Here is a 144179-nt window from a genome sequence, read left to right on the forward strand (position 1 = left end):
TATGTTATAACACTTGTTTCAGAGTAATGTTATTGTTAACCCATTTCTTTCCCTATTAATGTTTGCTGCATCCTTTACGTCTATGGCTGATCTCAATTTCTCCAACTACAGGCCATGGGTCAAACAGGAAATGTGCGCTGTGTTAATCGCGCTTTAATAAAATTAGTTCCATTAAAATTAATTTGCATTAATTTTGACAGCCCTAATATATATATATATATATATATATATATATATATATATATATATATATATATATATATATATATATATATATATATTAGGGGTGTAACGGTTCACAAAATTCACGGTTCGGTTCGGTTCAATACGATACACTGGTGTCAGGGTACGGTTCGGTACGGTTCGGTACGTTTTAGATACAGCAAAACTAAAAAAATTGGCAGGTAAATTACCTTTTTTTATTTTTTAAAACCAACAAAGTATGATTTTTTTTTTTATTGTTTTACTTTGAACAAAGATGGAGCTATACTTTACCCATCTTCTATGTAGTTACAGAAATAGACATTAGCTCTTTACAATAGCTCTCCACTTTTTTCACACACTACTGCTTCTGTCATCCCTTTGGCCAAATCCTCACTTGTGTGACTCTCAATGGGGCGTGTCTGAAGAACGTGGCTGTTCAGCTCCCATTCATCGGTAATGTAATGTGCTGTTACATTCAGGTAGTTTTGTGTAGCCCTTGACGTCCAGCCGTCTGTTGTCAGAGTAACCGCTGCTGCTTTGGCCAATTGGTTCTCTATTTGGGCTTTTGTTTTTTAGTACACAAACTAGCTACAAACTATATATAAAGGTACAGGACTGTTTTGAGACTTTTCCCTAAATTAGCATAAATTTTGCTTCGTTCTGCTGCGTGTGCTCGATCCTAAAACTTATCTGCCCCATATCCGCAACTGTCTCCTTGCAAAGTCTGCATTACATTATGACAATTACACATAATGTTTAATAAACAATTAATAAAGTTCACCCTAAAGTTATCAGGCACATTTTGTGAAAGTGTATGAGAATATCGAGAATAATTTTCGATTCTAATCTAACATTTGAACTTCATGTACGTAATACTGTTAAAGTTTCTTTCTTCCATCTCAGAAATATATCCAGATTACGGTCCATGCTGTCTTTTCCTGTAGCTGAAAAATTAATAAATACTCTGGTTTTCTCCAGAATTGATTACTGTAATGCCTTGTTAGCAGGTGCATCAAAATCTATTTTGCACAAGCTTCAATGGGTACAAAATTCTGCTGCACGTATTCTGACTAGGACAAGACATAGAGATCATATAAAACCTATTTTAGAGACCTTGCACTGGCTACCGGTGAAGTTTCGTGTTGATTTTAAGATCCTTATGCTGACATACAAGGCATTAAATGGACTTGCTCCTCAATATCTTTCTGAGCTTTTAACACCTTACATTCCGACACGTAATCTACGCTCAGCCGACGCTGGTCTTTTAGTTGTTCCGGTAACGCACCAAAAAAAAAAAATGGGTGATAGGGCGTTCTCTTCAGTTGCCCCTAAATTATGGAATTATCTGCCTGCCAACATTAGAAATGCACCATCCTTGAATATGTTTAAATCGTTACTCAAAACGTATTATTTTAAGGAAGCATTTGGGTGAAAGGCGATTTCCTGTGGTTGGATTAGAGATGTATTTTATGAGTTTGCTATGTCTTGGATTTTTTTATTTATTTTTTTAATTATTATATTATTATTTTATTTATTTTTTATTATTATTATTATTTATTTATTTATTTTAATATTGTGTTTACCATCCCTGTTTTATCTGTCTTGATTTTACAAATGTGAAGTGCTCTGAGAATTTACTTTTAAAAGCGCTATATAAAATAAAGTTATTATTATTATTATTATCCCATGGAGACATTACACAGTGAAAATCTGGATTAATTTTCTGCTTTGCAATGTTTAAACAGCAGAGGGTATCAGAGCCTTCATAAAACAATCCTCAATTATCTTTTCACAGCTGGTTAGTTTCCCAGGTGAACAATGTTTCATGCAATTAGCTATTCACTCTAATTGGACTGATGAAAGCCTATAAAATATACTTATCTCCAGCTACATGTATGCTTGGGGTTTTTTTAGTCTCTGTATGGTGGTTTGAAAACGTGCCCTTTGGAGATTTTTTTGTTACTCAGGTTGTTTTCTTGGTTTGTTTGCCATGGATCAAGGGTGGAAAGGGTAAGTTTATTCCTTCAAATTGTGTTTGTGAATTTTTTTGCAAATATTTCTTTTTTTTTAAGTCTTTAACTTTTTATTTTATTTTTTATTTTTTATTATTGTAGGTTACCCTTGTTGATAAACTTACTGCTTTTGAGTAATGCTTCTGGATTTAGAGGTAAGCCCTTTTTTTCCACTTCTCCCATGATTTTAAATCTATTAGGTTTGTCTGCAAGGTCTTCTATTTTTGTCTCATTCACAGATGGAGCTTATTCAAATGCCCACCACCATTGGGGTCAGCTTTCTGGCAATATGTTCTCACCTCGTGCAGTCCAGTCTCTGGTGTCAGATGTCCCTGTGTATGGGAATTTGCCTAAAGAAGTGGGCTCTAGTTTATTTGCTGACAGACCCCTGAAAAGGTTGAGCTCATTCCAGTTTGTTAAAGGTCATGTTTCCAGCAGGCCTGAATCAATTTTGCATGATCAAACGGCTCCAAGCAGCTCTGTTTTAGTTTCTTTGCCTCTACCCTTAAATGAACATCAAGCAGGCAGTTTGCCATCACTCCAGGGCTCACTAATCATTCCAGAAACCGTTAATGTTTCTACACAAGGAGAAAGTACTAGTTTCCCTACTGTACTTGGCACTTCTGGCCTGTCCACCAGTAATCTGAGCTCCACTAGTTTGTACATGTCCACCTCTCAGGAAAATTCTGATGCTAAATCAGCAGAAGCCACTTTGCCTGTGTCCTCTCAGGAGAGTATCTCTAACAACAGTTCATCTGCTGCAGATGCCAGTTATATATCTCAAAGTAGCCCTGTACAACTTTCAGAAGGCTCCGATCAATCCATCTCCTCTCAGGATCAAAGCAGTTATGGTAACTTGTCTCCATCTCAAAGTTCCTTGAGTCCCTATTCCCCAGACTCCTATGACAAGCTCAGTTCTTCTGGTTCTAGTCAGTCTACCAGTGATCTGAGTACCCAGAGTCTGTATGATTCTAGCTCTCAGGGTAGTTCTGGCAGTTTGGGAGCTTATGGCACTTTGTTTCAAGTAGCTTCACCTCCCCAGTCCCAAATCGCAAACCAGCTTCTGCCCTCTCACTTGGTGGTTTCTAGCCAGTCTATTTATAGTCAAAGCTCTCCCAGCTTGTTTGTGGATGGCTCAAAGAGCACTTCAGATTCCCAGTCGATGGGTCCTGCTTTACCTCTAGACACACCGGGTAGTCTCTCTCTCAGCTTTGCGTCTACCCAGACTCAGGGCTCTGCTTCCACTTCTCAGGCCACTTCTGGTTTTGCCTCTCAAGAATTGAGCAGCACTTCCAGTGGTTCTATCCAGGCTCAAGGTACCACAGGTCAGTTTGCCCCTGGATCTCCATCCTCCTACCCAAGTGTATCACTATCTTCAACCCAAAGTGCTGACAGTCAGTCTTCTGCTTCCCAGAGTTCACAGAAGCGGTTTACCTCTAGCTATGGCACCCATTCAGGGTCTTCTAGACCATTAACCCTGCAGGGAAGCACAACTTATGGTGGCTCACACCAGCCTCAAGGTACCACAAGTCAGTTTGCCCCTGTGTCTCCATCCTCCTACCCAAGTGTATCACTATCCTCACCCCAAGGTGCTACCGGTCAATCTGCTACAGTCCAGAGTTCACGGAAGCAGTTTACCTCTAGCTATGGCACTCCGTCAGGGTCCTCTAAAATCTTAACCATGCAGGGAAGCACCACTTATGGTGGATCACTCCAGCCTCAAGGTACCAGAAGGCAGTTTGCCACTGGGTCTCCATCCTCCTACCCAAGTGTATCCCTATCCTCACAACAAGGTGCTTCCAGTCAGTCTGCTACAGTCCAGAGTTCACAGAAGCAGTTTACCTCTAGCTATGGCACCCAGTCAGGGGGATCACTCCAGACTCAAGGTACCAGAAGGCAGTTTGCCACTGGGTCTCCACCCTACCCAAGTGTATCCATATCCTCACAACAAGGTGCTTCCAGTCAATCTGCTACAGTCCAGAGTTCACAGAAGCTGTCTCCTAGCTATGGCACCCAGTTGGGGGGATCACTCCAGCTTCAAGGTACCACAAGGCAGTTTGCCACTGGGTCTCCATCCTACCCAAGTGTTTCCATAGCCTCACCCCAAGGTGCTGCCAGACTGTCAGCTACAGTCCAGAGTTCACGGAAGCAGTTTACCTCTAGCTATGGCACCCAGTCAGGGGGATCACTCCATCATCAAGGTACCAAAAGTCAGTTTACCACTGGTTCTTCATCGTCTTACCCAAGTGTATCCATATCCTCACAACAAGGTTCTACCAGTCAGTCTGCTACAGTCCAGAGTTCACGGAAGCAGTTTACCTCTAGCTATGGCACCCAGTCAGGGGGAGCACTCCAGCCTCAAGGTACCACAAGTCAGTTTGCCACTGGGTCTCCATCCTACCCAAGTGTATCACTCTCCTCACCCCAAGGTGCTACCAGTCAGTCTGCTACAGTCCAGAGTTCACAGAAGCAGTTTACCTCTAGATATGGCACCCATTCAGGGGGATCACTCCAGCCTCAAGGTACCACAAGTCAGTTTGCCACTGGGTCTCCATCCTACCCAAGTGTATCACTATCCTCACAACAAGGTACTGCCAGTCAATCTGCTACAGTCCAGAGTTCACAGAAGCTGTCTCCTAGCTATAGCACCCAGTTAGGGGGATCACTCCAGCCTCAAGGTACCAGAAGGCAGTTTGCCACTGGGTCTCCATCCTCCTATCCAAGTGTTTCCATAGCCTCACCCCAAGGTGCTGCCAGACTGTCAGCTACAGTCCAGAGTTCACAGAAGCAGTTTACCTCTAGCTATGGCACCCAGTCAGGGGGATCAATCCAGCCTCAAGGTACCACAAGGCAGTTTGCCACTGGTTCCCCATCGTCCTACCCAAGTGTATCACTATCCTCACCCCAAGGTGCTGCCAGACTGTCAGCTACAGTCCAGAGTTCACGGAAGCAGTTTACCTCTAGCTATGGCACCCAGTCAGGGGGATCACTCCAGCCTCAAGATACCACAAGGCAGTTTGCCACTGGGTCTCCATCCTACCCAAGTGTATCACTATCCTCACAACAAGGTACTGCCAGTCAATCTGCTACAGTCCAGAGTTCACAGAAGCTGTCTCCTAGCTATGGCACCCAGTTAGGGGGATCCCTCCAACCTCAAGGTACCACAAGGCAGTTTGCCACTGGTTCTCCATTGTCCTACCCAAGTGTATCGCTATCCTCACCCCAAGGTGCTACCAGTCAGTCTGCTACAGTCCAGAGTTCACGGAAGCAGTTTACCTCTAGCTATGGCACTCCGTCAGGGTCCTCTAAAATCTTAACCATGCAGGGAAGCACCGCTTATGGTGGATCACTCCAGCCTCAAGGTACCAGAAGGCAGTTTGCCACTGGGTCTCCATCCTCCTATCCAAGTGTTTCCATAGCCTCACCCCAAGGTACTGCCAGTCAATCTGCTACAGTCCAGAGTTCACAGAAGCTGTCTCCTAGCTATAGCACCCAGTTAGGGGGATCACTCCAGCCTCAAGGTACCACAAGGCAGTTTACCACTGGTTCTCCATCCTACCCAAGTGTATCACTATCCTCACCCCAAGGTGCTGCCAGACTGTCAGCTACAGTCCAGAGTTCACGGAAGCAGTTTACCTCTAGCTATGGCACCCAGTCAGGGGGATCACTCCAGCCTCAAGGTACCACAAGTCAGTTTGCCACTGGGTCTCCATCCTACCCAAGTGTATCCATATCCTCACAACAAGGTGCTTCCAGTCAATCTGCTACAGTCCAGAGTTCACAGAAGCTGTCTCCTAGCTATGGCACCCAGTTGGGGGGATCACTCCAGCTTCAAGGTACCACAAGGCAGTTTGCCACTGGGTCTCCATCCTACCCAAGTGTTTCCATAGCCTCACCCCAAGGTGCTGCCAGACTGTCAGCTACAGTCCAGAGTTCACGGAAGCAGTTTACCTCTAGCTATGGCACCCAGTCAGGGGGATCACTCCAGCCTCAAGGTACCACAAGGCAGTTTGCCACTGGTTCTCCATCCTACCCAAGTGTATCACTATCCTCATCCCAAGGTGCTGCCAGACTGTCAGCTACAGTCCAGAGTTCACGGAAGCAGTTTACCTCTAGCTATGGCACCCAGTCAGGGGGATCACTCCAGCCTCAAGGTACCAAAAGTCAGTTTACCACTGGTTCTTCATCGTCTTACCCAAGTGTATCCATATCCTCACAACAAGGTACTACCAGTCAGTCTGCTACAGTCCAGAGTTCACGGAAGCAGTTTACCTCTAGCTATGGCACCCAGTCAGGGGGATCACTCCAGCCTCAAGGTACCACAAGTCAGTTTGCCACTGGGTCTCCATCCTACCCAAGTGTATCACTATCCTCACAACAAGGTACTGCCAGTCAATCTGCTACAGTCCAGAGTTCACAGAAGCTGTCTCCTAGCTATAGCACCCAGTTAGGGGGATCACTCCAGCCTCAAGGTACCAGAAGGCAGTTTGCCACTGGGTCTCCATCCTCCTATCCAAGTGTTTCCATAGCCTCACCCCAAGGTGCTGCCAGACTGTCAGCTACAGTCCAGAGTTCACGGAAGCAGTTTACCTCTAGCTATGGCACCCAGTCAGGGGGATCACTCCAGCCTCAAGGTACCACAAGTCAGTTTGCCACTGGGTCTCCATCCTACCCAAGTGTTTCCATATCCTCACCCCAAGGTGCTGCCAGACTGTCAGCTACAGTCCAGAGTTCACGGAAGCAGTTTACCTCTAGCTATGGCACCCAGTCAGGGGGATCACTCCAGCCTCAAGGTACCACAAGGCAGTTTGCCACTGGGTCTCCATCCTACCCAAGTGTATCACTATCCTCACAACAAGGTACTGCCAGTCAATCTGCTACAGTCCAGAGTTCACAGAAGCTGTCTCCTAGCTATGGCACCCAGTTAGGGGGATCCCTCCAGCCTCAAGGTACCACAAGGCAGTTTGCCACTGGGTCTCCATCCTACCCAAGTGTATCGCTATCCTCACCCCAAGGTGCTACCAGTCAGTCTGCTACAGTCCAGAGTTCACGGAAGCAGTTTACCTCTAGCTATGGCACTCCGTCAGGGTCCTCTAAAATCTTAACCATGCAGGGAAGCACCGCTTATGGTGGATCACTCCAGCCTCAAGGTACCAGAAGGCAGTTTGCCACTGGGTCTCCATCCTCCTATCCAAGTGTTTCCATAGCCTCACCCCAAGGTACTGCCAGTCAATCTGCTACAGTCCAGAGTTCACAGAAGCTGTCTCCTAGCTATAGCACCCAGTTAGGGGGATCACTCCAGCCTCAAGGTACCACGAGGCAGTTTGCCACTGGTTCCCCATCGTCCTACCCAAGTGTATCGCTATCCTCACCCCAAGGTGCTACCAGTCAGTCTGCTACAGTCCAGAGTTCACGGAAGCAGTTTACCTCTAGCTTTGGCACCCAGTCAGGGGGATCACTCCAGCCTCAAGGTACCACAAGGCAGTTTGCCACTGGTTCTCCATCGTCCTACCCAAGTGTATCACTATCCTCACCCCAAGGTGCTACCAGTCAGTCTGCTACAGTCCAGAATTCACAGAAGCAGTTTACCTCTAGATATGGCACCCATTCAGGGGGATCACTCCAGCCTCAAGGTACCACAAGTCAGTTTGCCACTGGGTCTCCATCCTACCCAAGTGTATCACTATCCTCACAACAAGGTACTGCCAGTCAATCTGCTACAGTCCAGAGTTCACAGAAGCTGTCTCCTAGCTATAGCACCCAGTTAGGGGGATCACTCCAGCCTCAAGGTACCAGAAGGCAGTTTGCCACTGGGTCTCCATCCTCCTATCCAAGTGTTTCCATAGCCTCACCCCAAGGTGCTGCCAGACTGTCAGCTACAGTCCAGAGTTCACAGAAGCAGTTTACCTCTAGCTATGGCACCCAGTCAGGGGGATCAATCCAGCCTCAAGGTACCAGGAGTCCCTTTGCCCTTGGGTCTCGATCCTCCTACCTAAGTTTATCCCTATCCTCACCCCAAGGTTTTGCCAGCCAAGCATTTCAAAGTGATGCTGTGTCCCAACACCAGAAGTCTCAAAGATGGCCACCATCAGAAGGTATTCAAACCTCAGGTGCAGCTGTTTCACAAGGAGCATCAAGTGTTTCTGAGGTCCTGAGTAGCTATGGCTTGTTTAACCAAAATACCCAAGCTTCTAAACCATCCCGCCGCTTTTCCTCAGACCGCTACTATGTCAAGGGCTAAGTGACTCTAGAAAACTGCCACACAATGCTAAGTGATGTCTTCCAGATTTAAGACCAATAAATGTTTGAAAATAGTAGTTTCTTGTGCCCTTTTCTCCCCTTGATCTCTGCTTTTTTTTTTTTATACATCACAATTTAACTTTACTTGAGTATTCAAATTTCCTAATGTAAATTTGATAAATGTTTTGTAGTAAGGGAAATTAAGAGTATCTGCAATTGGTATATGACTGATTTGCGTTAAAATGTTGGTGTTCAGACTCTGCTTCAATTTGAAATATGAGGTACTCAAGTGACGTCATCCCAGCTGCAAACCTCTATATTGTATAGTATGAAAAAAGTCTGCATCCCCAGTATTCATAAGAGTAGGCAAGAATTGCTGGGATGATGTACAAATTCTTGTGAGCTTTGGCCATGTCTACTAGTGTTGAACTATGCCTATGGTGTACTGCTTTCATTGACGTGCACATCCAATGGCTTTATTTATTTATTTTTTTGGTGTGGGTTTGTGCTGTCAAATGAGGCAGACTTTCTTCTACAGGTCTTGTGGGCACCTGTCAACCAAAGCAAGAGCGCAAAGGCAGTATGGCCATTGAAGCGCTTTGCCCAGCTTTAGGGACGTTGTCGGCATCTCTGCACAGGTCACAAACTTCAAGAAATGTCACCAAAGAAGTGTATTTTTGGTTGCCAGGGCATGATAACCCTGCACAGATTCCAGTTTTTCCTGAGCATCAACAGAGTTGTGAAAGTGTTTTTGTTTCCTACATTTTGTTGATTGTTTTATAAACAAGGCCTAATTCACCCCTGGATTTGCAGCCTGACTATTGCTTAAAGAAGGAGCGGTCCCAACAAATAAAGGCTCACGGTCTTGCATTGAAACTGCAGATGTTGAGTAAAACTGTTGAGTAAATGTCTTTGTTGTTGGCTATTGCTGCATAAGCACAGTAAGTAACCAACATAGTCACATGTATTTAATTTATCTTTTGGAGTATGCAATGTATGGTCTGGGAGTTTATCTGGATGTTCACTGTTTCTGACGCTCAATGCAATAGCTGTGCATGCTCCTCATTCTTGAGCTCCATCCACATGAGACACCTCCATTCACTCTGATTTTTACAGAAAGACTTGGTACAGCGTATCTTTATTTTATAAATATGATAAAACTAAAATATTTTTGGAGATATGAAGGATGCAATACTACTCTAGGTACTCAAGATTAACACGAATGACTGAAACTGAGTGTTTCACTCCCTCTTTAACACATCAGCAACTACCTCAATATTCAAAACACATAAACCAGAAGTAACGTGAATTTAGTTTGGATGTTACAGGGACAGAAGAGCACACGTGTGTTTATCCGGTGGAGAGCGGCTCATGAAGGAACGCTGCCATCAAAGGCTTTGAATGAGTCAGTTATTAGCATTAAGTCAGGCATTGTCTATACAGAAGTGAATAAAACATCCATTTAATTCTTAAGTTGTAGTTTATTTTAATTATTGTAATTACAAACAGTTATTACACCACTTCTCTGATTCTTGACGCCTATGCACTTGCTGCAGAGCTTTTTTTTTTTTTTTTGGTGGAGCAGGGCTGGTAAGGCAGTGGCATTTGTGAAAAAGAAGAAAACCTTGAACAAAAAATAGAATAGAAAGTAAGATCATTTGGTTACTTCTATACAGAAATCAAATTACATTGTGCTGTTAAAATTGCTGCTTTTGTGCATTTTTTTAACCTGTTAAGCTGAATCCCAACTTTTGAAAAAATCCTAAGAAATGCATACTCAGACTAAAACAAATACAGTTTGTGAATCCTTTGCACTAAATGCATAATTATGGTCTCATTTGAAAGCAGACACTTGGCAGTTTACTGTAAAGTCAAAATTATATTTTTATAATCAAAAATAATCAAAAGCTATAATAAGCTTCAAAGTTTTGTAAAGTTATTAGAAATTTATATGAAATATCTTTATGGAAATAAAATTGAAGTTGGCCTTGGAGCAAAAGTCTGACCATGTTATATCTCCGATCTGAAGATGATAAGTCTAAAACTCTGAATTTGATTAAATGTTTTACAAGATCGTTTCATGTGATTTTATTTTGAGATATCTCTAAAATATCAACCGATGTTTATTGCCATGTCTTCTGAGCTTTTTATACAGTGTATTGCCTCTATTGTTTAGTCAGTTTGTCTCCCCGGCACACATTCACATTTGTGCGGACTGGTTATGGCTTTAATTATTATTCTTTTGTCTGCATTATAATTACTAAAGATTCTCTATTTAAACTGTTCTATTCAAACCTCATTTCTAAATCAAACCTCTCACTTTACCTCCAATGAGACTCTACCAAATGCATTTCGTCCAAATAAGCATTTCAGAAGTTTTACATTTTGAAAATATTCATAAAAATTAAGTATTTGCTCAGTGGCAGGTGCATCTAGGGCAAGCTAGCATGTTAGCTTAGCACACCACCAAAACAACAATTTCTAAGATTAAAATCATGTTTTATTCAAAACTTACTTCATTTCACTTTACACTTTATAAGTCGAGTGTTTTATATAACAATCTGTGATCTCATGTAGCTTTGGGTCAAAAAATCTGAGAGAATACACAATGCTAAAAGCTATGTGGAATAGCATTGCATTATAATATGATCTATTATGAAACCACCCAACATGGCATAAAGAACACAGACCAACCATATATTGCTGCGATTGTGTGTTTATTGTCTTCAAACATGTCTATCTGCATGCTATAGCGATCTGACGATCTTTGGAAGCTATTTTGCTTATGTCAGATACTTCCTGAATGTAACATGGTGTGTCTGTTCTTCATGAGCCATATATGGAGTGAATTTTCAATAGTACAGCTTTTTCCAGTGCCCTCCGGCTGCCAGAATGAATTGAAAACAAAGCACATCACAGTCTACTGCGCTCATAATGATTCATCCGCGGATTTTGGATAAAGATTGAATAAATAATACTTCTCTGTATAGAAATTTGACTCAAACATATGAGAATCTATCAATATTTCTCCACATCTGCACACATTTGAAGTAAAGCCCTGAAGGAAGTTGTTTTGTCGAGAGTCTTCATGACAACCACAGAGGAGTTTTTTATGAATGGGAGCAAATGACGCGCATATTACAATCAAAAGGTAGCAACGCCGATGATCATTCATAACTCCTGGCACATATTAACACATTACGGTCACTATAAGACTTTGAGAATAAAACAGAGGCAAAAAAAAAAAATCTTTATTCTTAGATCTTTTTAATGATGTATAGTTTGTCAAGATAATTACTTACATCTGATAGTAATTTTGAGCTTATTTAAGTAAAGAGAGCGTCAGTGCGTCCACGTCCTCATGAACGTTAAGAGGTTTTAAAGATCTGAAATGTAAGCAGACTCGTGTGAGCACTGAAGATGGGGAGCCACAAAAGCTCCTGGAAATGTTGTAGTGCCATGGATGAGGCCTCCATCACACCACCATTGAGGAAGGGTTTTTGGTCAAGTTTGTTCTGCTTGTTTCTGTTCATACAATCGAGCCGGACTTTCAGAAGCTTCAAAACATCATCAAATAATGTCATGAAGGTTCTGGAAGATGGGCTCCATTGACTGATATTGTACAAAAAAAAACCCAGTGGGACTTGACCAAATCCCCTATTGTGTTCTGGAAAAAAAACAAAACAAAAAAAAACACGCAGGGATTGAACAGTGTGAAGGTGAGTAAATAATGACAGGAATTATAAGTTTAGGTAAACTAAACCTTTGTCCCCAAATAGAAATCGTATGATGTGAGTGCATTTATATTGTAGTATTTTGAAGAGCCTTGCTCAAGCACACACTGGTGTAAAGAGCCTTGCTCACCACTGGTGGTGACGGATGTGGAGATCGAACAGAAACCTTCTACTTGCCATTTCAGTGGTTTAGCCCACTACACCACAAAAGTCAGAAAGTTACAACAAAAGATTGCATGTAATTTAGAAAATATGAACTTAAATATAGCAAGAAATGGACTGCTGAAATGAATGGTAAAATGTTTTAATCTGTTTAAATGTATTACAGGCAGTCATGCTCATAGAGAGCAGGCACATGAATGTTCGGAGCAGACCCAGTGGCAGATTGTCAGGGAGGCCGTCATCCTTGTCTTTCTCATCATCTGGATCAACGATGTCCCCATTGAGAAGAGCAGCAATGAGGGACATATGGACGACAAGGACCGGCGAAAGTGTTCACATGGTCAGCTGCTTCATCAAAATAAAGCCACAAAACGGGCACAGCTGTGTTGAGATGGCAGCAGGATGTGGGGTTCATCACCTGTAAATACAATAACAACAATAAGTTTGAATAAAGTTTTTTTCATGTGTTGTTATATATTTATTTATTTATTGGGATGGTTACTTTTATTCATGTTTCTTATAATTGTCAGTAAATAAAATATAATTAATTTATGCATTCATTCTTTGATTTACTGAAAGTTCAGATGTTCACTTTGGCTGCATTTGTAGATTTTTGCATTTTGCTTGTTTTACTAAATATTATTTTATTTCCGTAAAAGAAAAAAGTAATTAAGTATTGGTCAGCATTTGTCATTATTTTTGTGCATAGGTTTTGGGTTTGGCTAGCAATGCAATTCTTTCTTTTAAGTAGTGATACTAATGTAAGGCCGCCCAAATCGTCCCAATGGAGGCTAACGATCGGCGGGTGAAGTTCGCTGCGCGTTCGTCTTTTCAGCGGGGAAAAGGGGATTTTTTTCCAATTCCTCGTTATCTGACTCCATTTAATTATAATTTAGAATTTAGGTTAGAATGCCAATTGGTTATTTGGTCATTCATTTTTAATAGTTTAAGTACACATTTAATTATTCCGTTTAACCCTTTGTTGAAATTATACCCAACTTGAATAATTCCAGAGCAAGTCAGAATCAATAAAAGTGTAACAATTTATTAAACAGTCAGGTAAATGTATAAAGCCAATTACATAGTCAATTCAAAGGTAATCCATATATAACATCAAATACTCTGAAGTAAAGAATGAAATGTATACCTGACTTCTGAAAACTACATAATGCTGGCTATCTTGAGACATCCAGCATTACGGGCTGACCGGTTTAAAGTGTCAAGCCCTGAGCTCTTTGCAACATTTCCTTAAATACCCAGAAACAAATGTAGAAACTCTTTCAAATGTAAACACAAAGTTCACAATGGGAATTTGCATTGATCAAGACTTGTATTGATGCAAAGGCCAAATGGCTGAAAGCCACACCCACCAAACTAAGACAAGATATCTTTAAACTCTTAAAACATTGATTATCTTTTGGTTAACTTCTGTAGGGATGAGATCTTTGTACCAGTCGCACTGAGACATTTCAAACGATATCAAACGCATATAATACTGTATCGTGTGGATTGACATTGTAATATAGAGATTTTGTGTGTATTTTCAGGTGATCTCAGCATGAGACAGGGAAGGAATTGGGGGAGAGTGGGTCAAAAGGGAAAGATGTAGATTAGCTGATAGTGAGGTGAGACTTGCGTCTCCAGTGGTGTGTGAGGGACAGTTCAGATGTTAATTTCCTTTATTTTCTCAGAGAGTCCTTGTTCTTCATTCAGACATTTCGGCATATACTAGTTTTTTCAGTCTTACACTAACATTTTTAGTGAAGCTCTTTTGTTGATCAAGTAGTGCGGTGGCGTCCGCACAAGCTACATTTTCTTAAGAAATCATATAAATTTCCTCAAATCATAAATACAACTGCTAAGGATCACTGATCCTCAATCAGTTAGTGATGCCACCACCATACACGGACCTGTGTAGCCACGTAAACCTGTGAGGCTAAGTAAAATCACAAAGCGGGGTCAGTGCATGCTGAGGTGCACAGTGCGCAGAACTCACCATCTCTCTGCAGAGTCAATAGACCTACAGACCTCCAAACTACATGTGGCCTTCAGTAGCTCAAGAACTGTGTAGAGAACTTCATAGAATAGGTTTTCATGGGCGAGCAGCTGCATCCAAGCCTTATATCAAGTGCAATGCAAAGCGTCGGACGCAGTCGTGTAAAGCAGTGGTGTTCTCTGGAGTGACGAATCGGGCTTCTCTGTCTGGGTTTGGTAGCTTAGAAATCTAGACGTACACTAGCGGCAGCAAATATAATTTGCAGCCAGGGCGTCTAGCAACTCTCCATTGGCTTGCGAGATGGAAAAACCAAACTCTAGTCAGGCCAATCACATGTGTACAGAGTCAGTGGGCAGTCTTAACATTATTTGCGGGCTTAACATCAGTTGTGACAGTTCCGCGTGCTACTTGAAAATAAACAAGCTGGCGAAGCTACATGTAGAGGTTTTTTTTTGTCCAATAATTAAAAATCTTTTCAGAATTAAGTTGCAGGAAATTAGTCAAACTATTTTTTTTATAGCAGCTGTGCATTCTGTTAATCTTCTGAACGGGCAAGTTTTAATCAGGGCGTGAAGAAATATAGAGTGCTTCTCTGTCTGTGTTTGGTAGCCTAGAAACCTAGACACACCCTAGAGTGAAAACTAACACCATGCATCCAAATTATATCTCCTAGCGGTAGCATGTACAGGCTGAAAAGCAACAGGCCTAACACTGAGCCTTGCGATACTTAATACTGAACTTCTCTGACATCTGACAACTGACATCTCTTCGTTTACTGCTACAAACTGCTAAGTATGTTTTAAGATGCTGATGCAATTCCACTAATGTCAACATCATTTTCAAGTCTATTCAAAAGAATGTTGAGGTCGATAGTATGGAATGCAGTCATTTTTCGTCATTCAACATGGCTTCCTTTCTTATGAGGAAGAACCGTAGCGCCTGTGCTCCTATGAAGGTGGCGTTGCATATTGGATAATAAATATGAGCTATCTATTAATAATAAATAAATAAATTAGTTAATTAATAAAATTAAACACGCCATAATTTGTAATTGTGTGCTTCTTCTGCACGTAACTTCTTTTTATTATTACAGATGGTAATTTGACTCCATCTGTGTTTTATCCAGCTACTGATATCCGGAAGCCTGATATCCGGAAGCCATTTTATGATTAATTGAAATACATTTCTTACATACAGTTCCTTTATGAGTCATTGGCAAATTATTCAAAGTAATCCTCAGTTATTGAACGTATTTAATTATCAACCACTTGATCATGATCATTTAGCTGGTGTGTGGTGAGCGTTCTGGCGCAATATGGCCACCGTCGCATCATCCAGGTGGGTGCTGCACATTGGTGGTGGTTGAGGAGATTCCCCCCTTCTATATGTAAAGCGCTTTTGGTGCCTAGAAAAGCATTATATAAATGTAATGAATTCTAATTAATTTAGCTATAGTTTGATGGATAAACTTGGTCATTCAAAGACTTAGACCTCCTCTCTGACTGCTCTTGTTGATGCCCAGGGGAACTTTCCATGTTACAACTGTACTTATTGTACTTAATATGTTAAATGTAAATAATTTACACATGCATTCAACTTTTTTTTCAATGAAAACATTGAAATCCCATATTTCTAAGGCAGATTAGTGTTGTCCCACTTGTGTGGGTCCAAAGCACAGCAATCAAGCTAAAGATACTAAATAGTATTTAACAAACTCAGATAAAGTCAGACAGGCAGGCAGGCAAATTAGAACAATCACACAACAAGGACAGAAAATTTAAATAAACTGAATATAATTGTGACAGTACACAATACTCATTGTGACAGTACTCCCTGAGATGGGATGCTGCCCCACGGCGGTGTTGCAGGAGGGAGGAGCCATGGTGGTAATAACATCAACACTGACATGGGAAGAAGCAAAGTTCAGGTTTGTCTCACTGCGGCGAGGGTGTGAGAAGGGAACTTTTTCATTCCCCCAGATTCCACCAATGCTCCTTCAACTACAGGTGATCTGGCCGGTTCACACACTGAATCAGACACACAAAGCTCGGGGATGCCAATCTACAATGGCAACTGGCTGTCGCTCTGTGCAACTCATGGATCATTTCTCAATGCGAACTTCTGACTTGTGTCCTTGGTAGTTCAGACTTGCCAAGTTCGACTCCGTAGAACGAGCTCTAGAGGACGGGAGGAATCGTCATCAATCTCAATTGTGAATCGTCATCAGTCGCTGGTCAAGTACTGTTCCATTTCAAAGTTCACATCTAGCCAAGTACAGTTCAAATCCCTGGATGTGTCCTTGATCCTTCCATTTTATCAAGGATGCATCGAGAGGTGACTTGTGGACTTCAGACAGACTGTTATCCCAGAATGCATTTCGCACCAACCAACTAGCATCAATAGGACAAGAAACCTGCATAATTAAAAAATACTGTTAATGTGTCACAAAATGTAGTTTTAAGTCTTTTTCAGGCGAGAACGTAGTTGTTTAAAGCTCAAATCTGTGGTTTATTTATAAAGAGATTGCCTTTTTGAAAATTTGATCTGCCGTTTTCAGAGTTGTGAGATCCAGTCGATCCAGCAGGCGCTCAGCATTTGCTAACCAGCAGCCTTTCCTCGGCTAGTAAAATATGTGACATTTGCCACTGACTCTGATGTCTCTGTTGTGGTTAAACATGCGATATAATTTGTCTTATGTAGATCTAACGGGCGATCTTTCATCTCATGAAGCTTTAATTTGTTCCCTGGCAGATAGTTTTGGCTGAGGGCAGAGTGAAGTTCTATGTTTTAGGCTATTTATCTTAAAGCAAACAATTCAGTCAAACAAAGTTAGTTCTATTTAGAACGGTTATTTTTTGTATAGCTTCTTATACCTTTTACTTATACTTGTACAAATAACTCAAAGACTTATACATTGAACACACATAAGCTGACATTTAACAAAAAGAGACTGGGCTGTGTTTTATGTCATATTCATTTTATGACAGTGAAAATCATATGCACACTTGTCTGAACCACATATTATTATTATTTTTTCATGTAAACAAAAAAAAAAAAAGCAGGGTTTTTCATATTTAGTTTTGTTATATACATGCAGAGAAGATAATGCATTGCCTGCACTACATTTGTGTGGCTATAATAGGTTTAATTGTTTTATGAAAATGAAATGAGGCAGAGTGGTGTTTTATCATATATTTTGTTTTATTGTAGCCTAAAATGTACATAGGCCTACACTTTTAGTGTCAATATCAAGAACGCTGCTATTCCATTAGCAGTCAATCAGCGCTGAACGCCCGCTGATCAACTGGAAGTCACAACTCCGAAAACGCCAGATGAAATTGCCAAATAGGCGCTCTCTTTATAAATAAACCAAATATTTAATCTTTAAACAAGTACATTATTGCATGAAAATGTCTTAAAAATACATTTTGTGACACATTAACAGTAGTATTTTTAATTTACACGGGTCGGTGGGAGATGCATTCTGGGACCGGTCTGTCATCTACAAGTCTCCTCTTAATGCATCCTCGATAAAAGGGACAGATCAAGGACATATCCAGGGATTTGAACTGTAGCCTTGGGTAGATTTGAATTGAACTTTGAATTGGAACAGTATCCGGGCAGCGACTGATGATATTTCACAAGCCCACAAGAACAAGTACAGACAAGTACGCATATTGAGAAAGGGCCATGGTGAGCTGTGGGCTGAGCTCAGGTTCTGCAGTGGCTGTAAGTGATGGTATTCGCTCGTGGTGAGCCCACTGCAGACACCTGAGGATGGCCTCTCTCCATGTTCCCTCACCCAGATCAGGTAGGTTCATTGGCAAATAATTATTGGCTCCAATCCAGTACAGACTTGATCCCATCATCAAAAGCTGTGTACTGGGCAATTTGCTAGAATTGAGCTGTGAATTCTAGCAAAGGAAGACATTTTTTGGCAAGGGTGGTGAACTTACAATCCATCTTTTGTGTGGTCCTGTATTCTGCCACACTTGTGAAGGTCCAAAGCATAACAATTAAGATAAAGATACTAAATAGTCTTTTATAGTAAGCAGGGCCTACTCACAGAACAAACTCAAAGTCAGCCAGATGGGCAGGCAGGCAAAGTATAACCAATGATAACAAGGACAGAAAACCTAACTAAACTGAATATAATTGTGACAAGTGTCATCTGGTGGGATTAGAAAATAAAGAAAAACATGTAATTCTACGATATAACCACTATTCCTACAAAACTCTACATGAAGAGGCTAGTTGTTTTAAGACATAAAATGATGACAACTGATTCAGATATATATTTAGACATTCTCAAGGTTTGGATATTTTTTGGTTGAAATGCTGATTTGTTATACAAGTGTCAAGCTGCATTTCTGAGTGCTCTCTCGTTTTCCATTTAATGATTCTGTCTGGTTTCCCGGATTTCCCTTTTATTGTTTAGATTGTTTGCCCTATGGTTTTGACCCTTCGCCTGTATTTTGGACTACTATTCTGGATTACCTTAATAAACAACTGCATTTGGATCCTCAACCCATCTGCCAAAAAAGTCACAGAGTTTTGTACTATTCTGATGTAGCGATTAAAAAAAAGAAATTAAATTCTTTCTTTTTTCTCCCTCCGGTTTAAAATGAACGAACAACACCAGAGGGTTAATAGACTTTCATGCTGTTGGCAAGGCTTCAAAATTACCAGATTGCACAATTTTCTTAGGTTTATAAGCAGTTATATGCATCTGCATATTATAGAGCCAGATGGATAAATTATACAGCTATAACTGTGTAGGTGATGGTGTAGATGTCAATAGTGTGTTTTGTGTGTGTACTAAAAATAGTATGTGTGTAACATTAGAGATTCTACTGAACTCCAAATCAAACCACTGTCTTTACCCCTGGAGTTTGCTAGAATGTAATGGGAAAAAATATACACTGTAAAAGCCAATTGAGTAACATTTTGCCAAAGCAAAAAAAAAACAAAAAAACAAAGGTGGGCAGGCAAAAGGTTGAGGCGGGGCAATTCTTAATAGACTTTTCACTCTATATGTGTGACAATATCTAACAATTGACCATGCTTGAGTCACACACAGACTTCAACTTTATTCATTTTGCAATGCATTCTGGGAGTACACTTCCTCAGCTCACAGATAGAATTATGTCAACACAACTTGAATGGTTTAAGTAAGAACAACTTGATGCAATTAACCTTACTTAATTGAGGGTTAAGTGCATTCATGCTAGGTGAACTACTAAAAATATGTTCACTTTACTTGAAGAAAAGGTGGAAACCAATTGCACATAGTTTTTTAAATTGCCATAGCTGAAATGACAGATTAAAACTATGTTGAATATAATAGTATTTAAGATGTTTGCATAACATAATATAACACTGTTAGTGGAACTACTCAAGTATTATTACGAATAAATCTCAAGTAAGATTAGTAAATATCTAGAGTATGTTAACTAGAATTGGCCTTAAACTGACTTGATATGTATTACTTAATTCACTTGGGAGGTGTAAGCTTTCTTTACTTTTATATGAATATTAAATTAACTTCAGTTTTCCCTTTAAATCAGCACTTGGTAACTTTTCAACCTTCATAATATATTTTTTAAGACTCTTGTGATGATAAATCGACTTCCAATAGGTTGAATGACACGTCTGCCATAGCCTAATGGGGTCTGTATCGTTTTTAATCGTACTTTTAAACTTCGGGTTTCGGGTAGTAACCCGAGAACAAAAAGAACTACAAAATTCGATTGCTTTACGGCATATACGTCACTTCCACCAACACCCAAACTTCCTTAAATTCGGACGTGCGAGCCCAACTTTGTTCGTCGGATAATATAGTCATGTCCGAAGCAGCACAGACAAATAAGAAAGAAAAGGTTTTGTTGGAGGAAAGCAATAAGAGGAAACAAAAAAGTGATTGGATTAAAGGCAGGACGAGGATCAACATGTGACCAGCGTTTGCTCGTCGGTGTCAGCTGAAGGAGGCGTGCCCGACCGATGCTGTCATGCTTGTTACGGTGAGCTACCACTCAAACATTGAACTGAAGTATCATATAGATTCTGTAAAACGGTAACCAATAGACTACTATAATGACGCTGGCTTGTAAACGTGAGCATTGTGATTATTTGGCGTTTGAAAAAAATAAAACCCATGAAATTATATTCATGACATGCGGAAACATGCCACTGTAACGTTACCTGGGATGAAGACATTTCACACACAACGCCAGAAGAACTCTGAACTCCTCTTGCAGTGTTCAGGGGAACTGTTAGTGCTGCACCAACCCGCGGCGCCACTTTTATGAAGTTATTTGGCCCGCACCGCACCACTGTATATATTTTAACAACCCGCCGCGCACCCGCGACCATTAAATAGACATACGGGGTCCGCAGGTTATGAGACGACCCACGCATCACTAGTTCAGGGCTATCAGGGTTGTCATGTCAACAAATGCACGCGCGATGGCATCCCCTGTTGTAGGATGACAGATCTTACGACAGTAGTTGAGGACATTATTTTTTCCAAACTGTAGGGGGACCCTGAGAGCAAAAGTAGCCAATTGCTGCTTTAAGTTTGCTTTGCAAAAATAAGGCAATCAGTTTCCAAAAATTTTTTAAGTAAACTGAACTTGTTAGAATTTACATTGTAGATCTTTTTTAATGTGTATTTCATATAAAATATTCATGTCAAAAATGTTCATATAAATGTCATTTTCATAAACTTTTATAACTTGTTAAACTTAGGGTCCAACGGTCTTCATTAAAATGAGACCACATTTATATCTGTACTCCCAAGCTTCAAATAAAAAAAATATATATTGTCCTGTAAGGACCTCAGAGTAACTTTTTTTAAATGAACACATGAGGCAATACAGCTAGTTTGTTAACTCTACTTTGAAGAACAATTAGGTGTGTTTTTATTTATGAAAATGTATCATCAACTAGAGACCGCCATGTTTCTTACTGACACACACCCAACTTGAAAATCCAGTTTCATGCATTTCATGTTCATGTGCATTCAACTCTAAATATGATCTTTCCGACATAACTTGATTGATTCAACAAATTGATTCAAACCATTTGACCATCCCATTTGACAATTTCACAGAAAAGAACCCACACACTGATGATTAGTGTGCTTTCACACAGGTCCATTTGACATCAAGTTTGGTTTGTTTGGATGTGATGTGAAAACGTCTCGGGTTATGAATATAACCCATGTTCCCTGAGAGGGAACGAGACACTGCGTCATCGTAAATGACACATCGGGGAACGCCCTCGGCGTGACACTGCTGAGTTCATATCAAAAAAGTCCAATCCTGATTGGTGTTGCATCATGACGTAACAAGTGACGGCATACCCGGAGGTATAAAGGGACGCCGGCAGAAGCAAACACAGCTTACTGCTATGAAGCGGGACGCTCTGTCTATAGGCGGGGCTACAAGACGCAGTGTCTCGTTCCCTCTCAGGGAACATGGGTTATATTCATAACCCGAGACGTTCCCTTTATCGAGGGAACTCGCACTGCGTCAACGTAGATGACACATCGGGGAACGAGTACCCACTAGTCCTCGCCTATCTTGAGCCCCCTGGTATGGACCGGAGTGCATACTCAGGGGGCGAGCACCCTAGCGCCTGGCGTCGCCGGGAGGTGCAGACTGTAATATTTGATGAAAGCATGCGGGGTGGCCCACCCAGCTGCTTCGCAGACTTTCTGCAAAGAAGCTCCAGAAAGGAGGGCAACTGAGGAGGCAATGCGTGAAGGTGATACGGCTATAGGTGAAGGCAAGTTGCGCACCTGATAGGCCATGGCTATTGCCTGGAAAATCCAGTTACTAATGGTCTTTTTTGCCGCAGGCAGCCCTTTCCTAGGTGGACCAAAGCACACTAACAACTGATCTGACTTCCTCCACTTGGCAGACCTCTCCAAATAAACCCTCAATGCCCGAACCGGGCAGAGGAGGTGAAGCCTGCCCTCATCTGCCGTCACAAGAGGCGGAGGATGAAAAGCTTGGAGAACCACCGACCATACCGTATTAGACGGCACCTTGGGAATGTACCCCGGAATCGGCCGCAAGATAGTCTTTACTCCGCCTGGGGCAAACTCCAAGCAATTGGGCGTAACTGCCAATGCCTGAAGGTCCCCCACTCTCCTCAGAGAAGTGATGGCTAAGAGAAAGGCCACCTTAAGCGTAAGGTTCTTGGCCTCAGCCAACTCCAGCGGCTCAAAGGGGGCCTCAACCAACCCTTCAAGCACCACTGCCAGATCGCACGAAGGGATCCTGGAACGAGCCACAGGTCTCATCCTCCGCGCTCCTCGGAGGAACCGTACAACCAGATGGTGCCTCCCCAGAGGTCCTTCACCTAATGGTGCGTGGAAAGCTCCTATCGCTGCCACATACACCTTACGTGTGGACAGGTAAGCCCGGCGGAAAACCGATTTTGGAGAAACTCCAGTACTGAAGCCACAGCGCAGTTAACTGGGTCTACCTCACGGTCTCTACACCATATGGAAAATCCTCTCCACTTTAGGTTATAGAGCCTCCTGGTGGAAGGAGCCCTGGAGCTGAGTATAGTCTCCACAACACCTGCTGACAGACCATCCTCTATCAGCTCTGCCCGCTCAGGGGCCAGGCCCACAGGTTCCATAACTCTGGCTGGGGGTGAAAGATCGAGCCCCCCGCCTGAGTCAGCAGATCCCTCCTCAGAGGAATCTGCCACGGAAGGCCGTCTGGTAGGTCCATAATGTCGCAGAAGCATTCCCTGGCCGGCCACCGGGGTGCTATTAAAAGCAGGCGAATGCCTTCCCGGCGGACACGCTCCAGAACTCCCGGGAGCAGAGCGATCGGGGGAAATGCATACAGACGCAGCCTCGGCCACGTCTGTGACATGGCATCCAAGCCCAATGGAGCCGGAAGCCTGAGGGAGAACCAAAGTGGGCAGTGGGTCGTCTCTCAAGACGTGAACAAATCCACTTCCACTTGGCCAAACCTCTCGCATATGGCCTCCACCACCTCTGGGTGGAGACATCACTCCCCGGGCCTCAGCCCCTGCCTCGACAGGATGTCTGCTCCCTGGTTTTGATCCCCCGGGATGTAAACTGCCCTGAGAGATGACAGTTTCCCTTGGGACCACAGGAGGACCTGATGCACCAGTCTGTACAGAGGGCGCGATCTCAGACCCCCCTGATGATTCAGATACGATCGGATCGTATCAGGACATGGTGGCCGCGAAGGTCCTCGAGAAAACTCCTCAGAGCTTTCCAGACCCCCAGCATCTCTAGGCAATTGATGTGCCATGAAGCATGCTGGGCTGTCCAATGACCTCTCGCCCGTTGGCCTTCCATGACCGTGCCCCAACCAGTAAGGGATGCATCTGTTGAAACGGTTTTCCGGCAACATGATGCTCCCAATACCAGTCCCAGGGACAGAAACCAAGGTTTCTTCCATATAACGAGGGAACGAATGCATCTGCGCGTTACCCTGATCATACGGAAGGGGAAGGTTTTCAGCCACCACTGTAGTGGTCTCATGTGGAGCAGGCCGAACGGAATCACACTGGACGCTGCTGCCATAAGACCCAGCCGTCTCTGAAACTGCTTGACAGTGATGCTGTGGCCCAGCCTTATACTGGAGACCTCCGCCCGTACGGTCTCGATACGCACGGGTGACATGTGTGCCCACATCGTTACAGAGTCCCATACTATTCCCAGGAACGTAATTTTCTGGGAGGGCATCACTTTGTGAAGGTGCGAGGTGAAAGAGCTAGGCCAAAGGGAAGAACCCGATATTGGTACGCTTCGCCCCCGAAAGCGAACCTCAAGAACTTCCTGTGACTGGGAAGGATGGAGATATGGAAGTATGCGTCTTTTAGATCTATCGTGACGAACCAGTCCTCGAACTGGATCTGACTCACGATGACGGGAATGGTTAACATCCTGAAACCAGCCCGGCATGGAGGCTCGACGCTTGAAGAAGGGCTTATCCAGCTTATTTGGTGGCTGGATGTGCACCTCTTCCTGTGGCCAATCTAATCTCAGCTTGGCCACAGCACGAGTCAGGACCTCCATGAGCTCCCCCCTAGCCTGCGAGTGGGGTGGCGACTGCTCCACTGCGCCTGCTTCAGTGCTCATTGTCAACAACCCCTCAGAGTCGGACAGCATGAGCACCTGACCCTCCTCCTCGTGGGAAGAAGCAAGCAGTGCGGGCTTCCACACGTAGCGGCAGGATCTCTGAATCGTCAGAGGAAGAGGAAGATGCCTCAACATTCCCTAATCCTGCTGACAGATCCATCTGCGAGCCCCACGATCTGCGGCGTCGCTCTGCCTCAGCAACAGCGGGCCCAGAACCGCGAGGCTTGCGAGGCTGGCCGGCCTCGTCAAAGACCGCCAGCCACGAGCGCAGCATTCTCAGTGGCAGCTTATTGCACTCACCGCAAGCCGCTCCCTCGAGAGCGGCCCGGACGTGCTGCGTGCCGTACTGCACGCAGAGCTGGTGTGTGTCCGTGCCCGCGATGAAACGCGGACAGGGAGGCACACACCGTCTGAATTGCTCGCTCGCCATAACTCTCTAATAATATTGCAGCCCTACGGGACAAATAACACCAAATAGACAGACAGAACACAGAGCGCAACCGCTGAAAGCAGGAAGCTGCGTTTGCTTGTGCCGGCGTCCCTTTATACCTCCGGGTATGCCGTCACTCGTTATGCCGTCACTCGTTACTCGTCATGACGCAACACCAATCAGGATTGGACTTTTTTGATATGAACTCAGCAGCGTCACGCCGAGGGCGTTCCCCCGATGTGTCATCTACGATGACGCAGTGCGCGTTCCCTCGATAAAGGGAACTGTTTTCCAAACTCATGTACACACATGAACCGTGTGTGAAAACAGCTGTACTTGTTAGCAGCAGATGCTTTGATTACATGCATGTACCAGGTTTTTGATAAGACTGTAAATACAGCTATTTGTATTATACATTTTTAAAATGTAATGTACATCTAGGTTAACATATTTTACCTTTATATTACAGTACACATAACCAGTTAGCAGCTAGATAATACAGTGATGGTAAATTTGATACATTTCTCTCTTTTGACCACTATCAATTTTATCTCTATATTTTTTCCTTTTAGAAAAATATGGAAATGCAGTAGTGGATTAAATTAAAAATTTAAATAAAATTATATAGAAATTATATTTGATATAGTATCCCTTTTACTATAGACATTTACTCTTTTACAGTTTACTTCTTTGTTCCAAAACAAAAAATGTGAAAAGGGTCCAGTGTGAAAGCACCCTTAATTTGCACATATTCAGAAGTCATACAAATAATACACAAAATCACCTTTTTGTTCAAGCATATTTATTATTTTGCATACAACAAAATATGGCCAAAACTTTAAATTGTGTATTTCTAAAACAGATGTTTCATTTATAAATCATGTGAATAATTGCATTTGCTTCACTTACAACATACTAAATTACAAGCTTGGTGCAAAATTACAAAGGAATGGCTCTCGGTCGATTTCTCCTGTGGTCCGTCTTAAAAGAAGGTCCTGTAAAAAGTGACAGAAAATATAAAAACAAGTTATTAGTCTGATAGAGATTTAAAAGACGGTTCCCTTTCGAGGACCATGATGTGGTGTTGATGCAATGGGAACGCCTTCAGAGCGTGCTGGTGTCTGAGTCACATGTAATACACACCAAAAACACTCGCCTAGGGTGAAGTCAGGTGATGGAACGATTCTATAAATATCCCTTGCGCAAGAGCAGCTGATAGAAAGCGATTGGCAGTCACTGTGTGTGCAAAACTGTTTGTCTGTCTGAATAGAAGTTAAAAAAAAATTTCAAAGTTAAGGAGATGTGTTTCACCATGCCCCCATTGAGTTTCACATAGCCTTGCGATCGGCCTAGCCTTGTTTCACCAAATGCTTGGATATACCTCTGGGTTTTCTGCAACTCCAGGGCATCCAGGTGCTAAACTACATTGACGACTGACTTATTTGAACCAGAATGCGAGAGTTGGCAGTTCGACATTGAGATGTCATTCTCACTCAAAAAGAATTTAGGTTTTAGACTAAATCAAAAGAAAAGCAATGTCAGAGAATGCTTCTCAGGGTGGTTTGGGATTCGACCATAATGCGGAAACAATTGTCCCTGGCTCGATTATATTCTATTCACACCATGATAGGCAGTCTGAGGTTAGGCCAGGAGCTTTCCGTCCATCAATGCCAGGTTCTGACAGGTCTTAAGGCTGCAGCCGCAAACGTAATTTCATTGGACTTGCTACACATGAGACCCTTCTACTGCTGGCTCAAAAGCAGAGGGTTTCATCCCTTATGAAAACCCATGTATATGGTAAAGGTCATCCACCAGGTGCTTTGTGCCTTTTCTATCAGGTGCAGTCCCTGGTTTCTCACTTTGGGTCCCTCTCTAGGGATGTGTAGGAGCATCTCGTTTACAGCCTTGGATGACTGTTTCAGTTCGGGGTCTTTGTAGGGCCCTCATTTATTTTGGTACATCAACTGCCTAGAGATGAGGGCTGTGTTCTTAGCACTAAAACACTTCCCCCCAGACCTCCCAGAAGTAGTGCAGTCCATCTGTCAGAAGTTCAGCCAGGTGAAAGTGGACTTGATTGCCTGTGAGGACTCAACCGACTATCCCCTGTGGTTTTCTCTCCATCCTCCAGCTCCTCTGGAGCTGGATTCCACGTACCCTTCCTCCAATTGCAAGGGAAGGGGCAGTTTGAGCCCCACCTAGTTGGAGGCTGCATCAGTCTGTATACTTATATGGAAAGCAGCACAGCAAAGATAATGAGCTTTTCACTTCTGTGTCTCTTCCCTTTATTTGTCACCCCTAAAGCAGGGGCGCGGGAAGATGTATTAGACTGGAGGTGTTGTATTTTTTTATGATTGGGGTTAAAAATCATCAAATTTTATACATTGTTGATCCGTGCACGCTCAAATCCTACTCCGACATGACATTTATCTGTATTGCTGCCTACTATACTTGCTGTAGACATTAAAACTAGACTTGTTGTAGCCATTCATATGTTTAAATATTATAATGTATTTTTAATCTCATTTACGATTATTATGAAAATTGAACAGGACACATACACATACACATACACATACACATACAAGGCTCCACAAATGCTTTGCTGCATACCTCGGTTGCAACGAGTGGTTATTTCAGTCAAAGTTGCTCTTCTATCAGCTTGAATCAGTCGGCCCATTCTCCTCTGACCTCTAGCATCAACAAGGCATTTTCGCCCACAGGACTGCCACATACTGGATGTTTTTCCCTTTTCACACCTTTCTTTGCTCGTTGATACCAATCTTTCATTTGAAAGCCACGTTTCTAGCATCTGTAAAACTGCATTCGACCATCTTAAAAATATATATAAATTATATTTGCTTTCATGCTTTCATTCTTTCAATGCAAAATGCTGAACAGTTAGTACATGCATTCATGAGCTCAAGGCTAGATTATTGTAATGCTCTACTGGGTGGTTGCCCTCCTCGCTTAATAAACAAACTCCAACTAGTCCAAAACGCAGCAGTTTGAGTTCTTACTAGAACCAGGAAGTACGATCATATTCGTCCAGTTCTGTCAACACTGCACTGGCTCCCTATTAAACATTTCATACATTTTTAAATTTTGCTTATTATTTACAAAGCACTAAATGGTTTAGCTCCCCAGTACTTAAGTGAGCTCTTAATACATTATACTCCATCATGTCTATTGTGATCTCATTATTCAAATCAATTGACTGATTGTTAGGCTGCATTAACTAGGTCAGCCGGAACTGTGAACACTTCCCATAACACCTGATGTACTAGTTACGTAATAAAAATAGTGGCATCTACGCTAATATTAGTCTCTCTGTTTATCCCAAGGTTTACTGTAGTCGGCCGGATCCAGGATTGGATGGTGGACCTGCATATGGACATGACCAGCGCATCCTGGAGTGTCTACTGAGACCGTGTCAATTGGTGTCTCCTCTGAATTTGCCGCACAGGCACGTCATCCTCAATAAACTTGTCTCCGGCGCAATAACTCCGATCTTTCAAGTATTCATATTCTTGAGTAATCGACGTGCCATCCTAAATGAACCCGTCTCTTGCGTGATACCCACAATCTTGAAAATTTCTATCTAATATGATTTATGACTTGAATAATAATCATACACTGTTTAATAATAGGCCAGAGGAGAACTGGTACCCCGACTGAGCCTGGTTTCTCCCAAGGTTTATTTTTCTCCATCATGCCCTGATGGAGTTTTGGTTCCTTGCCACTATTGCCTTTGGCTTGCTCAGTTGGGGACACTAAAATTATGATCCAAGTTTTTCAACTAAATATACTAATTTAATTTATTAATTAGGTCATATTTAATTCTATAAACTATTCAAATCAAACTCGCCAAATCAAATTTTGTTGCAATATTGTCCTGTTTAACACTGTGAAGCTGCTTTGAAACAATCATCATTGTAAAAGCGCTATATAAATAAAGTTGATTTGTAAACCCTAGAAATGGTTGTGCGTAAAAATCCCAGTAACTGAGCAGACTGTGAAATACCCAGACCAGCCTGTCTGGCACCAACAATCATGCCACGCTCAAAATTGCATAAATCACCTTTCTTTCCCATTCTCACATTTAGTTTGGAGTTCAGGAGATTGTCTCAGGAGCAACTGCCATGTGATTGGTTGATTAGATAATTGCATTAATGAGAAATTGAACAGGTATTCCTAATAATCCTTTAGTTGAGTGTAAGATAGCCTTTTAGAAGACATGGGGGTCAGAAATTATTTTGACCACTTGAACTTCATTAAGTTTTCAAAGAGAATTAATTTTGTATAAATTGTATCTTAATTTGAATCAATGTTCAACTAACTAACCAATCAACCAGTTGTCTGGATTTAATAAATAATAGCAAATACAATAGACAATGACATGGAGGCGCTGCCGCTTCAACAACTCCTTAAATGCATGAACAATGGCTAAAATACTTTAAAAAACGAAGGAAATCAAAATGTATGCTATTTACTGTGTTAGCACATATTAAAGGTCTTAGGGTGAACAATTAATCCATGCAAGTTTATACACAGAAAAAAATTGTTTGTCGCGGTAATCTTTAATCAAAATCTGAAAAGTTACTTCCGGTTTTGAAACGCGTTCCTTCTCAGATGACGGCAGTTTGATGGCTTAGGTTTAAAAATGCTTAACCACTTCCCTCCATCCGTTTTCTATGAGCACAAGATGGAGAGGAGGAGTGCTGAAGTAAAACCCTGCCCTCTATTCAATATTCCATTTCACTTGGAAATACGTCACAGCACTGAAGAAAACTCACTAGCTACTTCCGGTTCACTGGGACTTTAAGTTTGGGCACCCCTTATTTCAGGTAGGTCTATATTTGAACCAGCATGTCACAAAGGGTGTTCTGGGTTGAGCGCACGACGCTTATCAACAGATTCTTCAGAAAGGCGCTCTGGAGGAGTGCTTGTTACCGCTCTACAAAGCATTCTTTCCAGCATTCTTTCTTAACGGGTAATATACAGTACATCCGGAAAATATTCACATTGCTTCACTTTATCCATCTTTTGTTATGTTACAGCCTAATTCCAAAATGGATTAAATTCATTAAATTGAATTCTTTGCAAATTTATTAAAAATACAAAAATTAAAAATGTACATGTACATAAGTATTTACAGCCTTTGCCATGGCACTCAAAATTGAGCTCAGGTACATCCTGTTTCCACTGATCATCCTTGAGATGTTTCCACTTGATTGGAGTCCACTTATGGCAAATTCAGTTGATTGAACATGATTTGTAAAGGCACACACCTGTTTATATAAGGTCCCACAGTTAACAGTGCATGTCAGAGCACAAACCAAGCCATAAGGGCCAAGGAATCGGCTGCAGACCTTCGAGACAGGATTGTATTGGGGCACAGATCTGCGGAAGGGTACAGAGAAAATTCTGCAGCATTGAAGGTGCCATGAGAACAGTGGCCTTGAAAGATTGAACTTTTTGGCCTGAATGGCAAGCCTCATGTCTAGAGGAAACCAGACACCGCTCATCACCTGGCCAATACCGTCCCTACTGTGAAGCATGGTGGTGATGATGTTTTTCAGCGGCAGGAACTGGGAAACTAGTCAAGATAGAGGAAAAGATTAATGGAGCAATGAACAGAGACATCCTTGATGAAAACCTGCTTCAGAGGGCTCTGGACCTCAGACTGGAGCAAAGGTTTATCTTCCAACAGGTCAACGACCCTAAGCACACAGCCAAGATAACAAAGGAGTGGCCACGGGACAACTCTGTGAATGTCCTTGAGTGGCCCAGCCAGAGCCCAGACTTGATTGAACATCTCTGGAGAGATCTGAAAATGACCTGATGGGTCTTGAGAGGTCCTGCATAGAAGATTGGGAGAAACTGCCCAAAAATAGGTGTGCAAAGCCTGTAGCATCATACTAAAAAAGACTTGAGGCTGTAATTGGTGCCAAAGGTGCTTCAACAAAGTATCAGGCAAAGGTTGAGAATACTTATGTACATGTGATTTGTTTTTATTTTTATAAATTTGCAAAGATTTCAAACAAACTTCTTTTTTTTACATTGTCATGTGACAATGGGGTATTGTTTGTAGAATTTTACTGATTTCACAGCACAGTGAGCAGGCATTTGGGCAGTTTGGTATAGTGGGTATTTCATTCCCATAGCATCAACTCCACGACAGAGTGTTGAGTTCCACTTTGAAAGTAAACATTGGGTTAACCTTGGATTTCTGAGAAGGGGAATGAGACACTGAGTCGTGTTGCCATACTTTCAGCATGCCTTTACATCATCCTTCAGAAAATTGAAGCTGATGATGTTCTTTCTAGGTGCCCGTTTATACTCTGCAGGCGAGCCTGTGACATCTCCTTACTTCAGTAGCCAATCAAGATTGGTGTGCTTCAAACACCAGCTCACGAGGAGTGTTCCCATAGTGTCAACTCAATGACACAGTGTCTTGTTCCCCTTGTAAGGGAGCAGTTTATATCTCACATCCACACAAGGGGTGAAGAAAAAAGGTTACACTCTTAAAAATGAAAAGGAATTTTACAGTAAAGATTATATATTCCATATATGAAATATACATCAGAATGACAGAGAATGTCACTGAAATGATACACAGAATGTCCAAAAAAGTCAAAAGGCACATTTACTTTATGTTGCAAACAGCAGGCCATTACTGGTAGTGCAAATATAATAGCTTTTTTTAAGCAAAAACTTTGCGTTTCTATCTAATAGAAATGCAAAGTTTTTGATTCCTAGTGAACCAATGGCAATATCTTTTCATAGTTCCATGGACAAAAGTGCTGTAGACATCTACAGTAACATGCAGTAGAAAAAAGAACAGATAAAAGCTGCAATAATCAAAGTATGTGTCATGACATGTAACAGTCCCTTTGAACAACATCAATCAGAACGACTGCACAGCCTTATAAATATTGAATATTGCATTATTGAATTATTATCACACCGAATCCCCAAAAGAAAACATATGGGTGGGCTTCTAGATTGACAAAGAGATTGTCACATGTACATGATGCACATTGCAGAATAGTATGGGTGGATTTGGGGGGGGTGGGTTTACCACTGGGCTAGTGGCTGATCAGGTTGGGGGATGGGGGGTCCTCATCTGAAGGACGTAGCCCTGTCTGTACACAGGAGCACTGCCTTGGAATACCTTTTTCTTTGCAGTGGGTCTGACTGATGCTGCTTTAGGGCTGAAGACATACAGCAGATGATAGCTTCACCACTGAGTGTCATTTACCCAACTGATGGCTTTTTTATTGGGCACAATAGAAATAGACCACATAATGCATAATACTATATTTAAGAGAATTTAATTTAGAGGGCACTGGACCTGTCATTGTAATATGAGAAAGAATGCAACTATACGTACACTTCATCTTCATATTCCTTTGGTGGAGACACCGCAATGACCAGGTCAATCCAGTCCTGCAAGCAAAATGTCAAGCACAAGCACATGAACAAAATGATGAAAGTCTTTTGTACGATTCAGATCAATTCTATCACACAATAGAAGAATGCCATCTGTGATTTTTCCTCCTAGACCTTTCATTTGCAATGAAATGCATTAACTGTGAATAACATTAGCCTACTTGAATCCCCGCTATCTTGATTTTCTGTTGTTTTTTCTGTTCTTGATACATTATGCTTCAACCCTTCATCTATATTTGATGATGCTGGCTGAAGAAATCATTACAGCAACAGACCATGTGCACTTTCTTGTGATTTGTGTCTCAAAGGAAAAATAATTAAAGAAAAAAAATATATATATAATAGCATAGGATGTTATGCATACCTACAAACCATTCTATTTCTATAACAAATGTTGAGGGAAATCTATGTAAGTCTGCAGAACTCGTTTAAAGCAGCACTTATGTCGGTGTTCAAATGGGTGCTCAAATTCTGAGTGAATTTGACAAAAATTGTATGTATGCTGATTGTATTCATACTTGCAGGTTTGGTTTGATTAAATTGACTAATTGAATAAATGTGGACGCTGCCATCCGAACTCCTAGAACGGAAGAATTCCTGTTGGTGTTTAGACTTCTTATAATATTTTATAAGCTATTTGTTTTCAGCTGGTATAAATACCATCATATGTAGTGTGTTTAACCCAGAACACAGCATTATTTTATGTACTGTAAGTTATGTTGCAAAATAAATGGCATAAAAGATGTTTTTGTGTTTTGTATCTGTAGGTTCAGTCTTAAAAATTATCCCCATACTAGGACTAAATGTATCATTAACTTTTTTTATCCGGACCAAAAGAACCAAGAGCAAGAGCACTGATCTACAAGTGTGAACATGCCCTAAATATGTGTGTATGCAAACCATTTGGCTCCAATGAGCTGCATGGTCTTCTTCGCCCCAGGACAATCGATTCAGACAGATCAACTGATTTAAAGTGATTGGCAGTTTTATTGTAATGACGACCGTACCCCTCCACTGTTCCAGGCCTGATTCATCGAGGTCTGTCCTTCAGCTAGAGTCACATCTGTCAGGATCTTTCCATTCACAGCCATGATCTCATCACCTGACACAACCCCACCTGAGATAACATTGAAAAAACAATGAAGAATTAACAGTAATATGTGACCCTGGACCACGAAACCAGTCATAAGCTGCACGGGTTTATTTGTGGCAATAACGAAACAATACATTGTATGTCAAAAATCATTAGATTACTAAATAAAGTCCCATGAAGATATTTTTCGTAAATCTCCTATCGTAAATATATCAGAAATGTGTTGTTAGTAGTAATATGTATTGCTAAGGACTTTGCTGGACAACTTTAAATGTGATTTTCTCAATATTTCGATTGTTTTGCACCCTCACATTCCAGATTTTCAAAAAGTTGTATCTCGGCTAAAAAATGTCCTATCCTAATAAACCTTTATTCAGCTTTCAGATGATGCATACACCTCAATATTTTTAAAGCATTGACCCGTATGACTAGTTTTGTGGTCTAGGGTCAAATTAAGACACTAAGCAGGTAATTTTAAAACAAAACAAAATTTTATTACATTATTACAACATGTCAACATCAACATCAGTTGAGGGCTGCAACAACAACTTTTAAATTACAATATCCTGGCCGGTCTACTGTTGTCAGTGATATAAGTATTTGAAATTAACATGATTTCTTAATGTCTAGTGACATATCAGGGCCATTTTATGATTAATTGAAATACATTTCTTACATACAGATCCTTTAGGTCAATATAATCAATATTACAAATGATTGTAGAGAGCTAAACTAGATTTTTGCACGATCATCATTCATTTTTAGAGTGTTGTTGTGCAGTTGCTAAGGTTTTTTGCAAAGCCTGAAGTCAAAAGAACCAACCATCAAATCTCTGTGATATGGAAACGTTATTTTTGTATGACTTACCATGTTTATCTGCTGCACCTCCCTCATAGATAGATGACACCACAATCTTTCCCAATGGGGAGTCGATCCCTCCCTCTATGGCCAGATCAAGCTTTCCTTCCTGAAAAATATGAATAGAATTTTTTTTAAAAATCTCCCAATTCTTATTTTCCATTGCAAAATTTCTTATTTCCTTAATTACCTTCTTAATTCTCAAAAGTCGCACATCTCTACCAGCTATCTGCTCAGCGGTGAACTATTAAAACACACACAGTTTGAGCAAAGATGGTAAAAGTAATATTCCAGGAACACTCAGGTAGTGTCATATCTGTGTTACAAAATTTAAAAATGGCAAAAGGGAAAGAAAGACAAAGGCTGAAAGAACTGTTAATTCAAAAATTTATAGTACCATGGAATATGGATCGAAATCATCCACGTACTTCTGAAATGCCTAGAAGAAAAAAAAAGAAAAAAAAGGAAAAAACAGACAGTATATATAGTATAGAGGTTCAATCTAAGGACATGATTTAAGCAGAAACAAATTAGCCGCTAAAATATTTCCAAGAAAAGACCCCTATATATCTGGATAACTGTCACCTCTAATCCAATCAAAGGCAGGTTCAGTTTGCTCTTCCAGACCAGTGTTTAAAGACACAGCTCAGTAGTTTGGCATGACCAGTAAATCAATCTATAAAAAGCATCCGATCTTAAAAAGTGCACTCTATATTTCTTAACTCGTTTAAACACAAAAACTAATAGCATATTTAAAATACAGTTAAAACAATGCACAATCGCATGAGATAAATTGTCAAAAAAATCTATTTTATTCTACGTGGAGAGGGTTGCTTCATGGTGGCCACCATTTTGAGATCACATGACCAACTTAATGCTACTCGCTTTATCTTTGTAACCATATTATAAAACATTTTCAATTTCTATGAATTAATCATGACTGATTATGTACTTATTATGTATTTATACAATGAAATTGGTTACCAAAAATGCTTGCATATGCGCAATGCTACATCCAAACCTATAGATGTCAGTATAAAATCCAAGATCGGTTGCTCACTTTGTCGGTTGCTCACTTATTGTGTTCATATTTGAATCAAGTTAATGCATGGAGAGGTTAAAATACATTTTTAGATACAGAACAAAACAATGTAAAAAGTCAATAAATCAAACACAATATAACATAATAGATGAACCAGTATAACACACTGCATAATATACTACCCAATTAGCAAACGGTCTCTGATCGAGGTCTTGCTGATGGAACTTTGTGCATCGCGCCGAGATCGGCCCGATGTATGTGTGCTATCTGGGTAAGTATACTCTATACTACATGGTACACATATCAATACTGAGATAGGATGCATTTGTTTTGTTGGATCCATTGGTAGCTTTCAAGTTGGATGGTGTCAATAGAAAATCATCTGCAATGGTGTTTAAGGTACAACAAGGGTCTCTCCCAACCACAACACACTTAAAACCACTTTCCTTCCATAAAAACAAATAATCAATCAAGGTCTACCACCTACTGAACCAACAAAATGGAAACACACAGACGTCTGATGAGGCTCTTCCTCATTAAAAAAAAAAGTAAAACGCACAGAGAGATGCCATTCGGTGCATATTCACTCTAATATTACAAACTTCAGTTTGATTCTCTGATTTGTGCAGTGCATGTGAGATCCATTCAAAGGCTGCTTGCACAGCAAACAAGATGGAGGCATGATTGCTTGAGTATATATAAGTGTGACAATCAGGGGCGTGGGACTGGGGGGATAAAGGGTACTGAGTAACCAGGGCCCGAGGCGGGGGGGGGGGCCTTAGAAGTCAGTTTTCTATACATACACATACATGGTACGGGGGCCCAGCAAGATGGTTTGTACCCAGGGCCCAAAATTTGGTGCTACGCCCCTGGTGACAATCATACTTCTGATGTCATTGAGTATTTTAAGAGATATTTATAACATAACACACAAAGTGCAGTAGACATTTACCAAACACAAGAATCTACACTGCACAAACAAAAATTCAAACCTTAAAGGGGTCAAATAATGTATTTTCATATAATCTAACACCTGATATGACCCCTTTAATTATTGTCAAGGCAACAAAACAAGTTTTAAATCAGCTCAGACGGACACATTTTACCAGTATCCCTCAGGGAAAAATACTGATAGAAATGTTGTTGTATACTCTTCACATGCAGATGTACACACTCAGACAGCAGAGACTTCACTCAAGGACCAGAGGGGGGGGGGGGGGGGGGGGGGGGGGAAGGTTGGATGGTTGTTGTTACTTGTTTCTTGTTGGATTTAAAAGACGTGTTGTACGTGACCATCCGTTTGAGCATCTCTGGGGGCTGAAACAAACATAATTGTGTCACCTCAGAATAACACAGACTAAATGCTTTCACCATCTCATTACCTGCCAGATAATATTGTTTACCTCAGCCAAACAAATAGACCTATTAACTATTGTCTATATGAATTCAGGCGTCTGTGAGATTTACAATGACACTGCTTGACTGAGCTGATAATCCATTGTATACAGAACAGCAATGATGGTGAGGCTATAAGGTACTGGATCACTTGAGAGAAATGACACCTGGTTCTTTAGATACGAGTGAACAAGATAGCAAACACCTTTAACAATAATAAAGAAAGACTGAATAGACACCTCAAGGCAGCTAGGTAATGTCCTATCTTGACCTTCTTACCCTCTTAAAATAACTACAGAATTGGCGAGCACCCATTCATTTAAATTAAGGAGGCACAAGGAGAGGGCAAAGTGATTAACTTCCTTTGTGATCTGATGAAATAGGACTAAGTGTCTGATGGAGGACAGAGACAGCATGTCTAGGTTTGTCATATTGATCAATCAAAGACATTTTAATTCTGGAAACAAATGGCAAAAGCATCTTTCTTTTCCCCACTCTACCACTCTCCACTTCTGTCCTTCTCTTTCGGTCTTCTCAATCAGTGCAATCAGTAAAAGCTGCTTCTATCTAGTCCTCCTTGAGTTTGAAAAACTCAAATTATAATCAGAGTCAAATAGCCATTGGTGCAACAATCAAACCAACATGTCAAAGCCGTAAAGATCCAGTAGCTTATATCATCCTCCTAACCCTAATCATCATCACATATACACACACAGCTTCTTCCTGTCTTACCATGGTTTCAGAGCGAAGTGTGGGTCTGTGTGAGGACTGACTTGGTAGCATGACAGGTTTTGACATAACAGGGTTGATCTGTCTCCGCTGGGTTGGAGGGCTGGGGGCTATTTGCTATGCAGAGGTTAGCAGTAAGGGACACAAACTAAAGGTCAGGGTGTGATATGCCTTTAAGAGTTATACGATAATAAATCACACAACACAAAATATTGTAGAAACACTTCATTTAGTACATATTTAGCAAGAAATAGCAGTCATTTTACCGTCTCGGTTAACTATAGGCCGATGTAATCCGTCTATGAGTAACCCACTTCTAGCCAAAATAACCTTGAATTTGGTTACATGTCATTTTTGCCAAAATAACGTATGATCATGTAAGCAAAGTCAACAGTGATTACAATGTGTTTGGTTTAATATCTTTGAAATTGATGAATAGACTATTCTTGTGCTATGTTTTAGCCTAGACGTCAGGGCTGGATTTGGACTGCTTTTAGACTTCTTTTAAATACAAAATTACTTGCTGGGAATATATCATGCAAAATGTCAGCCTTAGTCTTTTTAGTAATATCGGTTATTTTGTGAAATGGTTTTTAAATGTCACTACTTCACAAATAAAAAAGACGTATATGTAATAGAATGCAAAGAGTTACGGTTTTATAAAATTCCCCTTTTATATAGGATTTGGTCCAGTGCAACATGTATCATTTACATTTAAAAAATTAAGGACTCACCAGTGGATTATTATAGGTGGATATCCTGCTAGCATGAGATGTGTTTCTCATCACCTGCACCACAATGATACGTTTTTCAACAGTCTAACATTAATAACAACATGCTTTTCACCCCAAATATATCCTAACAAAAATCTTTAATAAGAAATTAAAAATAGGTATTCTCATCTACATAACAACACACTCAAGGCATGGGTGCATTGCGATTCTGAATTGATTATAAGTTTAATATTTTGACAGTGCAACAGCGCCTAAAACCTTAGATTGCTGCCAGTTCCTGACACACACACACACACACACACACACACACACACACACACGCACACGCACACACGCACACACGCACACACAAACAAATAAGCATCTACATTTCCAAAACGATTGTAAATGGCAAACAGAATTACCACTGAACCATTTCAGTGAATTCCCATTCCCACCCTTATACAACATACATAAATCAACTCTCACACTCATAAAAATTTTAACTATGCTAACCGTCAAGTTGCGGTCAGCCTTCGGGCTGGGTGGGCGTGAGAGATCACTTGGTGTGCTGGAGTGAAAGCCCCCTCTCTGCCGGTAAGCATTGTCCCCAAACCTGCTCCCTTGTTCAGACAAGCTTGGGGAGCGAGGATAGTTGGATGGCCCTGTATAGTATTTGTCCTCCATGTGCAAGGGTGGAGGAGGGGGTGGAGGAGGAGGCGGTGGTGGTGGAGGTGGTGGTGGTGGAGGGGGTGGTGGCTGAGATGACAGACCCCTGGAGGAGAATAGTGGGGAAGAAGGGGGTGGCCGGCTATGACCGGATGGGGGTACCCTTGTGGCTGGTGGAGAAGGTGGCCGTTGAGGGGATGGTCTGGGACTGGGGTGCATAAGGTGCTGTGATCTTGGGGATGGAGGGCGATGGTTGGATGTCTGGTAAAGTCGGGGTGAGGGTGGAGGGCGTGGTAAGGGAGGTGGAGGTTGGTTGGATGTAGGTGGGGTTGGGGCTAGTCTTTTCAAAGGCTGCCTTAGACTTTGGTCCACGTCATCTAAGTTTATGTCATCAAGGTCAGTAGTAGCCAATGTCAAGCCTCCAGGGAACCTCCGCTTGGTGGGACCAGTCGATGCAGGAGAACGGGTTGGAGACATCTAGAGGTACACTTTAATTGCTTAGAACTCTGAACTAACAAACTATGGATTAGAAGACCAACACACATTAGGATACTTGAGTGGAACTTGATAGATGTTACCTCTGGAGACTCATTTTCAACTGAGGAGATTTGCTCTAGTCTGGTTTGACAGAGCCTTTCCACCCAATGCTGCACCTTTTCTGACTCTTCCAGATCTTCCCTCTCAGTTTCAGACACCTAGTTGAATTAATAAAGCCACATCCAAAGATGGAAATTTTTATATACTAATGAGAATGTGGTGGACTGCTATTGGAAAGTCTACAATTGTGCAGTTACCAGCTACATTTAATTTCGGGTGCTTTCACACTGTTAGTTTATTTCAAAACGGGGCCCAGTTTGTATGGAAAATTGCTAATAAGAAAGCAGTCATGTGGCAGTAGGTAATGATTTACACCCCTACTTTGCGGGTGCTTAATATCATACCAAACCCGAGACTACCTGAAGGAGGTGGTCTGAGTTTAGTTGCACTTGAACTGTTGTGTGATTCACATGAATGTGAAAGCAACACAGACTCGGATGAGCACTTGTTCAGGAAGCACACATGCGTTTTTGTCCGATGATGATATATTAAGTTCAATAAAACACATAAGGGATGATAGTGTTGATGATTTATCTTGGATACGATACAGAATGAGCCTGTAGTGTAATAGTGGATATGAGTGCAATCAGGGCAGCAAATTATGGGCAGTCCGCTATCTCATCAAACATGAGGCGGCCGTGCGCCAAAGTGGGGGGCAGGGGGCCGGGGGTCTTGGCCCCCCTAAGGACATCCAGACCGACAGAGATGGACTTGATACTAGTATAATTTTCTCTCTTAAACCACTGTCGGCTTCTGCTACTGATTGCTTTTAGAGTGAAAAGCTCGCCATAACTGCTGGTCTAGGATCTGTAATAGAAAATTATTAGCGAAAAAGAGCTGGTAAAACGAGCTCTCTAACAAAGTGTGATCACACAACACACAGGATTTTGCAGAATTAGGTAAGGCATTTATTATTTGTATTGACTGCATGTCAAATAACGCATTGCTTTTCTGTTAAAATTAACAGTGGTTTGTGAACATAGACGCTTTAATAACAAATAATTAATCTGGAGCGGTTAATATAAATGCCCCCCGAAGTTGTCTGGTGCCGGGCCTGCACCAGGATTGAATAGAATTAAGTTGAGTGAGAACCCAGACCAACACTGCGGGAGGCACCGGGAACAATCATGCTCAGACTCTGACCACAACAAATGTGCCCAGTGTGAAAGCCCCCTTAGTCTCTGTTAAAATGGGTACATCTGACCAATCAATGAGAGTCCGAGGGCCAAATGCCAAGGAGAAAGAATCATTTACACACATTAAACTGAGAGTACAATATAAGTCATGAAACCCTACTGTAACCTCACTGGAACATGTCTAATACCTCCTGCAGAAGTCTGCTGATTTTCATCTGCTTCTCTCGCTCAAGTATTTCTTCCTTCTCCTTGGCAAGTTTCAGCTCAAACTCCATCTCTTTCTTGTTCTTTTTCTCAGCTGGGAGAGTGTCAGTCTTGGACATCTTCTTCTTCTTTTTGGTCTCTTTTCCTTTCTAAATATCCAAAGCGATTTAACACCTGGTTCACTTTTCACCAATGTCAAACTAACTATCATGCAAACCATAACTTCATACATATCTCCAAGATGAACAACATATTCCATAGTTCTAGCAGACCAAAACAGCACAACAAATCTGCAGCACACAATGTACCTTTTTGAGTGTAGGCAATTTTCCTTCATAACGGTAAAACCAACCGAACGCTAAGACAGCAAGAATGATACATTAGTTTCATGCAAAAACTCAATCATATGGTGCATTTGGCAGATTCATTCATCCATAAGCTACCAAAAGATCCAACCAAACAAGACAAGGAGGACAGTCTTCATGCAGTTGAAGTGTCTTTAAAAAGGGGAAGTTTGTCAAAAGGAGTCTTTGTCTATAATGGCATATGAATACTTCACTTACCTCTTCGGTCTCTTCTTCATAGGACTCAGCAGCTGATGGAACCAGGAAGTGACAGACAGGGCACAGCAGAAAGGCAAATAGACAGAAAGACAAAGAGCACACAAGGAGAGATGATGCATCCAACATAAATGCACATCCGTTCATGCAGAGGAGAAAGGAGTAATGGTGCATTATGTGTACCGTTTTAGACAGGGTAACATACTAAGAGATATTAAGATAATAGTGTAGTTCTACAGAGAACAGTCAAGGTTCATGCACTTGAGAAGTTTTATAAGTGTGGTCAACTCACTGGAAGTTTTGGGTTTGGGTGAAGGTGTGAGGCGTGTGGGTGGTGGGGGCGAGGGAGAGGGGGAAGGGGAGGGGGAAGGAGATTTGGATTTTTCCTTGGAGCCCCAATCCTCTTCCCACTCTTTGTGGTGCTTCCTTTCTGCTGCTTCAATTCTGACACACATGACATATACATTAAATGGACAGTCATCTATCCAGACAAGCCTGTTAAATAATTTCTAAGTAGATTCACTATATTGCTAAAAGTATTGGGACGCCTCTCCAAATCATTGAATTCAAGTGTTCCAATCACTTCAAATCAAACACCTAGGCATGCAGATGCTTGCTCTCAGGAGCTCAGTGAATTCAAGCATGGTACCATGATAGGTTGCCACCTGTGCAATAAGTCCATTCGTGAAATTTTCTCACAACTAAATATTCCACGGCCATCTGTTAGTGGTATTTTAACAAAGTGGAATCAATTAGGAACAACAGCAATTCAGCCATGAAGTGGTAGGCCACGCAAAATCACAGAGTGGGGTCAGCGCATGCTGAGGCTCACAGTGCGCAGAAGTCGCTAAGACCTTCAAGCTTCGTGTGGCCTTCAGATTAGAGTTTAGATTCTCTACCCGAGCCCGAACCTGACCCGAACCGACCCGCGGGCCGGGTCGGGCTGAGATTTCCCTGCACTATCCTCGGGTCGGGTAGGGCCGGGCCCGTGATCAAGCGCTTGTTTTTTTAATCATTACCCTACTTTACTAGTCTAATTGGGTGAGCAGAAAGCTATGCTATAATCAGAAATTATATGTATATTTAGCAAATTAAGAACTAATACAACAACTAAGAAACAAATGTGTAGGCTACAAAGTTGCACTAGTAAGGATTAGTGTAAAAATGCGTGTTAAACTCACAGCTCGAGCAGTGATGGAGCGCAGCATTATAAACAGAACCGCTCTGTGTCAAGAGCTGCTCGCGTGAACACTGCACTTTGCTTAATTAAATATCTTTGAATCGTTTCGTTTAAAAGTGGTCATTTCAAGCTTTCTATACGCATATTTGTCATGTCTGTGAGGCAAGTATAGCCTGCTGAGTTTCGGTTTATTTATGAGACGCGCGCTCCAGTTCATGAGATGAAATGAAAGCAATCACTCCCACGACTTCAACTCGCGATTATAGTCTGCTATTTGCTTTTTATTTATTAAATCCAGGCAATTGGCCCAAGAAACCTTTTTTAAAATTAAGATACAATTTAAACAAAACGAAATAAATGCTTTCTACAAAACAAAACTTAATATTAAACGAAATATAACCACCAAAATCATTTCTGACCCACTCGCATCTTTTCACTCGCCGTAATCAGATTAAATGTAAAAATAATATTATAATATTTAAACATAAATATGAAGGAAAAAACACATTGTTTAATGGCTACAACAAAGTAAGCTACAGATAAATGTCTGAGCCTGATTTGAGCAAACATCAGTTTACCGGTGAGCGGATCATGAGCGCGTGTCTGCGGATTATTGAGCGGAGTCAAGTCAACTTTATTTATAGCCTATAGCGCTTTTACAATGATGATTGTTTCAAAGCAGCTTCAAAGTGTTAAACATGAAAATATTGCAACAAAATGTTATTCTGCTGTACAGTCGCTGTGGAGAAAACTGAAAAGTAAATGTAGTTTAATCATGAGCCTCACCAGTCCGCTTCGCTGCGCTTTGCTCATTACAGGCTCGTTTTCGTCAAAACGCCCACGTATTGAACAATGGTTGGGTTTAAATCGGGCTCGGGCTCATAATTAAAGTTAATGTGTCGGGCCGGGCCGGGCTCGGACACAACGTGCACGGGCTCGGGTAGGGTCGGGCTTGATTTTTTGAGCCCGATCTAACCTCTACTTCAGATTAGCTCAAGAACAGTGCGTAGGCTACGTGGTGACACAAAAGACAATCAGGCAATTGTTGAAAATACTGGATCAGTGCAATAGCAATGTCAAGCAGATCAGAATGTTCTTTTCTGCTGTTTTGAGGTGTCTGCACAAAGTTGACGCACTAAAAACAATAAAAATTTTATTACTTAAAGACCATGTCTCAAACCCAAAGTAAAATAAATCTGGATTAAATTTGAAAGGCGAGACATGTTTACTTCCATGCAATCCAGCTAAAATAGAGCTCTTGGCAGGATTTTGAGGGATCTCATTAATTCAGAAAAACAGAACAAAAAAAATTATTCATGAAAAATTCTCTCATAATTCTGAGATAATTAAGTCATTAATTCAGTAGTAGTAGATTTGAGTAGATTTTTTTTTTTCTCAAGTGAATGCAATAAGCTTCCGTAGTACGTCATTAAAGTTCATGTGCATATCAAGACAGATGTCCCAAAACTTTTGGCAATATAGTATATGTAGAATGAACATCAATTCAATCAACAATGTCAAGAAGTTGACCCCTTTTGCAGTAAACATTGTTACATTTATTGATTTATTTGTCATATTCATAGTATATATATTTATGTATTTATCCTTCATCACTTCTAATTTTCACAACAAATGTTTTTTTGTCCAGTGAAAATGTGTGTATATATATATATATATATATATATATATATATATATATATATATATATATATATATATATATATATATATATATATATATATATATATATATATATATATATATATATATATATATATATATAAAATTTGAACACATTTTCACTGGACAAAAAAACATTTGTTGTGAAAATTAGAAGTGATGAAGGACATACTGAACAGAATGCACTTCCATCCCTCACAACATTGCTTTCACCCACATCAAATTTCTCTGCTCTGACTTTTGAGATCTGTTTACTTTGAAGATATTTTTTTTTTTTTGACAACATAATAAAAGTCCTACCTCTCCATCTCGCTGCGATGGCGCTCTTCTTCCTCTGCAGTCTTCTGTGATATCTCCATCTTCCTCCTGCAAAAATATTGCACATGTGAAACAATAAAACTGATAATCTCCTGCAGATTTCTTTAAAGTGAAACCATTTTTCAGCAGCAGTAATGAGTCATCACATTAATTACTGACAACATGAAGTGACAAAAATAAAGTTAAAGCGTGACTATAATGGTATTTATTTTTATAAGTATTTTTATGTACAAGTGGATATACATTTTTGAGAACAATCCCTAAAATGATGTAAACAGTAAACTGTTTTGTCTGTTGTTGGGCGAGTCTTGGTTATAGACACAATATAGTTTGGCTATGAGTAACCCACTTTTAGCCTAAATTAATTTGGTTACATGTTGTTTTTGCCAAAACAACTTGTGAGATGTGTGATTGTGATATTCCATCATGTAAGCAAAGTCAACAATGAAAGGAGTTTGGTGTCATTTCTTTGACATGTTCTAGATGACTAGTCTATTATTAGGCTATGGTTAGATGTCTATAAATTTTTCACTGACAACCCAAATTTTGCCATGTCTAAATATGGCTTATCTTGTGAAGTGTTCAGTTGTGTGTTTTTTCACTGACTGCCGCTCTTTCTCCTGTTGTTCTTTGATGATTTTGTTGGTCTCTAATGCCACCCTCTTCTGATGCAATAGCTCCTGTCTCTCCAGCTCACGTCGAGCTTCAGCCGCCAGCCGCTCCTCATCCGTCATAAACAGCTCACGTCCCTGAAACATAATAGACAAATAAGCACTTGTCCAGAAATATACGCACCAATACGATCCACTATATACCTTGCAGATCACATGCTTGAAGCACAAGATGTTGTCACAGTAAGCTATATGTCATGCATAATTAACATACATTTACCAGCTAAAATACCAGATAAATAAAAAAGACAAATGCGACAATAAATACCATAAAGGTTTATAGCATAATACAAACCACCCCACCACAATTTATTACCCTTGTCCACCGCTGTCAATTACAACAGCTTTACACTAGGCAAACAGATTTATTTTCCACTCTGAGAGAGACAAAAGTCTTGCAGCAAGTACTCGAGATGTTCTGATGGCAGAAATGCATTAGTAGGTCTCTCATTGAACTTACAGCTCCAGTGAGGACAGTAATAGTAAGACTCCTGCTGCTCTTTAACACTCGCACTGCCTGAAAACACATACATTAGCCAACATGGTTACCGGGTTAAATATGCAGAGAGGTTCTTATTGAATTGTTTTTTTAAGCAAGCTCCTACTTCCTGATGACTCAGGTTGGTGAATTCCACCCCATTGACCTCCACGATCTGGTCGCCAATCTACAAGCCACACAAACACACGTTAATACACTTGAAGCAACCTGCAATGCTCTATTAATGCAGATTAATCTAGGAATTAACTGTAATGACCTGTAAGCCCACTTCAGCAGAGAGTGAACCCGGCTTCACGTTGCTCACATAGATGCCTGGTTTCTGTGTTGGCCCACTCGATATGCTACAAATGAGAGTATTTATTTGTCACAAGATGTTGCATTATGTATAAATGCATGTGTAACATTTGAGAGCAGCAGCACCAGCGGCACTAAATTCTACAGATTTAGTGTCGCTGCAGGAAAATATATCATAAATTTAATTTAATCATATAAATTGCTATTGTTTTGCATTGTTTTGTTAATAAGTGCAAATAAAAGTGCATGTTTGCAACAAAGTGTCCTTCACCTTTAAACTTTTAGTTTTTCAAATCATCAGGGCCCAGTTTTTCAAAAGCAATCCACTAGGATTTTGGATAACGGATTGGATCAAATCTTGAAAATGTGTTTTTCAAAAGAAAAAACGGATTACATAATCGGATTAGATCAGGTAATCCAATCTTGGTTTTGATCCGGATCAAACCTTTAGTTTGGGTTTTTCAGAACTTTTTTGTAGGATTTGTATCATTTTGATCCCAAAAATCTGGATTAAACTGATCCTATCAGAAGGGTGGATTCAGCATGGATTTCATGCAAAAAATGTAATGAAAACTTTAAAAATGTATCAAATAATACTATATTTGGATCATGCAGTATCTTACAAGATATCCTATTTATTCATAATGTTTTAATTTTATTTGTTCATCTGTCAGGTTTCAGTGATTAGGTAGGCTTTAACGTATTCAGCCTTTCAGTATAGGCCTACAACAAAGTAGCAAGAGTTTGGCCTCATAAAATAATCCCCCAAACAGCTGTCAAAATTGACCAAAAACAATACATTTTATTCAGTCACTAATTGATATATATCCTATCCTATCCAGATCAGATTGATCCAATCCGATGTTGCTTTAAAAAACTGGCTCCAAAAGTAAGATGGATTACGTGATCACGGATCGCACAAAAAGGATTACTAAATCCGGATCAATTTTATCCGGATTAAACCTTTTGAAAAACCAGGCCCTGGTTACAAATAAGATTAAAATCAGATAATATTTACAGCTTTGAAGTGCTGGAAAAGTGTGAAGCACTTGAAAGCCCTTGAATTTCACTCTCAAAGGGTTTTACCAACCCTGAAATTAAAAAAAAAAACATTTGACTATTTCTTCCACATTATGGGGTTTAACTACTTTAAATCTGTAGTGAATGTTTATGATTTCGTGGACTGAAAATCTTAACTTTAACCTTAACTTTGTTCATGCAACAATGGTTTCTCCAGGTTTCCACGTCAGCGCTGTTTGATCTGATATCTGGTTCATAACATATAATTATTTGCCGAATGCTTCCTTTTATATCTCACAGTAACAATGTTATTAAATCTGTGGCAAATTCACTGGATCTCCCAGCACTGTGTAGTAATGGTGTCGCATGATCGTGTTCGACCCGTGTATGAGCTTGCACTGCACTGTCTATTATTGCACCGAGCTGAAACCGGGCCACACAGCGTAGTTCAAATGAGTTGTGCGGTTCCGTTCCTTTTGTTTCATTTACAGTTTGATTCTTCTTATATGCAACAGAAATGGCAGCTCTTATCAGTTAGACAACTTGTGGTCGCACCAGTGCAACCTCTAACAAAATTGAGTTGCACCAGCAGGATAAAACCCGTCTTCGGCGCAATAATTCCGATCTTTCATGTATTCATACTCTTGTGTAATCGACGCCCCATCCTAAATAAATCCGTCTCTTCCGTGATACCCTGAAATTTTGAATATTCCAATCTAATATGATTTCTGACCTGTAAGGTTGCAAGAATAATAATCTTACACGGTGTGTTAATAGGCCAGAGGAGAACTGGCACCCCGACTGAGTCTGGTTTCTCCCACAGTTTATTTTTCTCCATCACGCCCTGATGGAGTTTTGGTTCCTTGCCACTGTCGCCTTTGGCTTGGCTTGCTCAGTTGGGGACACTAAAATTATGATTAAAGTTATTCAACTAATTATACAAAAAATGTATGAATTAGGTTTTATTTAATTCTATAAACTATAATATTGATATGCCAACATTGTCGCTATATGATAAATTAAAATAACCTGATAACATCACTGTTTTCTCCAGTACGACTGTACAGCCAAATCTAATTTTGTTGCAATATTGATTGTAAAAGCGCTATACAAATAAAGTTGATTGATTGATTGATTGATTGATTGATTGATTGATTGATTGATTGATTGATTGATTGATTGATTGATTGATTGATTGATAAAAGTTTGCCAAATGTGACCATTTGGTCGCAGTCTGGAACCCTGAAATGTAAAGTTGACTATGACAATATACATTAATAAAGCTTGAAAGATTTTGTAAATTATTTCAGTGTAATTCATCTGTGCACTGTAGTGTATATTGGCGGTAGAAACAGTTCAGTTTCTTCCTTACCTGATTCCCATGCCTTTGGTTCCCACTAAACTAAGGAATACTTTCTTTTCCTTGATTTCTTTCCCTCCAATTGAAGTCAAGCCAGCAATACTGGTCTTCTTCTCCTGGGAGGGAACAGTCAAAAAATCTGTGGTTAGCTGTAAATTTTTGCTGTAAAAACTGGTTATGCTGGGTGCCATCTAAAATGCACCTGGTGCAGTAAATATAATAAATAACAATTAAATAAACGTGTTCACTCTAGACAGTTAGCTGCTCAGTTGCTTACTCTCATAACACATATCAACACAGCTAAAGGTTCCTAGTATATTTAATAGGGCTGTGTATTGCCAAGACTCTGGCGATACAATACGTATCACGATACAGGGGTTACAATACGATATATTGCAATATATTGCGATATTGTAAGAGAGGCAATATATTTCGATATTTCTTTTTTGTGTGTTTCAGTGTTATTTTTTATAATTTAAAAGAATAAAGAACACAACCATAAGCCTAAAACACGAGACAAAGTATTTTATTTAATTAATACAGCCTATAGTTTATATCACTAATCATATGCAATGTGCAATCTAAGTTAAGGGAAATGTAAAGTGACTGCAGGGTTCTTTATGTGTATATGTTATAAAGGTTCACAGTATAGCAGTGGCTATTTAACAATAGAAAGTGCAGTCCATTTCATGACTGAATGACTGTTTGTTTTATATTTAACACAGTAGCCCCGATCACACAGAACGCGTTTTTGCAGCGAGAAGCCTTTTTTGAATGGATTTCGTTTGGCAGAGAGCGTTATGCGCGCTGCCTATGCGCCCTGGGCGCCTCGCGTTTCTGAAGGAGCGCTCAGAGCGCATGAAGTTGAAAAAAAGTCAGCTCTGAGCTGAAAAGCGCGCAACATCATCACGCTTATGTTCTGTTGTCCAAACGAATGAAAGAAGAGGCGGGCCTTCCGTTGTGTTGACCGTTACATTGATTTGACTGACAGTACAGGTGATTCGGGGGTTGCCTAGAAACATTAAAGCGCACTGCTCATTTTTGAATGAAAAAACGTAGACCAAAAAAGGGAGTGCAGTGCGCCTCGCGTTTTCGAACCTGAAAAACGCGTTCTGTGTGATCGGGGCCTAAAGCTGTTTTCTATAAAGCAGTCTATTGTATAAAGTGCTATTTCAAGAACTGAACTGCAGAGCTTGTGCATCCATATCCACATCGCTATTATCTTTCGTTCTCCTGCCACCGCTGTCAGTTTTGGCATGTGTTTATTTTGTTACTGAGAGGAAAACGTGCAGGACATTCTATCGAAACACTTCTCATCAGCGCGGGTGACGTCAGGATGTTAAGCGAGCTCTGTTTCAATGTGTTTCCCGAGTATTAGATTATAACTTGGTCTATTTTGTAAACAAAATGATTCTTGTCGATTTCCTAAGTGGCTTCTTTTTAGCTGAAGCCAAAATGAGTCCACACTTCAGCTCTGTATACTGCAGGAGCGGAATAATTCTATCGTCTTGAGAGCTGGGTTTGCTAATGTAAACACTAGTGATGCGCACTTTCACCTTGCGCTTCTCCGGGTCCGCGTCCGTTATACGTTCTGAGATAACACTGCCATCTAGCGGTTGGGTGTTATACAGTCTGTGGTTTAAACCGAACACAAAGCCACGGATCTTGGATGTAAATAAATAAATATATAAATATCGATACAGCGTTTTTGAGAATCGATACAATATCGCCAAACATAAAATCGCGATATTCACGTGTATCGATATTTTCTTACACCCCTAATATTTAACAATTTATTGGAAGTATCCTACATGTATCTGTTGATGCAGATACACATGTGTGTGTGTGTGTGTGTGTGTGTGTGTGTGGGTGGGGGGGGGGGGGGGGGGTTAAATGTTGTTATGCATACTGAGCTTTTTACACTGTTAAAGACTTGGATTCCCATTCTAAACATTAACAAAGTTTCAAAAACTAAGTTAGACGTTTGATGGAGTATTTCTGTGTCAAAAATCCATATTCTCACAAGTTTCGGAGAGTTTTTTTCGAGTATGGGTCCGCTTGACGTCAACAGGGCGGAATATCCTTGTATGGGCCGTACGGGCTCTTCTCCTGGAAGGGTGCGTGCGTGTGTGACCAGAGCGAGAGAGGAAATGCACGCCGCCCATAAACATTGCTCTCAAGGTGCAGATCCACTTGTCCGTGCAACACTTCTGTCGCACCGCGCTCCACTTTATTCCTATGGGTGACGTCAAGCGACTTTAAAGGGCCTGCATAGCATTCCGGGAAGGCAGCGCTGCATTTGAACCGATTTGAAACGCAGAAATGACGGGAAGCGTCACAACATCACGCTTCAGTCGTGTTGCAAAAGTGGATCTTCTACTGCACACCCAAAGCACTTTACACCCATGTCAGGGGTCTCTCCTCAACCACCACCAGTGTGCAGCATCCACTTGGATGATGTGACGGCAGCCACAGTACAACAACAGCAGTGCGCTCACCACATGCCAGTAATATGTGGAGAGGAGAGAGTGTGATAGTCAATATTAGGGGTGACCCCTAATAGTCAGATTCGATGCATCGATATGCAGGACCGTATTCGACCACTGATCTCATGGTCGAATCATCGCGGGTGTTATGAAATGAGGATCATACCATTTTGGCAATATGGGGGTGCTCAATATTAAAGGCATGTCGCGGCGCTGAGCGATCACCCCTTTAAGGGCACTGAGCTTTGCATCACTTTTCCTCTCTAGGCAGGTATTTTTTTAGGTTTATTTATCAAAATGTTTTTTTGATATATTTGTGTGATGTTCTGTGTTTCGATCATGGCTTTTAAATGTTATGGGAGAACGGTTACATTACTATGTGTAGTGTAGTCTATTTTTGATCACTTTATTAAAAGTGGTGGCTGTGTGCCATGTGTAAAGTGAAATAAAAATAGTCTTAGCCTCCTGCTGACTGGTGTCCTGCCCTTCCCAACGCGTTTATACCCATTATTTTTTTCCGGTCTATGGTTTACACACACATAGATGATTCGACTATCGGTCGACCATTGAGAGATTCAAAAATTCTGATTCGAATGTGTAAATCCTTAGTCTGGGACACCCCTAGTCAATATAGTGGATGGGGTTATTAGGAGTCCATGATTTGTAAGGGCCAATGGAGGGAATTTGGCCAGGACACCAGGGTTACACCCCTACTCTTTACGAGAAGTGCCATGGGAGATTTAATGACCACAGAGTGTCAGGATTTCAGTTTAATGTCTCATCCAAAGGATGGTGCTTGTTACAGTGCAGTATCCCCATCACTACACTGGGGTGTTGGGACCCACACCGACCAAAGAGGGCACTGCTGGCCTCACTAACACCTCTACCAGTTTTTCCCAGTTGATCTCCCACCTAGGTACTGACAAGGCTCAACCCTGCTTAGCTTCAGTGGGAAACCAATCTTGGGGTACAGGGTGAAATGGCTGCTGGCAAATGATCAACTATAATTGCACAACTTTCTGTCAAACACAACGGTGCATTTGCAGGGTATATGGACTACCATACTTGTGGATCATGTCAAGTAGGGAATTGTGAGAATCACATTTATATTATATATATATATATATATATATATATATATATATATATATATATATATATATATATATATATATATATATATATATATATATATATATATGGGGGGGGGGGGGGGGTTAGCGTTACTGAGCTTTCACGTGGCAGCCCTGTTTTGACTCTGTTTGTGATTTTACAATACCACACAGTTCTAATGAATTAATTCTTTATTGGAATCATAAGAATGGTTTTATGAACCACAGAAACCACCAACACTACACATCAAAACCCCCAGTGTTAAATTAACACTCCAGAGTTTATTTGAGTCCACACCCAGGAGTGTTAAACGTAACACTGAAACAGTGTTAAAGTTAGAGATAATTCTGTGATTAATTTAGTTATGATTGGCCATTAATGGTGAACACCTGCTGTTAACAAGCAGAATCACTGAAGGGAAGAGTCACCTTTTTAGGTCACCATTATGGTGATTAGTGTTTGCTTTAGTTTTAGTTTTTAATATTAGATTGTGTCAAAACCAAGAGAAAATGTATCCAAACCAGATGTTGTTGGTTATGCTGTGACATAAATATTATCAAAAATAGGGCTAAGAATAATCCCAGTTAACTACATGATAATTATGCCACTATCAAAAAATAATGAAACCTGAAGACAATTTCTCTGTGCTTTCTTTGCCACAACAAGTTTGTTTTTTCTAAACACAATTAAAGCAGCCAGGAAAAAAAAAAAATGTTTTAAAAGTAAAAGTCAAAAGCTCAACTAAAGCAAACACTAATCACCATAATGGTGACTCTACTTGTTAATAGCAAGTATTCATAACTTATGTTCAATCACCACTCAATCATTTAATTATCTTATTAACTTTAACACTGCTTCAAAGTTATTTTTAATACACTTGAGTGTGGATTTTGTGTAAGCAAAACAATATGAGAAAGGAGAAATATTCTTCTTGGGACTTTCTTGGAGTAAAACTTTAAATTTTAGTATGTTTTTAAGTACATCTGATACTACTGTAGACCACAGAGAAACCGTTTGTTAGAATTTTAGTTGGGGTCAAACCATATTTGCAGCTGACTATGCATGACCTCTGATCAGTTTTATATGATTTTTAACCTGACTTGGCTTTATGAAAAAGTAGTTATTGTAATTGTTTAACTATACACTGTAAAAAAAAAATAAAAAAAAAATAATAATGTCTCCAATAAAACATTTTCTAGTGACTGATCACATCTAAATTTTTCAGTTGGCCGAATTGAAATTCTGTGAATTGATGCTATTTTTAAAAAAAAATCAAATAAAAAAATAAACCTGATTTTTTGTGCATGTTATAATTACAAATATATTTATAATTATGTTATAAAAGGATATAATTACAGGTAAGACCATTGATGGCTCCTCATTACCATGCTTTGGCCAAATGTTTTCCATTCTTTTTATCTATAGCATGTGTTATGAAAATACACATAGTAACTATAACACACCATAGATTTAAAGGAACTGTATGTAAGAAATGTATTTCAATTAATCATAAAATGGCCCTGATATGTCACTAGACATTAATCATATTCGTTTCAAAAACGTATATCACTGACAACAGTAGTCCGGCCAGGATATTGTCATTTAAAAGTTGTTGTTGCATCTCTCAAATGATGTTGATGTTGACATGTTGTGTTTTGGCCTGAAGCTCCACCCTCCAGCTATCTACCAATCACGAAGTCAGTAGTGATTTGGCATCCGGGGGAGGGGGATACACTGCTCTGCAGTAATTTCAAAGTGATTGCAGTACCAGTTTTGACAACAATCTTACATACACTTCCTTTAATATACATCTTTAGTTAAACATGTTTTTTTTTTTTTTTTAAATAAATTCTACAAGAAGTTAGTCAAAATGTACCACAATAAATACAATAGAACATGATAAATTCAAGTTAAGATGGCCATGAGTAGCAAAGCTTTCTAATGTCGGTGCAGGATTATGTTTTTTCCTCTTTTTTGTTTATGTGGCTGTTCTAGATCATGTTTGACTTTCTCCATTTCTCTGGTAATGGTGGTAAATTGTGGTAAATTCTCATTAGAATTCAAATAGGTTGCACATTTTATAATCGGGCTGTTTTGGTAACATCTGGGATAATAAGTGCACAAGTCAACAAATTATATAACACTGTTCTAATGTTTTTGGAAGATTTTAAAGGGGTGATGAATTGAGAAATCAACTTTCCTGTGAGCCTTTGATATATAAAAGGTCATGATAATATAAGAATATCTTGTAAGTTTCGGCACCAAAAACTTCCTTGTTAGTAAGTGAAAAGCTTTTATAGACACCAGGCCCAGCAAACGAGAGCTCTCAAATCAATGACGTCTTAGAAGGGTGAAACGGCGCCTCTACAGATAAATGTGCAAGCCTGCTTCTGAAGCCCCGCCCACCGACTCGTGCAGCTAAACGAGCAATAAACATGCCCAAGATAGCAAGATAATCATTTCAATCAATCAACTTTATTTATATAGCGCTTTTATAATGACGATTGTTTCAAAGCAGCTTCACAGTGTTAAACAGGAAAATATGGCAACAAATTTTGATTTGGCAATAGACCGTAACTATTTTTTTTACATATGAATTGATATTATATCAAGATCGAAATAGACCACCCCCCCTCCCCAACCTGAACTTAAAAGTTGGCAACCCTGCTATCGAGTTGTCATGAGAAGGGTTTGTGATTTTGTGATCGCTATAACTCTAATCTGGTCATAACTCTTATATGTTGGACTGTCGTGCTCGTGTACTATCAAGTTGTTCATGAGAACGGTTTGTGTTTTTGTGGTGGAAGGGGTGACTTTTAAATCTTTTTGAATATTCGACTTGGATTAGTAACACAGTTTTTGCCGTAGTCATTGCCTGGGTTACGTATGAGTGGGGCGGAGCAATCAACATAGGGGTGTGTTTGTTTTGGGGATTTGAAATAACAACGGTTACCAGAAAGCAATTACCCCACCTTTAATACAACAATCTTCCATCTTGTGCCTTTAAACCAAATATTAATGTACTGGCATGTATAAGATTATGTATAACAGGTTTTTAGGAAACTTTGGATTTAGAGGCTTTGGAAAGCTTTATAGTGTAAAAATATGGAGATGGAAACTCTCACCCCTGACTCAGACACAAACTGATCCACAAACTGCCACTTCAGAGGGTCATCAGGGGAGCTGATTGGGATAATGATTAGAACACTTTAACAATAGTATTAAAGGGAAAAAAGACAAATTAGAGTGTTAGCAAATATTACTCTAATTAAAGTAATTAACCAAATTACCTCTTCACAGGAATCATTCCCACATCTGTGAAGAGAGTGTCACAATGGGAATAGTCAAAACCCCATCAATAAATAGTCAATAAATAATATATTTAGCTAGCAGCAATCCCAATAATGAACTCTTATGAAGGAAAACACTGTTTTCTAATTAATTACTCAAAGGTTAAATAAATTGTTAACCAGTGTAACTGACAGCTAAATCACTGTATTAAGCCCAGCTAAATTTAACACAGTACATTTGTGTGCTCTTGTTAAAGGGTTAGTTCACCCAAAATGAAATTGATGCCATTAATGACACCCTAATGTCGTTCCACACCCGTAAGACCTTCGTTCATCTTCGGAACACAGTTTAAGATATTTTATCATTAGTCCGAGAGCATATACAAGTGTATGCACACTATACTGTCCATGTCCAGAAAGGGAATAAAAACATAATCAAAGTAGCCCATATGTGACATCAGCTGGTTAATTCGAATCTCTTGAAGCATCGAAAATACATTTTGGTCCAAAAATCACAAACACTACGACTTTATTCAGCATTGTCTTCTCTTCCTGGGTTTGTTTTCAATCCTCAAATAAAGATTCGAACGGTTATGAATCAGCATATTGATTCATGATTCGTGATCCAAATCATGAATCAATACGCTGATTCATAACCGTTCGAATCTTTATTTTATGGGTGTGGAACGACAAAAGGGTGAGTCATTAATGACATACATTTCATTTTTCGGTGAACTAACCCTTTAATAAGGTCAGCTTTGCAGATAACAATATAGAAAAGAAAACTCTTACGGCGAACTTTCAGAGACACAGTCTTCTTGGTCTTGATGAGGTTGATAACCTCCTCATGAATGCAGGAGGAGATGGAGTAGCCATTGATACGAACGATCTCATCGCCAATCTGACAAAGCAAAATATTGTTAATAGTAAAAATACCAAACGCATTTTAATTATACCAGAATATTTTCATATTTCAAGTCTCTGTCATAAAGGTAGCAGAGTTTGCGCTGTAAACACCTACACTGTAAAAAATTATATGTTCAATAAGTTATGACAACATATGTTTTTACATTGTTTTAACTCATCAAAATAAGTTAAGAAATGTTAATGTTTTTTTTTTATTAGTTAAACAAGATGTAACTCATTTTTTTAAAGTCAGTTTTACATAATTTACGTTGAAATAACTTAAACATCCAAGTCCATTGTACTGCAAAAGTTCAAAATTTGCCCTTTTTTACAGTGTAGGCTGCATTTGAATGCCATATGGGATCAATTCTTTGAATTTACAAACTTAGAACTGTGTTTGGAAATAGAAGACGAGAAGAACTTAAGAAGGCTTGTTGCTCCCTCTAGTGGAGAGAAGGTGCACTGATCACGGCCGTTTGGCTTGTCTTTTGTGCAGCCCGTGTAATATAAGCATATCCATTTGAAAATGTAACATTTTCTGTTGTCAGATATGTAATATAAGGCAAGAGAGTGTCTGCTGAGGGTCCAAATATGCATTATTTACTGGAACAAAGCTGTATTTTCTATATAAACGTTATAAAAGCATCCTTGAGTTTTTCTGGATTTTCTGTACCTGCAGGCCAACATTTCCTGCCTGTCCATCTTTGACAATCTGTGATATGAAGAGCCCAGAGCCAAACTCCAGCCCACCTCGAACACTCAGACCCAGACCCTCGGGGTGTGTGCGGTCCAGGCGGACTTCCTTCAACTTCCTGCTCACAACAACAGTGGACAAAATAGTGGCATCTAAAACCAGTAAAATGTACAGAAATGTAATGTTCCTCAATTTAAAATAATACTACAAAACCAAACTTCATCGAGACACATTTTAATTATATATATTATTATAATTAAATATACATATTATTATATATATTATCATATAATTTGTATTATTTATTTATTCTAATTTAGCTATTCTGAAAATAAATAAATAATTATAACCCCCTCAAATAAAACCAATACCAAAACAACCTAAAACGATATTAATAATAATAAACAATAATAATATATGATGTTATTCTGTATATATACACACCTTCAATAACATTAATATCATATACTAATATATAAAAATATAAAAAAAATTATAATATATAAAATGTATAAAAAATGTAATATATGCATGGAATATATTATAATTTTACACATATATATATATATATATTATTGTAATTTCAATTAAACTACCCCCCCAACCCCTAAACCAATACAACAGTAAGAAATATGTACAGTATATGTTTTAAGAAGGCTATAATATAATATAATATAATATAATATAATATAATATAATATAATATAATATAATATAATATAATATAATATAATATAATATAATATAACATAATATAATATTTTTATTTATTCTTATTTTGAGAAACACAGCAAGAGGAAACAGAATCCAGTTCATTGTGTTCCTATTAGCGTTGTGCATCAGACACGGTTGAACAAACTTGTTCTCTCTCGGTGCTCATGCACGCCTGACCGAGCATGAGAGAAAACAATGATTCTCTTTGGAGATGAGACCAGTGGCTGTCATTCTACCTCCTCCTCTGATTTCCAATGTCCCCTTTCTGTCTTTATTGCCTTCCATACAGCACAGAATCATCCTAACCTATAAACTCTTGTTTAACACGCCATTATTCTCTGTGTTCCTCATTTCGTCTCTCACCTGGATCTCTTGGGCGTGAGCTGGTCGTACTGCACCTGGTGCTTCAGAGGAATCAGGGGTCTGATGGCATCGAACAGGGGAAGGCGTTTGGGCTCATTTATCACTAGTTTCAGGTCACCAACCAGGACAGGCAGTTCCATGGATCTAAAGGGCAGAGCAGAGCCATTTAAACAGGACCTGATTGAGAACATTCAAATAAGAGGGCTTTTTCAGAACAGCACAAACAGTTTGTGCTCAAGATAAGGATGAAATATTTATACTGTAAATATATTTAAGAAGAATAAGAAGAAGTTTTTATATAGCGCTTTTCCATAGCTCAAGGCCGCTTTTTTAGTGTTAGACGGTAAATTTGCCCATAATAGGACATTTACAAACCCACATACACAATACAAGCACAGGTCTTATATATCCACATTATTCAAAATAAAAATTAAATAGATATGTCTTTAGCTGAGTCTTGAAGGTATACAGAGATGAGATATTACATAATGGTAGGGGAAGGGAATTCCATAATTTAGACTCAGTTACCTTTAGACTATTACTGATTCAGCATTGTGTGTTGATATTTGATCGCTATTATTAAATCGTTATTCAATATTTTGTATCAAGTCAAATGCAATGTCAAAACAAAGCTTAAAGCATTTATTAATTGAGTACTGTAAGGATAAAGTTAAACCGCAATTGCAAAAATAATCATTGTTATCATACATGTTTCCAAAAATTAAAAATAAAATAAAATAAATAAACAATTGTTAAACAAACAAACAAACAAACAAACAAACAAACAGACAAACAAAATAAATAAATAAATAAATAAATAAATAAATAAATAAATAAATAAATAAATAAATAAATAAATAAATAAGGTAACGTTCAACTGCAATTGCAAAAAAAAAAGACTGTTGGTATACATGTCTCCCAAAAAAAATAAAAGTGAAACATTTCTGCACACACTGACATTTTGACTGATATTGATAGCCTATAAATATTTTCATATTTAGAGTGGTTTATATGTATTTTATTCCTTTCAATTTCGATCTATAATTTTACATTAAACTAATACTAGTAACTAATACTTTTGTTTTACATGCTTCCTTTTGTACATGTTTTTGCTTATATATATATATATATATATATATATATATATATATATATATATATATATATATATATATATATATATATATATATATATATAATTTAAATAATTTGTCTTGTTTTATACATATTGAGTTATATATATATATTTTTTTTTTTATTGCTTGTAGAAAGTGACACTTTATACCCACATAAAATCAGCTTATGAATTTAGAGGCAGCTGCTCTATGAATCATTGATATTTCACTCCTGACTCAGATATCAGAGACAAAGGGACGTCAGAGAATGGCTGCCCTTGAATGCAGGGAGAACAGTGGAAATGATCGGATCCAAGTTACTTTTCCATTGGATTAAGCCTCTTATTTATGTCTAGCGGAGCAATGACGTGTTAATTTACACACAAGATCACAATTAAAGACCCAAGGGAACACATTCAGCATTGCCTATTATTACACACAGATAAACAGACACTGAATACTTTTGTCCTTTTGAATGTGCATTGCTTGCATTTGATCAACAGATTGTCAGCCCTGCTGATGGAAATTTACATTATTTATCAGCATCTAAAATTTTCCAGACACAATACAACTGCAGATATATTTGTATACAGTAAGAACACTGTGCAAAATTCACTAGGTTTGTACAAAATCAGTAACAGTAATAACTAGGATTGAACCTGCATATGTCAGCACCCAGAGTTCTTCAATATTACGCAAGTGGTTTGCAATCCAAAAATGTTTTAAAAAGTGCTAATAATTTTGAATACTTACTGATGATACATGCGGAGAACATCATAGAGATAGTCCTTCTCTGCTTCATTGTCAATGAGCAACTCCACCTGCACAGACACAAACACACAAACCTCTGATTGGATCATCATTATTAATCAGAAAATCAATCAAATGCACATCTTTTACCTGGTGGTGGCTAATCTGCTGCAGAAAAGTTTTGAGGAAGCGTTTTGGCCAGTCAATGATGTAACACATCTCTTTCTCACTGAGTGAGGTCAGTGAGGAACGAGAGGTCGTGAGAGAGAAAGAGGAGGTAGGGGAGCTATTGTGCGTCTGTAAGTCGTGGCGTCTCTCAGATTGGCTGGGTCTTGTGTTGTTTTTGCTCGAATGGGTCAGGTGGACCTTTTCCTGTATTGTGAGTATCATTTCGTCAGATCTGCTCCACTGGAGCTTTTAATGTTCCCGGGCTCACATAAAGAGGTTTATCATGCTAGTAGTGTCACCTTACATTAGTGTGCTGCCACATTATTACTAACCCGATTTCAAAAAAGTTGGGGCACTGTACAAATTGTGAAAAAAAACAGAATGCAATTATGTGGAAGTTTCAAATTTCAATATTTTCATTCAAAATACAACATAGATGGCATACCAAATGTTTAAACTGAGAAAATGTATAATTTTAAGGAAAAAATAAGTTGACTTTAAATTTAATGGAATTAAAAGTTGGGACAAGGCCATGTTTACAACTGCGTCCCCTCTTCTTTTTATAACAGTCTGCAAACGTCTGGGGACTGAGGAGACAAGTTGCTCAAGTTTAGGAATAGGAATGTTGTCCCCTTCTTGTCGAATACAGGCTTCTAATTGCTCAACTGTTTTATGTCTTCTTTGTCGCATCTTCCTCTTTATGATGTGCCAATTGTTTTCTATGGGTGAAAGATCTGGCCTGCAGGCTGGCCATTTCTGTGCCCGGATCCTTCTTCTACGTAGCCATGATGTAATTGATACAGTATGTGGTCTGGCATTGTCATGTTGGAAAATGCAAGGTTTTTCCAGAAAGAGACGACGTTTGGATGGGAGCATATGTTGTTCTAGAACTTGGATATACCTGTCAGCATTTATGGTGTCTTTCCAGATGTGTAAGCTGCCAATGCCACATGGGCATGCAATACCATCAGATGCAGGCTTCTGAACAGAGTGCTGATAACAGCTTGGGGTGTCCTTGTCTGCTTTAGTCCGGATGACATGGCATCCTAGTTTTCCAAAAAGAACTTCAAATTTTGATTTGTCTGACCACAGAACAGTTTTCCACTTTGCCACAGTCCATTTTAAATGAGCCTTGGCCCAGAGAAAACAACTCGGTTACGTATGGTATCCCTCATTCCCTGAAGGATGGAACAGAGATGTACGTCGGACATCACCGATGAATTGGAATCACTTCTGGGAGCCCCTATCAGCTTCGAGATATAGAAAACGGGCCAATGACTATTGGCAAGCGTGCTTCGCATATCGCACCCCGCCCCGCAGCGCGGGCATAAAGCGAAAGCGATCGCAATGCACTATTGTTTTTCACTGAGGAACCAAACTAGTGACTTGGCCTGCAGTGATGATACAGCAACTGTGGCGACGGGACATCTCCTTTCCCTCCTTCAGGGAATGAGGGTTATCATACGTAACCGAGACCTTCCCTTTCAGTCGGTCACATTCAACGTATGTCAGACGTCACAGATGAATTGGATCCCCTTGGAAAACACCACAATTACTACCACTTCCAGCGCCCCGCGAGAGCCCCTCAGACCCCGTCTGTTTCAGGCGGGGAAATTCATGCAGGGAGAGTCGCGCTGCTGTCCTGCAAGAACCATTCAGCAGACTAAAGGATAATGCTGGGAAAGCAAGCCCCGGGGGGCCGCTGTGGAAGCCACATCCTGCCCAGAGGGAGTTACACATGAATACACGTATGGACTGGCCTTGGGCAGTACAACATACGTAAGTCCCAGGGGTGGCCCTGGCCATTGTAGGCGGGGGAACAACACCAGACTGAGACGGCAGACGGCTGTGAGAAGAGCACCAGTCAACAAACAGGTTCCAGTTCAACACATAGAGTCGTCTCGTAGAGGGAGCTCTAGCGGAAGTGATGGTATCCACCACAGCCTGTGGTAAGCCACCTAGAATCTCTGTGTCCCACCCAGGGACCAGACATGGCCAGAGGTCTGGACGCGGGTGCCAGAGGGTGCCCCATCTCTGAGTCAGAAGGTCCTTCCTTCCAGAGCACTATGGTCAGCTGACCTACTGCTGTTGGAAGTGCCCAGAACCAGACTAAAAACCAAGTTCCAGAGCACTACGGTCAGCTGACCTACTGCTGTTGGAAGTGCCCAGAACCAGACTAAAAACCAAGGGGGACAGAGCCTTTGCAGTAGCAGCCCCCAGACTCTGTCACTGCCTCCCGCTCAACATCCGTGCAGCACAGTCTATAAACATTTGTAAGTCTCTTTTGAAAACTCACCTCTTTTCTCTAGCATTTGATTAGTGTCTCTTTTTAAGGCCCAGTATAGTGGCCCATGTCTACTTTTCAAATGTTCTTTTACATTATTTTTACTCTGCACTTATTGCCTTGTCGCGCTTTTCATTTTTCATTTTATATATTATAACTATTATTTTCTTCTTTGCCTTGCTTTGCTTATTGCACTTAGCACTTTATTGTGAAGCACTTTGGTGTGGCTCAGCAATCTGTAAATGTGCTATAGAAAAAAAATTGACTTTTACTTTGACTTCCTCAGAGGAATGGGCCAAGCAGGTGCTGTCGCGAGAACCACTAGTTCCGGGAACCAAGTCCTGTTGGGCCAATACAGCACTACCAACAGGACCTGCACCTCGTCCTCCCTGATTTTTGCACATATTCTGTGCGAGAAGGCTCACTGGGGGAAATTCATACTTGCGTAGGCCCTTGGACCAGCTGTGTGCTAGGGCGTCCATGCCGAGGGTCCCCGCGGTCAGGGAGTAGAACAACTGGCAATGGGTGGCAAACAGGTCTACCTGTGTGGTCCCGAAGTGGCTCCATATCAGCTGGACCACCTGGGGATGGAGTCTCCACTCTCCCGGGAGCACCTGCTCACTTGAGTGTCTTGAATGTCAGCCTGTGAAGCGACCGGATAAAGAACCGCAGGTCCAAGATCTGCCATAACCCACCTCTTTCCTTGGGTACAATGAATTACGGGCTGTAGAAGCCGGTCTTCATATCGGCTGGAGGGACAGGCTCGATCGCATCCTTCACCAGTAGGATGCGATCACCACCTGAAGCACAGGGGCACCATCCTTCGACACAGAGGTTGAAGTGGACACACCTGAACTTGGGGGGATGCCAGGCAAACACAATCGCATAGCCGAGTCTGGTGGTATGGATGAGCCAGCGGACAGGCTGGGAAGCACTAGCCAGGCCCCCCAGCGACAGAGCCAGCGGGATCAACGGCATCACAGAAATACCCGCAGCAGGGCAGCAAAGTGGCATGCAGGGACCCAGCTTTGGTGTCATGGTAGCGGTCCATTGCAGGGTCTGAGTGTGCGGGGCAACACTAACCTGCTTCCGCTGAGGGGGCGCGGGAATGTGGGGAGGCCGCTTGTGGGCGTCCCGTGCGCCACCTGCTGGCTGCTGGCGATTGGAGAGGCGCCTGACGGGTGACAAGACATGGGAGCGTCGACCACCGTCAAGCGTGCTCTCTTGGCACCCAGCAGTATCGGAACTGCTCTTAGAAATTTATAATTTTGGGTACCATTGGCTGTTTTTAACACCAGTGGCAGAACAGAATTTGCAATGGTTTTCCACCCGACCCTCTTCAAGGGAAGAACAGCTCCTGACCAAATCTGGGTGACCCGTCCCAGCTGACTGGCAGCCGAGATAGGTGGCATCGTGGACCAACGCCTCTGGCGATGAGCAGACTGAGGGGTCACCAATGTTTCTAGACCAGGGTGGACATCATCTGGCCAAGGGCCAGCACTATGATTTTAAATATAAAATGAGTCACTGTACGCAGCTCAACCTTAGCTTAGAACTACCCTCATGCACTGCGGGTGCTTGGCAGAGGCAGCCTGCCAGTGGCACTGCCACTCCACCGATGAGAGCAGTGAAAGAGAGGAAAAACTTAACACAGTTAATGGCACTATTCTAGCACCAATGGCTCCACACTGCCAAAGCTTTCCCAATGCACCTCCAGAAAAAAAGGCAAGGGGCCGAGCAAGGCAATTTATGCGTTGCACTACGCATCCGCCAGCCGGGAAAGCATGGCTGCTAAGTATGGATCTGATTCAGCATGAGCACCCACTATTATAGTGGGAATCAGCATCATTTTCAACACATAACAGCCCTTTTTCCGATGCAGCGATTGACATCTGTCCTCTGCTAGAGCCCCAAATAAAACACTAGGTCCCTTTTTTTTTAAGGACCAGCAATCCCATCTGTAAGCAACCAGCAGACATGCGAGATTGTGAGCATGGCCATGAGACGGCACATGGCGCGCTGACAGTTCAACCCTTATAAAAAAGGCAAGTGAACAACACGTCAACACGTCGACCACCCACGAACACTGTCTCAGCATACTGCGATGCGCTAGAGGAGTGGGGGGCCACAGAAATGTACTCGGCAGGGTGGCCCCACTATAATCCTCAGATCACCCAGGCTTATCAGCCGAAGTAGCCTCTTTTCCAGAGTACCAGAAAAGAAACTCGGGATATAATCGAAAGGACTGCATCTAGAGCGCCGAGTGACACAGACAGCACCCAGCGTCAAACTCTCACGGGGAAGGCGAGACGAACAGCACGCTGACGTGATTCCGTTCTCCTGAGAAAACATGGATCACCCACGAACGCAATCTCAACATTGTTATGCAAGAGGGCTCGTGGCCATCAGGACAGGAAACGACCGCCTCCAGAAACGCGCGGGTGGAATGACGTCTTGAAAAAGACACAGTGTGTCAACGCTGCTCTTTTAGAAGAAAACTCTCTGTTTTAAATGTTCTTAAGCAGCCAGGAACAGCCATAGCAAAACACAGCAGAATAGTGCCGCCCTGTGTATGCACTCACCATTTGGAACACCCTCACAGAACCAACAGACCAAACAGTGCTGTGAAAACAGCAGTTTATCAATGTATCAGTGAGTTTGCGGCTGTGGCTGATCGTCCTATCTCACCCAGCACTCAAAGAAGCCTCTTTTCTCATTCTCTCTCTTCCTCTCTCAGTTTTCTCCAGAACAGTCTTCTTCATCAACACCGTGTTCGGCTCCGACGTGAATGACAATAGTGCGTTGCGATTACTTCCACTTTATGCCCACGCTGCGGGGTGCGATATGCGAAGCACGCACGCCAATAGTCATTGTATATCTCGAAGCTGATAGTGGCTCCCAGAAGTGATTCCAATTCGTCGGTGACGTCCAAAGTATACCGAACGTGACCGGCTAAAAGGGAACACCTCCGCTTCTGGATCATGTTTAGATAGGACCTTTATGCTGACCTCACACTATCCACATCAATTGCCTGGATGAGATAAAGATATGGATAATGCAAAACTTTCTGCAGCTAAACAGCTCCAAGACTTCTATTCTAGTCGGCACTCCACTTCAGGTCCGGAATTCTACTATCCCCAGCATTGTTTTCTCTGAACAGGACATTCCATTTTCTACATCAGTCACCAACCTGGGGGTCAGAATGGAATCGCAACTCACTTTTGAAGCTCACATAAAACAATTGTGTAAGACCTCCTTCTTTTACCTCAGAAACATCGTCCAATACTAACACTGGTAGATGCGGAGAAGCTTGTCCACACCTTTGTCTCCTCCAGGCTGGACTACTGCAATGCGCTCTTTATCGGCATCCCTGCCAAAAATCTCCAGAAGCTGCAGTATATTCAGAACAGTGCTGCAAGAGTCCTCATGAGGGTGCGCAAATACGAACATATCACCCCCATTCTCAAATCACTTCACTGGCTTCCTGTCTCGCTCAGGATTGAGTATAAGATCTCCCTCCTTACCCACCAGTGCATCCAGTGGATAGGGGAGGCCCCCACCTATCTCAAGGAACTCCTCACCACACAAACATCCATACATATGACATTTCAAAATTTATCATCTTCAACATTTGATATGCTATCTATATTCTATTGTGAATAAAATATAAGTTTATGAGATTTGTAAATTATTGCATTCCTTTTTTATTCACAATTTTTACAGTTTCACAACTTTTTTGGAATTGAATTTGTACAATGGGTGAATAAATGAATAAATTAATGAATAAATAAAAGGATTGAAAAAATTAACAATCAATCAAACAAACAAACAAAAAAAATAGTTATATGAATGAATGCATGAATGCATGAATGCATGAATGCATGAATGCACGAATGAATGAATGAATGAATGAATGAATGAATGAATGAATGAATGAATGAATGAATGTAATACATAAGAGGTTAATGAATGAATAAATGAATGGATAAAATAAATATATAAAATAACTAAAAATTACATGGGTTATATGAAATAATTCATGAATTCATAAATAAACTTAATAAATAAAACAAGTGATAGTGAATATATAAATAAATAAAATGGATGGATGGATGGATGGATAGAATGAGTGAATAAATACAGACATATATAAATAATATGGATGGATGGATGGATGGATGGATGGATGGATGGATGGATGGATGGATGGATGGAAAATACATTGGTCGATGCATGGATGGTTATATTTTCAAATGAAATAAGAACAATAGCTAATAAATTAACTTAATTTAAATAAGTTTTAAAAAATGAGTGCAGATAAACAGTCAGTTGTATTTTTAATTTTGTATGAATAAATATTTCCTATTCGTATGATTGTTTTAATAATTATTAAAATATATAGCATATTATTCATAATAAATGAATAAGTTGGTAAACTACATGAACATTGTAGAGGGAAAAAAAACAAAAAAAAACATGCGTCATAAATACTCTGACCAGCCCAGATGACAGTCCACCTTTGGACTTTAACATCATAAAAAGCAGATATGTAACTGAGACCAGCTGGATTTATTCTACCGTTTATGCAAAAGGGGACAAATGAACTGAATATCATCTAACAATATAACAGAACATCTTTTTAATCTACACAGTCCGGTGCAGCTTTCCCATCCCCATCTACAGGCAAGAAGACAGGCTGAACAATAAATGCAGCAATAATTTCTGCCTGACCAAACATTTCTGACACTTCAGCTAATGCTGTGAAAAACAGTCCATTGTGTTCTTCATCCACCACAACAGATGGTACAATTCTACAGTTACACGCAGTTCACAGGGGAAGTCTTTGTATAGAGTCTTAAAAAATAAATATGAGCAGGTATCAGAATTATTAAGTAATTCATACAAATTAATGTAATGTATCAAATGTAATCAAACGTGCATCTTACATAAAATGTTAACTTAACATTTAGGAGGCAAAAAGTAAATAATACCTGTTGTACAAGTACTTCTAAAACACACATAACACCTGTCACCTGCTCAGCCAATCAGAACGCGCACGTTGGATGACGTCACCCCGCAACCCTACCTGTAAATTACGCTTTTATCTTCACCTTTGGCTTACGCAAAGCAATAAAATTAGACGAAATATGCCATTACGTCGAAATTATTCAGCAAGAAATGTTTTACATGTTCACTGTAAAAATAAAAACGTCTAAAACACAACAGAGTAGGCTAGAATAACTGGGGTAGGGCTAGGTTTGGGCATCTTTTGTCTTTAATCTATTAAATATCACCGGGTCCTAATGGAAAACAATAATACTTTCCTTGTCGGAAGCTTGACGAATATTATTTTTACATACTTTACGAATACTTTATAGCGTAAAAATTAAGGATGCGTCCTTCTCCGCCATTCTTGAGCAGCGTCTGCTACATATCCAGGACAATAGCCAACTAATAACTCTTACTAATGCTAATAAAAACAGTAAACACATATTTTAAGTTAAACAGTAATCGTTTAAAAGCTCACCTTATGCCGAAATTCTCTCGCCACTTTTCGCTCCATGGTGAACAGTGGGTGTTTTCAGGGTGTCGCTGGTCTGGTTGGCGTCTCTCCCGTCCCGTCTGTCAGTCAGTCAGCAGTAGGCTATGAGCGGATGTATCCGTGGAGGATCAGCGCCCAGAGCCGGTCATAGGTCGATTCTGCTGCTGTTATATTACTGTGTTAGCTTTATTACACATCGAACGGCAATTCAATTTGCTCGCTATCTATCTATCTATCTATCTATCTATCTATCTATCTATCTATCTATCTATCTATCTATCTATCTATCTATCTATCTATCTATCTATCTATCTATCTATCTATCTATCTATCTATCTATCTATCTATCTATCTATCAAAATTGCTTTATTGGCATGAATGTAAATATTACAATATTGCCAAAGCTAGGAATATAATAATAATAATAATAATAATAATAATAATAATAATAATAATAATAATAATAATACTGGTGATGATGATGATGATAATAAATAAATAAATAAATAAATAAATAAACATCAAATAATAGAAGAAAATATTTTATAACATAACTTACACTAACATAAACAGTGTGACAAATTGGAACATTTGATACCACTGACTTTTAACATACTTTATGATATGCTAGAATTTGATGTGTTAGAAGAAGGAAAAATTGGCAAACGTAAGGATATTAGCGAGTTTGACAAGGGCCAGATTGTGATGGCTAGACAACTGGGTCGGAGGTTCTCCATAACTGCAGCTCTTGTGGGGTGTTCCCGGTCTGTAGTGGTCAGTATTTATCAAAAATGGTCCAAGGAAGGAACAATGGTGAACTGGTGACAGGGTCATGGCTCAATGATGCCAAGGCTCATTGATGCATGTGGGGAGCAAAGGCTGGCCCATGTGGTCTGGTCAAACAGACGAGCTGGTTCTGATAGAAAGGTATCAGAATACACAGTGCATCGCAGTTTGTCGCGTATAGGGCTACATAGCTGCAAACCAGTCAGGGTGCCAATGCTGACTCCTGTCCATCGCCGAAAGCGGCAACAGTGAGCATGTGAGCTCGAACTGGACCATGGATCATTGGAAGAAGGTGGCCTGATGAATCACTCTTTACATCACATATATGTTTGAGGTGGTGACACTTACCTGGGAAACACATGGTACCAGGATGCACTATGGGAAGAAGGCAGAGGCGGACAGCAGTAAAGTATTTTTACTTTCTACTCAGTAAATTTTTAACTTTATCAGTGTTTTTCTTTAGAAAACCTTTACTTCACTGCATTCTAAAGCATAATATATAATGCAGCATAATATACTTTTTACTGCACTACATTTCATAAATAAAATCTGTTGTTGTTTTTTTACATTTAATACTTAATTAAATGAAAATGTATACTTTGTTACTTGTACTCAAGTAAAACCTTGAATACTTTTAGTTGAGTAAAAGTATACAGTACTACCTTTTTAATGTAATTAAGTATTAAATGATATTCAATATGAAATGTATGGCTGTGAAAAGTACAATATAATTTTTTGGAATGTTGTGAAGTAAAAGTTTTCCAAAGACGAACACTGATAAAGTATATTTGAAAAACTAAATTACTTGGAAAGTAAAAATTCTTCAAGGAAGAAGCCAAGCCGGCGGAGGCAATGTGATGCTTTAGGCAATGTTCTGCTGGGAAACCTTGGGTCCTGCCATCCATGTGGATTGACACGTGCCATCTACCAAGCATTGTTGCAGACCATGTACACCCTTTCCTGCAAACTGTATTCCCTAGTGGCTGTGGCCTCTTTTAGCAGGATAATGCGCCCCGCCACAAAGCAAAAAAAATTCAGGAATGGTTTGAGGATCACAACGAGTTTGAGGTGTTGACTTGGCCTCCAAATTCCCCAGATCTCAATCCAATCGAGCATCTGTGGGATGTGCTGAACAAACAAGTCTGATCTATTGAGGCTCCACCTCGCAAATACCAGGACTAAAAGGATCTGCAGCTAACATAAGCATCCAGATGTTTCGGAACATCCACAGCACACCTTCAGGTTTCTAGTAGAGTCAATGCCTCGATGGTCAGGGCTAGCTTTCTGTGTCTGCCAGTCTAGACTTTGCTCACTGAGCCTCTATCTATCTATCTATCTATCTATCTATCTATCTATCTATCTATCTATCTATCTATCTATCTATCTATCTATCTATCTATCTATCTATCTATCTATCTATCTACCTATCTACCTATCTATCTATCTATCTATCTATCTATCTATCTATCTATCTATCTATCTATCTATCTATCTATCATTTACCCTTATATATTTTCTTAATGTAGCCTACCGTGCATAGACAGTTAGGGGTAGACATAACAGGACATTAACTGCTTACAGTTCCTATCAACTCTTACAGTACTGTTTTTTTTTTATCACAGAGTATGTTTTTATAATGTAATTCACAACATTTTACCCTGTGTGTGTTCTACTTCCTGCTGTTTAGAGGAACATTGTAATTATCATTATTTATCACCATGACAAAAAAATTAGGCCTAAGACCACACACGTTCACAGGATAATGTGCGTGAGTGTCCTGTGTCCTGAGGTTAGTGCTGGCATATTCTCGTGCGTGAAAGTTTGTGTGTGTGTGTGTGTGTGGGGGGGGGGGCTCTTTTTCAGGGGAAGCAGTCAGGTTGGCCCCTGCTGGTTCAGCTGTTGGCAGTGTGGTGCTCTTGGGGGGTTCGAGTCCCTGCACTGACCCAAAGGCTTACAGAGAGGGATTACAGCCTGTAATACTATCTCATCAACCCACCATCAAAACACACGGACGGACAAAACTTTAGAGGGCAAGAACAGAATAAAGATTCGGACTGAATTAATTCAAAAACACTTTAAGCATTTAAAAATAGCTTTAAAATGTCATATGGGATGATAAAAGACAATGATGCTAAAACACTCTAAAGTTATGTAGACCTATAAACTGGTTATTGGTCAAAATTATATAACTTCTCCTCTTTTACTTGAAAGGGTTAAAAACAAAACCTAAAAAATTGCATTGAACTAAACATTGGGAGGTTTTATATTGACATTTTTTTCTTTTTAATGTAATATATATATATATATATATATATATATATATATATATATATATATATATATATATATATATATATAGTTGCATAGCATATGGACATTTAAATATATATATATATATATATATATATATATATATATATATATATATATATATATATATATATATATATATATATATATATATATATATATATATATATATATATATATATATTTTTTTTTTTTTTTTTAAATCACATTTGCATTGTATTGGATTTCAGTATATAAAGCCTACTTCTATTTAAAAATATTAACCTCTAAAAAAAACTTTACATTAAATTTTAATTTCCTTTGCTTTACTGCAAAATAGCATGATTACTTTTTAAAAACCATCAAACAAACGTGCAATCTTTATGTACAAAACAAAACAAAACAATGTTAGCGATTAGTTCAAAACATCACCTTTTGAGTATTCATTCAAGCGGTCTCTAGGTGGCAGTATGAGGAAACAAGTCTTGGCCCCATGGCGTCAGTCATTCCAGCAGTTATCTCACTCTTCCTGTAAGTCATGACAGTCATGCATCATAATGTAGTGACTAGACGGCATCATCTGCATACTGATGTTTTATATCAAGCTTTACTAATCAATTAAAGGGGTATTTTTGTATCACCACAAAATTAAAAAAATAAAATTAAAAATCAGTCAGTATTGACTCACCCTCATGTCTTCCAAACCCTTAAGGGGTTCCACCCCCCCCCCCCCCCCTTTTTTTTTCATACGTAGGAGTTTGAAACAACGTGTGGGTGAGTAATGATGACATTGAATTACATATTTTCAATAAAGTATTATTATTATTTGTATTTTCTCGTCAAAGATTTGAAAGTATTTTTTCTGCACACCTCTGCTACAGACTTTAATCAGCCTCCACCAGCCCTTGTGCTTCAAGCTCTCAGGAAGAGCCCCATTGTGAAGGTGTTGAAAAGGAACAGGCAACTGTGTTAGTCTGGCACTTACACTAAATACTCTTGCACCTACCAAAATGTGTGTGGTTCAAGGTGTGGGACTGCAACAACTGAATTTTTGGCCCATACTCGTTATATGTCTTATAAATTTTCCATCACTCCATGATTTCCATCATATGATTCAATTTTTTGCTTTTGTTTTTCTCACTCTCAAAATCCTCCCAAATACTTTACAAGAACGAGAATAAACTTGCTATTTGTGAATTGTAATAATACAATAATATCAAATAAAAAATATATAAAATATATATTCATATTTCCTCAGGTTCCTCCATCAAACAAACATCATCTCAATAAAACGAAACGAAACGAAACGAAACCGTTTTTGAGAAGATCAAAACAAGCTTCAAACACATATATATATGTGTGTGTGTGTGTGTGTGTGTGTGTGTGTGTGTGTGTGTGTGTGTGTGTGTGTGTGTGTGTGTGTGTGTGTGTGTGTGTGTGTGTGTGCGTGGTTATCTTTAGCTGAGCGATTGGCCGTATTTTCCTTCCGCGAGGTGCTGGTAGTCTGTGAGGGGACGTGTGTTCTGGAAGCTTGTTGAAGAGAAGTGAGGTACAGTATTCACAGTAACTCATGGTGGCCTGGATATCAGGTTCCTATACGTGGCAATCCAACCCCAATTCCTTCATCCATCTCGCTGTGAGACAAATTATGAGCTGCCTAGTAATGCTAGCAAAAACACTAAATTTACAGCAATGTTTGTGGTAAACCAGTTGAGAGTTGCGTGCTAAATAACATATTTCATGACTGCAAAATTAAATAAATGACCAGTATGAAACATTTGTAGTTGTAGAAACATTGTTTTTTAGGCAAACCTTTAATAATGATACAGTAGAGGACTGACATAACCCTAGAAGCCCTGGTAAAGCAATTTACACACATATTTGACCTTTTGACATTTACCTCAGTGTCTTTATTAATGTGCACTTCTAAGTTACACTCTATTTTTACAGTATGTTATTATGGTACAATATGACCTTTTCTTCTATGATCTGGTTTAGATAATCTTTTGAAATTACAGCTAGTCACACAGCTTGATTACTATAATGTACCCTGTAAATAATTGAAATACTTCCTGAAGCATCTTCACTAATATTGGTCAATCAGGCAATAATAGACTTCACAAAGAAAGACCTGTTGTTTTTACCTAATTATATTTACACTGGGTCAGTTAAGACAGAAATTAGTCAGTTAATTTAACATGTACAGTTAAAATAAAATAAAAAATAAAAGTAAAAAAAAAAAAAACATAGCCTACACAAAGTAGGTTTATAGTTGTACAATGGTTTGGACCTAGCCTGACAAGCCAGACCCATATCAAGATGTTTGGTCTGGAAACTCACCATAGACAGGGCTCAATCTGAGGGGCGGGATAAACGGTTGTCTTTCAAACTCCCTCTGCACGCGATACAACCAGAGCAACGAAGGTGAAACAGAGCTTGTTGATAGATTAAACATTCGCCGAATCAGGTCGGCAAAACTCCGAACACATCTTCCCTTTTTAAGAATGACTTCAGTGCCGTTCTTTGTTCTTTTCTCAGAGAAAAGCTTAACTCCAAGTCTTCCAGAGTCGCGATCAAAGCTGATTCGAAAGACCGCCGTTCGCCAGTTTCTGTGTTTACTAGAAGCACGCAAACGCAACTCGGCCGTCGTCATTATGGCCCCGCCCACCGACTCTATACACGATGTGATTGGCCCAGCAAGAGTTAGGCGAATACAGCTCAGAAGGGTAATGAGAGTTGCTAGAAGAAACTCGCGGGCAGATTAGATTTGCTGCCGCTAGGGTGCGTCTAGATTTCTAGGCTAGTTTGGACCCAATAATGCATCCATTTTGTTTGTTTGTTTGTTTAGTTTGTTTGAATTATTCTGTCAGTGATTTATTTATTTATTAAACTTATTTTTTTCATTCATCATTTCATTTAAATTGTTTATTTGTTTTCATTCAGTCATTTATTTATTTATTTACCATGAGTTTATTTATTTATTTATTTATTTATTTATTTATTTATTATGTTTTCATTCATTCAATCTACAGCGCTATATAAAGTTGATTGATTGATTGATTGATTGATTGATTGATTGATTGATTGATTGATTGATTGATTGATTGATTGATTGATTGATTAATCAATCAATCAATCAATCAACTTTATATAGCGCTTTTACAATCACGATTCATTCATTTTTACAATCACGATTCATTCATTCATTCATTCATTCATTCATTCATTCATTCATTCATTCATTCATTCATTAAATTGTTTATTTATGTTTTCAATCAATCAATCAATCAATCAATCAATCAATCAATCAACCAATCAACCAATCAATCAATCAATCAATCAATCAATCAATCAATAACTGAGCTTTTGTAGATTTTCCAATACTCTTACAAAAAGCACAAACTATACTTTTAATATAGGCTCTGAACACTATAAGAAGAGATATTATGATACATAATATGACAAAGTCTGTCTTATAAGTGCATGTTTGTAAGTGAATTAACTGAATATTATATTACACCTCCTGCATTATTCCACTGATCTCCATGATCACGGGCCATGGTTAGGTCTGAGGGAACAATGGCTATGTTGATGGGACGTGGGCTCTGCAGTGCTCAGCCCCCCAGCCGCACGCCGCCCCTCTACTGGCCTCGCAGCCACTGGGGTTGCATGGGCAGGCGGCAGGGCTGCGGGTAAAGGCTTGAGCCCTGCAGCTGTCAGCTGGCACACTCCAACCTCACAGAGAAATGACAGCTTTTGTCAATGCCAGACGCCTGCTGGGGATGAGAGCGCCTTTAATCACAAACTATTATGGAAGGAGTATATCACAGTGGAGCTGTTATTTTACCGACTTGCAATAAACAGTTTTACTAAAGGTACACTATGTAACTTTTGGCCCTCCATCGGTTAAAAAAATTAAACCATGGATTTTGCAGAAGAGCATTGTTTTGGTTGTGCTTTGGCTCTGCCTGTCTGTGTGGATGAATATGATTATCCTACTGCTCATAAAACACACTATTAATGCGAAGCTTAAGAGATATATAACCAGTTCAGATTGAAAGTCAAGCAGAAGACGTTACCATAGCTTTACACATTAATAGACACTTGAAAATAAATTCCAACACAGCACTACAAAAACCATAATGAAATGATCCTTCACAATAGATAAAGTTTCACAATGATCTCTGTTAGAGAGGACATTTTGACTTTTTGCATGCATATGCTGTAAGACGACTTGGTATAATAGCGAATTTCAACACAGTTTAGATGCTTCATTGCTCAAGTTTTGCTTAAGATCATCTGTAATCCAATCTAGATTTTCTTAATTGCCCCAGATGGAAAAATCCAACTCCAAACCCACATCACAGAGCCGTCAGCGCCTCTCTGCGTTGTGTTAATATTCTTAACCTGAGTTCATGTTACAGGGTGGGGGTTTGGGGTGTATATGTGCTTCTTCCAAGAGCTGGATGCTGAGACAGGGCAATTACTGAAGCTAAAAATATGGCAGCATTTGTTTTAGTTAATGGCAAAGTTACACCCAAGGCCAAACTCCTATGGTAAAAAGCAGATATAGTTTCCCTGCTGACCATGCTAGATGCCTGGCATACTGGAGTGAGAAGATGGGATGAGGGGGATGAGGGGGAGGGGGAGACCAGTCAGAACTGCGGAGCCCCGTTATCTGCATTATATGATGAACGTGACACATTTTGGGTGTGTTTACACAACAACGATGTACTAAAAACAGAAAGGTTTTTCTTTAGCCTTTTTCGCAACATGACTTCGCATTAGCGCACAAAGGTCATGGATCAGCGATTTTGGTGTGGAGGAACTTGGGAGTCCTGACCTCAACTCGATAAAACACATTTGGGATGAATTAGAGCGGAGACTGCAAACCAGGCCTTCTCATCCAACATCAGCACCTGACCTCACAAATGCTCTTCTATAAGAATGGTCAAAACACACTCTTACACCTTGTGGAAAGCCTTTCCAGAAGAGTTGAAGCTGTTATAGCTGCAAAGGGTGGGCCAACTCAATATTAAACCCTACAGATTAAGAATGGGATGGCATTAAAGTTCATGTAAAAGCAGGCGTCCCAATACTTTTGCCAATATACAATAGTATACCAATAGTATACATTGTAGTGCTGCAGTTTGAGAGGAAGAAGTAGAGATTTTTGACTAGTCGCCAGTTCAGTAATCATGTCAGAAAAAGACAGTTTGAGTGTTAGTCACTATGAAATCAAAATGTACAATTCTTATGTTTAAAGTCCCCCAGTAGTTAATAATTGTCTCTTAAAACTCATCTTTGATCCCCAAAACAACATATTAAAAAGATTTTTTCTTGTGAAAAATGTTTTTTCATGCCTTAAAATAGCTTTACTATAACTCTACAACCTTGTTTTAGTATGAGCTCCAGTTCCACTCACTTGTGTATCAGAATGGTAGTGCTTTATGTATCACTCTCAACAACGTCAGACACACTAATTAGTATTTTTAGCTGTTTGTTTGACATTATCAAACAGCTAATAATGTGTTGCTATTAGACACACCATCTCAGTCTGCCTTCTAAAAATCAGCATCCGTAGAATCTTTTTCTCACTGCAGTTAAAGGGGGGGGGGGGGGGGGGGGTGAAACACTCAGTTTCAGTCAATCTCATGTCAATCTTGAGTACCTATAGAGTAGTATCTCCGAAAAGTCTTTAGTTTTATTATATTTATAAAAGAAATATGGGCTGTACCAAGTCTTTCCGGAAAAAAACGAGCACCTGGAGGCGTATCGTGTGGGCGGAGCTAAAGAATGACGAGAGCGCAAAGCGGTGACGTCCTCAAGCGTGGAGAAGCCCATGGCTATCGAGCTCAGCTAATACAGATATCATCCAGAATCAGATTCGGAGGCTGAAATAAATTGAACAGGAGAAACAGCAACAGCAGGACATCCGTCTCTGTGGTATGTACTGAATTTAGGGGCCTGCCAATATTTGTGTGTCTTTACTCTCAGTTTTATGGACATGATTCGGTTTATGGACTATTGTATGCGACTAAACCATAGCAGGAGCAAGCAAAACGGTTTTGCACGTCAGACTAGTGTAACGTTATACATAGAACAACAATGGAGTCCGTTTGCATTTGAATGACGAAGCACGCGATCGTGTCGTTTACTGATGTTTACTCACGCGACGGTAGCCGACAGCACAGACATTTGAAGCAGTTTTACTCACCGGCTGCTTCCAAAGCAGGACCGAACCTTTATCGCTGGGACCGCTCCGTCAAAAACACACTTCTTTGGTATGATTTGTTGAAGTCCTGACAGCAGTGAACGGTGGAGATCCACTTTGCGACGCGATTGAAGTGATGTTGTGAAGCTTCCCATCATTTCTGCGTTCAAATCGGTTCAAATGCAGCGCTGCCTTCCCGGAATGCTGTGCTGAAGCGTTGAAGTCGCTTGATGTCACCCATAGGAATACAGTGGAGCGCGGCGCATCAGTTTTCACGGACGACTGGATCTGCACCTGAGCGAGTGTTTATGGGCATGCATTTCCTCTCTCGCTCTAGTCACAGGCGCGCGCACCCTACCAGGAGAAGAGCCCGTACGGCCCATACAAGGACTTTCCGCTCTATTAACGTCAAGCCGAGCCATACTCGAAAAAAACTCTCCGAAACTTGTGAGAAACTGGAAGGAGTATTTTTGACACAGAAATACTCCATCAAACGTCCAACATTAGTTTTTGAAACTTTGTCTATGTTTAGGATGGGAATCCAAGTCTTTAACAGTATAAAAATCTCAGTATGCATGAAACAGCATTTCACCCCCCCTTTAAGAAGAAAATACTCAGCAATGGCATTGACTTATGAATTTACACATGGTTTGTCTTAAAGCATTTTAAAAATGCCACATAGAGCTATAGTTCATGTGCTCTTGTAACCTTGAATCAAAATCACTTCCCCTTCGGCTTACAGCATCAGCTCTTCATTTCTCTGATAAAGTGTTCACTAGCGTGAGGGCGGGGCAACCTGTCACTCACATGAGATCAACCAATAGCAGTCGCCCAACATTTCACTCAGATATACGTCTCAAAAGTGAAAGAAAAGACTGTCATAACTTCTGTTTCATAATGACTTTAAGGTAACTGCTGGTTAAGGATTGTGCTATAGGGTGTTAATAAAGAGTTTCCATACACACACACACGCACGCACGCACACACACACACACACACACACACACACACACACACACACACACACACACACACACACACACACACACACACACACACACACAGACATGCATTAGCGTATTTGAGGAGTGTGCCATCAATACAGCCCCATTACCCCAAACACATTTGCTTGGTGCCTTATTTACTGATCCCACTATGCAATGCATCAGCACAAGCCACTATCCTGTTTCTCAAAAGTTGAAATATTCATCGCAGCATCTGTTTAATTAAAGCTCTAGATATAATCTCCCATGCCAAAGTTTGTAGATTTAGAGCTCCGCCACAAGTTATGCATTTACGTCCCCCTCCTAAATCTCTCTCTCTCTCTCTCTCTCTCTCTCTCTCTCTCTCTCTCTCTCTCTCTCTCTCTCTCTCTCTCTCTCTCTCTCTCTCTAGTTTTTTTCTTGAATAGGAGTTCTTATCTAACAGTTGTTTTATTATTTATCCTCCTGGCATTAGGTTAACAGTTGCTGTTGGGCCCTCTGCTCCCCCCGGGCCCGTGTCGACACCTGCAGCTGTCATTTCTGCAGTCCCCACGGCTACCGCGACCCTCGCGCTGGCACGCTCCACCCCCCGCCGCACACCCCCCTCCACCAATGAACCTCTTTGTAGGGCCCCTATATGAAGAGCCCGAACCTGCTGCTACAGAAGGTCAAACATTCACGGATACTTACATGAGCTGACAGAATGAATGACATTCACACTTAACTTGAAGAAAGCCACTTGTCTAATGCGTAAAAAATAATTCACCTCATGTAGATGGAAAATATATCTCATTACAGTGTGTGTATTTTACCTTTTTATCTATATTTTATTTATTATATATTTCATTTCATTCATATGAATGAATGAACAAATACTGTATATGTATATACATATAAAAGATCTTTCTTTTTTACTTGTATTCAAACCCAAAACAATCTTGAAGACCCATAGTTGTGTCCCAAATTATACACTATGCACTTACATACTCATATGGTTCTTATAAGGTATATTGTAATACCGTTTGTAGATGGGAAGGAAGGAGGCGGGAACCGGCGAACGTTCAACAACATTTATTTCAAAATAAATAAACAAAACGAAAGTAAAACCGCGGGCAGCCCCTCACGGACGACTGCCCGCAAACTAACAAAATAAAACGTGGGCAGCCCCTCACAGACGACTGCCCACTAACACAAACACACGTAAAACAAAACTAAACATAAACTCCGGGCCTGGTCCTCTCTCGTCTTCCGCCTCCTTTTATGCTCCCCTCACATGGCCGCGAGACGAGACCGGTGTGCCACGCAGCTGGTACTCGTCAACATTAATCACCGGCCCGCTCTCGCGGTCCCTCGCCCCGCTGCCTGTCACACCACATACCCCCATCGCCCCTCGCAGGCCGGGGGGCACTCCCGAGACTGCGCTCTACTCCCCCCCCTCCCCTCTCCCGGGGGGGGCGATCACGGCGGACGCGGCACCTGAGGGTAAGGACAGAGAGGCGAGAGAAATGTAGACAGGAGCACGAGGAGCCCGCGGACGAGAGAGGGGAGAGAGGGAAAAAAGAAAGAAAGAGAAAAAAAAATTCTGGTCCGGTTCCCAGACACACTGCCGTTCGGCCCTCCGCCCGCCGAGAGGCTCTTCCTCGCGGTGCTGTGCGATGGCACTGGACACCTGGTGGACAGCTCGATCCTCCTCCGCCCCCTGGCGGCCGGCGGCGACTCCTCCTTCTGAGGGACCTAGCAGCGAGCCCCGCGGTGGTACCGTCACAGAGAGGCATGAAATCCCTCTCCAGGACTTTTTCTTTCATTGTTCCTGGTTGGTGGAACGATCTTCCGTCTTCCATACGCACAACAGAATCACTCGCTTCATTCAAAAGACAGGTAAAAACTAATCTCTTCCATGAGCACTTAATCTTACATAAAAAATAAAATAAAATAAAAACCTCTTTCCTCCTCTATTTCTCTTTTCTTCTTCCCTTTTCTGGTTTTTGCTACTTTTGTGTTTCTTTGCCTCTTCTTGACGTATCGCTTCCTGTTCTCCTGAGTTGTAAGTCGCTTTGGATAAAAGCGTCTTCTAAATGCATAAATGTAAATGTAAATGTAATTGCATCTGGTTGTTGAAACTACATTTGTAAATTTTAAGTGCTGCCAACAATACTAAACAATAAACGTGTGAGAGTATGTTATAGGCTATATTTGACGTTTTATTCAGATATGACTTGCCGCAGACGAGCAGCTGAGTTGAAGCCAACGCACAAACTACCGCAAATAAAATGCTCAACACACAATCATGTTGATTAAAAGTAAAGAAACTAAATGATCTTACAAGTTCTGTTGCCACGCTGTCTCCTACTGCAGTGTTTAATTTTGAAATTAGCTGATAATTAACTAAATTCAGCTAATATCTGTTGCTTTCGGTGTGCATTAAGTGACCAGGTGTAAACACGCCCCTACGTGCACTGTATGTAACTTGGACACTATATTACTGAGAATTTTTTTGCATGACATAATATAGCTGCAGCTACATTTGTTCATAGCCATGTTGGCTTCCACAAAGCACTTTGAATGACTGGAGCACTTTCTGAAGAACATTTGCGGATTAAAGGCTAACTCTCTTGGACTGGAGTCTCGAACATCCGCAGGTATAGGGCTCTTGTTTCTGCAGCTGTCACTGGGTCTGAATTCCCTGGTGGAAATCCTTCGCTAGGAAATGTTTGGTTTTTCTGAACTGCTGTGTCTCCATCTGATCTCTGAAGACCTGTCAGCTGAGGTCAAAGGCAACGTTGCAAAGCTTGTAAAAAATCTCTAATACAATAATGTTTAAAAAAACACATATGATATATACTATACCTATAAAATGTAATAAACAATGTTAATATAAAAAAATTATTGTCATGTCCCCTAACAGAATTTCTCCAACCCAATCTCCAATCTCCAATCAGTGTTGAAGACTTAAAGGGTTAGTTCACCCAAAAATGAAAATTATTTTATTAATTACTCACCCTCATGTCATTGGACACTCGTAACACCTTTGTTCATCTTCGGAACACCAAGCAACAAGAATAGTTTTTGTGTGCAAAATAAATAAAAATAAGATCCGCCAAGTTTATCCGCCAAGATATTGTCTTCCGTGTAGGTCTCGGACGTGAACTCACCTGGAACTCACACGATAGCGGCGCTCCTCCTCTTCCGGGTCATGTATTCGAACAGTGGAGCTGCGTCATATTCTCGCGTATATGCGTCGAGTTCACGTCAATAACTTAGTGGATAAAGTCGTTATTTTGATTTTTGTTTTCACAATAACTGTTTTCGTCGCATTGTTAAATTATTGTACAGCCACTGTAGTGAGATGGGCTTTGTAACGAAGTCTTTTGTGCCTTTTATGGGTCTTGTGAGTGGGTCAGTGGGAATGTACTGAATGCCAATGGAGACCTTTTTGAAGCCTTTCTCAACCATCAGCTTTCAACAAAAATATCTTAATTTGTGTTCCGAAGATGTTACGAAGGTGTTACGGGTGTCCAACGACATGAGGGTGAGTAATTAATGAAATAATTTTCATTTTTGGGTGAACTAACCCTTTAATGTTGTAAATGTTGAAAATTTCCTCTATAAAATCACTTGAATATTTCTGATGAATTTATATTTTCTATGTTAATACAGCAAATAGGCCTATATATACACTGTTTATGATTGATCTGTTGCTAAATTTTGTACAAGAAACCCAATTAGCACATTTAGCAATGTAAGCTATTGCAAAGCTTTTCAGGCGATGAAGAAATAAAGTGATTTGAGCATCTCCAAGCCAGAAAGTATCTCCTGAAACCACAATATTAGGCATCAAATAAACATTAATCAAGTTGCATGTGTGGGCACCAATAAAGCTTTCCACGTGTCAGTAAGGCACTGTCACTTACGTAAAACATCCAATAAAATCGACCATTAGCCTCGACCTGGCCCTACGAAGAGACAACAATGTTTTCTCACAGATGGTTTTCGACTCATTTAGGGTTAACACACATATTCTACACTTGTCCAACTCAATGTGGAGTATACACATATAGTTTCATTTATCTTCTAGCAATGCTAATGCTAACACTACGACAGACCTTCCCAAAACAGGGTATTCATTTTATCCAGCAACTATACAGTCTTTACAATCCTGAAAAATAATCATGATAATCATTGAAATGTGATAAAAGGTCTTTAGAGTTTACCCTGGAAACAAGTGAAGTTCACCAAACTTTGGCTAATGTTTTACGTTATCTCAAAGTTATGAGCAAGCTTTCTTCGAGTAACATTAACATTCATTCAGAGTAATCTGGTTTAATGTTATCAAAATAGTAGCAAAAAAATAAAATCATTATTTATACAGTTCATGAAACTTTTTTTTTTCTGAAACAGATTGACATTCGTCTAAGTTTTTAAATGTTACTAATTGATTTAGAACATTCAGAGAACAGTTGAAAGCAATGTTCCTATAATGTTTGCAAAATGATAAAACATTTTCCCGTAATGTTCACATAACAAAACAAGTGACGTTTTACATAAATTCTCTTTTCATAACTAAATGGGAACATTAGCAAAATGATTGGCTACACTTTAATTCGATTTTCTACTTTAGAAATTCTACTAATTATAAGTAACTTTGCAACTACATGTCAATTATCACTTGATTCAATTAATTTGTAAATACATGTCAACTAACTCTTATTAAAGTATTAGTGGACTGTTAAGTTGGTAATTGACCAAATGTTGTGAACGAAGACCTAGTGTCCTTGTATTCATAACTCAAACCAAAAGAGCGTCTTACTCATCAAGCCACATGGGATTTCATGGTCAAACTTGAGGTAAGAACACAGACCACAAAACACATGGAGATGATCTCCTGCTCTCTGACAAACTGACCTTTGCATTTTTACAAACTGAATTCTCCCATTCTTACCAAGATCCAGAAAATGTAACCTTAATGATCATACAGAAGCAATGAGATGGTGTTCTGTGATTCTTGTTCACTGAGTTGTACAGTATGTGCTCAATGAGGAAAACAGGTTTAGTAGAAACTACTTTCAATAACAATGTCACATCCGTTTAGGTTTTGATTTTGTTTTAATGTTTTTTGGTTTTTTTTGGTCAATGTCATGTGATTTTCTGCCCCGTGATCTTACCATTTGGTGACACTTGTCTTTGTTTCATTGGTTCTTTAGTTCATGTGCCATCTTCTCATTGGTTCATTGTTGTATTGTCTTGTTATCAGTTCTGTTATTTTATTGGTTCATGCTAATTAGTTCAGTTTGTTCATTGGTTGTGATAGTCATTTGCTCCCTGTATCATGTATTGAAGCCCTTATGTTTGCCTAGTCTAGTTGTCCAGTATTGAAGTACATACAGTGGGGCAAAAACGTATTTAGTCAGCCCCCAATTGTGCAAGTTTTTCCACTTAAAAAGATGAGAGAGGCCTGTAATTTTCATCATAGGTATACATCAACTATGAGAGACGGAATGAAAAAAACAATCCAGAAAATCACATTGTCTGATTTTTAAATAATGTATTAATCTCAATTCTTGTGACAGAGGTCAAACGTTTTCTGTAAGTCGCCACAAGGTTTTTTACACACTGTTGCTGGTAGTTTGGCCCATTCTCCCATGTAGATCTCCTCTAGAGCAGTGATGTTTTGGGGCAACACAAATTTTCAACTCCCTCCAAAGATTTTCGATGAGGTTGAGATCTGGAGAACTGGCTAGGCCACTCCAGGACTTTGAAATGCTACTTACGAAGCCACTCCTTCATTGCCCGGGTGTTGTGTTTGGGATCATGGTCATGCTGAAAGACCCAGCCACATTTCATCTTCAATGCCCTTGCTGATGGAAGGTTTTTATTCATAATCTCACGATACATTGCCCCATTCATTCTTTCCTTTACACAAATCCGTTGTCCTGTTCCCTTTGCAGAAAAATAGATAGCCCGAAAGCAGGATGTTTCCACTTCCATGCTTCACGGTAGGTATGGTGCAACTCAGCATTCTTTCTCCTCTAAACACGACAAGTTGAGTTTTTACCAAAAAGATATATTTTGGTTTCATCTAACCGTATGACATTCTCACAGTCTCTTTCTGGATCATCCAAATGCTCTCTAGCATATTCAGACGGCCCAAAAATGTACTGACTTAAGCAGGGGGACATGTCTGGCACTGCAGGATTTAAGTCCCTGGTGGCGTTGTGTGTTACTGATGGTAGCCTTTGTTACTTTGGTCCCAGCTCTCTGCAGGTCATTCACTAGGTCCCCCCTGTGGTTCTGGGATTTTTGCTCACCGTTCTTGTGATCATTTTGACCCCATGGGGTGAGATTTCGCGTGAAGCCCCAGATCAAGGTCTTCCATTTTTGAATAATTGCTCCCACTGTTGATTTCTTCACACCAAGCTGCTTACATATGGCAGATTCAGTCTTTCCAGTCTTTCCAGCCTGGTGCAGGTCTAAATTTTAGTTTATTGTGTCCTTTGACAGCTCTTTGGTCTTGGCCATAGTGGAGTTTGGAGTCTGACTGTTTGAGGTTGTGGACAAGAGTCTTTTACTGATAACAGGTTCAAACAAGTTCAAACAGGTGCAATTAATACAAGTAATGAGTGGAGGACAGAGGAGCCTCTTAAAGAAGAAGTTACAGGTCTGGGAGAGCCAGAAATTTAGCTCTTTTGTAGGTGACCAAATATTTATTTTCCACCATAATTTGCAAATAAATTTTTTCTTTGTCTCTCCAGGAACATGTTCAACACGTCAGACGAGTGCTTCAGAGGTTGCTAGAGAATGGGCTTTTTGTCAAGGCGGAGAAATGCGCTTTTCATGCACAGTCTGTTCCTTTTTTTAGGGTACATTGTGTCATCAGAGGGAATGCGCATGGATCCTGACAAGGTTAAGGCTGTGATGGATTGGCCAAGTCCAGATTCCCGTAAGGCCCTACAGAGGATTCTGGGGTTTGCCAATTTCTATCGGCGATTTATTCGCAACTTCAGGCAACTAGCCGCACCTCTGACTGCCTTGACCTCTCCCAGAACGACGTTCAGGTTGTCCGATACAGCCGCTTTGTTTCGGCTCCCATCTTAGTTGCCCCTGATTCCACACTTCAGTTCGTGGTAGAGGTCGACGCATCAGAGGTGGGGATAGGAGCAGTTCTTTCACAGCGCGGTCCCTCAGATGACAAGATGCACGTGCGTGTTTTTGTCCCATCGTCTTTCACCTGCCGAACGCAATTATGACATTGGTAACAGAGAGTTGTTGGCCGTCAAGTTAGCATTGGAGGAGTGGCGTCATTGGCTTGAGGGGTCGGGGGTACCTTTTATTGTATGGACGGATCATAAGAACCTTGAATATATTAGATCTGCTAAAAGACTCAACTCCAGGCAGGCTCGGTGGGCACTTTTTTTCGGACGTTTTGATTCAGTTCTCTCGTACCGCCCTGGGTCTAAGAACATCAAACCCGACTCTTTATCTCATATTTTTTGATGCTTTCGAACGCCCGAGTGTATTTTTCCAGAGAAGATAGTTATCTCTACACTCACATGGGAGATCGAATCGAAGGTCAAAGTGGCCTTAGAAGAGGTAACGCCTCCGCCCGACGGCCCACCGAGTCGTTTGTTCTTCTCCGGAGGAGTTAAGATCTGAGGTCCTCAAATGGGGTCATTGCTCCAACATTGCGCGTCATCCAGGAGTAAACCGCACTAGCAGGTCTGTTCCTTCGAGACCCTGGTCCCACATCGCTCTAGATTTTGTTACCGCCCTCCCGCCCTCCCAGGGCAAACCGGTTGTTTTGACCGTCGTGGACCGATTCTCGAAGGCAGCACATTTCATTCCCTTGCCCAAATTACCTTCAGCCAAGGAGACAGCGGTATCTGTTGTAGATCACGTCTTTCGGTTACATGGCCTCCCGATGGACGTGGTGTCCGACAGAGGTTCCCAATTCGTGTCCAAAATCTGGCAGGAGTTTTGTAAATTACTAGGAGCCACGGTTAGTCTGTCTTCGGGTTATCATCCCCAAAGCAACGGTCAGACCGAGAGAGCCAATCAGGATCTGGAAAGAGTGTTGCGATGTTTGGTCTCCAAGAATCCTTCATCCTGGAGCCAACAACTTTCTATGGTTGAGTACGCTCATAACTCGTTACGAGTGTCATCCCCGGGCCTTTCGCCATTTGAGTGTAGTTTAGGTTACCAGCCACCCATTTTTCCTAGTCTGGATTCTGAGGTCGCGGTCCCCTCTGTTCACGCTTTTATCCAGAGGTGTCATCGCACGTGGACCAGAGCCCGTGAGACTCTGCTCCAGGTGGGAGCGCGCACCAAGGCTAAAGCCGATCGCCACCGGTCTAAGCCTCCCGTTTACGTTGTGGGTCAAAAAGTGTGGCTTTCTACTAAGAACATTTCGCTCCGCTCCGTATCTAATAAACTTGCTCCCAAATTCATCGGCCCGTTCACTGTCACCAAGATCATTAGTCCAGTGACAGTCCGCCTCAAACTCCCTCCGGCGTACAGGAGGATTCATCCCGCCTTCCATGTATCCAAAATTAAGCCTGTTTTTCACTCCCACCTTAATCCGCCAGTCCCGGTTCCCCCACCGCCGCGACTCGTAGATGGGGAACTAACGTATTCGGTTAATTAATCGCATTCTGGATTCTAGATGGAGGGGACGCGGTTTCCAGTACTGGGTTGACTGGGAAGGTTACGGTCCGGAGGAGAGAAGTTGGGTTCCTGCTAGGGACATTCTGGATCACTCCCTTATTGATGATTACAGTCAACAGGTAAGGTCGGCTGGGAGCGTCAAGGGACGCTCCTAGGGGGAGGGGTATTGTCACGGTTTATGGATGGTTTATGGATTCCCTGTCTCACTCTTGGGTGCGTGTTGTATGTAGGTTGGGGCGTAGCCTGGGATTGGCTCATCACGCGCCTGTGGCTGGTCGCCTGTGCCAGCTGCAAATCATCACCGTGTCACTACTTAGTCTCTCTGTTTCTCTCTTGTCAGAGCGTTGTTGGATGTTTCCCCTTGTGTCTCCCTGTCGGTTGTTGTTTCCCCTCTCCTGGAAACACTGGATCCCTTCCCGGATTTCCTTCACCGATCTCCCGAGTCGTTGCTGCTCACAGCCTGCCCGTGCTGCCGAAGGGAATTCTCTCACGGCTCCGTCTTATCCGGATTTCGTCTACGTTCTGAGTTTTGTCTTTCTGTGACATTGAGTCAATAAAGACTGAGTTACTTGCTATTGAATCCTGCCTCTGTGATTACGTGACAATAAATTCTTTAAACTGAAAATGACAGGCCTCTCTCATCTTTTTAAGTGGGTAAACTTGCACAATTGGTGACTAAATACTTTTTTGGCCCACTGGACTGGGCCCAGGCCCAGGTCCAGGTCCATTATTTGGGTTTTGGATTTGCTACACTTGCACTAAGGGAATCATTCCCTCAAAAATGATGTGGACTTTGCCATCAGGTGAGATTTAATGAGGTAGCTCTAAAAGACATGACCTGTTGTTGAGCGGCTCATCATTTACTGTGGCAAATTTAGATAAGAGACACTGCAATTCCACCATTCCACCACTCCAGAGTCTCCTCACATCATGGCCGCCATGCCAGAGACTCATCGGCATGGCCGCCACGCCAAAGACTCGTCGACATTGCCACCTTGCCAGACTTCTCATGTCACGGCCATCATGCCGGAGCCTCGTTATGTCACAGCTGCTAAGCTAGAGACTTATTAAGTCACGGCCACCACACTATAGCCGTGTCAACATCATGGCTGTCACGCCAGGGCCTCATCATGTCATGCCAGAACCGTGTCAACATCACCGCCATCATGCGAGAGTCTCAGCATGTCACTGTCATCCCACCAGAGCCTTGTCATGTCATGCCAGAGCCGTTAACATTGTGGCCGTCATGCCAAAACGTCATCACGTCATGCCATGTTATGCCATGTCATACCATGTCATCTCTTTAAAAATTCTTGTTTTAGACTTCTAATTTGTGACCGGTGATTTCCTAGGGACTCTAGCTGCGTATACTTTGACCTGTTGTTGAGCAGCTCATCATTTACTGTGGAAAATGTAGATGAGGTATTATGCAATTCCCCTGTACCACCACTCCAGAGTCTCCTGACATCATGGACGGCAGAACGTCATCACATTACAGCCGCCACAGCAGAGCCTCTTTACACCACGTCACGGCCATCATGCCAGTCTCATCATGTGACGGCCATCACACCAGAGCCATGTCACATCATATCGAAGCCGTGTCAACATCACAGCCGTCTACCAAAGTCTCATCACGTCATGCCAGAGTCTCATCACGTCATGCCAGAGCTGTGTAAACATCACGGCCGTCACGCCGAAGCCTCATCATGTGACGACGATCCACACCAGAGCCATGTCACATCATACCAAAGCCATGTCAACATCACAGCCATCATGCCAGTGCCTTATACCGACATGCCAGAGCCGTGTCAACATCACTGCTGTCATGCAAGAGCCTCGTCATGTCAAGGCCGCCACACCAGAGCCTCGTCATGCCATGTCACGATCGCCTCATCACAGGTCTGGTGGTTTCACTGCTTCCAAGTCCAATGAGCCTGCTCTGTCAAGGTTTTTGTGCCAACAAATTAGCTGGCACCTCTTGCGGTTCAAACAAATAGGATTGGGCAACAAACTCAAGCTCATCTTCTCTTACATCGAAATCCTCAGACATTTCTATTTTAAAAAATCTGGTCACGGGTTACCCTTTTGCCATAAATCGTAAACCGTACAGCTGTCTGTCGGAAGCTAGTTATTTTAGTTTATAAAGTTTAAAATATTTATATTTTCTCACACAAAAGCACCGCTTTGCTTCAGAAGGCCTTTATTAAGCCTCTGGAGTGGTATGGGTTACATTTATGATGGATTAATGCACTTTTTGGGCTTCAAAATTAAATACTCGCTTGTATTAGGCTTGGAAGAGCCTTTTTTAATATATATATATATATATTAGGGGTGTAACGATACGCGTATTCGTATTGAACCGTTCGGTACGAGGCTTTCGGTTCGGTACGCGGTACGCATTATGTACCGAACGGTTCTTGGACTAATTAATTAGATTTGGAAAATAAAAAAGTGTGTGAAATATAATAATATGCGTTCAACAAGGTAGCCCAATAACCAAAACGACATAACAGGCAATGCCCCTGACACCGCCAAAGTGAAAGAAAAAAAAAACACCAAATATGTTTTAGGCTGCTCAGTCAGGTGCTCGCTTACTTAGTAGGCTACGCGCTAAATGCTCGTGGCAAAATGGCAATTGCGTTTAACAAACTAGAAATAGAAGATCCTCCAATAACCAACAGGTCTGGTGTTTGGGTGAACTTTGGATTCTTGGTAAGCTATGATGGTGTTGGCAAGATTGATGGATTAAAAAACAACGGTATGTCGCTGATGGTACAGCAGCGGGAATAATTCATGTCATGTCAATCAAAGCCGACAACAAGACGATAAAAAGGAGAAACAGCCACAAACTATCCCACAAACTATCCCCGCAGCATTTAGACAGACATTTCCAACTTATTCAAATGGCAAAAGACATCACCGCGAGTGGTCCATTTATAGCCGCGGATATGAGACCTAACGCCCGTTTCACACATACTCCGTCTGCAGTGCGTGTGCGGTGTGTATTTTTTTCAGTACCCATGTTAACGGATGACAGCTTTCAAACTGCACGCGGGTGCTGTCCGTCAGTCCGTTCCAGGAGCGGTGCGTCTGCAGCAGTGCACGGACCGTTTTCGTACCGAGTCTATTTTTGCTGCGCTGCGTTGCTGCATTAAAGTGGTAGAACATTGTTCGCATTAAAATAAACATGTACTGACGCGAAAATCTAGTAATTTCACCACAGATGCATCTCATTTAAAATATACTCTTGTTTCAAAGTCAACACATGGCTTTTTTTTTTCTCAAGTAAAGCAACAAAACGACACCTTACCTGGCAGGTTAAAAAAATGTGCCATAATGGAGAGCACTCGTACTTTCTTGGAGATGAAAAGCAAAGTTCTTTTTGACCTGCAGGATTTCTTTTAAAAGGGTGTAAAAACGAAAGTAAAGACTAGAGTCGGCTGTTTTTGAATAGACTATTGTAAGTTTCTAATATAAAATGTTTGTGATTTAAGGCTATAAACTATGTTTAAATGTTTTGCCACTTGTGTGAGCTAAATCTAAAGTATATAAATATGAATAAATGAATAAAATGTTGTTTAAATGTAGTAGGCTACGTAACCTGACTTCTATTAAAGAGTAAACAAAGAAAATTGGAATTCTGACGAGGCATGTTCAGTAAAAACTTTTGGATTTTAAATAAAAAATAATGAATAAATGCTGTGTTTTTGGTATGCAACAGCGGATCAGTTGCGGACTGCAAACGCAGCATATGTGAAAGCACTACAGGGTGTGGGGCTCCTGCAACGCACACGCAACGCAACGCTAATGTAAAGAGCTAATGTCTTATTCCTGTAACTACATAGAAGATGGGTAAAATCATACAACAACAAAAAATCATACTTTGTTAGTTTTAATAAAATAATAATAAAAAAAGGTAATTTCTGCCAGTTTTTGTATCTAAAACATACCGAACCGTACCGAACCGAACCGTGACACCAGCGTATCGTATCGAACCGAACCGTGAATTTTGTGAACCGTTACACCCCTAATATATATATATATATATATATATATATATATATATATATATGATTCATCTAAAAGAAGAAAGAATTGCTTGAGGAGTGGCATACATCTAGAATGGCTTGAGAGTGAGTAAATCATGGGGTGAATTTACCCTTTAAATGTTTTATATTTTTAAATGTAAAAAGTAGTTGTTGTTATTATTCTTAACAATTTATTGTTAAGGTATTTGTTGTTTCTGTGTTAATAATGTGTTATGTGTTTGGGAGATTGTATAAGGTAGAAGTCAACCATAAAATCAATGTGTCAACCAGCACACACTCTTTTTGTAAATTATGTTAGCCAGCTAGGATAATGTCATATGGTATTTTATGAAGCTTTTATGTATGGTTGCATTTCATATGATTCCATTATGTAAATAAATAAGCAGCATGGACATTATTCAAAACTTGTATTCTCCGCAGAAGAAAACAATCTAGATGGGAACTACATGTAGATTGGTAAATAATGGAAAAAAAAGGGAACTATTTCATTTTTGGGTGAACTATTATGTTAACTTTGGCATCCAAACTAGAAACACTGTTGTCTAGTAGACTCAATTTGAAATCGAGCATCGGAGGCAAGGTGGAATCATAGCGAAACTTTGGCATTCACCTGCTGCAGCTGTTAGTAAAGAACCAGGCAGCATTCATCACACTAACTCATGGCTCAACATCAGTTGAGAGAGAATAACTAGTAAACGACCCCACGAGTGCCACGGCACGCAGATTTCAAGTGCAACATGTGCACACAAAAGTCTTTCAGTGCTGCAGAAATCCCTCCGCTCTGCTGCGAGGGCTCGAGTTACCTACACAATTTTCAAGGGGGTTTAATGTCTTCCTGAGGAAATCAACATATTCTCTGTGTTAAAATGATTCGCATCCATAATAGAAGCAGAGAAAATGTTGAGCCCCATGCAATGCTTGATGCCACTGCTGAAAGGCTGTACTTCAAAGTGCATCCAAACACAAAACAACATTGTTCTGACATGGCCAGAGGGATGAACTTCATCTGTACAGATCTGCAAGCCCTTCCTCATTTAAAGAGTTAACCTCAAAACAAAAGTTTCTGTATGAATTATAAGCTGTAATAAATTATTATGTTGTCATAAATTACCGTATTACTATATTTGTGTAGTTATAACTAAGTATTTGTTTGAGTAATGTTTCAATACTACTTGGGACTTAATTGGTCAACTTTGTTGTGTATTAACTTATACATTTAAGTATACTTTAAGTGTAACAGTAGTACATTTTACGTGCACAACTAAGTTTACAACTATATTTTTTTTCTTTTGTACTGCAACTGTTCTACAAGTGAACTTATAGGTATAATGATAGGTTACTAGTTAAATACTTTTACACTTTTTTTGTTAATGAAGGTACACTTTGAAGAATACTCTCGGTAAACTACTAGTTTATAGTTTTATACTAACTTTTATACATATATAAAATGCTAACTCGTTTCTGGGTTTTAGAACCAATGCAATTCACTTCCTGTCATTTCAGTTTAACTTCCTGTGGGATGCAGCCAATCCATATTCCAGCTCATGATTTGAAATGGGACCTAAAACATTATAGTGCTATAACATTTCATAGACATTTGGAAATAAAATCTGGATAATAATGTGAGAAAAGACAAAATGATGCAATTTCCTGTAATAGAACCACTCATTATACACAGGCAACATTCTTTTTTATTATGAATATGCTTTAAACAACAGGCCAATTAGCCTGTCGAAAACTTTGGTTCCCTCCTTAATGGTCAGTCCGTGACTCATGGTCGACTTCTAAGGCCACGTCAAAAGAAAGTACCAGGGATGCGTGAGGACTTTTGGTTGTGTAGGGTTAATATGACCCAAGGGGGAGCTTGAACCCCCTGCATCCACTCCACACAGACTGTACCAGCCTAATCCTCCCAAAGCAAACGGATTAAGTATAATTTGCACCACAGCTGTCCATCCTGGAAGAAACAAGAAATTGTGCTGCACATGTTCAGCTGCAAGAACAAATGTCACGGAGCAAACGAAAAAACAAGATGCCTCCATGAAAAAAGCAAGACAAAGAGAAAATCCCCCGTCGAGTGTACAGCCGAGTGTGCGTCTGTCCATCTGACCATGTGTAAGTGGGGGTCATGGTCTTAAAATCGGGGGTGTTCCTGGCAGATGCAACGCGCATCGTCCGGCTTGATGCATTAACTGTGAAGGATTATTGTGGAGTGCGAGGGGTCAGAGGGTTGTGGCGTCTGTTGAGTGGGTTCGCGATTTCGCGCATTGAAGTTGCATCGATCTCCCATGAGATGTATGATTAAACAGCTTTCATAATTATGGCCTTAGTCAAAGACAGCTCACTGCTGTGCCAGAGGTTGAGGCCATCTAATGCATGGCTGCTGGCTCACACATGGCTGAATCATGCATCATGGGAAATCTGCTGCCAATGTATGCCCTTTAAGCAGGAAAAGGTTTCAAACTTTTTCACATTGGTGAAGTATTAATGAATAATTTAATAGATAAATGGGTCACTCCTTCTTTTGTCCTAGCTATTCATTTATTTATATAAAACATTACAAATGGTAACATGCAGTGACTTGAACACTCATTTTCGAAGTGTTTTTGATCATTTCTGTAATACAAATCCTTTTGAGATAATTTTGAAAATCAAATATGTCAGGGTTCTACAGCCCCTACTTTATTGTATCCAAGAAAGTTAGTGAGTTATGACTGGAGCCTTCACAAGCTTCCATTCAAGATGCTTACACAAAAATGGATTTTCAAATGCATTCGCCCCCAAATATCGTAGCCTGATTCAAAGATCAGCCTGAAGGACGTGTATTTTCATGTCTTGATTCTCACTTGACATTGACCGTTCTATGCTTTTTACTTGTTTGAGGGACGGCATATCTTTTCAAGGTCCCCCCCGTTCGGGCTAACCCTGTTGCCCTGCATTTTCACAGAGATAGCAGAGGTTGCTCTTGCCCCTCTAAAGGAGGTGGGCATTCGCTTCTTTAGCTGTCTTATGGGTCCTGCACACTGTGCAATTTTTCAAAATCCTTTGCGAATGTCCCTTGTAAGACTGTACGATCATGATCCCCGATGTAAGCCATGCCACACTGTAAGATTTCAGTTGGCATTAATGTCAGACTGCATGATAGTGAAGGCGCGCTAAAAACGGACGCGCACAAGAAAACTCGTCCAGAGTTTTATATCATCAATCAATGATGCGTTCGGTGACGGTGAGCTGCATTACACGCAGGACTGAAATGACGGCTACAAAAAAAAAAAATCTCTAGCTCTCGTTTTGGTCATAGTTTGTCTTGAAAAATGGAGATATTTAACTGTCGTCGTAGGAGAAGTCACACTGCAGGATTGTCTGCCAAATCTTCTGACACTGCCAGAATTTCATCTGAGGTAAAATTTGATCGCAGCGCTCATTAATTGGCTACCGGTGAACAAGTCAAACTAACGACCAAAGACGTCAGATTTTAGCCTAGGATCTGAGGAATCTTTTAGGATTTGCTAAATTTGTCTAAATATTTTCCTAAACACTAACATATTTTCTCGTACCAACAGGAACATTTAGTCATTCATAGCACAATATCCTAAAAAACCTAACATCCGATGGAAATACAGAAACTGCATTATTTTATATGAGTCAGGTCTGCCCTTATTCAATTGAAAGTAAATTTTATTTATCATAGATTCTGATTTTCACTGCAGTTTAGAAGCCTCTCCAAATTTTTGTTTTATTGGGTTTAGTAAATTTCATGAATTTTGTTTCTTTTGCTGCAGAAATTCAATACAAAAAAATGACCCATCTCAGAGTAGCTGTAAAGAAGAGGCTGAGGCATTAAATCCATGTGAAGAAGTTTAATATGAAAACAAGCAACAGGAATATCCAAAAAGGCAGTAGTCGAGAGGCAGACAAAATGGTCAAACACTATAAACAATCCAAACAGGCAAACAAGTCCAAAGGGTAGTCCAGAAACAGTGATCAAGATAAACAGGCAATTGGTAAGGCTCTGTAAGAGTGGCAATACTTCGCAAGGTCTGTTTGGCCTTGCTACGCTTAAAATGGCTGCCAAATAGGAATTGACTGTAAAGTGAGCGGAGACAGTGGCACACAGTCAGAATTCAGGTGAGGGCTCCCTCTGCTGGCGTGGCATTACAGTAGCTTTATAGAATGCCCTTCAGTTTTATTTCATTATCAGCTATGGCCACGTTGACTATAGCAAGTTCCTGTTCTTCATTTAGGAGCTTCCCTCTGCCCCCTGAGTGAGGTAGATATTGAATGTTTATTTAGATAGAAAAAATACAGTTACATATTAGAGACCCGAGGCATAGATTCACTTTAATACATGGTAAAAGTATTTACACTTTGCAGTTGGAGAAGCCCTTAAACAATAGCCTACCTGTTGGTTTCTTGAAAATTCTGGATAATGGATGCTACTGTGTCCTGGCTGAGATTTGACTGTACTCGTTCGCCAGCCTCTCTGTGTGATAGTCTATGGTTTATGACATGGTCTATGACAGTAGCTCTTATTTCATCAGTTACCCTAATTCTGGCCCAGGGGAGGCAGTGGCTCAGTGGTTCATGTAGGTTGTCTACAAACCGGAAGGTTGGTGGTTCAATCCCCGGTTCCACCTGACCAAGTGTCCATGAGCAAGACACCTAACCCCAGCTGCTCCCGTCCCGACGAGCTGGATGGTGCCTTACATGGCTGACATCGCCTTCGGTGTATGAATGGGTGAAAGTGAGGCAAAAATGTAAAGCGCTTTGGATGGCCATAGGGTCTGTTAAAAGCGCTATATAAATGCAGTCCATTTACCCTCTTTGAGCGCCACCATGCCTTCTAACTCCTCAATCTCTTGCCCTCGTACCACTCCTCTCTCTTGTCCTGGTACTCATCTTCCTCTCCATCATGCAGGCATTTTTCTCACTTTCTTTGTTTTGCTCTATATTGTTCTTTTTTCACACAATATCATCCCAAAGATGCCTGTGTTTACTGTATATGGTCATGTGAATGAAAGAACATCAACACCTGAACAATTCCAAGATGAAAATCAGCTTTGATTTATATATTTGCAAACCTTTAATCAGCTGTTTCTCAGTAACAATGGAATAAAATACAGGGGATATATATTTGTGTTTTAATTCACAATATGAACAGCTGTTCACTTTGACTTTAGCCTATAAGGTTATGTTTAGAACATGGTGTTATCCGTTCTGACATAAAGTGTCATAAAGCACTGGTAAATTTGGCAGAAAAAAAATACATTGTTTTGGTCTCGGTTGAGCTTGTGTGTAAAAGAAGTTCAAGCATTTTAAATTTATGTTAACTATATGCAGTTCGTGTAAAAGCAACAATAAATGTGTTAATAGTATAGACTTCACAGACCGATATTGTGCTAACTGTGTTAAGAGTTTAGGAAATTTGGTAAAGGTATTGACAAAATTGTCATAGCAATTGTAAAAAACTGTAAGAGGGTTGGGGACCTGAAGGCATTTTTGGTCAGTGAGACGTGCCTGGAATTCATGCTGGCTAACTGTCACGTAATCCTGAGGCCCTGGCATGGATTTTGCAATGCTGTGCCCCCAACCCTTACAATGCTGTGTCCTGTTCGCACTCAGCGATTGTACGTGGACCGCATACAGATCTTCAGAACCTCAAAACAACTTTTATCTGCTATGAAGGCCGAGAGAAGGGAAAAGTTGTCTGGACAGTGGAAGCCATCATCTTGGCGTGCCCCCTTGGGGTGAGGGCCCACTCCACTCTGAGTGTTGCCTTCTTCTAAGCACTGGCGCAGTCACCTCGCTGGCTGGGCAACACTTGACACGTTCGCAAGATTCTACAATCTCCAAGTAGAGCCTGTTTCTTCCCATGTGTTGGCAACAAACAGGTAATATGTGGGGAGGCTGGCTAATTGTCTCGCTTGCATTACATTTACATTTACATTTAATCATTTAGCAGACGCTTTTATCCAAAGCGACTTACAAAAAAGGGGAGAGTAATAGAAGCAACGAAACAGACAAGGCCAACAACCTGTAAGAGCTGTAAGAAATCTCAATTAATTAGCACAATAAACAAAAAAACAAAAAATATTTTTATTTTTTTTAAGACATCTACAACAAAAACTCACGTACGCAAAATGCCGAACACAGGATTTTGATAGCTATGACAACAACCCAGCGCACTTCCTCTCTGAGTACAGGACATGAGTGCCTATTTAGCTCTGCAGGCGGTTTACTTGGTTAGTGCTCCCTGGATAAGTTTCTCCAGCACCCTTCGCCAGTCAGATGTGGTGCAGGGGTTTGACGCCAAGTGTGTATGTGGTGTAAGTGGTCAGCCCCTGTGCTAGACTAGGAGCCCATATGACTCTGGGTGTAAACCTAAATCTATAAAACCTAAATCTATACTATAAAGTCTCTGTATAGTATTGACTCCACCCTAGCAAGTCATCTTCTGCAGAGACCTTCCACTTGTACCAATGCCCCTAGGTCAGTCTATATGTGTAACTCCACATGTTACCTCCCAACAGGTGCAGGTGGATTAGGTGGCTTACACTGGGTTCTGGAAGACGCAGCGATTGTGACGTTTTTTTTTTTTAGGGATTCCAATGGGTCAGTTCAGTTCTGACATAACATTGAACGCAACTGACTGAAAGGCAATGATCTTGGTAACACGTTACTCTAATTTGACCTATTTTTCCAGTAACGAGTAATCTAACGCATTACTATTTCGAAAACACTTTCAAACTTAGGTCACTGTGTGCTACTATTGTTTTCACTTTCCTTAGTAAAAATCGTCTCGGTTACGTATGTAACCCTAGTTCCCTGAGGGAACCAGACGCTGGGTCGAAACGCTGTGAGAACGCCTCTGCGTTAAAGAACCATTCCATCGGAAAAAAAGATCGATCGTCGCCGTGATGACGTCATCGACCGGAAGCTATAAAGCGTCCGTGAAAACAAAAAGGAACTAACTTCTGATAAAGCCTGAAGTAAGTGATCACGGACACGCCGGGAGTATGGCAGAGCGACGCAGCGTCTCGTTCCCTCAGGGAACTAGGGTTACATACGTAACCGAGACGTTCCCTTTCGGGGAACTCGAGCTGCGTCGAAACGCTGTGAGAACGCTTATACCCACATCGCCATAGGACCAAGTGTCTCGTATGTGTGAAGCCGAAGCGCACACGGTTACGAGAGAACCTGCGCCCCAACAGTAGATGCCAGGTCTAGTTCGTAGAACCTGACAAAGGTTAGCGGAGACGACCAGCCGGCCGCATTGCAAATATCATGGAGGGAAGCCCCCGACAAAAGTGCTTTAGAAGCAGTCATACCCCTGGTAGAATGTGCCCGGACAGCCAGTGGAGATGGCTGCCCGGCCGCCTCATAAGCGAGTGAGATGGCCTCGACCACCCACTTGCTCATTCTCTGCTTAGATACTGGAGCCCCCTTCTTAGGGACTCCGAAACAGACGAACAACTGATCAGTCTTTCTCCACAGGGCAGCTCTGTGGACATATGTATCCAACGCCCTAACAGGGCACAGCAGATTTCATCTTGCCTGGTCTGACGTCAAAAAAGGAGGAGGACAAAAGGCTTGGAGAGTGATGGGGCCCCGTGGGCTCGTAGGAACCTTGGGGACGTAACCCGGCCTGGGATGTAGAAAGGCCTTCACCATCCCCGGCGCAAACTCTAGGCATGAGGGCCCTACTGACAGGGACTGAATATCTCCTATTCTTTTGAGAGACGAAATGGCCAAAAGAAAGATAGTTTTTAGGGTGAGGAACTTGTCCGAAACCTCCTCTAAGGGTTCGAACGGCGGCCCGGACAAGCCCCTCAAAACAATGGCCAAGTCCCATGCTGGGACCCTCGAGTGCATAGCCGGCCTCAACCTTAAAGTACCACGGAGGAAACGTGTAATCAAAGGGTGTCTTCCCAAAGACACTCCACCCAAAGGGACGTGGAAGGCACCCAAGGCCGCCACGTACACCTTTATTGTGGAGGGGGTCAACCCTGCCGAGAACCTTGCCTGCAGAAACTCCAGCACTGTACCAACCGGGCAGTTAACTGGGTCCCACTGGCGTTCTCTGCACCATGCTGAGAAAAGTTTCCATTTCAAAGCGTACAGCTTCCTCGTGGACGGAGCTCTGGAGTGAAAGATGGTCTCAACGACCTCGGCCGAGAGACCTTCCTCTATGAGCCTGGCCCCCTCAGAGGCCAAGCCCATAGTTTCCACATCTCCGGGCGTGGGTGCAGGAACCTCCCGCCCAGCTGAGAGAGTAGATCCCTCCTGGTCGGAATCTCCATCGGAGAGCCTTCCAGGAGAGATACCAGGTACGAAAACCATACTCTGGTCGGCCAGTACGGAGCCACCAGAAGTACTTGGGCCCCGTCCCGGCCTACCCTCTCCTGAACTCCTGGAATCAAGACAATCGGGGGGAAGGCGTACAGGGGTAGCCTCTGCCACTCCTGTACCATGGCATCCAACCCTAGCGGGGCTGGATGGGACAGAGAAAACCACTGCGGGCAGTGGGAATTCTCCGCCGAAGCAAAAAGATCTATCTCTGCCTTCCCATATACCTTCCATAGGAGCTCCACCACCTCTGGGTGGAGTCTCCACTCCCCGGGCCTCGGCCCCTGCCTCGACAGGCTGTCTGCTTCTTGATTCAGGACCCCCGGGATATATACTGCCCTGATTGACAGCAATTTCCCTTGGGCCCACAGGAGGATCCGATGCGCCAATTTGTCCAGCGGACGGGACCTCAGACCCCCCTGATGATTTATATAGGCGACCACCGATGTGTTGTCTGACCTGACTAACACATGGTGGCCCCAGGTCGGGCAGAAACTGTTTCAATGCAAGAAACACTGCGAGCATCTCTAGCCGATTTATGTGCCAGTGCCGCTGATGTTCCTGCCATAGACCCTGGGATGAGCGACCACTCATGGTCGCTCCCCAGCCCGTGAGAGAGGCATCTGTCGTTAGCGTTACGCGACGAACATGAGCCCCTAACACGGGACCCTGAGATAGAAACCCCGGGTTTTTCCACATGACCAGAGCATGTAGCCATCGCCGCGTGACTTTGATCGTGCGGAGCGGATTTCCCCTCGGGGAGAATCCCTTTGTTTTGAGCCACCACTGCAGTGGCTTCATGTACAGTAGGCCAAGAGGTATTACGTTGGACGCTGCTGCCATGAGACCTAACAGTTTCTGGAACTGTTTCACAGTGACGGCCCGGTCTAGCTTCTGTTCTTTGACTGCTGCCAGGATCGATGCTATGCGTGTTGGCGATAATTGCGCCCGCATAATTACCGAATCCCAGTTCACACCTAGAAAAGTGGTTCTCTGAGCCGGAGAAAGCACACTCTTCTTGGCGTTCAGCCTCAACCCCAACTTCGACATGTGCGCGAGAACAGCATCTCGATGCTGAACCGCCATCTGCTCTGTATTCGCTAGAATCAGCCAGTCGTCGATATAATTCAGTATGCTGATGCCCTGCAGACGCAACGGCGCCAGAGCTGCATCCACACACTTGGTGAATGTGCGGGGTGACAGTGCTAGACCGAAAGGAAGTACTCGATATTGGTACGCCTCTCCCCCGAAGGCAAACCTGAGGAACTTCCTGTGATGTGGAAAGATGGAGACATGAAAATACGCATCTTTGAGGTCTATGGTGACAAACCAATACTCAGTTTGATCTGCGACACAATCTGTCTGAGTGTGAGCATCTTGAACTTGAGCTTGGCCACTGAGCGATTTAATAGACGCAGATCTAATATCGGGCGTAAGCCCCCATCCTTCTTTGGCACGATGAAGTAACGGCTGTAAAACCCAGACTCCCTGCCGGGAGGAGGAACCCTTTCTATAGCCCCCTTTTGCAGGAGTGTCTCTACTTCCTGTGCCATTACCAGAGCCTGCTCCGGGCCCACCTCTGTAGGTAGGACACCGCTGAAAGGAGGTGGCCGCCTTTTGAATTGAATGGCGTACCCCCTTTCGATTATTTGCAGGACCCAACGAGATATGTTTGATAGACGTTTCCACTCGTCTAGAAAATCTACTAAGGGAACCAGCCTCTCGAGGCTGGCCTCTGGTATACTTTGAGCAACAAGCACAGTGCCCTGAAGCGGCGGACCGGCAGGGAACGACTGACTTGACTGCTCGGAGGCCCCCCGAGGGAGACCGACTGCGCCCCGGCATTGCGGCGGGGTTGGCAGCACAGCCCCCAGAGGGTGCCGCAGGGAAACGGGTACCGTTGGCAGGGGTAAACACCGTTTCCCTACGGGGGGAACCACCCTCAGCATCCTGACGCTTCTGGCGTCAGGAACGCTTCTGGCGTCAGGAATGCTTCGACGAGGCCTTCTTGGCGATCAGGACTGTCCTTAGATCAGCCCTGCCCCTCGAAGGTCTCGTCTGAGAGCGCCGCCCCTCGTCCCTGCGCTGAGACGGAGTTCGGGTGGCGACGCTCTGCTTTTGTTGAGCCCTGTGTGAGGAGCTCGAACTCGGTTTGGGCTGCTTGGTGTCAGCAGCAGCCCCAGGGACCTGGACCCGGAGAGGAAGAAACTGCTTCAGCGCCGCAGCTTGCTTTTTCGACTCCTGGAACCTCTCGGTGACAGTATGGACTGCGTCACCGAAGAGGCCACCAGGAGAATGCGGCGCGTCAAGCAGAAAGCTCTTCTCCCTCTCCTTGATGTCTGTGGGGTTGAGCCAAAGATGCCTCTCCGTGGCCACCAGGGCTGCCATAGAGCCGCCAACACATCTGGCCGTTTCCTTGGTGGCCCGGAGAGCTAAATCAGCCGATGTTATAAGCTCAGTGATAATATCTCCCCCCACAACATCACTACTATCCAGATCCCTCAGCAGGTCAGCCTGATACGCCTGCACAATAGCCATAGTGGGCAGGCATGCGGCGGCCTGACCCGCTGCCGAGTACGCTTTGCCCACCAATGCCGACGTGGTTTTTTATGGTCTGGTGGGCAAAGTCGGGGCCTTAAGGGACGATGCCGAGGAAGGCGAGAGATGGCTCGCGAGCGTCTTTTCTACCTTTGGCATCGCCCCATAACCATATTGTTTCAGCCCGGCGATGTTGCTGTAGACCGAAGTCTGCGGGCTGAAAACTCTATATGATGCCGGTCTCCTCCATGATCTTGCCACCTCGGTGTGCAAGTCATGGAAGAACGGCAGGCCCCGCCGCTGAGGCTCTGAGGCGTGAGACGGCAGGAATCTTTCATCTAATTTACTGAAACGCTTTCTTCCTGCCTCAGATCTTTCAGTGGGCCAGTCGATGTTCAATCTGGCCACTGCTCGCGTCAGAACCTCAACGAGCTCCTCACTAGCAGGGGACTGAAGTGGCGAGTCTTCAGTCTCGATGCTTTCAACGTCCACCTCCTCAGAGCTGGACAGTTGAAGCACCCGCGACTCTCTCGGGGGGGAAGAAACCGCCATGCGTGCTTCCATGCCCCGAGAAGAGCCGCTGGATGGTGCAGGTGAGGACAGAGATAAGGCAGCGCCCATCTCTAACCCCTCTGCAACATCCAATTGTGATCCCCAAAACTGCAGCCTCCGCTCCGCCTCGGCGGCAGCAGGACCAGAGCCACGGGGAACATGGGCCGAGGCACCCTCCTCAAAGAGTGCCCGGCGGGAGCGCAGCGTTCTCAGCGGTAACTTCTCGCAATGCTCGCAAGCAGCCCCCCCGAGGGCTGCCTGGGCATGCTGCGCTCCCAGGCAGGCAACACAAAGAGAGTGTGTATCCCCACCCGTGATGTAGCGGGGGCAGGGATGAACACACTTCTTAAAACTGCCTTCACTCGCCATAATCTCTATCTATTCTTTTTTCTCTTTATTTTGTTAATATAATATATGTAATTTTTATGTTGAGGTGGCTGACTAAGTTACTTTTTAAAGGAGTAATCAGTAATCAGATTACTTTTTAAAAGTAACTGTGGCAACACTGCTCACCTCTATTTTAGTTAAATCACTTGAGCGGATCATTAAAACATACATCATGAATTCCTGTAGACATGCTCTCGACCCTCTACAATTTGCTTACAGATTTGGGAGGGGGACGGACGATGCCATTGTAGTGCTCTTAAATTATTTGTATACACATCTGGAGGGTTGTAAAACACATGCTCGTATTTTATTTGCAGACTTTTCATCAGCATTCAATACAATCCACCCACAAATTTTAGCGAACAGACTGAGAGACAATTTCCAAATAAAGTCAACACTAATTAAATGGATCTTGGACTTCCTGAGTGGCCGGCCACAAAGAGTAAGGGTGGGGAACACATTATCTGGGGTCCGCTTCAGTTCAGTTTGGACACCACAGGGTAGTGTCTTGTCACCACTATTATATATATTGTACACTGACTGTTGTCGTAGTAGTTACCCTGGACATTATATAATCAAATTTGCAGATGATACTGCTGTGATTAGTTTATTGGAGCAAGGTGAATCTGAACACGGTCCGGTGTTGCATGAATTTGTTGACTGGTGTAAAATCTCCAATTTGTATTTGAATGCGTCCAAGACTAAAGAGTTGGTCTTTGATTTTAGACATGGGGCTCCCTCACCTACTCCAACACTGATTAAAGGAGAGGAGATAGAGATGGTGACGGAGTATAAATATCTCGGTCTTATCATTGACCATAAATTAACCTGGGATCAGAGTGCGGATGCCGTTTTTAAAAAGGGTCAACAACGTTTATATTTTCTTAGGAAACTTAATTATTTTAATGTTGATAACAAAATGCTGTCTCTTTTTTATAAGTCTTTTATTGAAAGTATTCTCTCTTATTGTATTGTATGCTGGTATGGACATTCAAAAATCACCCATAGGAACAAATTGGGGAAGATTGTTAAAGCCTGTGGGAAAATTATTGGTACACAACAGGTAGATCTGTACCAACTATATCTGATGAGATTGGCACAGAAGGCAGACAAGGTTTGCATGGATACCACCCATCCACTTTCAGTGGAGTTCAAGCCTCTCCCTTCTGGTCGTAGATATAGATATCCTAAGGTTAGAACAAACCGAGCTAAAAACTCATTCATTCCAATGGCAATAACACAATCGAATAAGGTATGGGGGAGGAGTTTGACTGGAGAACATATGTGAAAGTTTTTTTTTTTTTTTTTTTTTTTAATTTATTTATTTATTTATTTATTTATTTATTTATTTTTATTTATTATTATTTTTTATTTATTATATTGTGCATGTGGATAACGTTTGTATTGTGGATTGTGTTAATATGTCTGTACTGCATAACAAATTGCCTCTCTGAGGACATTAAAGTTTTCTAAGTCTAAGTCTAAGTCTAAGTCTAGTGAATGTTATTAATGTGAACCTGAAGTAGGGAACGGAGGCCTTACATCCAGTCACCACAATTCCTGTGTCCACCACTGAGCAACCGGGCACTGGCTCGCAAGGCTGTGCACAGACATTTTGAGGGGCAGTGGCCCAAACTAACAAAGGGGACACTATAAGGGGGTTGAGTATGAATAACAAACCTTTTACAATCATATTATAAATAAAGTTGTTTGGCCTTAGCGCTATTCAATTTATGTTGTTGTAATTATGCTTCCAAAAAGTGGATTCTGCACCAATTTGTTCTCATAGTTAATGTTTTTGTTTTTTTTTGTTTTGTTTTTTTTTTGGGGGGGGGAGGGTTGGTTTTTTATGCTGTAAATTTAAGTAGCAAATAAGAATCATTAAACTTATTGAATACATTTTGAGACAAAAGTCTTGTTAATGATTTTCAGTTTTGTTCAAAGTAAATAAAGCAACAGTTTTTCAATAACACAAGAATATTTAAGTGGTATTTGGGGTAAAAGTGATAATTAAAATGATAATAAACAGCTGACTGACTTTATCATTTGTTGGCATGACATGGTTAAGATTCAGATGGTAAATATCATATATTAAGTTGGGTGTCCAGTTTAGAGATAATCATCATATTTATAATAAAAAAATATAATAATCATATCATATAGCCTAATACAATATTTTTAGTTGTTACTACTGTAAAACTTAAGTATTAAAGTATTATGGAATCTCAGCTTCTTTACTTTTAAAAAATTGTTTCTGTATTTTTAAAATGTTTTTATATTAACATATTTTAATATTTATTGAACAACAATACAATTTCAAAATAAACAGAAAATAGGCTACTGCAAACTTTGCTAAAGAGATTTTTTTGCACAAGTATGAACTTAGACATGATTAAAAAGCAAATGTTTTCTTAGAGTGTGCCTTTAGCACCATTGTACCCTATGATAAAACTCATTTATATTTATAATAGCCTTTATTACCTTTTTTAATTGTGTATACAATTAATATGGTCTTTATAAAATATCATAAATATATTATAAATACTAGTATTAACTCAAAAAACTGATTATAATCAGAAATATATTTTACAGTAGTTAAAGAGTGACAAACTGTCTGGTAAATATTCTACAGTAGGCCTATGACGATTTTCCCGCTGGCATGCTGGAGCTTTGAATCCATGTTTGCAATGTTGAAATAAACATACTACCAAAATACTAATTCCACGGATCAACCAATGTCTGTAATTTGGATTGTAGTTTGTAATCTACCTGTTAATGGGACAACATTCTGGAACTGCCATCGCCACAGAAAGCGGCAGTTACAGACGTTGAACGAGCAGGAAAACACGGAAGCTTTTACGGGAATCCTCCGAGGGTGAGGGAGGGAAGGGGGCAAGAGGGGCACCTTAGCTGATGAGGGCAGAGGGGCAGTAGCCACCGGGCCACTCCCCTGTGCACGGCCCTGCTGGCTCAGCTCCTCAGTAAAAACTTAAAGAGTGAGTTCAGCATGCCTCCTTAAATACCCTTTTCATGGAAAATATTTCAAGATGCAAATCTCACTCACCTTGGTTCTGTTACCACTCAAAGGTGATTGGGCTCTTAGGCGAGAACCTAATTCGTCAATTCAGTTCTAATGCCTCCGTTCCCTCCTTCACGGAGTTTTCAAATTACCTTTCACTCAAATTGTTATCCTGATAATATAATTTATAATGACAAAAAAATTATAACGCAAAATACAGCACTGTAATATTAATAGCTTAACATAATGAAATCATTTGATAATTTTCCATAGTGGTCCCAAACGTTTGGACCCCACTGTGTGTTTCCTTTGTTCTTGCTGTTTACCCGTCAGGCAGCTGCAGCAGGAGTGCGGTCATCGCCCGGATCTGCTGCTGGGTTTATTCCCTGCGACTCTAATACTGCATTTATCTGCCTGGCGCGAGCACAGAGCACTAGAAGGCAAGTGGCTCGCACACCGTGAAGATCTAGACTGTCTGATATTTTATGGCAGGCAAAAAAAGCATGGAGACATAGGTATGGCGCTCGGCGATCTGCCAAATCCTAGAGCGCTGGCAGGCAGTGTTACTTTACCACTGACTGTGAAAGAGTGACTGATCATTTGAGCATAAATTCAGCATTAGAAAATGCTTAAACTGACTGTAGACTCCATATTGCAACTTACTAGATATACTAGATACACATCAGACAGGAAGATTACATTGCCTGCCTATGGTATTTCCACATGAATGCCAGGAATGGCTTTGGTCTCAGTGGGCATTAACAGCTTCTGAGACAGACATGCCAGTTGACAACAGGACACAACATCATGCCATCCACAGGCATGTGTCTGGAGAGTAGATGACCTTTGACCTTTCATGCATTCATATGCTTGATACAACAGAAGCCTTTTAAAATATTAAACAGTTGGGTGGTTGTAAGATGAGTGAATAATTGCACTAATTGTTTTCAGGATTAAATGTCATTAAAGTTCATATGGAAAAAACAACAACTAGACAACTACAACAACTACTGAGAAACGTGATATGTTATATCATTAGCAAATGTAGCAATATGTAATGCATTTGTAAAGTTTGGCTGGAGCATCCATATATTTTCAGATGTTTGTGTTGACACTGGCATGGGTCATTTGCATATTGCCAGCATTTAAATCTATTAGATATGCTCAGTGTCATCACCTTTAACACATTTTTGTTTGTTTAAATCCTTAACTTTGGGCAAAGGCTAAAAAATAGTATTTTTTTTTAACCAGCAAGGATACAATTTATATTAAAATTTAAATTAAGCAAAGTTACATTTATTAAAAAAGTCATTATTTCTGTTCTTTGGATCTTTCTATTCATCAAAGAATCCTAAACAAAATGTATCACGGTTTTCACAAGAATATGAAGCAACAACAAACTGTTTTCAACATCAATTATAATAAGAAATGTTTCTTGAGCAAATCAATATATATTAGAATGATTTCTAAAAAAAATTACGACATCACAGGAATAAATTACATAAAAATAAATTAATTAATTTATATATATATATATATATATATATATATATATATATATATATATATATATATATATATATATATATATATATATATATATTATTTTTTATTTTTTTTATTTTTTTTACAGTTCTTTTAAATTGTAATGACATTTCAGAATATTACTGTATTTTTAATCAAATAAATGCAGCCTTGGTGAACAAATGAGACTTCTTTCAAAACATTTATAAAATCTTTCTGACACCAAACCTTTAACGGTTGTGTATATTATATGGCTTGAACATTAAATACAATATAAAGAGTACTAGATATCGAAATTATTCTTAGATTATCATAAAACTTATCCTAATTTTAATTCAACAAAGCACTTAAAATAAATTATTTATTTGATTAAATTCCTGAGTGAGAAGTAATTCATAAAAAAACGCCCCCTTGTGGAAAGTTATTTAACTACGACTCTGTAGGTTTAAAGTGGCAAGGGCGTTTAATCTGTTTAATTCGTTGATAATGTTTTAGTGTGTTTGTGCAATATGTTTGTATTAATGAGCTCTTTACATTTTCCTGCAAAATTAAAATGCAGAATTAGTGAATGCAGCAATCTGAGAGAGCAGATATTACCATGACACAATTTGACCTGTGAATTTCTGAGATGATCACCTTCTGATATCATACTGACACGTGAAATAAGAAGTAAGTGATATAGAGAGGGGATTGGGGGAGTCACTTACTTGGCGCTGATTGGTTAGTGTCCCATTGACGCTGAGGACAAGAATAGATCCATAAAGCTATCAATCAAACAAGTAGGCAAACTATAAATGTCTTGTAGTGTTCATTTCCTGGTAAATGACGCAGATCACACACAGAGGGACGCAATGTTGACGTATCCTTAAAAACTGACAGGATAAATACATATTTTTAAAATAAATATATATGAATAAAAATATATTTAATGAAAGAAAATTAAAGAATCAAGATTAAAGAAACTTGTGTAGCAAAGATGCATTAAAATTTAACAATAGTGACAGTTCTAATGTTACAAAAGATTTATATAAAAAATGCTGTTCTTTTGAGCTTTCTATTAAAGGGGTAGTTCGCCCAAAAATGAAAATGTGATGTTTATCTGCTTACCCCCAGGGAATCCAAGATGTAGTTGTCTTTGTTTCTTTAGTTTTACACAAATTAAGATTTTTAACTCCACCCGTTGCTGTGTGCCAGTCATATAATGCATGTCAATGGGTTGTAATTCTAATGAGAGCAACAACAAAAAAACATGCACAAAAAAACTTCAAATTATAAATAGTGTCATTATGCTAAAAGAGCAGGTCATCAACATTCATGGGCAGGGTTTCCCTATTCTTATGTAGGAGTATGGGGAATACGAAACAGCACGTTATGAGAGATTGATAATGATTGATGGGGATTATTAAAGGAAGTGTATGTAAGATTGTGGTCAAAACTGGTACTGCAGTTGTATCCCCTCTCACCCTCCCTCTGACTCGATGTTGCCAGATAGGCTGCAGGATCCACAGGAACGTTTGTAGCTGCAGCTGTGGTATAACTAGAGCAGAGCTGGCAACCTGGATGCAGAAACACTACTGACTTTGTGATTGGTCGATAGGTGGAGGGTGGAGCTTTAGGTCAAAACACAACATGTCAACATCAACATCATTTGAGAGCTGCAAACAACAACTTTTAAATGACAATATCCCGGCCGGACTACTGTTGTCAGTGATATAAGTATTTGAAATTAACATGATTACTTAATGACTAGTGACATATCAGGGCGATGTTATGCTTAATTGAAATACATTTCTTACATACAGTTCCTTTAAAAAAGTATTGGGTGGATTTTTACCATTAAAGGCTGGCTGTTTACACACACTGTGAACACACATCTGTGTTCAAACCTAATAAAAGTGAATTTTGCATAAAAGGTTCCCTTTTACACTTATATGCATGACATCACAGTTTTCAGAAATGTGTATTTTGGTTTTCTTTACATGGAGACAACATTGTTTTAAAAACAAGCATTTTGAAACCCGATTTCAAAACTGGCATTTTCAGGCCCCCAAAAAAAGCCATTGCCAGACAAAACACATACACTTTTTCCATTCTCAGTTGAAAATGGTGTCGTGTAAACGGCCTAAAGACTCCAGAAAAAAAAGAAAAGGTTGAAGACTGGAAAAATGTTGCCTGGTCTCATGAGTCTCAATTTCTGTTGAGACATTCAGATGGTAGAGTCAGAATTTGGCGTAAACAGAATGAGAACATGGATCCATCATGCCTTGTTACCACTGTGCAGGCTGGTGGTGGTGGTGTAATGGTGTGGAGGATGTTTACTTTGCACACTTTAGGCCCCTTAGTGCCAATTGGGCATTGTTTAAATGCCACGGCCTACCTGAGCATTGTTTCTGACCATGTCCATCCCTTTATGATCACCATGTGCCCATCCTCTGATGGGCACTTCAAGCAGTATAATGCACCATGTCACAAAGCTTGAATCATTTCAAACTGGTTTCTTGAACATGACAATGAGTTCACTGTACTAAAATGCCCCCCACAGTCACCTGATCTCAACCCAATGAGCAAGCTTTGTGCCCTGGATGTGCATCCCACAAATCTCCATCAACTGCAAGATGCTATCTTATCAACATGGGCCAACATTTCTAAAGAATGCTTTCAGCACCTTGTTGAATCAATGCCACGTAGAATTAAGGCAGTTCTGAAGGCGAAATGGGGTCAAACACAGCATTAGTATGTTGTTCCTAATAATCCTTTAGGTGAGTGTATATATATATATATATATATATATATATATATATAGAGAGAGAGAGAGAGAGAGAGAGAGAGAGAGAGAGAGAGAGAGAGAGAGAGAGAGAGAGAGAGAGAGATAGATAGATAGATAGATAGGTAGATAGATAGATAGATAGATAGATAGATAGATAGATAGATAGATAGATAGATAGATAGATAGATAGATAGATAGATTAACATTTATTTTAAATGTTTTATAGAACACTTATATAAAATACAATAATATTACAGTTTTTACAGTTTATTTTAGTTTTTACTTTTGAACATAGTGAAGCATGTAATAAAACAATTGGAATCAATTGGAATAAACTGAAACAATAAAAAGTCTTATAACAAATATATTGGCTATTTTGTTGAATAATCACAGTGAGACAAATTTTGTGTTGATTAATAAAAGAAGTGGGGGGATACTCTGTGTGGTGTGAGAAAGCTACTCAAATTTAATAAATCTAATCCCGTCTAAGTCATAGACACAGAGTGCATGGCTGTTGCTTTTCTTTCAGCTTAAAGAGTCTAAGCTGAATGTCCTTCAAAGACACCTCTACATTTCCTCCGAGCCCTACCACACATGAATGAAAGCAAAACAAAGCAGCGCTCACGTTCATATTCTATTCATAAAGAATAACAAACCAATTAAGATTGATGATCAACTATAAATATCAAGCAATTGCTAGCCCCAGATGCACAGGATTATCTACTTTAAAGTCATTACGTTCACATCCTTTGCTTAATCTCTCAATTCCCTTCTCTGTGCCTTTGTAATTCCAGCCCAGGATCACTTTTCCATGTTAGACGGCCTGTTTGCCAACAGGATTTATTGATGCTTTTGTTTCGGAGGCTGAAAACAAAGGGCCTCACGATGAGATAAAAAGCAAAGCGTGATTTATTCGATTAAATGCTCCAGACAGTGATATCGAGAGACGCTAGCAGAGAGAGAAGGTGGAACGGAAAACTTCGGAGGAGGTGCGGACCTCTGATGCTATGCGCACTTTGAAGTGGGAGCGCTGTGTGATCTGAACTCCAACAGCTTTGGAAGAGCAGAAAATCCCCAGACTTTTCAGAACGTGTGAAACTCTATCACTAGCGTGGGGATTAGTGTGTTTTGTAATAGAGTTTTGATATCGATTAGATTTGCGTTCATTCAATACTGGTGAATCTAACAACTGCATGGAAGAAGTGGGATTGGTGTGATGGGCATCTGGTCCATCTGTCCTGCGGTGCATGAAAGACTAAGAGCTGTCAAATGCTACACTCGTTCTATTAGTAGAGCTGTGAAATACACACTGAACTATTAAAATGCAAGAAAAATAAGTGTTAACCCTAAATGAGGGCTTGATCATAAAAAACATGCTTTCAAAATTTGACTTTGAATCATTTTGTTGAGTTACTACACTCTTTCTCTCACATGCTAACAAGCGTAATAATGGTGTGTGAATGTGTTGAAAGTTGACAATGATGAGTTAATGTGACTATTGAGACTTTTAATGAAACTTGTCAAGGTAGTAAGAAGCATATCAGGTTCAGCTGATTTTTAAAAGACTCCTTTTAGCAACTATAGGCTACTTTTATTTAACCAATGTGTGGGCCTACATATTTTGGTGAACTTAGGATATGTTAGGGATGTTAGGACCCCCTAATGTAGCTAAGTTAGAATAGAAAATAGCCTGAACAAATTATAGCATTTAATATTTCTGGAAATACCTTATTGGTTTCAAAAATTGTCATTTGGTCATTTAAATTTGACCAAATCTGAATTCTGCACAGTATGTCAATGAATGATACCTAAATTTTAGAATTGCAATTTAAAAATATAATTATTATAATTAGGGTACAAATACGGTGACAGCAATAAACTTAACAAAAATGTACAACAAAATATCACATTTTTTAACTTAGATTTACTAAATATTATAATTAACTTGAGTTAAAAATATATAACAATAATATACGTCATTTTATTATTTTGCTATTATAAATTTAAAAATTTAAAAATTCTGATCAAACCAGTGAATTTTTTAATCTCTTTACAAAAAGTGTTCATTTGAGAGACAAAGAACTAGAGTTGTTGTCAACAACACCTAAACTGATACACCCTTAAAAATAAAGGTGCCAGGAAGAACCAAAAATGGGGTTTCACAGTGATGCCATAGAAGAACCATTTTTGGTTCCCCTTAAAGAACCGTTTTGTTAAAGGTTCTTTAAAGAACCATTTATTTCTAACCATTTTATAGTCTAAATAACCTTTTTGCACTACAAAGAACCTTTTGTGCAATGGAAATGTTCTTTGGATATTAAAGGTTCTTCATGGAACCATACACCCTGCCAAAGAACCATTTAAGAATCTTTATTTTTAAGAGTGTACCAAGGCGAAACCAAGGCCAAGAGTTTGTTGAGTCTAAGACAAGACAAAGATTTAGAGGGGGTTGAGACTGAACAAGACCAAGACAGGGTGAGGTAGAGTCAAGACCAACCTTTGAGGGGTTGAGACCAAGACACAACCAAGACTTTGAGGGATTGAGACCAAGACACGACCAAGACTTTGAGGGGTTGAAACCAAGAAAAGTCCAAGACCAAGTCAGAGTGAAACCAAGTCAAGACCAAGAAAGTATGACTCAAAGTGAAGGGAAACTTTGAAAATAAACTTTTAAAGTTGAGACTAAGACAAGACCAAGGCAGAGCAAGACCGAGTTAAGACCAAGACTTTTAGGGGTTAAGACCAAAACAAGAGCAAGAGCAAGGCAGAGCAAGACCAAGTCAAGACCAAGAACTTAATGGGTTACGTCTAAGACAAGTTCCATATAACGGTATTGTTTTAAAACTATTTCAAAACCTATTTAAAAGTTTACGTTCCCAAGCCACCAAACACTGTTGCCATGCAAATGAATGGCCAGAACACATTTAAAGTTTTCTATTTTAGTTGAAAATGGTGTTGTGTAAGTGGCTCCAAAGTAAATAACTAATCATTTTTTTTTTTTTTTTTTTTTTTACAATGGAAATGAATCAATCAAAAACTTACTTTAGCTGGACAATAACTTTTTTCTAGAGCTGCTGTACAGCTAAAACTATATCTTCCATTAATTTCTATCAACATAAAGCTGCTTTGAAACAATCTATATTGTAAAAAGTGGTATATAAATGAAGCTTACTTGACTTGACTTGACTTGACTTGACTTGACCAAGAACAAGAACAAGAACAAGAACAAGAACAAGAACAAGAACAAGAACAAGAACAAGAACAAGAACAGGGCAGAGCAAGTCTGAGGCTGAGTCAAGACAAAAAAGTTGAGGGGTTGAGACTAAGATAACACCAATACCAAGGCAGAGTGATACAGAGTCAAGACCAAGACTTTGAGAGGTTGAGACCAAGAAGAGAACAAGGCAGAGCAAGACTGAGTCAAGACAAAGACTTTGAAGGGTTGAGACAAAGACAAGACCAAGGCAGAGCGAGGCTCAGTCAAGACCAACATTTTGAGGGGTTGAGACCAAAACAAGACCAAGACCAAGGCAGAGCGAGACTGTGTCAAGACAAAGACTTTGAGGGGTTGAGTCCAAAATAAGATCAAGACTTTGAGGGGTATTTTTTTTTCACACAATTTCGTATTAACTTGCTTCCCGTCAGTTTTTTTTTTTTTTTTTTTTTTTTTTTTTTGCCAGCCACTGCCAGCGTTTTTGGTCATTTTCACAAAAACTTCATGGCCCTCAGAATATTTTGTTGTAAGAATGTCTGAACATGCATATGTCAAAAGAAAGAACAGAATCCTGAATCCTCTTAGTCTGAGACCGAGGCAAGACTGAGTACTAATGCGGTCGAGACAGAGACAAGTTCGTTCAAGACTGTAATTTATTTTTCTCAGTTTTCTCAGCTTTGAAGCTGCAGACACAATACAATGAGACATTCAAATATTGATGTAATTTATCTGAAATTAAGATGTTATTTATATATTTGTTAATCTATCTTGAAATTGCTGGTCAGTTCAATGCCCCCATCCGTCCTGTTAAATACCCATTTGAGATTCTTCTAAACCGTGAGATGGGCTGAAACCACAGGTCTGTTGATAAACCAGCGCAATCCTGTCCGTTAATTAACGTGGTCTCTTGAACCCACTCACCGCTTACAAGTGGTATGCAAACATCTCCACGGCCGGCTCCGATTTCAAAGTCAAGTCCAGAGGACCAGCTGTAGACCATGGGACAATTTCATCAGCTTTTTGAAACAAAAGCTGGGTAGGCCTGTTTGAGCAGCAATGGGCAAGAGAGATGGAGAGAGAAAGAGACCGAGCGAGCAAAAAGGGGGAAAAAACAATAGCGATGCCTGAGACGTTGCAGATGTCGAGTTGAATCCGCTAGTGGCTGTTGACAGTATTTTGAGGAAAGACAGCTTGAGAGGTTGAGTGTGTAGTGGCTGGAGTATGTGTGGTTGTAGGCACACGTGTGTTTGTCTGTATATACTCGCATGCACATGCGTGCACTCAACACTTGCATGCTGCTAATGCAATGATCTGCAGCTCAACATGCAGCACGCAACTACAAACGCCGTGACACAATGAAAGATGTTCCTTTGAATCAAAACCTGCCCTAGCTCTTCACTTCATCTTAACACCTTAATTCCGCGCCAAGAGCTAATCAGAGGCAACATTCCTGTCCAATCCTTTAATCCCGTTTCCTGATCAAAACAGTGTTGTTGATAGTTTTGCTAAAGCCAAATACAACTGCAGTTACCCCTGGCTTTACACCATTGCAAAAGAGAGGTGACAATTTCACAAATTTCAGGTCAATTGAAACACAAAATAGGTATGCTATATTTCTTTGAAGTTTTGATTCATTAAATATAACAACTGCACTTGCAATGCAGACTTTTTACTATACACTGTAGCCTACTTTTTACGGAAAATACACATTTTGCAATTTAACATTTAAAATATATTGACACTATATTTTAAATGCATGTTTTGCTGCTTAACGTATTTGTGAAACCAAGATAAAAAAAAAAATATATATATATATATATGGTTCTTTGTTGAACACACAACAAAATGTATCTTTGTAGACTTAAATGTCTTTTCTGGCCCTTTTAGGGTTAGGGTTGAGTGGTTTGGGTTTAATTTAATGCATCATTGTATAATTTTATATTTAAAATACATTTAAAAAATGTCTGTCAGTCTGGTCAAATAAAACAGCAAAAGAGTTGTTATAAGCTATTAACTCTGATATTGTGGTTGATATGACTTCTAGTTATTCCATCATATTCGAAACGGGTGGTCAATTTGCACACACTGCATTATGGAAAATTTTACGCCGCACATTTGTAGGCTATAACACTTGTTGAATGCGGCACACTTGGCAAAAGTTGTAGGTTTCGTGTATTGAATGCCTACAGGATATTACTTAATGTGCAAAATATACTCACTTGTATGGCTGCATGCTTTCCCAAACATAAAAATGTGTTCTTAAATTGATTATTTTAGCCTTTTTTAATAGTTTTATTGATACTCAAACTCATCATCCAAGGGTCAGAGTGTTTAGAGCAAACAGCTAATCCATGACTCCAACTGGCATATTTTATATATTGTTTTTCAATAAAGCTCATGGTGCACAGCATTTACATCTTAAACATAATGTGTGTTGTGTTTTTAAATGTGCAATCCGAAAAGTTCACTAATAATGAATTTAAAAGAAACTATTTCAGCTATATGCTAATGTTTAAATGAGATTTCATGATGTGACTATATAGTTAGGTATGTTCCAATACTGCCATTCACTTTTGTTACACACTCAGAAGAGTGTACTTTCACACTAACAACAACACACATACTGTAGTGCATAGTATAAATATGGAAATTTGGACATTAAGGTGCAGTCACAATTTCCATTGAAGTTACATTAGCAAATTGATTGTCAACAATGTAGCGATGTATGAAGCACATCTAATACAGAAACTCTCTGTTGGCTAATGCTGTAAATCCGCGGCATATGTATGAAATTCTGGCATGAAACTGTAAATGTGACAGGACCTTAAAGTGATACTCCACCCAAAAATGAAAAAAAGTATGTCATTTGTTCACCCTCAAGATGTTCCAAACCTGAATGAATTGCTTTATTACTCTAACACAAAAGAAGATACTTTAAAGAATGTTGTTGACCAAATAGTGGATGGGATCCATTAACTTCCATAGTATTTTTTTATATCAATATCAATGGATATCAATGGGGTCCATATTCTTCAAAATATCTTATTTTGTGTTCAACAGCAGAAAGAAATGCATACAGGTTTGGAACAACTTGACTTTTTTTTTTTGGTTGAACTAACCTTTTAAGTCTTATTTGTCATTAGCCAGCTAAGAAGATTAGATAATATTATAAAAATAGCTGCATGAATTGAAGTTACATTTAAAAGGGTTGACACAAATTGTCAGAATACTGTATTACACACATCAATGACACCGGCCTTCACACAACAAGAACTAGTATCGGCTTACAAGCTAGAGAGTCTATATTGGGAACACACACACACACACGCATACACACATATACACTGGCTATTTTCATGTCCCCCACGACTTCACACAACTTTTTGCAGGAGGATAGTTAATCCTTGAGTGTTTGTTGCTGGATGAACAGAATGTTAGTATGGCTGACTCAGAGGCCAAACACAGAATGATGATCAATGCTTTCTATACTTTGTTCCATTATCAATTAATATGGCAATTTTAGAATTTTAAAAGCACAAAGATGCCCCACTACACCATTTTAGTAATGGCTGCTTTCCGTAAGCCGCCAAAATCTTGTTTTTATTTCATGTAGTAGTCATTCTCATACTTCAGGCATAGAGTCATAACTAATGAAAGTGTGGATTACCTCACTCGATTTTGCATGGTGAGAGGCGCAACTCGCTCCACGGAGACATTCTTTCCAGTTTAGTCCTCAGAAGATATTTTGCCCACCATCAAATGGATCTATGCCTCAACCTACTATTATTTGCTTCACATTGGTTTATGCTGTTTGTCAATCCCTTATTCAGGGACACGGTGTAGTGTTTACATACCTTAGCTGTGTGTAATGATAGCATGTTAGAAATGGTGGGTAATTCAGTATAAACTATTAGTAATATTGTTAGAATTGGTAATAGTCTTGAAATTGCTAATATACCAATTTTAAAGTCATCAGGAAACAGAAGTTGTAGTAGTATTTTCTTCCCTGTTGTGAAGTTTATATGTGCGAAATGTCTTCTAGAACAAGAGAAAATGACTTGATTTTGTTCATGTGGAAATGATTGGATGGTTTGTTATTGGTGGATCTCAGGTTGCCCCGCCCTCACGCGAGCAAACGCGTAGAAGAGAGGTCGCTGTAAGTGGAAGAGGAAGTTATTTTGATTAGGATGACACATGAATAAATAAATAAAAATAACAATTTGCATAAATATTTTATAATAAAAAAAGGCAATATTCCATAAAACAAAACAAAACAAATGTTAATTTTGATTTCATGTTGACTTTAAGCCAAACCCGTATGCTGTGTCGAAAACGTTGTAACATGTTTTGTGTTCCTGGTCAAAAATCATCAGCATGCTATATTATCACTTAATATTGGATTAAATATTTTTTGTAAACTTATTTTATTTAAATTAAGACACATTGGTGGACTCATTTCATGATAATATGATGTAAGGGGAACACCAAAAGGCTGCCTCAGTATTTATTTCTACATTTATTTTCATTGTATGGACAAAAACAACATTTCGACCAAATATAGCCTGATCTGATTTGATTTGATCTGATTTGATTTTGCCCTGCAACTCAGTCTGGAAACCTGTACATTCTTTCTACTGCTTTTGTTACACTTTTGCGGGAACCAATCACAGACTGGCTTATCAACCTGGCACGCTATTGGCTGGTTTAACCCAATGACAGATAGAGAAGAGATTGTTTGTTTCCCATTGATCACGGCTTTTGTGGTCTGATTGGTTGAAGGATTGCGTACAGAGTCATTTGAATAATGCTTGTTAATCACACCTCTTGTGCAGTAGAAAATACAGAGCAGACTCCCCAGACCAATGTTCAATCTCAAATTGAGCTTGGTCTGGTGGTAGCAAGAAAAGTCTTTATTGTTACTTTTGAAGAAAGAAAGTCATAAAAGTTTGAAACTCCACAAGAGTAAGTAAAAATAATAAATATTTTAGCTTTTGGATGAACTATCCCACATTCATTTTGACTTGGGATGTCATTCGCTACCCTCCTCCTCCATTCGCTACCATTTATTTTAAAGTTAGACATTAAACTTCTTAGTATTCCACATTCAATTCATTATACACAATATAGCAAGAAAAAAAAACTATTATAAAAGAACGCTGGTTTTACCATTATAATTTTTTTTTTTAAAAATTGTAAAAATTGTATAGGGTCACTAGCGACCCGAGGTGTGTAAAAGTTTAAGCATTTTTTCTGCACAACAATAATTGAATCTTTGATGGCTGAATAACTGCAATTCACCTTTATTCCACAAGTTGGCAATGTCTGATGCACAATTATGAAGTGACGTTACACTCATTGTTACTGCAGGCAGAAAACAAAAGAATAGGAAGAATCATCAGCAAAACTTGAAATGGCTTCCTGAAATGCAGAGCAAGACCTAAACACAATCTAATATTATTGCCGCGGATGGTAGATCTGGTGAAGAAGCTGTCAGGGATTTGTTGTTGAAAATGATAGTTTTTGAGAATATGTTTGAGATGGTGAATGCTGAATGTACTGGGAAATGACCTTTGATGAGGACAGGGATGATGGTATAAAACATCTCAAACTGAACCCTTCCAATAATTATTTGTGCATTTAAGGGTTAACAATCACACGTTTCATAATGCGTTTGAAACCGACTTGCCATTTTGCTTTTCTACCTTATGTGATTCAAACATGTGATAACATCCGAAAATAACCAAAACTTTCCAGAGACCTAAGTTAAAACCATCAATTTGGCAGTGCATACAAAATCATCACTACAGCTTTGTTTCGTTTGCGAAAATGGGCTGATCAGTGACAAAGTAATTGCGTCCCATGATTGATACAATCGTTGACAGATTAACCTGCACCCGGTGGCCTAAGATTGTTATTACTATACTATTACATGCTATTACCTATTAATTACTGTATATCATAAGTCAAACCAGTGAGAAAAACAACGGAATGAGCTGAACGAGTGAGAAGAGAGGTAAGAGGTCAGGAGCAGAGACTGTAGCAGATAATTGCGCTGGTGGGCTCACGCAGAGAACTGTCTGTTTAGACCAGCGATTATTTATGAAAGCCATCCGGCCCTTGGGCCACAGTTGCCACCGGGCTGAGGGGGATAAAAAGTTGGTCATCAGGTCAAGGGCCAAGGGGAGCATGTAGAGAACAGGTGGGGTGTACAGAGGCTTCTGGAACTGACTCAGGGCGGCCCACACCTGCCCTGACTGTCAATCAACAGGAGCCGAAAGAAAAGAGACACTGAAATACTACTGTACTTGTGCATGGTGTCTTTTAGAGTTTAGAAAAACTTCTCTGGATTTTCCCCTTTTGCTGGTAAGGGTTAGAGTCATTAATGAGCTGGATTGAAAATGAATCCTCCTGAAATGTTTTTACAGTCGACATGGCCTTGTCTTGTTATCTAAGAGGAGTATATCTAATGTGTAACCTCCAGAGATTTAATATGAAGAAAAAAAACCTAGTGTAATATTGAAATATTATGTGGGAAAATGTGTTTCCAAAACTTCTGCCAACTTTTCAGGCTGCAAATTTTGGTTTTCAAAGATCTTCTGTGAGAAACAAATCTAGTGGTTAGAGAACATAACTTTGTTTGGAATGTTGAAGAAAATACTAAGTACTAATAACACATCTACTCAACAAGAAATTAACCGTTTTGTGAAATGTATTTTTAAAAGTACTGGAAAAAATATTACAACACTCTAGTAGGCAGAGGTATCCTAAAAATAGGCTAGTTCCATTTAGAAATGATTATTAAAACATAACCAGACAATAAACCCAAAAGGCGAGGAATCAAGAAACCAGTGACAATGTAAAAAAAACATCCATGAAAAAATAATGCCATTTTCATGCAAGTCTTGTAAAGCATATCTGTCAGAACAAATCCCTGATGGTTCCTTGGGGCTACAAGGAGGTTATCATTTCTTATTTCCTTTCCTTCTGCATCTTGTAAATCACTCATACATCCATGTATCCATCCATCAATGTGGAACATCCAGCCCGGGCCACGGTAGCAGTTCCCATTGGTTTCGGACAGCTAATGCCCCTTGTGAAAAGGCACCGGCTCTTATAGTTGCCTTAGCTGCCGGCCGGACCCGTGTGTGCTGGGTGGGCAGCAGGTGCAAGCGTGAAGGACAGCTCAACTGCTGCACTCTACGACACACATACAGTACATACACACAAACACATACTGACTCCCAAAGTGAAACTAAACTTTCTAAGAACCTACTTTTGCAACATCAAAGTACTTTTTTACTGTTGGATGAACGTAGTTTGAAGGGAATTAGACTAAATGAAAGCCCATACTAATATGTTAAAATGCTAATATGTCTTAGTGCATTGTAAGATGAAAAATTGTTCTGTTAACTGACTTTATTTACTTCACACACAGATCTGGACTTCCAAGTTTGAAATCATTGCTGAAAATAATCATATTTTATTTATATAAATATAGTTTTTTTACTTCATATATATTCAAATTATCTGCAAGAATATAATAATATAATGTAATATTGAAATAATTTATGCACTATATTACTGTAATACATTTTTAAAATGTATTTTATGATATATATATATATATATATATATATATATATATATATATATATATATATATATATATATATATATATATATATATATATATATTATTACAATAATATAATAATATAGTATATTATTATTACAAGCACAAACAGATAATTTGTGTGTATAAATAAAAATAAATAATACATTCATAGAATAAGCAGTATATGATTGTATGATATTTATGATTGTCAAAATCTAAAATTATTACCATAATATAATAATATACAATCATACAATTTTAGTTGAAAAAGTTAAAAAAAATCTAATAAACTAAATGATGTGACTTAATTTTTTCAATTATGCATTAAGTTCATTAACTTATCACTTTATCATTTCAAGGCAATGGGTTTCCTCACTTATTTTTACGTTGAGTCAACAGATCACTTTTTACAGTTTTCTGTGCAAACACTTTCAATATGATTTTTTTTTTTTTTTATCTGATTATTTCTAATGATCTAATTATAATCTTAGACATTTGGACCCCATGTGTATTCAGTAGGCCTATGTCTTTGTTTCATCACTTTTGAAACATGGAATAAGCTACAAGGCCTGTATAGATAAAGCATCGCCCCCTAGAGGGCGCTGTTCCATATTTGAGTTGGCTGGTTTTAAGTCAATGTGTGGTGTCGAGGCCATGAGGGACTTTGGGATTCTCCAGTTGCAGGCAGGCAGACTGGCTGGCACCCCAAATGTAGCTTCTTCATCCTGGAGACAGCTGTTGTCTCTGTGACGACACTAGTGGCCAATGAGGTTTGGGTCCGAGCTGGGGGTGGTGGGGTGGAGAGGAGGCTTATGGGTTTGAACACGATCAACTGCTGCAGAATCGGAGGGGGCAGTTGGCCGCGGACAGTAAACACCATTCCAAGCCCTGCCGCACACTGGAGCGCAGCTTCGCCGAGCGCAAATATACATCTTGACACTTCCTCCTATGAGAATACAGTCTATATTTTATCTATTTTCATCTTGTCAACGGGCGGCCCAGGAAGTTCCTGTCGGCTCCTTCAACTCAAGTGGCATAGTTTGCTATATTTGTCATGTACCTAGATAGGCAGCCGGATCTCACGAAAAATGTGTATATATAGTACGAGTGTGCAATGTCATGGAATGTATACGCCAAAACTCATTTTGGCGTGCATATGATACGCATTTTATGGCGTATTATACATACGAACCCCCCACCCCACTACCCTAAACCTACCCAAGAGAGCGTGTCATATATACGCCATAAAGTGCGTATCATATGCACGCCAAAAACAGCGTATCATATGCACGCCAAAATGAGTTTTGGCGTATACATTCCACAACATTGCACACTTGTACTATTTATACGCATTTATGTGTGATCGGGTTGAGATAGGACTTCACATCGACAGACTAATGATACCATTGAGGGATGATATTAATACAGATTTAATTTTATTTTTCTATTTAAAAAGGTTTTTGATAAATATACTAGAGAGTGATTCAACGTGTACACTTCAGGCAGATCCATAGACCACAATGCACCATGCTTGTGACGTCTGACAGATCACGCTTAATTTAACTCTAGTGTCTGATATTGGAGATTTTGGATATTGGTGTTTTTTTTTAACACAGTTATATTGTATTGCTATATATATATTTTTTTTAAAAAAATATATATTTAAATTTTATTAGACTCTCGAGTTAGGGGGGACAAGACATTTTAATTTGTTGTACCTGCATCGGCAGTTTAAGTTTGCTTGATACTTGTTTATTTACCTTCTTTTTTATTTAGGCTATTTAGCCTAATTAATAATTCACTTAACTTTGTTATCACAGGAAATACGTGCTCGAAATGTGAATCATTGTTTGTCCATTATTTTGCAAGCAACACCACGTCGCAATATTAAAATTAATCTTAAACATTGAGGTCAAGCCAGTGGATTTCATATTGAAATTTTCAAACTCTGTGCAATAGTAATGAAGGTGAAGAAGTTTCAAACAGCAGTCAATTATTCACTACAGAAACTGAAAGTAAAAAATAACCAAGCTTATGGCCTCTGGCGCTGCAATTAAAGCTACACTATGTAACTTTTCCATCCACTAGAAGTCAAGTATTCAAAACAAAGGCGTAGTTTGATGACGTCTAGTTTGAGCTCAGAATCTTGGGACATGTGGTCTTCACCTCACAAAAAGAATCGAGATAGGACTCGGGCAGAAATAATGTTCACGAATGTTAATCATTAACGTTACAGTAGCATGAAGCAGAGCAGGGCCGAGTGTTGAGGGAGCTCAGCAAGGCCGCTGGAGCGATTGTTACGTAAACAAACAGCTCGCAAGCAGCAGGACTTTTATTATGAAGGGACACAGTCGCTGGTGCCATTTCCGCTTTTCCGGTCATGAGTATGATGTAATCAGCTCTGTTTATCATATTAGACACATCTGAGTGTGTTTAAATTATGTTATGACGTTACTATATGCGTTTGCTCAGCGGCTGCTGCATACTGCAAAGAGTAAAGCGTTTTTTCACAATAAAACCAGAAACCGAGAACTGAACAAAATATATAACACTAGCCTGGATTTTGGATATTTTACTGCAAAAATAATACATAGTGCACATTTAACAGCTCATATTATCTGACATCATGTCCTAACTAAACGCAGTGATTCCAGCAACAAGGAACTGTCTGTCCACACCAGATGCCACGAGACTATGAGATGCAAAAAAATTGATCAAAAACCACAGCCAATCAGAACAGCGTGTGGGCGGTGGGTGGCAAGATTGATTAATATTAACAAGTAGGCCTACATAATCAAATTCACAAATATTACACCATTTAAACATTACTAAAAATACATACTTATACTATAGTTACTAAAACAATCTTTGTCATAGAATATACTTGTTTGTTCACAGTTTGAACATTCTTGTTTCCATTTGTTTAATGATTAAGATCTGATTTATCCATTATTGCATTTAATATGACTTTGTTACAAATCTGGGAGCACTAAATGATTTTAAGATTAAATAAAGCACATAAGCATTACCGGAGATTATCATTTCCATGTTTTGTGTTGTTGTTCCAGTGCAACATTGCAGAAATAAAACCAATTCTAAAATCTACTTAACTCTATTTAACATGGAACATATACCATTTATCATGTTACGTGCGTCGCATCGTATGTAGTTAGACCACAGTGTTAGAGATGATGAGAGATTAATCAAATTTATTTTCTTAATATTTCACTTGTGGCCCTTTGTGAATTGTTTATATTTTTTTGTGAATCGAACTAATTTAGATAAATGCCAATCTAACTAATCTTTATATGCTATGCGGTGATGCAATGTGAAATATTGCAGGGCAAATGAAAATGTGGCCCATTGTTCCACTAGTCGTGGGCGCTCATGCAACGTAAGCAATGACGCACATCAAAGTCAATGGGGGCAATAAAAATGGATTTAAACAAAGCCTTGAGTTTAGGGATTTACCCAATATTTTAACTCTGTCCAAAACTGAAAGGATAAATGGCCAATATTAAAATTGTATACTACTTTGTATAAATACATTTAAAAATCCAGCACTGTAAACTGCAATATAAATGTTTTGTAATTTCAGAGTGAAACTTTTTTCTGCATATTTTCTTTTGTATCAGTGTACAAGAAAATCTAGGCATCAAATTATAATGTATGGTATGGGGAAAAATCATGTTAAATCCAATTAAATATCCAATATCATGTGATACCAATAAATAAATAAAAAATAAAAACAATATACAATATTGTAAATTGTTACTTGATTTTCTTTTCGAGGGAACATCAATGTCGTGTCATGGTGTTGGCGCAATGGGAACGCCTTCAGCATGACCCGGTGTCTGAGTCACATGTAGTACGCACCAAGCCACTGGCCAAGGACGAAGTTAAGAGATGCAACGTCATGCATAATCATCCCTATAAGTAACACCTGCGTGAAGCGTCACCAGATTCACTTGTCTTAAGAAGCTGTGCTGGCGTACTCGAAGTATGGCACCGTGACGCAACGTCTTGTTCCCATTCTATGGAAACCAGGTTACATTCCTAACCCAGAGACGTTCCCTTTTGAGGGAACACTAATGTCGCATCATGGTGTTGATGCAATGGAAATGACCATACCTATGCCCCCATACTGAGAGGACAGCCTGGTCTCATCCTTAATACGTAGGTATTAATACGTTACTTTCAAAGAGACTAAACGTACGTCTTAGTACGTTTGGAGAAGTGCTAAAATGTAAAATATAGACGTATTTGCAACATTTAAACGTAGTATTATTACATTTTTACAGCTATAAAACGTAAAATATTTACGAATCCATCATGAAATCTTTTTTTTTAAGAATACAAAACTTTATTCTGGTAAAAACATTTTTTTTTGTTTTGTTATATCATAAAGATATCTATATAATTTCCCTTTGACCATTTTATTGATTAATCTACGATCCCTTAACACTACCCCAAACCTAAACCTACCAATTTAATACAGAATATAAAGAAAATAAAAGGTAAAACGTTGGAAAATGACGATTTTGGTAACAATAGCATTAAAAAAAATATTTTGAACGGCTAATCCTACACTTACCCCTAAACCTACCCATTAGCATTCATTAAAACAACGTACTGTTATAAATCAAAGCATAACAGACAGACTAGTGTACTCACAATAATTTATTTATTGCAAAAATGTCAAAAGCGGTACCAAAAGTAGTTCAAATGAAGATGTGTTGCAGTCGCAGTCCTCTCTGGTGGTATATAACGTTAATAGTTTTGTATGAGGTACAGAGCAGAATGTTAGCTATTAATCAATGAAAATATTAATCCGGCTTCTCTCCGTGAAGTTGCGCGTTTCCCATTTCAAATACAAATCGACTGAAACACGACATGTCAAAATCATAGGTCAAAATCTGTGACGAAGCAGGCGAGAGCCAATGAGCGTTCGATGCCACTGCCGTAAATCATGTCGTAACGCTTCATGAGGGCGCGTTTTTTAAATTTGAATTTACGAGCGCGAGATTTGATGTTTACCGTCGCGCTACTGAGAGGAGAATGGAGATGAAGATCACCGGGCTCAATTTTAGATTTGTTTCTCGCAAACATATGGATTCTAACGATTTGGATTACAGCAAACGAATAAAGTGTTGCGTTTTGTGAATTGATGTTGTGTTTTGGTGTTGTGATCGCCAGTTGCTGAATAGGAGAAAATGCCTTTTTATGTCTCACAGCAAACAACAAGCTAAATACTACAAAATGGTTGGCAAGAATGTTATTCATCTGACGGTTTTAAAATTCAGTCTTCTTTTAACATTATCTAGTCACCCGAAATGAGTTTGTAGTGATGTCACGAGAGCAAAATGTTATTTTATATTTCTGTTATTATATATTAGGTTGATTAACTTAGTAAAATGCATAAATGTGACTGAAAACATGTATTGATGTGACTATTGGATATAAAATAAACAATATTAATGCCACGATTTATGGGAGCCGGTGGCTGCTTACACGTTAACAGATACGTCGATAAATTACATTTTAGTGCTGTTAATACGTCAATATTGTACATTTTAGTGCTGTTAATACGTCAATATTGTACATTTTAGTGCAGTTAATAAGTCAGTATTGTACGTTTTATTGTGTGTGAAAACGTTAGTAAATGTACGTGTAGTAGAATCACACTTTACGTAAAAATACTCACGTATTTTCATGAGATCACGTTGGAGAGGATGTGGCTGTGGAAGTTGCACAGGAACTGTAGTACATGAAGAACTCACTCTGAGAGGACCTGAGACCCTGGGGTTGACTCCACATCTACGCTCTCAAACCTGATGAATGTATGTAGAGAGGACCAGCCCACTGCAGCACAAGACACTTGTGCATTGCCTGAAGACACCTCTCTTGCTAGCAGCTTAGAAGCAGCAATACTTCAGGAATGGGCCTCATCTCCTAGAGGCGAAGCCAGCCCCCATGCTTCATAGGCCAAAACAATGGAACCTCAGTTGTGCCCTCCAAAGCAGGCAAAACAAATTATGATCAGATGTACACGTCTGGCCTGAGGGGTGGACGTAAACCCTAAGAGACCTGAATGGACATAACTTAAGCTGCTTCTGAGCTTCTTTATATAGTGGGGGACAGAAGGCATGAAGAATGACAGGATAAAATGGTGAGGAAAGCACCCTAGGAACTGTCCAGTCCAGGTCAAAGTCACTCTTAAGCTCCAACATTTTCAAGACAACCTCAACTCATGCATTATTATTCTGCCACATGTCTAAAATGTGCTCTTGTGCTATCGAATTGAATTATCTCCTCGCTCCTCACTTAAATGTTGTCAGAGGCCATCGACCAATCAGAATAGGCTTCAACTTCTGATCAATGAAAATGCTACATGACACCTTATTGGAAAAAAAGACATACAATAGTCAACATCACATACACAGCATGGATCCTCCAGACCTGATGGGGGCAGCACAGAGGCTGATTTTTTGTATCTTTGGCTGCGTTCGGAACCGCATACTTCCCTACTATATAGTATGGAAAAAGCAGTAGGCGAGCGAAAAGTATGTCCGAATCCTTAGTATTCATAAAAGAGTAGGCGAGAACTACCAGGCGTTTGGACTATTTCTCGCGAGATTCGGACGTACGTGTACTCAAGTTGCGTTCGAATATGCCTACTAACCTACTATATAGTAGGCGAAAACAGTATGTGAAAGGAGTAGTATGTTCGAAACCTCAGTAATCATAAAAGAGTAGGCGAGAAATCCCCGGATGGCCTACTGCGCTCCGCCCAGATTGTGAAGCGCTCATCGTCGGATACTTTTCTATCCCTGCCTTCCCATAAGGCCACAGGAAAGGATACGTCAGGTGGAGGAAAGTGATGCGGGTGTTTTCAAACGTGAGTATTACAAACGAAAATCACGGTTCTCTTGTGTTCAAATCACGTTTGTTGAGCTTCTGTAGAGTAAACTTTTGAATTGTTGAAGGTGTAAGGTTGTCTAAATAGTTGTGATTGTGCTGTAAAAACACGTTTTATTGTGTATAGCTAACAGGGGAGCTCCAGTAACACACATACGTCTCCAAAGTGGATTACATATGCATGTTAAAGATAAAGATAGCCTATACTTACTAAATGTTTATTTAACATCTGACAGGAATTTTTGATAAGTATTGCAGATGAGCACATCACACCATAAAATAGACATCTGATACATCTGAATAGATCAGAATGATGTGTGTGTGTGTGCGCTATAATGAAGAGTTCACTGTTGTCAACTCTGCTTATTTTACATGAACCTGAGCAATGTAAATAAACAAATCTACATAAAGTAACTAAACATAAGTTATCAATTTAATTTGTCCATTAGTACTGTTGATAAACTGAGGAACATTAACACATCAGCAACTACATTTAAATGTAGTATTGAACATAAATCACATAGGTAACGGTAATCTTGTCTGATGTTAAAGAGCTCGTGTGTGTGTGTGTGTGTGTGTGTGTGTGTGTGTGTGTGTGTGTGTGTGTGTGTGTGTGTGTGTGTGTGTGTGTGTGTTTATCTGGTGGAGAGCGGCTGATAAAGGAATGCTGTCATCAAAGGCTTTGATTCAGTATACTACAGAAATGAATAAAACATCTATTTAAATCTTAAGTTGTATTTTATTTCAAACAGTTATTTTAGCACTTTTCTGATTCTTGATGGCTCTGTATTTGCTGCAGAGCTTTTGTGGAGCAGGGCCTGCAAGACACGGGTGTCATGTGTGGGGAAAACCTGAAACAAAAATATAAAGTAATATCATTTAGTTACTTCTAATACAGAAATCAAATGACATTGTGCTGTTTAAATGAGTGCTTTTGTATTATGTTTGTGCATTTTTGTAGGATCTGAGATGTCAGCAGACGGGTGTGAGCACTGAGGATCCTGGACCCTTCATCACTTCACCTTAGTGCCTCATCTGGGCCAGATATTGCTGTGGTCTCTTCATCCTCAGTAAACCCAGAGCCAGTGAGACTTCTAGAAAAAGACCAAAAGCAGTGCACTTATTACAGGGACGATCCCCCTGGAGCTAAGAGCCTTGCTCAAGGACACACTGGTGGTGACGGTTACGGAGATCAAACCAGAAAGCCTACTACACACAAAAGTCCAAACGCTATGAGGGCCATAATGGATGGCTAGGACAGATGAAGGTGTTCACGCTGGTCAACTGCTTCATGAATATAAAGCTGCAGAACTGGCACACCTGTGTTGAGACGGGCAGCAGATGTGGCGTTCACCTTCTGTATGTGTGATCGTTAGAACAATACATTTGAATAAAGCTTTGTTTCATGTGTTGACTTTTATTCATTTCTTGTGATGTTTACTTTTATTAATTCTTTTACTCATTCATTCATGTTTCCTTAGTTGTCAGTAAATAAAATTATTCACATCGTATTCACATTGGCTGCATTTGTCTAATGTGTATTCATGGCATGCATCGCTATGTCATATGACAAGTTGCCTTTTGTATGTTTTACTAAAACGATATATATATAAAAAGGTAATATAATTAAGTATGGTCAGCATTTGTCATTATTATTGTAAGTGTTTGTGGGTGTGCTAGCAGTGCAGTTCATTCTGGGGGAAATCTTAATTTTTTTTATAGTATTACTTACGTTTTTCGAGTATACAATCAACAGTTTCCTCCAAAGGCGAGATCTCCGAGCAGCTGAAAGACGTCTCTGAGCAGACATTACAAACACTGAGGGAAACCGCACCGGTCGGGCTGTGGAGTTACTGATGCTGAGCTCTTACTGCACCGGTCACTCATATCTTTTTTTTAAAATTGTTTTATAATTGCATGGTGGTATATTTAACAACGAACAATCATAATGATAAAACTAATGGGTTTATGTACATTATATACAGAGAAAAAACAATAACAAGGTTAGATATCTTGAATAAATCATCATAATGCAATAATTTTTATTTATTTGTTTGTTTTAGTTATTTCATAAGCCTGGGATCAAACAGGAGTTAAATTTAACAAGAAAAAGAGGGAAATATAAAGGAGATTTAGCCCACTTTTGCTTGTGGATGACATTTTTTTGCATATAAAATAAAGAAATTAACAACATATTCAAGAGATCACGATTTGGGGTTTTTGCAAGGATAAAAAAGGATGAAATTGTCAGATTAGTAGGGTTAAAATGTATTTCTTATAGTACAATGACAAAATAAATGGGCAGCTGTTTCTTAAAAAAGACCACAAAAAATGAGCACGTTTAAACCAATATACAGATGAATTAAACCTATCACACGAGTTGTTGCGCTTGTGATATCGTCATGGGTCACATGATAACGTCAACATGGCGCATAAAGTGCGGATCGCATTCATACTTAACGAGATCTGGATATATAGTACCTACTCTTTTAGCGCTCGTTAAGTAAGTACTTATTGAAATTGAGTACCTACTCAATGAGTATGCGGTTCCGAACGCAGCCTTTGTCTGTCATTAAAAAAAGCAATTGGCCTATGCACTTTATATGCACACAGACAAAAGTCATATTCTACCTATGTATACATCTGATTTGATTTTGATTTGTAAAACCGAACAGGACCACAATCACTATTGAGGGGGACAAACCTTTGACATGGTTTACAAAAATTCTACCAGACCACAAAAGAGTTCAAACATCAATAGCAGATCTATGTACAGGTCCTTCTCAAAAAATGAGCATATAACACCTGATGTATTCGTTACATCATAAAAAGAGTGGCATCTACGCTAATGTTAGTCTCTCTTTTTATCCCGAGGTTTATCCCAGATCCAGGCCGTGTCAGGATCGGATGGTGGACCTGCGCCTGGACATGACTAGCGCATCCTGGAGTGTCTGCTGAGACCGTGTCAATTGGTGTCTCCTCTGAATTTGCCTCACCGGCACGTCATCCTCAATAAACCCGTCTCCGGCGCAACAACTCCGATCTTTCAAGTATTTCAAGTTATTCAACTAAATATACAAATAAAATTTATGAATTAGGTTTTATTTAATTTTATAAACTATAATACGGATCTGCCGACATTGTCGCCATATGATAATTTAAAATAAGCTGATAACATCACTGTTTTCTCCAGAACGACTGTACAGCAAAATGTAATTTTGTTGCAATATTGTCCTGTTTAACACTGTGAAGCTGCTTTGACACAATCGTGATTGTAAAAGTGCTATATAAATAAAGTTTGATTGATTGATATTTGACACTAATTAATGCAAATATGGTCTGCAAATAGTCCCAAAAGGAATATTTCCTGACTAGAATTAGACCTAGAATTTCAGTCAAAAAAAAATAAAATAAAAAAAAAAAGATCCCCCCAATGTTCAAGACATGTGGCCTTGAAATCATAAGGTTCTATCTGCATTCGGAGCAGTTTTGAGATATTGCACTTCAAAGTTTTTGCATTACATTCAACAAAAAATATATTACAGCAATAATTACTTGGGGAACAAGCATCTTTGATACAGTACATGAACATGGCAGAGACCCTAAATGTAGCTATTTTATATATGTACATTATCAAAATCCTCTCAAATTTGTAAATGGAGATTTTTGGAACAGGTCAAATGCAGATAGAAACTTCTAATTCTAAAAAAAAAAAAAAAAAAAAAAAAAGTTTGACTTGCCATTTGGAAGGTTTCTTGTAAAACATTAATTGAAGCAATAATTTTCAAGAAACACACACAGTTTACTTATAATTTGTTTTGATATATAAAATTAGTGTTGTAACAATTAATGTGTTGACATGTATGAAAAAGATTCAATGCTTTTAGAATGATTAGTTATTTTCTTGCTAAAGTTAAGCATTAAAGACCCATAAATATTAAATATATTTTTTTAAACATTTGTGTTTAAGTGTTAAATATTTTATCCAGTGCAGATGTTCATTTTAGGTAGAATTATGGTGGGTAACTAAACATTGCAGGAACCGCTAGATTACGTTCCTTTTGGTTTAGATAGAAAGCAGCTACAGCAATACATCTGACCAGGACTAATCCACAGAAAGTGGGACATGTAAAATGGCTTTCTCTCTACTAGAGATCAGTATGGATTGAAGACAAGAGCTTAGCCAGAAAGTTTTAAGTTTTAGTTTAGTAGTTTTAAAAACTAGAAAATGAGATAGAATGAAGTTTAAATGAGTCTATATGCATGGGCTTCTGTTGGAGTTGGAATAGTCTTGAATAGTGCTGATTGGCTCACAAATAGAACATAATAGAGCCAAGTTAGATTTCAACTTTTTAGATAGAACCTTTTAATTTTCTAAATAAAAAATCTGAAAATGTACACAACCTTATTATCCAAGGTGGCAAAATGTAAATAGTAATTAATAATAAAGAGTGAACAGGTGTGTTCAAACCATTGACAGATGATGTGCCAGAAATTCTAGTTTAGATTTTACACCGATCAGGCATAACATTATGACAGGTGAAGTGAATAACGCTGATTATCTCTTCATGGCACCTGTTAGTGGGTGGGATATATTAGGCAGCAAGTGAATATTTTGTTTGGAAAAAAGGACAAGCGTAAGGATTTGAGCAAGTGTAATCAAAGAGACGAGCAATACTGTGGCTCAGTTTGCTCAAGACGTTAATGTTGGTGCTGATAGAAAGGTGTCAGAATACATTTGCAGTTTGTTCCGTATGGGACTGCATAGCCACAGAGCAGTCAGGGTGTCCATGCTGACCCATGTTCACCGCTGAAAGCGCCAACAGTGGGCATGTGGCCGGGTGTGTGTGCGTCACATGGCACCAGGATGCACTATGGGAAAAAACCTTGGGTCCTGCCATCCATGTGGATGTTACTTTCACACATACCACCTACCTAAGCATTGTTACAGACCATGTACACCCTTTCATGAAAACGGTATTCCCTGGTAGCTGTGGCTTCTTCCAGCAGGATAATGTGCCCTGCCACAGAGGAAAAAAAATGGTTCAGGAATGGTCTGAGGAGCACAACAACAAGTTTGAGGTGTTGACTTGGCCTCCAAATGTAATCCAATCGAGCAAATGTGCTGAACAAACAAGTCCAGGGCTATTTTGGCAGGAAACATTTCTTATCATATAAACAACTGTGATAAACTACCAAACAAAAGTTTGTTTTAATTTCATTAAAAGGTTTATGGTTTTTATATAGAATGATATGATCGTTCAGAACCATTAAACTGATCAAAAGTAAAATGAATACATTTAAAATGCTGCAAAAGATCTCCTAAAATGCTGTTCACTGAACTTTATATTGACCAAAGAATCCATAAAAATATCAAGCAGTATTAAACTGTTTTCTACATTAATAATCATAACCGTTATCAATGATTGAGCACCAATGATAACTGATAATAAGCAGCAAATCATCATATTATAATGATTTGTGAAGGATCATGTGACACTAAGTGACACAATTATTTTAATTGAAATAATATGTCACAATATTATTGTTTGTACTGTATTTTTGATCAAATAAATGCAGCCTTTGTGAGCATAAGATAATTGACAAGGAAAACCCAATTATTTTGTTTTGTAAACAACATACCTTTACAATATCATGTCTATTATTTCAAACATGAAACATGAAAATATACTACTGCCTTTATAATTGGGGGTCCCTTGTAAGGAGAAAGTCATGGGGTCCATGACATCTTCAAACCCCTTCAAATAAACCATTAATTATCAACAACATAAAAACAGTTCCAACATCTTTCTAACATGAAATCCAGAGCTTAATCCCATCAAGCCGAATAATCCAGGGAACAGATCGAATCTGTGATCACCCAAGCAGCAAGTCCTCCGGCTGCACCTGCCTAAACGACAAGGGCAGTGTTCTCTCGCACTCACAGAGCTGATGCAGTCCACAGACGCTCTTGCTCTGGATCTCACTGCGCTCATTGTTTCATGGTAAGGAGCATGCCCTGTTCTCTCTGATTCCCGTGACTATAACAGCAGCTGGTCGAGGCTTACTGCCTCAAAAACTTCATAAATCTTATCACTACAGTCTATCCAACTCTGCATCGCACACGAAAAAGAACAATATTTGTGATGATCATCCTCTGATATGTTCCATAACAGTCCAGCATAACAGTTTTCTGCAAAACTTTTATTCATTACACACAGGCTAGGGATATATAATATGGATAATGGTGGATATCTATAATGATTAATCTAAATAAATATTTCATATATTTCACAAATGTCATGTACATAAAGTTTAAAAGGGATGCCCTCCGACTCAGGGCTAGGAAGAAATTATGCAAGTAAAGAGACAAGAAGTGAATTGAAAATTAGAGTGCATCAAAATGAAGGTGAACAGTTTACTGACCCTTACAAAATACAAAATTACATGATTAATTATAATAATAATTATTGTAATTTACCATCATAACATATTTATGAAAAGTATTTAGACCCCCTTAAATCTTTCACTCTTTGTTATATTGCAGTCATTTGCTAAAATCATTTGTTATTTTTTCTCATTAATGTACACACACCACCCCATATTGACAGATAAACTGATTTTTGTGCAGATTTTAAAAAAAAGAAAAACTGAAATATCACATGGTCCTAAGTATTCAGACCCTTTGCTCAGTATTTAGTAGAAGCACCCTTTTGATCTAATACAGCCATGAGTCGTTTTGAGAAAGATGTAACAAGTTTGTTACACCTGGATTTGGGGATCCTCTGCCATTCCTCCTTGCAGATCCTCACCAGTACTGTCAGATTGGATGGTAAACGTTGGTGGACAGCCATTTTCAGGTCTCTCCAGAGATGCTCAATTAGGTTTAAGTCAGGACTCTGGCTGGGCCATTCAAGAACAGACACAGATTTATTGTGAAGCCACAACCTTCGTTATTTTTGCTGTGTTCTTAGGGTCATTGTCTTGTTGGAAGGTGAACCTTTGGCCCAGTCTGAGGTCTTGAGCACTCTGGAGAAGGTATTTTGTCCAGGATATACCTGTACTTGGCCGCATTCATCTTTCCCTCGATTGCAACCAGTCATCGTGTCCCTGCAGCTGAAAAACACCCCCACAGCATGATGCTGCCACCACCATGCTTCACTGTTGGGACTTTTTTGGACAGGTGATATTTTTCACCACACATACCGCTTAGAATTAAGGCCAAAAAATTATATCTTGGTCTCATCAGACCAGATAATCTTGTTTCTCACCATCTTGGAGTTCTACAGGTGTTTTTTTTTAGCAAACTTGCACGTGTCTTGCACTGAGGAGAGGCTTCCGTTGGGCCACTCTGCCATAAAGCCCCGACTGGTGGAGGGCTGCAGTGATGGTTGACTTTCTATAACTTTCTCCCATCTCCCAACTGCATCTCTGGAGCTCAGCCACAGTGATCTTTGGGTTCTTCTTTACCTCTCTCACCAAGGCTCTTCTCCCCCGATAGCTCAGTTTGCCCATGCAAACCGATTGCCTAAAAAGAACCAAGTAAAGTGAAATTAAAGTCCTGACAAAAGGTAAAAAGTCCTTATGAAAACAAATCTTTTTTTTTTTTATCTTATTCTTTCATCAAAATCTGAAAAGTGACTTCCGGTCTGGAATGGCGTTCCCTTTTCGATGATGGCAGTATGACGGCTTGGGTTTAAATATCATTAACCACCGGCCTTCTAGCATTAGTCTGCTATAAGCAAGAGATGGAGAGGAGGCATGCTGAAGTGAAACCCTGCCATCTACTCAGTATTCCGTTTCACTTGGAAATATGTCTCAACACTGAAAAAAAAGTCAATTGTAACTTCCGGTTCACTGAGACTTTTAGTTAGAATTGTTCACTTACACAAGAGTTCTACTAACTAAACAAAGAGCGCTTGATAATTTACTTCAAATTTACTCTTGACTTAGTATAGCTGTCATTGTTGTAAATGAAGTTCCAAGAGCCCAACCAAAGGGAACGCGAATCACTATAATGGTGAGTAAAAAAATAAAAAAGTCTCAAATGATTCCGTTGTATTGACAATTCAACATTCAAGATGAATTTGAGAAACAAGTGAATGCAACTAGAGAAAAATGTATGTAGAAGTGGAGGAAATAAGGGGGAAAAGTTATTTATTTATTTTTTATTTTTTTTGTTGCTTGACAAAATGGCACTCAAACCAATCAATTAATCGTGTTTTCTGAGTAAAAAGAGCAATGGGACTTTTATTATGCCACAGTTGCCCGTGCCATTTCTGCTTTTCTGGTGGTAACACAGCTCTGTTTATCAAATTAGAAACATTTGAGTGTGTTGAAATTATGTTATGACGTTACTCTGTGTGTCCGCTCGGCAGTTTCTGTGACACATTTTTTGTAAAGCATTTCTGCAGAATAAAACCGGAAACCGAGGGTAACGCAGACATGACGCAGTTGACAGGCGACGCCCTCACACATACCGATTAATTGGTTAAAAGGTCAATTTTCTCACGATTTACAAATAGTTGGGGACATTTGGGATATTGTAAGACCTCAACTGAACAAAATATATAACACTGGCCTAGTGGTTTTTGGATATTTTACTGAAAATGTTTTAAATAATGCACCTTTAAGTTAAAGGGTTAGTTCACCCAAAAATGAAATTGATGTCATTAATGTCGTTCCACACCTGTAAGACCTCCGTTTATCTTCGGAACACAGTTTAAGATATTTTACATTTAGTCAGAGAGCGTATCTAAGTGTAGGCACACTATACTGTCCATGTCCAGAAAGGGAATAAAGACATTATCAAAGTAGCCCATATGTGTCATCGGATGGTTAATTAGAATCTCTTGAAGCATCAAAAATACATTTTGGTCCAAAAATAGCAAAAATTACGACTTTATTCAGCATTGTCTTCTCTACCTCGTTTGTTTTTTTAATCCTCAAATAAAGATTCAAACGGTAATGAATCAGCGTATAGATTCATGATTTGGATCGCCAATGTCACGGGATTTCGGCAGTGTGGCAGTTTGACACGAGATCCGAATCATGAATCAATACGCTCATTACCATTTGAATCTTTATTTGAGGATTGAAAACAAACGTCAAACATTCTTAACCCACTGATGTCACATATGGACTACTTTGATGATGTTTTCATTCGCTTTCTGGACATGGACAGTATAGTGTGCATACACTTGGATACGCTGTCGGACTAAATATAAAATATCTTAAACTGTGTTCCGAAGATGAACAGAGGTCTTAGCGGTGTGGAACGACATTAGGGTGAGTCATTAATTACATAAATGTAATTTTTTTTGTGTGTGTGTGTGAACTAAACCTTTAAGACTTTACGTTAAATAAAAGTGTTATTTAGAACAATTGTTGGATTTTACAGTGCATGATAAAAAAAAATCCAAGGATTCTTTGATAAATAGATAGTTAAAAAGAGCACATTTTTCAAGACTTATTAATAACATTAAATTATCTTTTAAAATGAATTATTAAAGTTCTTATAAAGTGTGTCCAATTTTAGAAGAAAAATAAATAAATAAATAAATAAATAAATATGTACAGTATATAATTCAATTGCATATGATGATAAATGTCTATAAAAATGTTGGGAAATTTAGCATTTTGCATATCCAATTAATCAGGAACAAGCTTAGTTTGTTGTCCTTGCAAAGACAACAAATGAAAAATCAACCTTCAATGACAAGTCACTTATCATAGCCCACTTTCACAGACCCTAAAAGTGCCTGATTGGGGTCATTTACAAACAGGGGGAGGAGGGGTCAAGCGTGGGAACACATCCTAATGTTAGAATCATGTGGAGGCTGCTTCTTTAATGACCTGAGCATGGACAGCACTGTGAAGAGCAGGCCTGCTGTTGGCAGCGCAAAGAAATGGACTGGCCATGTGACAGGAAAGAGAGTGCACGACATCTGTCCCCTGTACACCTCTGAGGAAGTGACCTGCCACCTCTCACACACCCACAAGACAAGTTCCTTTTTGTGGAGGTCGTCTTTAACACACTATTTTGACAGCAGGAGAGGCAATGATGATCTGTGAGGACGTACAGGTCTTTTGATCTCCACAAGCTTTGTTTAAAGGCTGAGGAAGGCAAGTTGAAATCTGAAAGCCAGAGATCTGCTAGCGGCTACGCTTAAGCGGCAGTAGGCATAAAAAGTAGATCAGACCTATGTCTTGTCATTGTTACAGAAAAAGACTTCATAATTGGTTCACTGTAAGTTACTTTAACATATCAGCTATTGTAGGAAATTTAAATGGTTTAACATTATACATATATCTGTGCCCGTGAGGCAAATTCAGAAGAGACACCAATTGACATGGTCTCAGCAGACACTCCAGGATGCGCTGGTCATGTCCAGATGCAGGTCCACCATATCCTATCCGGACACGGCCTTGGATCAGCCCGACGGCAGTAAACCTCGGGATAAACAGAGAGACTAACATTAGTGTGGATGCCACTCTTCTTATGATGTAACAAGTACATCAGGAGTTATGGGAAGTGTTCTGGCTGACCTAGTTAATGCAGCCTAACAATCAGTCAATTGATTTGAATAATGTAAGTTAAAGATTTGAATAATGTAATTTAAAAATGTTCTATATGTATGCCATAGTAAAGAGATGCATTTTTAGTCTAGATTTAAACTGACAGAATGTGTCTGCTTCCCGAACAGTTCCAGAGTTTAGGTACTAAATAGGAAAAGGATCGACCGCCTGCAGTTGATTTAGATATTCTAGGTATTAAGAGTTTTGAGACCGCAATAGACGTGATGGAGTATAAGTGCTGGGGAGCTAAACCATTTAGTGCTTTGTAAGTAATAAGTAAGATTTTAAAATGTATGCGATTTTTAATAGGGAGCCAGTGCAGTGTTGACAGAACTGGACTAATATGATCGTACTTTCTGGTTCTAGTAAGAACTCGAGCTGCCGCGTTTTGGACTAGTTGGAGTTTGTTTATTAAGCGAGGAGGGCAACCACCCAGTAGAGCATTACAATAAACTAGCATTGAGCTCATGAACGCATGTACTAACTGTTCAGCATTTTGCATTAAAAGCATGTGCCGTATAGATATATTTTTAAGATGGTAGAATACAGTTTTACAGATGCTAGAAACGTGGCTTTCAAATGAAAAATTGGTGTCAAAGTTTGAAGAATGTAAAAATATTTTAAAACTGGACATTTTAAACGTTCAGAGAACATTCAGAAAAGTTTTCATTACTTAATGGAAAAAATCTTTCTAGAACATGTATAATATAATCAGAGGTGGAAAGTAACAAATTACATTTACTCGCATTACTGTATTTGAGTAGTTTTTCTGTGTAATTCTACTTTTTTAAGTAGTTTTAAGCTAATTTTAAACTAATTTAAATGTAATTTTATTTTTACTTAAGTACATTTTTATTGAAGTATTGTACTTCGCTACATTTTAAACCACATCCGTTACTGAGTAAAAATAAATCATTAATGCAAAGAGGGAAGGAAAAAAAAAACACGATCCGGAAACAACTATACTGAATAGAGGGCGCGGGGCGCGGGAGAGAACAAGCGTGCAAATATCAGATGGAGACGAACAAGACAGACGTCAGTGACGCAGACCCAGGTGGAAGCAAAACGCCATCGCAAATACGCCATCGTATCCAGTCATGAAAATTAACTTTACATTATAACGTAGAATTTACGTAATACACGCAAACTGATGGATGAACGAAAAGCTCGAAAGTAGAGCTGTAGGCCTAGAATAAATCAAATTGCGACATGGTCTGTATATTAAAGCACAAAACATTGCTATATGAATATATGATCTGCTTGTTGTCTCTGTAAATGCTCTGCTCCGTCTACTACATACGGGACTCTATTATTCTTAAACATTAACAAATTCATGATAAAAATAAGTTGTTAATCTAATTCATAATAATTTAATGAATTTAGTTTATTAGACATGTTTTATTGAAATTTTAATAAACAAAATAAACAAATGGTTTTAAGTTTGTTATAATAAAGCCTTTGTTCAACCCAAAAAAAAAGAAGACCAATCATCTTCATTCATTTAACATGATTTTTTTTAACTAGTGATAACAACCATAATATAATAGGTACAAATAATTGTTTAATACCGTGATGTTTTCTGAGATAGTTGTCATATTGTGCAAATCTCATTCTATCACAACCCTACAGGGGAGAGTCCCCCGCCCCCACTGTTAAAAAAGTAACTTTTACTCTGAGTACAGACCAGTAATTTTACTTGTACTTAAGTAAAATTTAATTGAAGTAACAGTAGTTTTACTTGAGTAGAATATTTTGTTACTCTTTCCACCTCTGAATATAATATAATATAATATAATATAATATAATATAATATAATATAATATAATATAATATAATATAATATAATATAATATAATATAATATAATATAATATAATATAATAATTGTGGCAAGCAGCGGGCCGAGGGACTGTGAGAGCCGGTCAGTAACGAGTATTAATGAGTGCCAGCTGCGCGCCACACCGGTCTCGTCTCGCGGACGAGTGACGGGAGCATAAAACGAAGAGCGAAGGCAGTGGAAGACGAGAGAGGACCAGGCCTGGATTTTATGTTATGTTTTGTTTACGTTTTGTTGTGTGTGTGTGTGTGTGTGTGCGGGAAGTCGTCCGTGAGGGGCTGCCCGTGTTTTATTATGTGTGTGCGGGCAGTCGTCCGTGAGGGGCTGCCCACGGTTTACTTTCATTTAGTTTATTTATTTTGAAATTAAAGTTTGTTGAATGTTCGCGGGTTCCCACCTCCTTCCTTTCCGGGAGGAAGGAGGGACATGCTGTCAAAGAGCCCTTGCTGCTGAGTGGGATCGCGGTGGTCGGGCAGTGCGGATGGATGAAGACCGCGAGGGCTGCCCGAGGCGGTGGTGCTGGAGCGAAGAAGGTGGGACAGAGAGCTCGCTGCCGTGCCCCTGGGTGGAGGTGGGGTGGCGGCCGTCCGAGAGGAGCCGAAGGAGTCGGCGCAATTGCCGTGGGCCGGAGCCTGCCGCCAGGCCACCAAGCGTCCAGTGCAATCGCATAGCACCGCAAGGAAGAGCCACTCGGCTGGCTGAGGGTCGAACGGCAGTGTGTCTGGGAACCTGACCAGATTTCCTCTCTCCCCTCTCTCGTTCTGCCGCTCCTCGTGCTCCTGGCTCCATTTCTCTCTCCTCTCTGTCCTTACCCCCAGGTGCCACGGCCGCCGTGATCGCCCCCCGATGTGGCAAAATTTATATGTAATTTAAATACACAATCTGTTGTTAGGAATTTTCTTTCTGTTTATTGTATTTTATAAAAGAGATAAGTCACTTAATGTATAATTATTATTATTATTATTATTATTATTATTATTATTATTATTATTTACAAATGAATAGGTTTTAGACACAAATTAATAATGAATATAAACAGCGAAATTCCATATCAAAACCATGCTTTGGTGAGGTTTGTGACATCAAACATCTTTTTTTACAAAAAAACAAAAACAAAACAGAAATGACTTATTCACTGTGATATTTAGAACTAATATATGTAACTGTTTACTGAAGATCATCAGTGTCTTTTATTGTAGTTGTGACTGTTATGAAAATGATAACGAAAGCTTGCTTTACTATGGTAAAACCACTGTAACACACAGTCGCATATCAAACTGCTTTAGTAAACAATAATCTGCAAGCATGAACCATTAGCTTATTGTTAAACAATGTACTTTCTCGTACAGATAAAGCTGAAATTTGAGAAACCCACACGGCCTAAAATGCTACAATTGTATCCTTTCATCTTGCAAAAACATATTTGTTGATATTCCAGAGGGCAAATCCCAGTTCCATTTGCAGGAGGTCAAGGCGTCTCTCCTCCCTCTTGCTGTATGTGTTTCTGATGATTTGTGCAATTAGCTCACTGTCAGTGTTGACAGGCCTATGACAGACTCTGTCACTATACGCCCAATACAGAGGTTTTCAAGAACAGAGCGGTACAGGAGCACTTTAGCTGCCCCATCTGGTCCGTCTCCAACATCACAGGGAGTGTTTGCTTAAATTGTTAGTCCATTAAGAGGGCAGAACAGAGAAATTTGAAACTAATGATTCAGGATGAGTGGGACTATGAAACGCTAGAGGCCACCGTGCTAAGTTATACTGGAATAAACAGTAAATAATGTATATATTTGATTAGCTGATCTGCCCTGGATCTTGCACGTCATGTGGACGTCATGATGTCCTTGATAAAGAAAAGGAAAATATAGGCATGTTTCCTGGTCATGTGGAGTAGGTGCTTCTGCACTGTGGTTCCTCCCTCAGTGCTTGTGAGGCAAAGAAGAACCTTGTCAGCCCTCCGAGGATTAAGCAATTTAGACCGGGCCAACCATAGATCCAGCCACCATGTCCTTCCTGGTCATCATCTCCGTCTCGGGCCAGATACTACCTCCAGATCCATTCAGCAGTCAGTTATTGCACAGTCCATCCCCAAGCCAGAAATGGAGCTCTGGCTCATTGATTTGTGTAAAAAGGATCCAGTTCCCACCAAAGTCCCCACCCCCAAACTTTCTCCTCTTCAGTCCGACCTATGGACTTACCTACAGGTCCTTCTAAAAAAAATAGCATATTGTGATAAAGTTCATTATTTTCCATAATGTAATGATAAAAATTAAACTTTCATATATTTTAGATTAATTGCACACCAACTGAAAATATTTCAGGTCTTTTATTGTTTTAATACTGATGATTTTGGCATACAGCTCATGAAAACCCAAAATTCCTCAGTATTAAAACAATAAAAGACCTGAAATATTTTCAGTTGGTGTGCAATTAATCTAAAATATATGAAAGTTTGATTTTTATCATTACATTATGGAAAATAATGAACTTTATCACAGTATGCTAATTTTTGGAGAAGGACCTGTAGATGACCCAAACTCCCTTAAAGTCTTCCTGTTTTTTGCATCCACTCCCGTGGATCTGCCACTCAACTCCTCAGCTTTGCCCTCTCAATCAATCAATCAATCAACTTTATTTATATAGCGCTTTTACAATGACGATTGTTTCAAAGCAGCTTCACAGTGTTAAACAGGACAATATTGCAGCAAAATTTGATTTGGCTGTTCAGTCGTTCTGAGGAAAACAGTGATGTTATCAGCTTATTTTAATTTATCATATAGCGACAATGTTGGCAGATCAGTATTATAGTTTATAGAACTAAATAAGACCTAATTAATTAATTATATTTGTATATTTAGTTGAATAACTTTAATCATAATTTTAGTGTCCCCAACTGAGCAAGCCAAGCCAAAGGCAACTGTGGCAAGGAACCAAAACTCCATCAGTGCTCTCTGCTTGCTTTGTGCAGCTCTCTGGCTCCACCTCGCACCTCCCCATTCCCAGCTTTGCACAGATTCCACGGCTTCACTTTGGGTCTCCAGGGGCCTGATTCACGAACATTTTCTTAAGAAAGAAGTTGAGAAAGTGCAATTCTTTAAAAATTCTTAAGAAGTTCTCAAATATTTTCTTAAGAACATCTTAATTTTTTACTTAAGAAGAAAATGAATGGTGTTATTTGGTGTTATTTAATTGAAATATTGAAAGGTATTACTGAAGACTCGCTGAATTAAAAACACCTCAAAGCCCATCTTTTTGCGCTTCCTGCAGATTACCGTAGATATCATAATAAGTGTGCAATCTATTTTCTTTGCGACTGCCTTAACTGGAGTAAATCACTCAATGTCTTGTTTTTAATGTGCCGTGTTGGTAAAATCTGTATTTTATAAGAGCCTAGCCGTTTATCAAGAACACTATTTGGATACCAAAGATTGGCCGTTAGATCTACACAAGAATAATCATGCGGCAGACGTCAGAAGAACAAGCTGCTCTCTAATGAGCGCTGAAGACCCGCTGATCGCCTGGATCTCTCAACTCCCAAAACGCCAGATAAAATTGTCAAATATGCCCTATCTTTATAAATAAACCACAGATTTAATCTTTAAACAAGTACATTCTCACCTGAAAAAGTCTTAAAACTACTATTTGTGACACAATAACGGTAGTATTTTTAAACTACGCTGAGTTTATCGTCTATTATTACACGGCTCTGTGAAATACTTGATTGTGATTGGTCAATCGTGCATTCCAGCAGTATGTTATTCCCAAATAACACCCGCTCATCCGGGTACTACGAGTTATCTTGACCGGTACTACTTCTATGCTTAACGCTAGCGCCATCTTGTGGCTTAAACAGCCGTGGGTTACAATGGAAGACTTCAAGGCAGGTTTCCTTTATAACGTTTTTAATATAGATTTTTTTTTTTTACACAAATGCATCGATTCGAATCAGAAGGCTCTATTAACCCATCGGAGTCGAGCACGTTATTTGATGGACAGCTGCATTTTTTATGGACTTCAAACACAACTACAACTACTGCTTGGATTAACGTTAGCCTGGACTTTTTAAAGGGGGGGGGGGGGGGGGGGGGGGTGAA

The 144179-nt window shown here is 39.9% G+C and overlaps 3 protein-coding genes and 1 long non-coding RNA gene across 24 annotated transcripts; 3 read left to right on the forward strand and 1 right to left on the reverse strand.

Annotated features, from left to right (window-relative positions):
- Window positions 1–2099: 2099 nt before the first annotated feature.
- On the forward strand, window positions 2100–3895 carry LOC137065013 (uncharacterized). Its single transcript, XM_067436584.1, has 4 exons — window positions 2100–2214; window positions 2319–2371; window positions 2456–3736; window positions 3783–3895. The coding sequence occupies exons 1-4, from the start codon at window positions 2195–2197 to the stop codon at window positions 3893–3895; spliced, it is 1467 nt and encodes a 488-aa protein (XP_067292685.1). The 5' UTR covers window positions 2100–2194.
- On the forward strand, window positions 3754–8533 carry LOC137064617 (streptococcal hemagglutinin-like). Of its 20 annotated transcripts, XM_067436055.1 has the most exons (3): window positions 3754–7525; window positions 7850–7915; window positions 8075–8533. In XM_067436055.1, the coding sequence occupies exons 1-3, from the start codon at window positions 3898–3900 to the stop codon at window positions 8455–8457; spliced, it is 4077 nt and encodes a 1358-aa protein (XP_067292156.1). In that variant the 5' UTR covers window positions 3754–3897; the 3' UTR covers window positions 8458–8533. The 20 variants fall into 20 exon arrangements, with proteins under 20 accessions (XP_067292156.1, XP_067292144.1, XP_067292147.1 ...); XM_067436043.1 differs by having other exon boundaries at window positions 3754–7915; XM_067436046.1 differs by having other exon boundaries at window positions 7688–8533.
- Window positions 8534–25749: 17216 nt separating this feature from the next.
- ush1c (Usher syndrome 1C) lies at window positions 25750–67932 on the reverse strand. 2 transcript variants are annotated; one of them, XM_067436509.1, is made up of 21 exons: window positions 67795–67932; window positions 59819–59886; window positions 57951–58094; window positions 56853–56991; window positions 56066–56174; window positions 55274–55298; window positions 55109–55166; window positions 48397–48500; window positions 45967–46051; window positions 45817–45876; window positions 45672–45728; window positions 45147–45289; window positions 44523–44588; window positions 41654–41805; window positions 41365–41396; window positions 34714–34755; window positions 34507–34560; window positions 34326–34425; window positions 33373–33482; window positions 32307–32362; window positions 25750–25908 (listed from the first exon to the last, which is right to left on the reverse strand). In XM_067436509.1, the coding sequence occupies exons 1-21, from the start codon at window positions 67828–67830 to the stop codon at window positions 25896–25898; spliced, it is 1653 nt and encodes a 550-aa protein (XP_067292610.1). In that variant the 5' UTR covers window positions 67831–67932; the 3' UTR covers window positions 25750–25895. The 2 variants fall into 2 exon arrangements, with proteins under 2 accessions (XP_067292610.1, XP_067292609.1); XM_067436508.1 differs by lacking the exon at window positions 25750–25908 and adding an exon at window positions 32013–32127.
- A 59318-nt stretch (window positions 67933–127250) lies between these two features.
- Window positions 127251–129298, forward strand: LOC137064730 (uncharacterized). The gene is made up of 3 exons (XR_010901570.1): window positions 127251–127648; window positions 128468–128537; window positions 128630–129298. It is a non-coding gene; the product is annotated as an uncharacterized lncRNA (long non-coding RNA).
- The last annotated feature ends 14881 nt before the right edge of the window (window positions 129299–144179 follow it).

Source organism: Pseudorasbora parva, chromosome 25 (genome assembly GCF_024679245.1).
Source record: "Pseudorasbora parva isolate DD20220531a chromosome 25, ASM2467924v1, whole genome shotgun sequence".
Lineage (NCBI taxonomy): Eukaryota > Metazoa > Chordata > Actinopteri > Cypriniformes > Gobionidae > Pseudorasbora > Pseudorasbora parva.

Coding starts and splice junctions, on each gene's coding strand:
- LOC137064617 (XM_067436042.1), top strand. CDS start 3,898: ATGCAGGGAAGCACCACTTATGGTGGATCACTCCAGCCTCAAGGTACC. Junction 5,648..5,803: donor TTCCATAGCCTCACCCCAAG/GTACTGCCAGTC, acceptor CCTCACCCCAAG/GTGCTGCCAGACTGTCAGCT.
- LOC137065013 (XM_067436584.1), top strand. CDS start 2,195: ATGGATCAAGGGTGGAAAGG. Junction 2,215..2,318: donor ATGGATCAAGGGTGGAAAGG/GTAAGTTTATTC, acceptor TTATTATTGTAG/GTTACCCTTGTTGATAAACT. Junction 2,372..2,455: donor TAATGCTTCTGGATTTAGAG/GTAAGCCCTTTT, acceptor TCTCATTCACAG/ATGGAGCTTATTCAAATGCC.
- ush1c (XM_067436508.1), bottom strand. CDS start 67,830: ATGGAGCGAAAAGTGGCGAGAGAATTTCGGCATAAG. Junction 32,363..33,372: donor AGGCCTGGAACAGTGGAGGG/GTACGGTCGTCA, acceptor TTTTGCTTGCAG/GACTGGATTGACCTGGTCAT. Junction 32,128..32,306: donor AAGGAATATGAAGATGAAGT/GTACGTATAGTT, acceptor GTATGTCTTCAG/CCCTAAAGCAGCATCAGTCA.